The sequence below is a fragment of the Cheilinus undulatus genome, linkage group 6 (genome assembly GCF_018320785.1).
Source record: "Cheilinus undulatus linkage group 6, ASM1832078v1, whole genome shotgun sequence".
Classification (NCBI taxonomy): Eukaryota; Metazoa; Chordata; class Actinopteri; order Labriformes; family Labridae; genus Cheilinus; species Cheilinus undulatus.
The window spans coordinates 24,842,747-24,986,925 of NC_054870.1; the positions used below are offsets into that span (position 1 = coordinate 24,842,747).

Consider the following 144,179-nt stretch of genomic DNA (forward strand, 5'->3'; position numbering starts at 1 on the left):
TAATGTTGTTATGAATTGGTGACATACAAATAAAAACTGACTGATTGATTTAATCAATGATTTAAAGAATCTGACTCCCCAGCTTTAATTCCCCCTTGATGTGATTTAAAACAGCTGTTAGGATTTTGTTGCCTTCAAGAAGGTTTATATTAATGTAAATTATATTTTTGGGGGATGAATCATTAAATTAATTTGATGTTTAAACATGTGTGTATTCATAGACTTTATGCTGCTGTCTTTTTCAAAAAAGTTTCATCTGGTACTTAAGTGAATATGAACTTCCTATTTAGAAATTGAAGCTGTTTATTTTTTAGTGAAGGAATCATGGGAGTAGTTTGATTTTATGTTAAAACCATTGGCTCTATACCACTGAGCCGGGGTTTTTTGGTGTGTAGGTTCAAACTGTACTCTGAAGATACTTATGGTTTAGCTTTTTTATCATCTACGACCAGCCTGGGAAAGTAACCCTCCGTCATCTGTAGGAGTAGTTTTACTCTGAAAATCCAAAAGCTGTCACTGTGGACCAGTTTGGTTTGAAATCCTGAAGAAAAAATGAAAATCTTCTCCTTTGGATTGTATTTTTTCACACTCACTTCAGTGTTATTTTGATTAAAGAAGCATCTAAAGAAAGGAGAGAAACAGAGAGAAAAACATGTGAAAGAGAGTCAAATTAACTTTTCATGACTCGAACTTTTGCTGATGATTGGATTTGAGGTTGTTTTATTGAATTACTAATCTGTGAACCTGATTGATACATCGGAATCAAAGCTCTTCATATTTCTGTGTCCTGTTTCCCTGTAGAGGTTTGCTGCTGTATTATTACCATCCACCTCTGCCGTGCTCCCAGACCACTCTGCCCAAACTCACACCCATCCAGGAACAGATGAGGTCTTCACACCTCCCTCCCTCATCCTCCCCTCCTATCTTGACTACCCCCCCCCCCCCATTTTATAGCTGGGCTCCAACACCCAGCATCTCTCTCCCTTTTTTCTCACTTTCTCTCCCTCCCTCTCTCTCTCTTTCTCTCTCTAAGGTGCTGATCAATTCACAGTCTCCCTGGGAAGTGTGAGAACCCCCTCCAACCCTCTCTCCATCCTCATCCTCACCCATCAGCCACTCATACCCCCTCCACCCAGCATGGCCGGCATCCCCTTTACCCTTCCTCACCCAAATTGTCCCTCCTACTTGGAAGATAGTTGATATGATGATGACGCTCCTTTCCTTCTGTCCTTCCTCACCTTCCTTTCCTTGTCCTTCTTTTTTCACCCTCTCTTCCTCCCTCAGCAAAAGTGTCTGCGACACCATTAGCACACCTGAAATAATAGCGGCAGTGCCAAATGCTGCTGTAAGGGAGGGGCGAGTGACTATGAGAGAGAAGGAGGGAGAGAGGTGCGTGTGATCCATCTATCTGTGGGGTTAATTCAGACTCAGCAGCCTTTCAGAGTAAAAGTGTGGCTGCTGACCCGGTGGCTGGTAGGCACAATGTGAAAATTGACTGGTAGTGTTCAGCACCAGCTATAATTACAGACTTCACCAGTGTGTGAGATTCAATGTATACATTTATACTTCCATATCCTGTATGTGTGCATCTAATTTCACACACTTCTCACCATATAGGAAAGCAGCTGTTCATCATATTTGTATCTATAGGTGTGATGCTGCGATGTCAGTGGGACTGTCACATCCCTGCAGCTCCTGATCATCTCAGGTTCAGATTTTTGCACTTCTTTATCATCAGTCCACATGTTCACATTAATGTAACACCTACATACGGAGCGCTTAGAGAGAAAACAGCAGAAAGGACGTTAACTGAACAAAATAAAGCTTTACACAAAACAATGCCTGAAAAAGATATGGTTGGACATTTTATTTTATTATTGTGAGTAAATACAATCATATGTTTAGCTCACATGGGCTTACATGACACTAAGACGTTATAAACCATGATGAGAGTGCACTGTAGTTCTATCATTGTCATGAACCACAAAAGGAGAATGGAGACAAACTCAAAATGAAATAGACTGTCTTGTCTTCTTTTCCAGGCTTTTGAGAAATTCACAAATTCAGACAATTCAAATTTGGACAGCCATTGCAGTTTTTGCTCATCAGGCGACTGCAGTATTTCAGGGTTATGACAGATTAGCTAGAAGGCTGCTGTTTTAGTCTGTCATCTTTGAAGATTCCTGGACATTTTCTATTTTGAAATTTGTTCAGGATCAGAGCTGAACAAAGCTCATCCACAGTTAGAAACATTGTTTCCTAACTTTGGGTCCAGGCCTGGTCTTGCCAGGATCTCAGGGAGATATTTGGCTCTGGCGGCTCTGATTCAAAGAGGATCAAAAAAGCAGAGCAAGATATTATCATTAGAATTAGATTTGCACATATTAACTAAAATGATGACAACATACTTGGAACACTGAGTTGAACTATCTCACTTTTTTGCCACCTGTTATAAACGCTTACTATCAGCAAGTTCCTTGGCCATAAAAGCTCAAGAACTTGATTTCATATCATATTATATTATATTATATTTATTAAAAATCCAAAACAGCTATATTTTTGAGTTGGCAGAACTCATTTTTAGTTTTCAGTTAACCGACTCAAATTATTTAAGTGTTTTTTGTCATTATGCTCAAATAATTAGACTATCATCCTTTAATCTGCAGAGTTTTCCCAGAATGCCTGTGGGCTGTTAACCCTTTTGCACCATGAGTGAAGTTGCCTACTCAGTTAAAGAGGTCCCGCCTATGGGGTGTAATGTCAATGTAAATGAATGAGCGATGGTAACTTAAGGAGACATTGTGTATTTGTTCACTGGATCACTGACAGCTGTTGTTGCATGTGGTGTCTTAAGCTGGCCCACCTGTGGGGGAATGGTCATTTAAAATGGCTTTAAAAAATACATTTTTTTCAGTGAGTAATTTTTAAAGGTAATCTTTAAGTTATATGAACTTATTAGAGTTTAAAGTGCACTAGAAATGATTGAATTAGAAGTGTTGCACACAAAGTAGATGATATAGCTTCAGTATTGCAAACTCAAATTAATATTTGAATCTCAACACTTGTGCAGGACGAGGGGTTGGCTTATGGGGTGGGCTTTTGCTCCAAATGTTATCTCAGAAGCCCTGAATCTTTGAAAATGATAAAAAGATTTCTGTTGAATTTTATGATGGATAATTGCAAAGAGAAATAGATGATAATGAAAAAATCAACCTTGATTGTCACAGCATGAGAAGTTCATTCTTATAGCCAAATTAACCCTTCTGTTAACTATCAAACCAAACACACAGAGTAGAGTAGTGCTGAACATCTGTACCAAATTTGGATTTTTTTGCAGTTTTGTAAATCCTTTTGTTTTTGAAACCACATAACTTGCTGTTGATGTTCTTTTTCAAGTGCCATTTTTAAACTTTTATAGATAATTCCTGTACTTTTTTGATGTAACTTTAAATAATCTGATTTCTCCCTTTTTAAGAAGGCAGGAATGGAAATGATTGTTCATCAGTATGTTGGTTGCAGAATGATGAAGACACTTTGAAAACATTTTACATATCAAAAGTGATGTTGGCTCTAAGTGATGATTTATAGGTAGAACTATGTTAGTACTTACTGGCATTTTAAAACTTCATTTGTATTTAAAACAGCTTTAAAATTTCTTAGTAGGATGTCTCAGGATCTCCCCAAGTTGGGCTATTTACAGTATAACCCCCTTGGCTCCACCTCTGATTGAACACTTAAAATGATGAAGTATATAACAGTCCGAAATATTAGGTCAGTGTTATTGTAGTTCATTAAGATAAACAACTTATTTTAACCTACAGAAGTCCGGTTTAGGTTACTTGTTATTTTCAAGGCAACAAATATCCACAATTTTACCAAGCAAGCTCAACTCATTTTATTTTACAGTGTGGACAGATCATTCAAAGGTCTGCAGATATAGCTGAAATGTTTTAGTTCAGTTAGATACAAATCTAATCCAGACTCGAAGGAAAACTGTTACTATTTCTGATCATTGTTGCCACATTACCTTTTCTTTGTGTGTTGGTCCTGATGGGGAGGCTCAGCTTTTTTTTTTTTATTGAGGGGTTCAAGAAAAAAAGGATTAGAAACCAGTGGTTTAAACTAGACCTAACTTCTAAACCTATTTTTGAAAAGTAGTAGTTTCAGATTTGCCTTAAAAGAAGAAAAACACTCAAAAGGACACATTTAATAAATAGGGAAAAGGGGGAACCCTCAAAGATAACTGCAGTATAAGTGATTTTATTAGCATGTTAAAATGTACACAAACAATGATCATGGAACATAAAGAAATAAAACAAATCTCTTAGTATATTTAGACACTAATTTGGAGAGAGGAGATAAAAAATGCTTGCAGTGCAACAGATGAAGGTGGAAAAAGTTCCAGCCTCTATTTAAATTTCAGGTATTTAATTTAGTTTCTCATTTCAGTCATCTTAACACTCTTCTTCTTTCTCTCTGCGCGGCGCGTAATTCCCGTCAGCTCCGGTAGAAGGCGCACATGATTAAGCATTAATGTGTGTGAGAAGGGAGAGCAGCTCTCAGCAACATTTGGGACAAATTGTGGGATCCAACAGGAGTGAAAACTCCCAGAGGAGAGAGTTTACGCCTATAAAATGAAGACTTCAACTGATTTAATGGTTTGTAATCAACACAACGATACATAACAAAACTAGCACGATTCCAAAAGTAGGATTTTAGTCCATGAACAAGTAAACACAACACAAGCTGGAGTATTTGTTATGGAGTTCTCGGTGCCGTGTAATTAGACGACAGTCCCTGGATAAAATATCATTATTTAAAATGAGCATAATCTGTGCTTCCATTATGTTAACATTCATTATTGGAATAATTTAAGACTGTGTGTTTGAAAATAGTTCCAACTATATTCTATGTATAAACTGGTTGTATAAAATATTTTTACGCTCCACGGTTGCGTTTCACTAACTTTTTAAGCATACATATCCAATAATATGTCTCCTTCTTCTTGAATAATCAGACTGAGTCTCACAGCCCTTAAACGCACCCTAATGAATCTTCCCGGTTATCCTGGCAGGCGATAATACACTAGTAGTAGTTCCTTATAATTAGATAAGCTGTGAAATCTCTGCATCAGCAGCAGGTCTCGATGTGTCTGCCTGCCAGTGCGCTGCAGCACTGACACAAAGCAGAGAGACTTTCTGCAGAGAGGTTCGGTGGCCTCTGCAGATCCAAACACGTTTACGCGCAGAGCTGCGGGGCTGCAAAAAGTTTGACCTCAGTTTGACTCCTCGAGCTGCCAGTTGCTCCTTGTTTCATCAAACAGCTACAGACAGGCAGAGATAGAGACGACCGCAGAGACTTAAACAGTGATTGGGACTACAGTTGTGCTTATCCTAAACCAAAGCGCGTGCGTAAAATTAATATTCAGACGTGTATTATTCATGACAGAATTCTCTATGAGTCTCTTAAAAAGTGATTTTTAATACAGTCCCCAGAATGAAACGTGAATATCTGTAGGATTTTATAAACTTTGACAAAAGCTCCAACTTTGTGTCTCAAACGGCAAAAGTCACGCGCGCAGAGGCCGTCTAACGCGTCCGTTTGTTCCCGCAGTCAGACATGCTGTCAATTTCCATCCAGCCGTTTGAAAGTAATACCTGCTGATTTTATTGAAACGACTCGAAGCATTACCGTCAACGCAAAGCGGATTAAACACAAATGACGGTATTTGCCCCCCCTGCTCTCTCTCAGGATGCCAAAACGCGCTGACCCTCACGAGAGAGAGGGAGAGAGGGGGGACTCCAGGAGAGTGAAAGTGCAGCTCCACTTTGCTTTCATAGACGCTAATTGAAGGAGCTTAATTGCTTTATAATGCCATTGTAGTTATTTTACAGTGGCCAGGCACTAATGTGGGCTCCTTTCATGTGCTTTCGTTTTTTTTTCTCAACGATCCTCTAAAAAGTAGTGTGCCTTGTGGTTGGGTGAGTCATATAATTCTGTTTGCGTTTCACAAAACCCACAAATTTAGCCGAAAATGGCTTTAAAACAGCAGGTTTCCCTTTTATTTTTAAATAACTGTCTTGCTGGAGAATATATAAGTGATAATAACAGGATTTTAAATAATTGAATGTGCCATAAAATACAGAGAAATAGAGTATGAGAGCTTCTACTCACCAGTTAATAATTAACAATCTCGACGAGCATAAGTCAAACGAGTTTATTATTTGATCCGGTGCGTAAAAGTCCGTGCGTCCTGCGCCACTTCGAGGCTTTTCTGATGCCCGCTCCTCCGGAGCCTGTACTACCGGACTGCGGGAGGCTCTGAGAGTCTTTTCATGCCTGTAAAACTTGTCCCATCGGATCTCAACGCTCTGGTTTTTACCACAGGAATCACCGCCGAATGTGTGAAGCCGCATTATCGTGTTATGACACCATTTCTGGCACCGGGGGCAGATGATCGATGACTGGAAGCGCTGCACAGGGAGAGAGGAAAAAAAAAAAAACTTAAAGCAAACTGTCACCGGGCGGCAACACCTTGTGAGCATAATCAGGAGATAATGTGGCTCTTTTGCACAATCCTGGTTTATGTGTCAGGGTCTGGGAAAAGAATAAAAGTTAGAAATCATGTTGAGAATACTATAAAAATAAACAAAAACTTGTAGGAATTTTTGTGGAAAACGTTCCATGTGCAGCTTCCTCCAAAACTCATCCTGCACGGGAAACTTTCTCATCTTTAGGAACTTCAAAAAACGAGAAAGAAATCATATATATTTCATGCAGATTTTGATTTGGTTCATCTTCTTTATTAAAAACCTTGATGGACAAAATGAAATTAGATTTGTACCACTCTATATCCGGGCGAGGAATCAAATCTAACGACATAACGCAGTAAATTAAAACTATTTTGTTAATTTACATCCACACATTACTCAGTGATATCAGCACCTTTCTCCAAATGACTCCAAGTTTCCTCTCCATAAATTAGACTTCATTAATATTTTACCAAACTTTATAGAGTCTTTGAGACTCTTCTGAACGGCTTATTAAAAGAGAGAAAATTGGAGTTGACAACTTTTCTTGGAGAAGAAATGAGACGATAGCGCAGCCCTGATTGGTGAAGTTTGGTCAGAGTGTGTATTTGGAAGCATGCAATTTAAGTAATAAACACTGGAGTGTGTTTGCTTGTGTATATGAGGGAGACAGAGGTAAAGAGAGTAAAAAAAAAAGTGTGTGTTTTGGTGAATTTACAACCCATGTAGGCTGACAGAGAACGCCATGTGTGCGTTTTCTACTCCTGGAGGTTGTTTTGTGTTTGCGCCTTCTCGCAAATGTGGCCTTAAACCGATCAATCAACCCGGGATCGATCATGTAGGGAGCCAATAGGGGGCTCCCATCCCTGAGCCTCTCTGCCATTGGACAGCCCGGGCAGACTGGAGCGACCCATTCAGCGCTGCTGTGGGGGAGAGGGACGGACGACATGGGAAGTGTTGTTTTGACAGAAAGATGCTTTGAGGATCATTTAAATGACTGCAATGAGCATGCAGAGCAAACGTGTGGTGAAGATTATTACAACTTATGCTGATTTTAGTTGAGAAATCGCAGTTTTATTAATAAGAAATATAATTAGATAGTCAGAAAAGTTGAAGTGAGTGATCTTTTATATCTGCATATGGGACTGTTGGAGCATGTTTATCCTGTCCATCAGCATCATAACCTAATGCGCATTAGTGCATGCAAACATAGGAAGCAGATAGACCATATGTGACTTAAAGTGAGCTGCAACAGATGCAAAAGCTGTAAGATTAGATGCTTGTCTGCACCGTGCAGACTTAACCTCCGCTTCAAACTTTTGGAGTTAACTCGTTTACGCTCTCAGACGTGACTCTTGATCATATTAAACAAATTACGCACATTTCAGATTTGATTTGCAATCTTGGCACTCAATAACATACCTGAAAATGTGTCTTTCAGAGTCGAAGAGTAGTTCAGAAAGTGTTTACAGGCACAGAAAGTGACGCCAGGTGCGTCAATCCCAAACATCAGACGGATCGGTGATAATAAACCACTCCAGACTGTAGAAGAAAAAAACACTTTCTCAGGATGAGACCTGCAGCAGGAGTCAGAGGTGCATATTCGCTGTTTATCCCCGTGTTGTTCCACTCTCGCGCTCTGGCTCGCTTGGCTCTCGCAGGGTCCTCCCACCCCCCCACCTCTCCGCACGACTTGCTGCAGCCCGGTGCGTTGTGTAAGACGCGACCTGTTATGGCCACCACTACTTCCGGGTTTGAGCAGTCTGGTCCAGATCCTCCGCTCCTCCTCAGCTCAACACACACATCCATTGTACACAAACGGGGCAGGCGGCTCATGCATACACGCGCACCCACACACATAACAGACACATCCATGCACACACGTCCACGCACACACGCTCAGCATCGATCGTGGCTCCTTTAAGAAAGCCTAAGCCAGAATTATCACCCCACCTCCTCTTGATCTCCTCTAGACGCTTTTGCATAAGAAAATCAAGCCGGGAGCCGAGAGTGATCAAAGAAAACGAGAGGAGAGCTGCTTCATTTTTTAACTCTGATTGTGACCATTAACGTTGAGGTGGTGCCGAGCCCGTGGAGACGCGCGTCGGACCATCATTCATCCGGTACTTTTGACAAGCCCTCGCATTTTGACTGACAGGCGGAGAGGCAAAAAGCGATGAGAGTCGCCACTTTTGTTTGAGGGGGCTGTTTTATTTTCATCCTGGTTTTGGGGGAGAGGAGCCTGGCGCCGCTGCCCCGAGGAGAGGACAGCCGAGGACCTATTCGCCGCGCCTGGGCTTAAACTTGCGCTGAGAGCGGGGGCTGGTTGCACAGTTCCGCGGAGAGAAGACGGCATACGGGATTTTGGCTGAAACATCTTCCAGTTTTATTTGGATTTCTTTCTTCATTTCGTCTCCACCCTGGCCTCAGAGGGGATTTATCTAGAGTGAAAGGACGACCAGGGAGTCAGGAGGGTTATGGCGCAACGGGTACGTAGGGCAATCCCCCCGAAAAAGTTTCTCTAAGTCTGCTGTGTCTGCTTGAATGCAACGCTGCGCTGTAACGTGGCTTAATGACACACATACTCTCACGGACACACACTCGCGGCGAAAGTTTCTGTCCTAGTCCTCACACATGGACGCGACTATTTCATTTTTGGCGTCTTTTGGCACGTTATTACGCACGGCCACGCTCGTTTTGCTCCACGAACCGGCCCGCTGAGGGACATTGGAAGCGTGATCATATCTCACATCGACTATGTTTTTTAGATTAGTTATGACAGGCCAGTTACTGGAAGCAAAATGGGGGAGGGCATAGAAGCAAAACAAATCTCCACATTTTCTCTCCACACTGCTGCGTCAAGATTTCCCCCCCAAAAAAGGGAATCAGTTGCGAAAAATGTGCCAAAACAAGCAATATTAGCATAAAGCCAGTGAGGCAGATTTTCTTAATGAACTGATGACAAACTCTTTGATTCATACACACTTCAGGACAGCTTCTGAGCAGCGCTGGGATCTTCCCACGGACAGCAAACCTGCAGTGTAAAAGCAGTTTTAGTTTTCTGCTTTAGTTTGGCTGTGGAGCTGCTCCACGCTGGGGATTGCACCTCTATGCTTTTAGGGTGGAAAAGCTCAGCTTTAAGTGATAATGCTTTCACTCTCTTCACAACACTTGTTTGACACTTCTGGAGAACACCATCAATAATTCAAGCATCTTTTTTAACGTATTAGAGGTGCAAACCTGCAATAAAGATTTTATTGCAGACTTTTAGAAACATGAATGGACATTTCTGAGTCTAAACGCTCCAACGGTGCTTAATATCAACCCACGATCACAGCAAAGACTAGACAGTTTTATACCCGTGGGAAAATTTCACTGTTCAGCTCGAGCTTAAAATCTCATCAAAAACACAGCAGTGTTAGTGTAGTGCTGAGCACTTTGTGTGTTTGAAGGAACACACAGCAGCAACATGCTGCACAATTATGAGCCTTTAAAGTGAGCAAGGACCAACTTTAACACTTTTGTTGTTCAAATGATGCAACTAAAATTAATTATGCTGGATAAATGATAATATTAATACTGCAGCATGTGGCTGCAGATTTACCTTTTAGCAGGCCTCCTTACAGTTTAAAAAAATATTATTTAATAATTCATATTAATTGTTTTATGTCTGGGCTGCAGTAGTCAGTGTGAAAGAAAATGAAAAATAGCTTCTTCTTACTTCCAAAATTAATGGTTTTAATTTATATATTTCAAATTAAAACTAAAAGTTTTAAAAGAAGTCCCGCCACACTTTTAACTCCTTTCTTTTCAGCTGATTAAAAACTAATAGATTGATTTTATGTGTCATAATGTCAGGAGTGTCAGAATTGTGAAGAAAACAGAAAAAGGCTTTAGAACTAAAAAATTGCCTAATTAAGAAATTTGCATAAATATGTCCCCCTTGTATTTCTATTGATTGCGTTTGCAGAGCTTTACTTTTAAAGAGGGAAACAAACTTTCAAGTTTCTATTTAAATGTATTTAGGTGTCCTCGCTTTGGCAGACTTCTGACAAGAGTTTATGAGTTTGTTATTTTCTTGTGCTGTGTTTTTCACTGTGGCTTCATGTCTTTGCAACCTGCAGTACGAAGACTTGCCCCACTACGGGATGGACGGAGTGGGCATCCCAACCACCATGTACGGAGACCCGCACGGCGCCCGCTCCATGCAGGCGGTGCACCTCAACCACGGGCCCCAGCTGCACTCGCACCAGTACCCGCACACCGCCCACACCAACACCATGCCTCCCAGTATGGGCTCCTCCGTCAACGATGCTCTCAAGAGAGATAAAGACGCGATATACGGGTAGGTCCTACGGGGTGTGGGGAGGGGTGGGGTGGGGGGACTTGCTCACTCAGGAGGGGGGGGCAGCAGGGTTGTGTGTGAAGGGTGTGAAGTCTGTACCGGAGCGAGGGAAACAGCAGAAAAATACCCGGGACGCTCGTGAAGTTTTGAGCAAATCACAGGGGATCAAACCTGCAGCAGAGGCGCGAGTTCTAATCCTATACTGGTGCGTTTTTACGCACAACTCAAAACGTCATTCTTTCTAAACTTTTACTTTGCATCACGTGTTTCTTTAGCGTAAACAACTGGAACATACATGGAAGTTTACTTTTTAATTCCGCCTCAAGTTGCCAGTGTTTGCAGGAAAAAATAATTTGACTCATAATAAAAATATGAAAAATTCCACATTAATTTGGACAAGAAATGTGGAGGCAGTTTTAGCGATTAATGCCATTCTTTTTCTTCTACGCCTTCATATTTTACATCACTAATCGATTTCCTCGCTTTTACGCTTTTAACTTGTAGCTTAATGAATGCAAGACGGCAACAAATTAAAAGGAGACTTAATCTATAAAGTTAATCCCACATAAACATGTAACTTGTAATTTAAAGGAGTTAATTAAAATCCTCAACGTAATGCTTCCAAGGTGGTAAACACCACCAGGAACACTTTGACCATTTGCGCAATTTTCCTGACCGAGCTTCCAGCGTGTTTTCTATGATGTCTTAAACACTAAATAATCTACAAACACGTACACATTTTTAGTGGCTCCAAACACTCACGCACACACTCCAGGGATCCTGTGCACGGAATTAGTTTGACTGACTCTGAAGCTTTTATGCTGTTAGGCGCGTCTAGATTTAATTACAGAAGTCTGTCCGCTGTTTGCAGCCTTTCTCCGAGCCTCTGCATAATATAATAGCACACGGGCTGCAGCAGCAGTCCCCATGGGCGAGTTGTTGAGGAGTAGCATGGCTGGCTAAATCTAGCCTGGAGTAGTCTTGACCCCGGCGCTGTTCTCTCTGGTGACATTTGCTATTGTGTGTGTGTTCCCAGGCACCCCCTGTTCCCCTTGCTTGCACTGATTTTTGAGAAATGTGAATTAGCGACGTGCACCCCCAGAGAGCCCGGGGTGGCAGGAGGAGACGTCTGTTCATCGGAATCCTTCAATGAAGACATAGCAGTGTTTGCAAAACAGGTCAGGAAAGTTTGACTCTTTGTAATCTGCGTGCTCAGGCTGCTGGGGCTTTTACTTTGAAAAAAATGTCTGTGTGGATCTTTGATTTTTGTGCGTAAAGTAAACGTGTAGAGTAAGGAATTAAAAAAGTTATTTGGAGATGTAATTTTGACATGATGTGTGCTGTGCATAATAAAAGATTATTATACACAATTATTTCAAAAATTGCATGTCACTTTGAATCTCAAATAATAATTAATTTAGAGCTTTCTAATATTTAATATTCATATTTTATACCAAATGTGTTTGCCTTTAGATTCGAGCAGAAAAGCCTTTATTTTCATCAAATCCAGAATTGGATAATCTGGTAAGAAACGTTTAAGTGTGTTTTCTCTCTGATATTGTTGTGCATGTTTATCGTTGGGCTGAGAGAGTCATGTAGTGCTGAAAAGTTGGAGCAGGATTGGAGGTGAGGCTCCTCTTTTGGGGCTGTTTGATATCATGATGGCCCCCGGTCGTATCTGCAGATGAAGGGCCGCTGTTAGACAGCTGTCACAAACCTTTGAACTCAGCCTGCAAAGTTATTTTATTCAAGCTTTTTCACTTTGTACAGTTTGATACTGTGGCTGTGTGATGTGAGAGGAACGTTTTCCTGCTAATAGATCTCTGACTCTGAGGCTTATTGCAGCACCAGCCTCTACTGTACGCCTGCTCTCCATATTGCAATAACGTCCAACTTTAATATCAGCCCCACATAAAATCCATTCACATGAATATTTCTACTCGTCTGCAGTTCCTGTATTGAGAAAAACGTGCCTGTTTAATATCAAGAGATGTGAGCAGCTCATTTTTTATTGTTATTTTAATTTTTCAGATGATTCAAGCCATTCAAGTTTTACGATTTCATCTTCTGGAGCTGGAGAAGGTAATATTCTCTCATCGTGCCTGCCCACTGTGCTTTATTCTGGACCTCTTGGCTGTGTTTGTGAAAATGTATTTTTACTGGTCGGTTATAATTAGCGTCAGAATCAATCACGGGGCCATTTCTCTTCCGCGTTTAATCACGACGCAAGCTGTTACAACTGGAACGGATAGCTCTGTGCGCAACTCTCCACTCGCGTTTTAATGAAGTTTAATGCTGGCACAAATCGCATGCAAGGTGAAACATATAGACGAACTTTGAGGGATTTTAAAGGGATTTTTGTTTTAGGGCAAAAGGCCCCAGGCGGCCATCTGTGGAGAAAAGCAGAGATGGTGTAAAACTCTGATCATCAGATGGACTACAGTAGCCTGTGAGGTCAACTTTAACCTCAATTTATGGAACATCATTAAAGCTGTGAAAAGTTTGTAACTTTAATCTCCACATGGGTTTCATTCTTTCCAAGTCTGGTTTTCTCGTGCGTCATGGCGCACCGCACTGGCTGTGATAATGCCCTAATCAGACGAAATTAAACAGTTTACCTTAAATGTCAGTCACGCTGGTCACCCTCCTCTAATGGCCACTACCCGGGGCACCCATGATGAATTTAACACGGCTGTTGAGTGCGTTGTAGCCCCTGAGCCCTCATGTCACTGTCAATTTTAGGCGATATCTCTATTTTGAGAAGAGAAAAAAAAAATTAAGTATCACTGTCCGGGTGAGGCGCACTGGCACCACAGCATGGCGCGAGAACTGGACTCTAATATTAACCTGAAGGTAATCTAAGATAAGACTCAAAAATAAAGAATTTAATTCTTTATCTTTTATTCAATATATCAAAGCGATAATGAATATGTTCAAAAGTAAACTTTCTGCAGGTAAACTCCTTAAAATATAATAGTTTTAAACTAATGTTCTAACACTGTGATATTTCCCAGCATGCTTTGCCTTAGTCAGATCAAAATTTTCCAATATATTAGATGCAATAATTGTGCTGTGATTGCCAAATTACCATAAAACTCTTAGGGTCATTTTTTCGAACGTTTGCGCGCGTGCTGTGATCGTACTTGTCACCCTTGCTGTATGATGTCCTTTATGTTTTTGAGTGTTGTCTGACGCCTCTTCCTCTCTCTGAAGGTGCACGAGCTGTGTGATAATTTCTGTCATCGGTACATCAGCTGCTTGAAAGGCAAGATGCCCATCGACCTGGTCATAGACGACAGAGAGGGAGGCTCCAAATCAGACAGCGAGGAGATCACGAGATCATCGGTGGCCCTTGATCAGGTACATCTCTCTACCTCTGTGTGACTGTTATGGGCTCCGTGTGCGTGCGCGTGCACGTGTGTTCTCCCTGCTGGCTATTCAGCTATTCTGGGTCACTCCTCCGCTGCGCTTTTATTTGCATATGATTAAGGCCGTTTTACATTCCATCCATCGGAATGAGAAATTTTCTGAATAATGTCGCTATTATTGGCCCATTAAGACTTGAACCCGGAACCGACCTGCGGAGATTAGCTGGAAAAAGCATCGCCATAAACTTGACCTGTTTCATGTCGATTTTAATTTAGCGCCTCTCTTCGTTTTCTGTCTCTTTTTTGAAATCAAACGTCATTAGGAGCTCCTCTCTGTGTTGTTGTGCAGCAGCATGCAGCAGGATGAGCTGCAGACTGTGGCTGAGGTGCCTTGCTTTCTCCACTGTGCAGTTCACGGTTCATTACGCGTCTTGTCTGTATTTTTCCTTAGACATGAGTGCACATTGCTTATCGAGACCCCCTCCTCTCCTCCTCCTTTATTTCACGCACAGATTCAGCACCAATAAGACGTTTGATTTCTCCCAAAAAGCTATAGAATCTCGGGCTATTAAAGGTAGATTAGGGAGTGTTTCCCTTTTGTGCCGATATCAGAGATAACCACGGCTTTCATTATGTGCTCCACTGACTGTTGGCACTCCGGGGACATTGTAGTGCGCGCGCAGGCATGACCCTAATGGCCCATACACTGCCGTTAAATAATGATAACAGCAACCCATGATTAGAATTATGCAAATCTGGATTTTGGACCATTAATAGCTCGAGTCATTTGTGCAGCAGACAGGGTTGCAGGCTATGAGACAATGATTCAATAAGTGAAACTATCCCAGAGTTTTAAAGGCCTGGCTTATAACCCATCCACGCCGATGAGGGAAAAAAATCAAGTGTCCAAATTAAAGGGATTAGTTGGATAGTCCGACATAAAAAGTAATGAAGCGATTAGGCTAAATAATTTAAATCCGCGGACTTCCATATGGTTGAGTGGCTGGTCTAAGGACGCAGAGAGGCAGCCACAGGCTTTTATGTGCTGGGCTGAATGGCAGGTCTGGGAGCAGGACTGGGAAGACCCCCACTCCTCCACTCAGGCCCCCTTATGTCTGATTATGGAAATGAGAAAGATCACCCGGAAGATAATACTTCATTTAATCCAGGAGCAGAATTAAATAACACAGACGCCACTTGTGCATTTAAGTGTCTCTTTGTTGTGCTCTCGGGATTCAGTTGTCAAAAGTTTTTTTTAATAGATGAGGTCAAACCTTGAATGAAGCCTGATGGTATATAGACATGGAAATAGAGTGAGTTAAAACCCCTGGGTTTCCAGGTATATGAAGAAAATGATGTTCTGCTTGAGGCACTGATGCAGATCTTTAATTGACTGCTAGATGAAGACATGGCCTATTTTAATGTAATAATGCCCCCTACATATAGACAATTCAGGGCAAAAGCACATAAGTGGTATTTACAGTAATATGACAGAGGGAAACGAATGACCTTTGGGCTCAGTTTGTATAGAGAAACTTTTTGACAGCAGTGTAATACTAAAGGAAGGGATAAGATGGAGTCTATCCTCTGCAGCAGGCTGTGTGTAAATGGGCATATCCAAACAGTCTCTCTGCTGAATACTTATATTGTCAATCTAATGGCACTGTGCTTCATAACTTACTTGTGGCTGAATATATATTTTTTTGAGTTTTGTGGGCTATTTTTGTATGACATCTTATCTCCAGTTGTTAGGGAGTGACATCCTTAACGAATTAGCGTTGTGTGTGCATTATCTCTTTCCATATGTATTTTTAATATATGCCCTCGGGCATAAAGTTGAAGTGGACTGGAAAAAAATGCTGAAAATTTGCACAAAAGAACAATGTTAACAAGAGGGAGAAAGCAGGCTCATTTATTCATACACCAATTTATTCCAGTGAGGCGACTGTAGCAGAGGAGAAAAAAATGTCAGAGGAAAAAAATACTTTGAATTTATTAAACTCAACAATCCAACAGCGCCCACTTTTCCCGCTGCATTATGCGCTCTTGCGTCATAACCGTAATTTTCTGAATATTCTTTACATGTCTTTACATTGTTTTGTTAGCCTGCCTGTGCAGGCGAGTACGGAGGGACGCTGAGCCCCTTTCAAAAGAAAGCAGAGCATAGCTGAGAGGTGAAAAAGTCAGAGAGGCTCTGCGCTGGCTTGTGAATGCAGCTCAGCCAGTTTGGGCTCACCCTCCTGTGTTTGTGTGTGTCTTTGTGTGTGTGTGTGCATGAGCTATGAGCATGCATCTGTCTACAAGTGTATGCATATATGTGTATGTGTGTAGCTGTGTGCTGATAAATGCAGCACCCCCCTCAGGTGCTATGTGAGTGGAGTGACTGGTTAGCACCAGTTGGACTTTCTTAACCCTTTCCCCACCACTCCCTAGAGATATTCCCACCATGTTTACTTAATTTCTTCACTCGAGCCACACATTTCAGTTGCCCCATTAGGCTTTCACATCCTGCTTTAACTTGGCTGTTCATAAACATAAAAGGCTGTAAACTTCTATGACTGTGAGAGAATTCTGAAGGATCTTTAATGTGGAGAAGCTTGTGTCCACACTGTCTCTCTTGTCTTGTTGTGGAAATATGGCAGCAGTCTTTCTGCTGATTGGCACAAATGTTCACCTCAGTTTAAAGAAGTGGGGAGGCATTTCTATGCCACCGTATGTCATTTGCACAGTTGCCTTTAATTGCGTAAAGAGCACGGGGAGGGGCGCAGCAATTTGCTAATGAACTCTGTGGGCCCAGGCTCTCCGCTGTAGAGCAGAACACTACTAATAGTGCTGAGGACTCACTCCAAGTCTCGAGAGCTCCTCGTCTTGATTGAGCCATGCACGCTGAAGTGGGGCTGGAAATAATTGAAATTTTCCCTTAAAAATGTTCTCCGCCTGCCTTTTTGCGGATGTGAGAGAGTCTTAAACGATTCTGAACGCCTAGCAGTTGATCTGTTGAGTTAATTTAGTGGAGAGGTTGGAGAGGCTGTGTGACATTTTTAGAGTATTGTTGGTTTTGCTGTTGAATTCACGTCAGAAGAATGCTTAAAAAGGCCAACAATGTGAAATAACATCTATACATTCATGGTCTGCTGCTGTTTTTCTTACAATCTCCCCCAAACATACCCTGCTTCTATGAGCTCAGTGTTGTGGTCACTGTCTAAGAATTTACCCCTGATAGCACTATCGTTGTATCTTTTCCCAACAATTGGCGCTGTTATAGCATACAAGTGCTGGTTTCCAGGTCAGAGGGACCCAGCAGTGTTGGTTTAGGTAACTCTGGCGGTCAAAGAGTGACCCTGCCCCTCCCGCTCTTCACCAGTCCTCCTAACTCAATGGAAACCCTGACCGCTGGGGTCAGCCACTATTTTCCTAATCAGTACACCGCTATCGCTAATCTATCCGCTCCTCGTTGAAGTATGGATCGAGTTACACCCGACTTAACAGCCGCACACACTCTCCCTCTTTTTTCATTCCCCCTCTTTCCTACAGTGGCATGCCGCTGGTCTTAATACAAACTTTTGAATCATGCCAGTGATTGTTGGTAATAGCGGCTTTTGTCGTTGAATAGAGGAGAGGTTTGACCCTCACTCGCCCCCTCCCTCCTCTTCACCCGCTTCCCCCTCCCCTGAACTCCCCTATTTTTTCCATCAAGGAGTGAATGCAGGGCGGCTGTTAAGGATTCAACAAGTGATACAAAGAGGCGACCACGTGACTTGTGTGTTTCTTAGCCTCTTCATTATTGTGCTGGAATAGCAAGTAGGGGTGATTCTGATTAAGAGAATCAAGGCCAGAGTGACTTCAAAGAATAAAATGTCAAGAGCATCGTATTCTTATATTGCAATCCCTTTTTTGTGTTAAGTTTCAACAATACAGCATCAGTGGAAACTGGTGCTTATTGATGCTGCATATTCTCTGTTGGGACTCCCACAAAATCCCAATCGCAAATAAAGTCCCTGGCTTGTGTCTCGTGTTACTTCTGATGGGTGGCCATGTCTGTCCCCGAGGCCTGCTGTGGTTTCTTTGGCTAAGTAAACAATAACCTGGGCTTAACACATGTGTACTTAGCTAATGGAAAGTTCCTCTCCCCCCTTAACCCCCCGCAAGCCTCTGACAATGGCCGCCATCACAAACAGCCCGTCTCCAAGGGATCCTCTAAGAACATCCCAGTGCAAGCTAAGCTAAGCTAACGAAGAAACCACAGCAAAACATGTCATTGAGAAAATGCGCCTGCCTCTTCATTCACAGATTTAAAAAACGGGAATATGCTTTGTTTGGGGTTAGATGGTGTGAAGGGGGGAGAGCACTCAAGTTAATGTTTTTGTTTGGATTTCAGCTTACAGAGAGTAAACAAGGAAGTCTGAAGTGGAAAAGGCCACAGAGAAAGCAAATCTGCCAGTGTCGCTGAAATGGACTTTGATAATTATCTCAAATATGTAATTATCTTTGCTTGTCTCTGTGAGGTGAAGGCAATTGAAGAGTACCTGACAGCTATTCAGTGTAGCATACTTTACTTACTCAAGAGACCAAATCCAGTTTTCTCTCTCACCCCCTTCAGCAATTATAAGGTTATTTCTTCTTTCTTTGTCTATTGTGGAGAGTTAGGGAGGAAGGGGAGTGCAGAACAGAACGGGAGGGAGGGAGCAAAGAAGGGGGGGGGGGGGTCTTTTGCTCTCTCACTCTTTTTTTTTTTTTGCACCACGCATACCATTACCAGCCCCTCTTTTCATTTCAGAGGCACTAATATTGCAGCGAGGGGAGGAGAGGGGTGGAGAGAGCAGAGAAAGCGGAGGTAGTTTGGGCGAGCACTTGCCTGGCCGGTTATCAGAGAGGCAGATCCTGCTTTATCTAGTCACAGTGGCAAAGCAAAGTAAACAAGAGTTTACAATGGCTGGCCTTTTCAGCCCCTTTCACTAACAGCTTCCCCACCATGCAGCGCCTCGGCTGAGTGCGAGAATGTGTCCACGCTCATTGCAGGCCATCTTGCTGCTGCAACACATGGCATTCTCGCAGATTTCAAACTCCAGGAAGCAGTGCTGAAGCAAAAGGTCAAAAATGGTGTTAAAGAAAACAACCGCTGCGAACACATGCACCAAAGCATTCTAGGGGATGGAGTAGCCCGACTGTCATCTTTGATTCAGATGTACCACCACTGAGGAGTGTACATTTGGGGGGTTATTTGGATATTTATGTCTGTGCCGTTAAGTATGCACATATGATTATTCCTGCACGCTCGCTGGCACGGAGTGAAAAGTAAATATCCATATCATCACAAAAGATATTTCAGAGAGAGGAGAAGGTGGGGTGGGGGGGCATAAGCACAACAACCTTAACCATTTTTCTTTATTATTGCAAATGAATTGGCAACATTTCTTGCATGAGCGCTTGTATGATATGGAGACCTGGCACTGCCAGAAAGGAACACATACTCGCATCTTAGACGCGGCACAATGAGAATGCATCGGATTGGAATGCCTCAACGATCATAGCGGAATCAGAATTTCCAGCAAGGAAAATCTTTTCATGGCGAATTAGAGTGGTGGAGGGAAGAGAGATGGTAATGAAAAAAAAAAAGAAAAAGGAGGAAAAAAAGGTATGCACGGCTCACAAACAGGGTTCCCTCGGCTTGGCGCGGCAGATTTAAGAACTTTAGCTAAAGCTAGGCAGAATAGAACGTGGAAAATTGAATTTACTAAACAATTAGGCAGTGAATTAATCTACATCCAGCACAGAGGAGCGAGAGAAGAAGAGAAAGAGAGGGTGAGAGACCATGGCAGCTCATTAGGGGGACATAGAATAAATCAAGTGTGTAAGTCTCTCTCTGTTTCCTCAAGCTTTCTGTTTATGCAAGTATCCATCTTCTGAATTTACATAACTTCTATTTCGAAGGTGGACGTCTGCATTGTGTGCCGAAGTCTTGTTGGCACAGGGTGTGTGTGTGTCTTGTGGTCAAGGTGTGCTTTTGTTAAATAGGCACAGTGTGTGTGGCAGTTCAGCATCATGTTTGCAAAAGGTAGATGAAAAAGTGTTTGCATGAAGCATTTGTGCGTGGGTTGACCTGTGTGTGCTGGTATGTGTTGTGTTGTGTGATCTCAGCCGTGTGTGTATTAATTGCGTGTTAGATCAGTGCCGGGGCCTGTTCAGTCCAAGGGCGGCCTGTGATTATAAATAAACTCCCCGTCCCCGCAGAGATGCCACCAGGCCCTGTCTCAGCCCCGCCCCCTTTCCCATGGGGCCTCAGCAGGCCACCTCCCAACAGGCAAAGCGCTCTTTTGTTCAATTACAGCTAATGCAGTAGTTTGCCATTTCCCCCTGCACTTTCTAATTATATTTTCAAGTGGAATTTGTTGCAGAATTAAAACAAAAAGAAAAAATCCTCCTTTGCAGGCTGAGGCTCCAGGGGTTTTTAATACTCGCTATTTTACGTCCCCAGGGTGCTGTGCTGTTCGTCTTCACAGAGCTCTGAATAAACAAGTTCTCCTCATTTTTTAAAAGCACTTTTGGAAGAGCTGGCAAAAGCCTGTGTTAACTGTTTGCGTGCTGAGCATGTGGTCTGGATTACCTCACTTCTGATGTTCTCTGGAGTTTCTCGGTCATGCACGGGTGTTTCATTTTTCTGTGTTTTACGCTCAGGAGAAAAAAAGGAATCTGTAAGAGGCAGAAAAAAAAGACCCTCTTGGTATCTTATCCCCGTTAAAATCAACGTTTATCTATCCAATCGCCATTCTAGTCATGCCTTTGTGCTGTGGCTTTCCTCTTTATTGCAAAGCCTCAAAGCCTAATTTGGAAAACAACGATTATATCGTCCATGTAAGCACTGGATTATAATTTCATAGCTCAGAAACATCAAACGGCTCTAATAGAGCCCAAATGTGTTGAATTTGCTGACTCGTATTTTCTTTTCTGTTACTTTACTCCATCTACATTTAGTTTAAACAAACCCTGTGTCATGAATTAATGCCTACTTTATTTTTTCATAATCCTAAACTCTTCAAACCGTCCTTGCTGCTCTGACTATCCCAATTGAAACCATTTGTTCCTCTCCTCTCTTCTCCTCTCCTCTGTGGGTTTCTATCACTCATTTCGTCACGTAGCTCTAAAAGCGTCATGCAGACACCACATTGCTTCTTGATATCTGCTTCATTTGATTTGACAGAGTAAAGATAGACTCACATGGGCGTCAGAGTGGAGTAGGTAGAAGTGTTTGTGTGTGTTTGTTGTGTGTTTGTGATAGCTAGCTGCATGTGATAAGACATTAGGTTCCATTTCCTTCTATTTTCAAGTCTCTCTTTTCCCCTCCTGTCCTCAGTGCTAATGTGGCTTTTCAAAGGCCCGCAGAGATAAGAGGTTACATCTGGTTTAGTTTCAATAATGTGTAGCAGCTTCATATGGGGCACTGTGGGATTTGAGTGTGTATTTTGGGCAGTGTCTATGTATGTGAGCACAAATGGGTAAATGTTAAAAAAGGAACTTTATATGTGTTTGTGTTTGATGTCTGATTATCCTCCTGTCAGGCTCCCTACTGTCCCTTTCACACACAGCTTACTATATATAAACTCATGTCTCATCTTGTCAGCTGCTTGTGTTTGTGTCATTTTTTTAAGTCACACAGAAAGGACCAAGCTTTTGTGGTGATACAGAATTTTTCCCTTTGTCTACATAAAGTTATAAAGCTTCAGGTTGGTCCGTCACGCAATACTTTAGTCTCATTTTGTGTTTTCAGAAAAGACTGTGGGAACACTTCAGCTTATTTGGTTATGTCTCTGTCTTGGCTCTGCTTCCCTGAAATGAAATTTAAATCCACATTAGTGGGATTGGTCATCCATTTTTGTTTCGTTTTTGGACATAACACAGTATTTATACGAATGTAGCAATACTTTGAGTTATTTACCTCTCTCTCTCTGGTCTGCTTGGATGGATGACATCACTCCCTGGCTCTGGCTTCGGCCTATCTTAAGTTGTAGCTGTTTTGTATTTTCATCTGCTAGTGGTTTAAGCCAAATGGAGGCAGCCGTGGATTGCATGCCTCAGAAAGCTGGGAACTAATACAACATGTTCGCTCACTATTTGTGTCTGCCTTTCTCTGTGTCAAGCCCCAATAATTTTCATTTTTAAAGATTGTTGCAGGGGCACACACACAGCATGACTGGGCGAATAATTATGTAGTTTGGAGTGTGTTTATTTTCCTTCAGTTATTGTTCAGTGATACTGGAAGAAATTTTTCAAAAGAAGAGTTATGTCTAAATCAAAAATCAACACACCTAATGATGTAAGAAGAAACATTGAAATTACTTGACTAACGTATATCCCTCTTTCTCTGTGCGACAGACGTCCTGGAACAGAGATCACGATGACACAGCGTCCACGCGTTCTGGAGGAACGCCGGGGCCGTCAAGTGGTGGACACACATCACACAGTGGCGACAACAGCAGTGAACAGGGTCAGTGTTTGCTTTTTTTCTTGAAATGTAGGAAAACTGTTGAAACTTGTAAGAAAATGCCAAGTTAACTTAGCACAAAAAGTAACGAAATTTGTGTTTGATAAATTAGTTATTGGTTGTATCAATGCTTCCTAGCAATAAATCTTATACCGTTGGAAAGCTTGTTTATTTCCTTTTTAAATGGAGCCACATTTGTAAGGGACATGCATTTGTGGGATGAGCAGCAGGGTTGAATATGTGGGTTGTACCTATTAAAAATTTGTCAAATCTTCTCTGCCAATGGCAAACAGCTTATTCTGCCTTTTTCTGACTCTTGTTTGGTGGATAGGAGGATTAAAGTCAGAAGAAACAATATATATTGGCAATTTAACAATTTATTCATTTGAGTCAGGAACACTTTTCTCATACATTTAACTATTTTATTGCAAAATGGACACACAGTTTTACTTGGCGGGGAAGGTGTGCTCGAAAGATGCTCCCTGGGTCAGTCAAGCAGCATGCTTTGACTTTTCGGGTAGCACATGGCAAGAAATTCCATATGGACAAATACATTTATGACAATGAATATTGAACACAATAAATTAGTTCAAAAGTAATTAATCCATAGTAGCATGAATTTCAATGAGGGTGAAACAAGCTTTATGCTATAAAGGAGGAGGCTAGGGTGAAGGAGGTTAAGTTTTGGCAGCAGCAGCATGGTGCATCAGTGTTAATGCAAGCAGGAAAGCAGAGAAAGAGCTGTGATTGGCTGTAGGTGCTGGGAGGTGATAATTAGGATCAGCTGGCTGTCAGCTGATCATGGCTGGGCACATGTGTCCTGTATGAACTAACGCTAGGCTTCATTTTACAAGCAGGAGCCTCAGTAGAGTGTGGAGAACCCATACACAGCCACGACTGCCTGGCACCTCCTCCTCATGCTGGGCACCAACCTGGTGACAATGCTGTGGGATGGCATCCCATTCAGTATCATCCCATTCCTCCACCAAACAAACGTCAATGGCAGAATAAGCTGTTTGGCATTGGCAGAGAAGATTTGACATATTTTTAATAGGTGCAATCCATGTACTCAGCTCTGCTGCTCATCCCACAAATGCATGTTCCGTACAAATGTGGCACCATTTTAAAGGGAAACCAACAGGCTTTCCTACGTTATAAAATTTATTGCCGAGGAACATTGTCACAACAGAAAAATAATCTACCAAACATGTCACTAAACTAAACTATGTCACTGAAAGCTTAATGATGGGCTTCTTCAGGCTGTTGCAGATTAAATTTTTCCTAATATCTTGAAGCTGCTGCTTCACTCTGAAACACAGTTGTAGATCAGAAATGACAAAGCCATTTCTCTTCCGCCATTGCAATACTGAGCTTCAGACTACATCTATGTAGAATACAGTGTGCTCCATACCTCAGTGTGTTTGGTAGTGTTTGTGTGCTGCATTTGTGTACTTAATGTTTGACTATACAGTGTGTGCAGCTCCAACTAGTAGGTGGTGCTTGTATCTGTTAAATGGCGGTTTTCGTGTTAATGCACCTGTTTGAGAAAATTCAGGCCCCAATAAACCTGTGCAGATTCCTTCATACGTATTTACTTTTAAAAAAAATGCTTGCAGTGAACAGAAATTAAAAATCTGACAATTTTATGGTTCTTTTTCCTCATAGAAATAGATCATAATTCATGTTTAGTAATATCACTCCAAAACAGCATCATCCCTGAACCTGAAGCTTGCAAACCCTCCTAAATTTTGCTTGCATCATTGCCAGTGGCTTGAATGAAGACTACAACAATTTTGCAACATGTAGCAGGAGTTTAACTCTGATGTACCTGATTAAAACTTAGGTTTTCACTCTCTCTTATGCCAGATCAGGGTGCTGTAGCTGGATGTGTGTCTTTGTGTGTTTGAGGGAGATGGAGAGAGGGGCAGTGGTGGGAGAATGGTGGTGTTGCCGGTGGTGGGGGAGCAATGTTGCAAACAAACTGTAGGCAAAAAAGCAACTTCATATATTATTGAAGGCAATGTCAAGGCGAGCAGTTTGCAGGGTTGCCAGTGCCAGGAGGCAGAGCCTGGGTGGGAGCGGAGAGCGCCGCCATGCCTTCCACTCCACTGAGCAGCCATTTATACAGTCAACACACACACACATACACACACACACTACTCTGTGTTTCTTTTTCTGTGTCTGTCTCACACTGAGTCTCATCCTCTCCTTTTCTCTGTCTTTCACACACATCCTCTCTCTCTCTCTCCTTCTCTCACCAACACACATACATTGTTTGTCGTCCTCTTTCGTTCGTCATTTATGCTCCAGAGAGGAGCCGAGGGAGTGAGAGGTGAGACACGAGGCGAGACAAAAATAAAAGATGGACAGAATATGTGAAAGAGGAGGACAGGGAGAAAAAAAGAGTGAAATTACAGTGAAACAGAGAGAGACAAAGCAATATTGTGTGTGTATGTGCACGCCTCTACCTCTGATGACTAATGGTCTGGGGCAGCCAGGCAAGATCTGATTGGTCGCTCTAATGAGCGTGCTCTGTGCCGAGTTTGGGCTCCTGCTTCTGTGACCTTTGCCCTCTATTGACCAAAGTGACACTTCATTTTTCACATCTTTCCAATTATAGGCCCACTCCTTATGATGGCCCACCTCCTTTCTCTCTCGTTCTCTCTTTCTCTCTCTTTCTATCTCTGCATGTCCGTCTTTTGACTCCCCCCTGCCCTCCTCGGCTATTGTAGGTTTTTATTTGTTGTTGAAGTTCATTAGAGGGTAAAGTGTGTGTGTTAGTGTATGCCAGTTTAGTAAATGAAGTGATTTGATGTGTCATGCTGATATGGCAGAGAGGAGATACAAATCATGAATGTCTATTTGTGGATATTACAAATGTTCATGTTTGTTTTGAGTTAGCCTTCTAAGCCTTTTGCTGTTTTTTTTTTAACCATTTTGTCTCTTCTGGACTTATTGCCTTAAAAAGCTTGTAAAGCATCAACCCTGTGGTGCACAGTCAAGCTTTAAACATCCTTTTATCAGTACAACCTGGGCTTTGAGAATCTGTGTGCTGTAGTAATGTCACTAGAAATTCAAAGACGTTATAAGGGAAAAGAAAAAGCTAAACAGAAATTAAAACTTAAACATTTGTATGTGAGACACACAGTGAATAATAATGACCAAGACTTTTTTTTTTTTTTTTTTGCACAAACTTGCTCACTCATCTCTTGGGGACCAAAAAGTGAAAAGGGAATCATTCTGTGACTAAAATTCTTCAAAATATTGACATATTTACAGAAAAAAAACCTTTTAAAAACTGTGTCATTATTCAAAGCATTTCCTGTCCACAGTGACACAGAGGGCCACATCACAGTTTTCTCTCTCTTTTTCTCTCCATTATGAGCTATTCAGGCTGTCTCTGGTGTGAGCGTAGAGTAAAGACAGGCGCAGTTTGATACAGCATGCCAGCCTGCCATGGGTTGTCACAAACAACCATTTTAGGAAAACAGTATGGTGGATAGCATGCTACGCTAGTGACAAAAATGATTGAAAAAGGAAGTTAAAAATGGATTAAAAAAAAAAAAAGTTCAATATTAAATTTACTGGTGTGGATTTAATCTTTGAAGACCCCAAAATGTCCCCCAGGTTCCAGGCTTGCTAGAAAAGCTTCTGTAAGAGTTACAAAGCGTGGATAGGGTCACTAGAATGGCACAATGGCAGGACAGAAAAAACATTTGTGGCTACAATTAATGGTTAAAAAAATATGTATTTACTTTTAAATAACCTGCGTGGCAATATTGGACTCAGAGGGTTAAATCTGCTTTTGTTTTATTGCTTTAATAAAGACTTAGAATTGAATTAAGCAATATTATTTTTAGATTTACAAGCTACCATTACCCAAAGAAAGATGGATTCAGGGTCACATTAAAGCTCCCCTAGCTGAACTTAAAGCTTCCATTAGGGTTTTTCAGTTTACTATAAAACAGACTGAAATTTACATGGATGCCTCAACATGATCCAAAAATAAAAACACGACTATCAGGATGAAGATCAACTGTTTTTTTACTGTTTGCACATCAATGATTTGGATGACACATTTTACCATTGAAAGAGATATTTGTGACAGTAAACACTACTTGTGTAAAGAGCGGCAAAGAGATGAGATGACTCACTAGTCTTGTCTGGAGGAGGCACCAAAATCGACAAAGACTAACAGCTCCACACAGAAGCTTTAATGTCTAATTGTTGACATTTCTCTTTGCAGTTGTGCTGCTTTTCTTATCATTTGACTTTTTGCTCTGATTTTTTTGTGCTCTCCTTGTCCAAAATTTATTTTAGGGATTTTTTTTCGTTTACTGGAGAGATAGGACAGTGAGTAGAGTCAGAGACAGGGACAAGAAAGTGGGGAATGACATGGGGTGAAAGAGCCACCCGGAGCATATCACTGACTGTGTTCAATTCTCAAAAAAGCCATATTTTTGAGTTATCCAAATACTTTAGCCATTTTGCATCACTTTATTGGTTTTGATATTTTGTGCCATTAAAGGTTTCTTTTGTTGACTTTTTACCACATGTCCCTGTTTGTATATGTGTGAGTTTGTTTTGTTTACATGTTGTTAATGCTGTGAGGAACACAAACAGTGAAATGCATCAGGATGCTGTGACAACATTAAATACCGGAGGACATCTTGGACCATGTTCAAGTTTTTATGGGTTAAGAGCTATCACTGCCACGTCATTTTGGCTCTGGCAAATTGTGTGTCAGTCACTCTGTAATCCCAGTAAGCTGGTTATTTATCTGTTTGGCACTTTGCTCGCTCTCTCCCTGACAGATTCACCCCACTGTCTCTCTCCTCCCTCTCTCTCTCTTGCTCTTTCATCTCAGCATCCTCCCTCTCTTCTCCAGTTTTCCCTTGTCTACCACCTACTCTTGCGTCTCCCTCTTTCATTTTTTGCTCAGTCGCTTTCCCTCTCCTTGTGAACTCCTGTGCTTTTCTCTCTCTCTCTCCTCCCTCTTTTTTCTTCCATGCCTCCCACACGCTGTAAAACACTACCTTTGTTTATCCCTCTTCTCTCCCTTTCTCTCACCTCTCTTTGTTCCTGTAGCTTCTTCTTCCCAATCTTTCCCGTTTCCCATTGTCACATCTCCATTTTTCTGTTTTTTTTTTTTTTTGTCATCTCTACATCTTTGTTTCACATTCTTTTTTCCCTTTTTGACTTTTTTTTATTGTTCATTTTCCTTTTTTCCTCTCAATTTCACTTTCCCTTACCTCCTTTCTTCTTCCCTCCTCCCATTTTCCATGTTTCATCCATGTATTTCCCCCAACACCCTTTTCCCCTCTACGTCTTACAGATTGCTTTCCCCCTGACCTTTCCCTCTCCATCTCTTTCTTCCACTCTCTTCATTTCTTCTCTCAGCCTGGTGAGCTACATAGCTAATGGCCATCTCTACGTATACTCTCTTCCCCTCTCTCATCTATCTTTCACTCATGTTCCTCAGTCTATAGATCCACCTTATTGCTGCTTTTCTATGACTTATCTTGCTCCCAGTCTTCCTCTCATGCCTACATGTTTGTACCTCTATCTTTTGCCCTCTTCTTCCTCCCATCCTTCCCCTCAAGCAGAGCATAACAGCTCAGAGGAAGGACACTGGATGGCAGGGCCTTTAACTAGTGAACTCAGGCCTCCTCTATCGGCCTTTCCTCTTTTTGAGGCACAACACATGCTCCGCTCTGCCCTCTTCTGTGAACGGTTCACTACCCTTCGGTATAAAAACCCCATCTCTACCCAGCATTCACTCTCTGACAGGCGAGAGCTACAACGTTGGTAAGGAGGTCTTGATGTTACATAAGATTGGAGGTCTCCATAAATGTTTCTTGAAATGGATTGCAGGATCCTCTCTTTAATCAGAAGGTATTTTGCAGTCATTTGCTAGTTTCACAGTGAGAATCTGAACAATCAAATAAAGCCTACACATTTATTTTTTGCATGTGGTGATAATGCTGACATGCTGAGTCCTTAGTTATGTGTTTATGCTCTGACCACAATGCTGGTGGTATTTTTTAGCACTGAATTCCATTGGCAGCCATAAAAAAATAGAGGGAGGATCACATTTGCTTCACACATGTCATTAAAATCAGTCCTGGGTGTCTCCTCTTTCCCTAAAAGAGCAGACAAAGAAGAAAAGCCTCTTATTTTTCTCCTCCCTTTCTCCGGGAGATCTTTGTAAACATCCAGCAAGCTTCGACAGAGAGCGTCAGAGAGAGCGGCCCTGTAGTTAATTAGTCCCACTCTATTAGCCCAGCTGTTTGCAAGCTAGTTCCTACCAACAAGCCTCTTTGTTTAATACCCAGAAGTCCTCTGGAGAAGCCTCATTGTAGCTGTTGTTGCCTTGGATCATGCTTTGTGTGAAAAGTAATGCTCCAAGGGCAGAGGAAAAGCCAACAGATCATATATGCGTTGCGATGGAGGGGGGTCCCTCATGGACATGAGCTTGGCCCTCTCTTTTTCTCCCAGAATAAAGTACTCCTCTTTGCTTGTGTGAATTTGTAAGGACACCCCTTGGCTTCTCCGAGGGAAACATAATAACAGTCAGGCCGTGAATTGGGCAGCTGCAGCCGTGTGGATGCTAGCTGAGCAGAGTGTTTGCACTGTTTTTTAACAGCTACAGGGTTTCCCTCCCCGCTCGTCAGAAACATCCAGGGATTGAGGCGATGACTGGCATTATTAGATATGTATCACCAATTACCCAGACCATTTGTAAGGAGTACAGTGTAGTGTGCCAAGTCAAATAGCTCCCTGTAAAGTAGTGTGTTAGTGTCTGCATATATTTAGGGTGTCTGAGTGGCCTGGGACTTCTGGATGTTTATTTGATATCTGTGAGGCTGTTTATTTTTGGCTCATGTATTTTGAGGAATGTTCAAAATGAAGTTTAAGCTGATGTTTTCTGCTTGACTTACTCACACTGTATGTATTTCAGATCTAAACTCTTATATAGTGGTGTTAGTTATCAGCTATTTATTAGTTTTCGTGGACTAGTGCTGAAATCTGGAGGTAGAAGGCTTAAATTTAGGGGTATAAGAGGACATGTTAAAAGGTCAGATTTCATATTTGATAACCCTGTAGCAAACCTTGGACAGTAGCCAAGCTTAGCATTGACCTACACTCTAGCTAACCTGTATGTTAGCAAGGAATTCACCCCTTTTGTTTTAAACAGTCATAGAGTGATGTTAGCATTTAACTACATATCCACTCACTTATGCCTGTATGTGACATAGTAAAATCAGGCTGCAGACTGTAAATCTCTGTCTGCCACTCTCACAGATTGTTTATCTGAGACACTGTAGCTTTCAGAACAGAAGTGCCGTAATTTGCTAGTACAACACTGCAGAGTTTTTATTTTTTATTTCTTTTTAATTTCACTTTTGTTTATTAACAAAGTCTGGCATTTACATTCATGAAATAACCACATTGATAACATTACAGACAAGGAAACATTTTATAAATGAAACAGAGAAAGTATCAGAGGTCTTATCCTGGATTAAATTAAAAGCAGACCCATTTAGAAGTAATTACATGAACGGTGGCTCACTTTAGCTTTGTCAGCTTTAGCTAAAACTAGCATAGCTGTGCTAGCTACATAGTAAACATAACTACATAAGCCAATGAAGCTAGGTTAGCTTTAGCAACATGAGCTTTAGCAAAGATAGCTAATGTAGCTACTTAGAGAATGTAGCTGCTCTTAAGCTTAGCTTTAGGTATTAGCAATTATCTATGTTAGCTACATAGCTATTAGCTATTAGCTATGTTAGCTAAGTTTAGTTTAGTTTATTTAGTTTATTTGTGTCAGGGACAATGTACAAAATTACATTAGTCTCAAAAGAGAAAAGATGCTTTGTACCAGATTTAGCTTGCTAGCTAATTTCCATCTGTAGTCCCTGGGCAGGTAATGTAAGTAGCTACACTGGCTATGTAGATTATGCAGCTAACAAAGATTCGTAAACTGGAGGACAAGCTTGTTTCCTGTAAGCAGACTGGTCACTTGGTTTTATTGAATGTTTTGTATTATGATTTTGCAGATCATGTTTTGAACTCTTTACACTCCGATGGAGATGGCGTCTCAGCTGAACGGTCTGTAAGAGTAGCTGTCAGAGTAGTAGGGTCTGCAGACAGGCCCCTCTCGATTTAGGAGGCTCAGGGCTAAATTTGGAGGAAGAACAGGACAAAAACAATGTTTGATGACCCATTACCTACAGTTAGAAAAAAGTTAAGTTACCCTTTAGCTAACATATTTCCTTGCTAGCATAGAGGTGTATTAGCAAGTAATGGACACCATTCTATTTGTATTACTTTAAACTCTCAAATGGTAGGCTAATTTTAGCATTCAGCTATTTTATAACTCAGGTTACTTGAGCTAGTAGATGGCTAAATACATAAACTAGCTGTTTGACAGTTACTAATGGCCAAACAAATATTTCTTTTAACCCTGTAATGGGCAGCCATGCAGTCTATAAATGTGTAGGAAAATGTATTAACTTGTGTATTTAATGACTGAAGCTAAAATAATGAAATGCCGTGATTTTTGTGAAAACACAGTCTGTTTCCCAGATCTCAATATTTTCACACATCTTTTGAAATTGTTGATTATCAGTGGAGTTTTAGGCTATAAAACACAAGTCTATATGTGAGCGAGTATCTCTGTTTTATAGTCCTAGGAGAGCACATGTTCTCCAACATTAAGTCCAAGATTATTAAATTTATTTTTACCATTTTATAGGAATGAAAGTTCTTTTTCCTGATGTGCTGCTATTTTTGTCTTTGATATAAACAAAAAAACATTTTTTTACAGTTTGAATCCTGGTAGGAGGTCGCATGACCCGAGGACATGACTCAAACCTTTTCCAGCATCCCACCCTAAGCATGAGCTTACGTCAGCTGTGTGGTTGCGGTCTCTGGCAAAAAGAAAATCCCTTTGGTTGATCAGATGCTACTATCAAGGTGGAGGATGTGGCTCTTACTCTGCCCTCTCTTTAGGATGTGGCTCGAACAACATTTGGATAGACACCTTTCCTAGTTTGAATATCCATACACAGCTTCAGCCCACTCACTCTGATTCACTGTATATGACCTCCTCTGGCTCTGAATCCCCATTGATCAGGCTGGAATATTCCTGATGTTGTCATCCATCCATCCACCCTTCGACCTCTGTGGCCTCCAACAAGGTCAGGCCACAGAGGAGCTATTGCTTTCTGCATCCTCATTGGCTGGTCTCCAGATCCGGGGCGAGTAAACAGGGACATGGACAGGGGTACCAGGCAATCAGCAGCCAGATCTGGCTCGACCAATCGCTTGGTTTCACGTGGCCCCCTCAAAGTCACCGATTAATTGGTCCGATTGTCCAGTAGACTGGAAGAGAGAACTGTGAGTGTTTGTGTGTTGTGTGCAGTGTGTGTTTGTGTCTGTGTGTGCATTATTACTCCCTGAATAGCTTCCTCTCTCAGGAGCTGCTCTTTGAAATGCTGTTGCCAATTTAAAGACTCATTTTAGAGAGGATAAGATGCACATACAGACAGTGTACAGTGTAATTTGAGTTTAAATCTACAGTTTTTAGTTTCTAAACCCTTAAAAACTTTTATTTGCTGATGTTTTGGATGTGTGTTAATACATGCATATAGAAGATTTGTATTTCTGGCTAAACATAAAAGATGCATTAATCTGCAGGTGTAAACGAAACCAAAAGGAGAAACGTCTTAGTTTTGTGCAAAGGTTGTCTAGACGTTGTCTAGACGTTATTGAGGCAGATCCTCAGGCCGGTAATTGTCTTTCTGGTGTCCAGCTTTCCTGGTAATCTGTTTAAATGTGAGGCTGTGTGGGTAGATAAAAGGTATGTGGTTCCCTTGATTAGTCTGCAGTCTGTTTTACTGGAGGTGTGTGTGTGTAAGTACAGTAGCTGGCAGACGCAAACAGGAATCTCTCTTTGATTTCCTTAGAGCGTGAACACGGAGAAAAAGAGAGAGGACGGTGACGAAAGTAAAAGAAAAAAACGGAAAGAAATGGCAAAATGAAAGTGTATGATAAGGAGGAAGAAAGGGAATCTCTGAGTGAAAACATTTTGATGCTGACTGGAGCAGCGTGTATACGTTTGTGTGTGAAAATCCCATAGTGAGTGAGGAAAAGTCAGTGTGTTAAGTGCTGCTGAGTGTTGTTTGGGAGTCTATTGAGGCATAATGCTCACTGCCAGCAAACAGCAATATCTTTTTCGCCAGTTCAGAGGTGAAAGAGTTGTATCCTGGCCACCTTCAGCTCACTATGTGTTCCTCAGTGGGTTTAAATACAGAACATGTAAGCATGCGTCTGTGTTTTTATTAAGAGGATAACTTCAGGTTCAGGTGCTATTAGAGAGAGGCATAACTGCATCCAAAATGAGCATGAGAAATCATCTTACTCTGCTCAGCATCTCCAGTAGGAATGTTTATTCTGCCCCAACGGGATTTACGACCTCTCAAACATTACTATCTGTTGTTACCTGGGAAAAGGCATGTTTTGTCCAGTCACGACTTCACTCTCTCAGATTCACTCACATCTTTACGACCCCCTGCTATCTCAGGGGCTGACGCATCCACCGACATGTAGTGACTCGCCCGGCATAAAATAATGGCCCTCAATGACTTTTTATTGCCTCATTGGTGATGAGTAAACTCTTGGTGGCCTGAGTTTGCCCCTCTTGAAAAAGAGGAAATTGTATCAGGTTCCCACAGTGAGGGGCCAGTTTGCTTTAAGGATTAACACCGGTGTCGCCTGGTCCAGGAGGTCGTGTGGTAGAAAGAGGCAAGGATACAAGTAAACAAAGTGATTCCTTTCCTCTTGGTTCTGTATAGCTTCACTTTTATTGGCTTGAATCACCACCTTGTCTGTGAGAGATTTAAAGTCATAAAACAGTTTGACAAGCTTTCAGAGGTCATTTACTTGTTTGATTTCTGGGTTTATCTGCGTTTTGTTGCATATCATGTGTAGACATTATTAAATGAGCATCATATCGGTTCATATTGGCTTCATATCTCTAGTTTCTCATGGGGTTTTTCTTTATTTCACTCTTTGCTCTCATTACATCCTCATTTTTTTACACTGCACACATTTTGAAGGTAAATAAAATGTTTCCCGCAGTCTCTCTGTCAAATCCCCCTATGCATTGACTCAGTGTCTCTGTGATGGTTGCATGTGGGCATGTTTGCATGACCATAGAAATGCAAAGTCTAGCCCCGACCATTACAGTCTGCCTTGCATGCACAATTTACATGAAATACATATTCATTCATGACATGCATGCACACAAAATAGATTTTCTCTTTCCCCCGCTATCTTTCTCATGCTTTCTGTCAGTGTTTTTGCTTTGTCAGAATGTCTTCTGTTTAAAGTGTTCCAAATCAAACACTTTTGTCTCTTAATTTGCACAAATCTTCCTTTTATCTTCCTTATTTTACCCATGAATATACTCACATAACACTATGAGTCTTCTGCTCCAAGAATGAGTACAACAGCCGCTCATCTAAAACGAAAAAAAAAAAAAAAAAAAAAAGGTTTTGCTTCATTTGCTTCAGTGAGGGAGAGAAAGCGGGAGGCAAATGTATCTTTAGCTCCCATGTTATAATTGTGGCACGCTAATGATGTAGACACATTCTCGCTGTCTGTTTACAGGAAGCGCTCTTCTTTAATTTGCGACTGGCGTGAATGCCAAATGCCTATATCTAATTACTGGTGTTTGGTAAAAGATACTATTTACACACACGTTTTGCCTCCTAGAGGTCTCTTGTGTGTCAGGGTGGAGGAGATTATGACAAGAAAAGTTAAATGTGTAAACGTGGTAAAGACATTTTCCTTTCTCTGCGTGCAGAGGGGAGAAAGTAGCTGAGGAGATGTTCTTCTTCACATTAAATACATGACATGGCTTTCAGTCAGAGAGGCTAGATTCAAGATGTTAAAGGTGGTACTTTAAGAATCCATTCAGCTTTATGTCTGTATTAGTGATGAAACAGTTTCTGGTATTAATGATAATGATATGGTATTAATGGTAGAATTTCCCCATGGTTATCATACATTCATATTTTAAAGTCACAGTTAAGTAAAATCTAAACTTTGTGTCTTAACACAGTAGATATGTTGGAATAAGGCTGCTGTAAATATGTGAAAACGCTGAGATCTATGTGTGACCATTAGAAAGTTGTTCATCTCTTTCATGGCTTGGTTTAATTATGGCAGGACAAATATATGAGCCCATGACATCTCAGGTCTTATTGGGGAATAAACCTGCCACCATAAGGCTACAATGATATAAAATCAAAGAGCAGTTCACCTCAATACAGAAATCACCACAATACTGATAAACTGATAACTGGATATTTTAGGTCATGGCTATTGTGGTATGAAATTATGACACTGTTATATCTCTAGTCTGTATCAAGCACCACATTTGCACCAATGTGGAGTAGTAAGGATGCCACTTGCAGGATATATCTGCATGAGGAGTCTTTAGCTTTGATTTGCCAATGCAAACATGTTGAAATTTGGTGATGCGCATGTCATGTAAAGGAAGAAAGTGTGTTTTTGAGTGCAGGGTCTTACATTTTTGCCTTAGGAAACTTGTCATAATAAGGAAGAATGGTGACAAATGTGGAATTTGTCACCACTTTCTAACTTTGTCTGTTTTCAATTCAGCTCCAAATTGCTTCAGTTCACAGAGGGAAAACATGGACACACTTATAGCAGGCTTTCACAGACAGAAAGTGCCCTGGCTTTAATGAAGGCCAGAACAGGTTCATAGGGAATCACAGCAACTCATCACTGACGTGTCACAACACATTACATCTGGATGACAAAACAACCTAAAACTCTCTCCTCCTTCTGTCTCCATTCCTCTCACTGCTGACTTAGCCTCCCTCCTCCTCCTCCTCCTCCTACTCCTCCTCAGAACCCAAGAGGCCTCTGATCAGATAGATGTTAACTTTTCAGGAAAGAGGTTGATAGCAGGCTGGAGAATTCACACGATAACCTCTGACAGTGAAGTGACTGGATTAGCTCACTGTGCCTGAAAAAGACACTATTAACACATTTTTTTTAGTATTTTAGATTGATATTAAAGTGACGTGCTGTTTGCACATCCACTTATATGGAGGCAGAATGAGAAAAAGAGAGGGAAGAAAAGGGGGAGGGAGGGGGAAGAGCAAAGAGACAGGGTATTAGCACTTTGTTTGGTAGAGCAGCATTGTTTGGCCCCTTGGCACACACACAAATAAGCAACACACACACATGCATGCATGCAGAGGCGGCAACGTTTATTTAAGCTTTTGATAAAGAGATTAGCCCCATCATCCTACGCTCTTAAGCTAGCCAAGGGGGTCCGTGTTCAGGAAATCCTGGCTTTCCTGACACATGGGCTTATAGGGAAAACCTGGCTCGAGCAACACTTATATGATATTAATACAGCTCCTAATGGACAGATTAGCACAGTCTGATCTGGAAATGGAGGTCAGATTGGTTGGATTGGGATATTTTGATGGAAATTATAACAAGATTGAGGCAAAAGAGGCAGAGGGAGGCAGATTTAAAGATAGTAAGAGTGGTGAAAATGAGAAAACAGGACAAGGAGGTGGAGTAACGGTGCCAGCTGGGCTGTTTTCTTTTTTTTCTTTATTATTAGCCCTATCGTGGTAGTTGGAGTCCAGCTTAAAGCTACAAACAGTGAAGTGCTAATTTTAGCTTCCAAAGAGGATAAGGATAAATAGCTTGCTGCCAGTTTGCCATATGGTCCCCCGCCGATTATATTGTGTCAGGAATATTTTCACCCTGCCCCCCTTTCTCATACACACAAATACTGCCACATATATGTAGTTTTAACATTAGGGTATCAGTTATTACTCATTACAAAGGTGTTAAAGGCAGATATCAACATGCTCCATGATGCTAAAAAAGAAGCAGTGTTTGTTGATGTTTTGTTTGGTACATCTCTTTCTAAGAATAGGCAGAAAGTCGCACTGAAATGCTCTTTTCAGACAGGAAGTTGTTATTGTGGCCCCATCCAGCGGTCTTTTTTATCCACTATAGCTTCCAGCTGCAACGTAACATTTGGCCTCTTCTGTAATCTCCTGCAACTCAGTTTATATTCTCAGTTGTAAATGTGAGCCCCGTAGAGGAATAAAAATGAGCCTCCCTCTCTTTCTTTCTCCATCAACACACACGCATACAGTCACATGTAAATGCAACACACACTCCCACAGCCACTCTCTCCATTATTCTCTCACCCTCTCTTACTCCCTCGCTCTCTCCCCTCAAATTGAAATAATTCAATTTATGGACACAGCTCCAGACCTCCCTGGCTAAGACCATTATGCATGGAGCCCCCCCTTCCCTCTTTTCTGACAAAAGAACAGGAGAATTTACCAGCCGGCTCTCCAAACGACAGCCACACAAAGCCAATTTCATGCCAGGAAAAACACCAGCCGAAGCGCCATCTTTGGTCCAAACCTGCATCCCTGTGGATCGTTGAATATGGGTCGATGCTACTTTAGCCTTATAGGACTCAAACAGCTGCTTATGTCCAAAACATTACACATTTGAATCTGATGATAATTGTATCTACTAATCTCTGATTTGACTATTTAGAGTCAAAATAAAAGCTTAAATAATAATAATAATAATAATAATAATAATAATACTTTTATTTTTAGATTGCTTTTAAAAACAAAGGTTTACAAAGTGCTTTGACATGTGCAGAAGCAAACAGTGACCCAAAGCAACAAAACCCAACATAAGACAAAGATAACAGAACAATGACACCACCAACATCAGCAGAATCCAAACAGTTCAAGAACCTAAACAAAAGTGACCATGATAATAACCTAACAGCTCCATAAGACTTTAAGACCCAGACATCATGAGACCACATGCAAACTTAGACCTCCTAGGACCTCATTAGAGCAAAGGTATTAAGCTACTACGTAGCTAAGATTTCAAAGACATCATCAGAATGGCGACATCCCACTAATATCAGAGATACCACAAAGACCATAGGAACACAGGCAACACAGGAATGTAGCTACAAAGGTTGAGACAGAGAGGACCAAAAGCTAAGTAGATGAAAGGAATTAAAAGAGAAGCAGGAGAAATTAAACAAAAAAGAGAAAAAAAAAACAATAAAGGCAATAAAATGTGACAGGAGAAGATAGTAAAACAGTAAAATATTCTGGGGAAAAATCAGGGAAAATTAAGCTCCATAAACACAAAGTAATAAATAACTATGATAGCAAAGGTAAAGAAAAGAAAAGCAGTAAAAGAGATACAAGAATTAGGAGAGGATGGCAAGAAAACACAGTCAAAAGGGCTATGAAATAAATTGAGGATAACAAGGGCTAAAATATAAAGAGTAATTGTAATATAGTTAAAAATTTAGGAAGATAGAAGAGAAAAAAACACATAAGAAAACATCACATAAAAGCAAGTCTATAACAAATAGTTTTAAGAAGGAATTTTCAAGATGTCCCTGATTTTCACCTTTGGTTTAAGTCTCAACTTTGGAATGACAAGGAGTCCCCCACCGAGTCTAAGGCTTGGGCCTAGCTCATAGGGGGTTAATGATTCTGATATATAGCTTGGAGCAGGTTGTTCCAAAGTGGAGGAGCCCTGATGGTAAATGTTTGATCATCTTTGGTTTTAAGCCTTGATTTTGGAATGACCAGGAGGCCCCTGCCCGAGGATGTAAGGTTGCGGCCTGGCCTGTAAGGGCTCCTCGACTTTGGAGCAGGTCATTCCAAAGTCGAGGAGCCCTGATGGTAAATGCTAGATCATATTTGGTTTTAAGCCTCAACTTTGGAATGACCAGGAGGCCACCATCAGAGGATATAAGGCTGCAGACTAGCCTGTTTAGTAGTGGGTTAATAATTCTAATATATAGCTTGGAAAGTAATGAGTAGTTTTAAAATCAATTCTTCAACTAACAGGGAGCCAATGTAGGGAGGCTAAAATTGGGGTGATGTGATGCCTCTGTTAAAACAGTTTAAAGAGAACTGCAATAGTCCAGTCTGGAGAAGATGAGAGCATGGATTACTTTTTCCAGATCTGACTGACAAAATATTATTTTTATTGTGGAGATTGTACTCACATGGTGATAGCATGATTTGAAAACTGTTTTAATACAAGGCTCGAATGAAGAGTTGGAATCACCGAAGTTTTGGGCAGAGGGTTTAATATTTATATATTTCAAACAAAGTGACCAAGGTACGAATGGAAAGAGAGTGTTGTGGATTGAATGATATAATTTCAGATTTTAAATTGTCGAAAACCTCACATTTCAAGGTGTTTTGGAGTGTTTTGAGCAAATGTTACCCGGGACACAGGAGTCTGGAGGAAAAAAGCGGATTGAATGTGTGTCAACTAGGCCAAATCTTGACCCAGGCCTGACCCAGACCAAACATGCTGCCCCCTGAGGCCCACCACCCCTCAGTCCTTTTGACATGGATACCTGCTTTAAGGATTCTACGGCGAGATAAATACCCCTGCAAGCCTTTTTGAGACTTTAGAGTGAGAGAGGGAAGAGCGAGCTAGATAACAAATACCTGTAGGTAAACAAAAGAGCAGCAGGGTGGGCCGGAGGGCAGCACCCAGCGTTTATTTTGTGTGTTTGCTGAACAGCACAAGGCATGCCACTTAGCATACACACACTAGTGAACACACACTCGCATTTTGACGTAACCTGATCGTCCTTTTTTGCTCTGAGCCGGTGAAACTCAAAGAGATGAGCAGGGACCAGAGGGCTCAGATTCTCGCCAGTGATAACCTTTGGAGTAAAGGCATGAGTGGTGGTGTTAAACACACTGCCTATATGTATTGTAGCTCCCATAGGTCTTTGTCCCACTGAGATTCTCTTCAGAGGGGTCATACTTTTACAGGAAGTCACCCCCTCAGAGGTCTGCCCCTCTCAGGAAGTGACTCGGTGGGGCTGTGTGGCGAGAGCAGCCAGCAACCACGGGGGGGCATATCACCCCTTTCCACATGGGGGTTCATGCTCCACAGGAAGTAAACCCACTCACTTCCTCTTCCTCTGCCTATGTCTCAAAGCCTTATCAGAACTGCATATGGGGAGACTGATAGGACTACAAATCCCCCACATCCCCACAAGAGCACATCCTGTTCCTATCAAGGACACTGTGACAAGAAGGAGGAAGTGAAGACACAGTGCTACTTTGGAGGGAGAATCTTTAATTTACCATTTAAGCTTATGGAAAAGAGGTGATATCATATGAGTGTATATCCATGTTTACTCATTAAAAATCAGCTTAAACCCTAAAATGTAAACACAACAAGCAAACAGATTTAAGTAGAGTAGGTTGTAACCCTGATTATCCTGTTTTCCTAACCTGATCTTGTGGGAGTAGGCCATATTATACTCCTTCGTATACTAAAACCCACTCTTATTCTGAAAAACCTCACTGCAAGCTAATGTGCTATTATTAGCCGGTGCCACAGCAGGGTTAGCATGCCTGTATTATCTAACTACATGGTGCAGTTTGGCTGGTGCTGATAGGTTAGCATGAGTGGGAAAATCCTTGTGTATTAAAAGAGTTTATCAGCGTCTGTGTCATTCAGATAGTCGCCATGTGGAAAAATGCACTCACACAGGCGGAACAGCACTAAAAAATAAACAGAGAAACTCGAGTTTGCTTAATGGAACTACACCCCAAACATGAAGGCATGATTACAGATGGAGGAGACTGAGTGAATGATACATTTCCACTTAATGTTAGTTCATTAAAGTGCTGCCTTTGGTAGAATGGTTTAAATTAAAATAGAAGATGTAATTCAGCAAAATGTAGCTCACTGCAAAAGATGACATCATTGGGGAGGGTGTTTTTGGTTAATTTAAGGCTAAATACGACATATGTTGTATGCAAGTGTCTTTTTGTTTGGAAAGATGCCTTATAGTTGATTAAAAAGGGCAATGTTTTGGTGAATTGAAAGCATTCCATGTAGTTTTATTGCACTTATATCTATATTTAGCCTGATTAAAGGCTGAATATATGTTGTTAGTCCTTACAAAGGTTTAAATAGGATGTTTTTTCTTTGGTTTGGCTGAAGGTCCTCTCTCTTTGTCCCTGCATCTAAATTGAAGGACTTTTGAACGCCCTTCAGCACATCATCTGACTTTTGGAAAGGACCGCCGTGCCATTGTGCTGTTAAGTGCTCTTAGCTTTTGTTAAAGTCCTTGTCCTCACTCCCATCCCCCCCCCCCCTTCCTCTACAGTCCATTCGACTCTCTCTCTCTCTCTCTCTGCAGTTGCTGTGCACAGAGTTTGACTGAAGCTCGGTGGATTCAAAGGTGTCAAAAGCCATCTGAGAGGCAGTGAAACAATCGAGACAGTGAGAGTTAAGAGTGAGAAAGCAGCAAAAGAGGCACTATTTCAGTAATCGTACCATTTTGTGTTGTGCATTTGTGTGTGAGGACTTTCCTTCAGTGAGGCAAAGAATCTGTGGGCCCCCCTTTACAAGTGCTCTCATTTGAACCAAGTCTGGCCCTCTATCTTCAGGTTAGAAAAAGAAGAAAACGGCAGCACAAAGGCAAGAGGGGAAAAATCAATAGTTACACAGCAGAAGTGCTTGACATGAAAGGGTGAATTCATCGCCTTACACTTTCATTTCAGCTTGTACTGTCTGCTCCTTTTTCTACCCCGTTCTTTCTCTCTCAACTGATCTGGAAGTGGGAATAAAAGGTGGTCTCGAAGTGTGTGTATGTATTAATGTGTGTGGAGGTGCACCGCAGTTTAATGTCGTGTCGGTGCCCCATGCTTGAGGCAGTTTCCAGCGTGTCAGGCAGCCTGTGGTGATGACCCTTTACGGGAAAATGGCACAGAGAGAGCAGTCACATTTACACTGACATTTTTGCCATCACCTATGGCTATGTCAACAGGCCTGATCCCCCCGCCTCCCTTTCTCTCTCAGAGACATCAGCGTATGAACCTCAGCCATAACACATGAAGATACAGAACGTCTTTCAGAGACAAGAAGGAAATTGATTGCTGATACAATATCAGGGAACAAAGTTGCAAAAACAAAGTTAAGCCCTAAATTGGGTGTTTGAAACTGAGCTTTGTTCACATTAGTGAGAGAAAATTTACACGACTATTATGTTGAAGTAAAGGTACAGTTACTCTGGCTACATTTCTCCAAGTTCAAGTAAAAGGGCTTGTTTATCACTCATATATTAACAAAAGTGTCTATGTTGGTCTACACAGCATATAGTTAAACTGCACTTTTGAAAGTGTTAAATATTTTGCAGTATGACAAAGCTGCAGTAACTCTTGAAAATCTGTGGCAGGATGGGTCTCTTCTGGCAGGAACAAAGTCAGCCTCATAGCAAGGCACTGCATACTGTTGAAGAATGCACTCTGTGTCCTTGCATCCCGTCTGTGACCTAAAGTCACAGGTGAGAACTCTAACTCAGTGAGTAACTTCCCTCATGGTGTCTCATGTCAAAAACAACAACAACAATCCACCAGAAACATAAGCAAATAGCCCTATGAACCCTATTAACCGGGGGGAGGGGATTAATGTTCGGCCAGCAGCCATTGTATACAAGCACAATAAGTTACCCTTTCCCCCTTTAACTATCACACACTCATGCTGAAGTGGTTTGGCAGACGAGCAAGAACACTCTTTCTGTCACATAAAGCTTTTAGTGTTGGTATCTTTCCTGGTTTTAATAAAAAAATGTCATTTTGACTAAGTGCTGCGGTGACTAATTCAGAGCTAATCGCTCCTTGAGCAGTCAGCGTACACAAGCATTCACACAAGAAGTTACCTTTTCCCCCCCTCAACTATCACATAGTCATGCCAAAGCAGGTCAGCAGAAGAGTGAAACATCTTTCCCAACATGAAAAGTTTATATGGTTGTTTTTTATTCTTTGTCATACAGAAATGTGGCCCAGTTCAGGTGAAACAGGGGCTAACGCTAAATGTGCAGTATTTAGAGTAGTGGAGGCAGCCATTAGAGGGCATTCAGTCCCCCTAAACCCCACCCATAGTGTAACTCTGTATGTATGGCTCTAGTTAACACAGTGGAGGCAGCCATCACTGCCAGCATTCAGTACAAGCAAACGCAACTCTGTTATGTTAGGGCCTTCAAAATAGCATCACTCAGTCAGTCAGTCAGACAGGGACAGAGCCATCTGTAGGGCTGACCTCAGCGGTCAGCCAAAAACAGTATAGTCAGATACATTTAATATATGGCACATAACCTGAGCATTTGACTTATGCTTTCAATAACCTCATGAATGAGATAAGTGATCCATGTTTTTTGTTTTTCTGTTGTTAGTTAAACACATTCTCCTGCTCCTGCTTCCTGCTCTCTTATCATCACATCCCCACGAGTGAAATAATTGCTCTTAACTTTGGCTCAAATTCATGCAACAAGTCTCCGGTGTGCTTTAATTACAAAAAAGCCTTGCAAATGACTCACCAGTTAAGTGTCATTATTGAATCTGTCAGTGCTGATTCACAAAACTGTCATCAGTCAAAGTACCTGGCTTTGTTGTTGCAAGAAGCTCATTATTTACTGTAATTACTTGAATGCAATTGTCTTTGATTACAGGAAGTAATTACTTAGCTCTCCCCTGATTGTGTAACTTGCAAGCCTCAGTTTTTCTTTTGTAATAATGACAACTTTCTTTAATCTTTGTGTTCATTATATTGTAGTCAATGTGCGTTCTCTAAAGCTTAGTGTTTGCTTCTGAGTGATAAGTTCCAAATGCGTTGGCTGAAGTTGAAAATAATTGAGTGTCTCTCTGGCAAAGGCAGGAAAAAAAGTCTAGACGAGTCATACTGTTTTGTCCACAGCGCATGTCATTATGCGCAGAATAGTGGAGGGGATTTCTCTCGCCCTGAATAAAAGAGAGCCGAAACTGCATTGGTCACAGAGAGTGTTTTGTATTGAAGTGAGTGAGTGTGTGTGTTGGTTTTAAACACTTTGCTCGTCATAATTGGAAAGTTGCCTCATGGAAGATCCTCAGAAACGGCTGCATGCAAGTGTGTGTTAGCAGTAAGGGGAGAGATGCTTTCGAAAATGTGCCCCTAGTTGGGAATTGTGTTGCAAGGAATTTCTGCATGTTCAGAATTTTTGAAGGTGGGAGGGGCCTCTAGAGCCATGCAAAGGGAACCCCCTACTGCCTGCAAACCCCCCTATACTCCCCCTCCTCCAGTCTAGAGCTTATGAATGGCCTGAATACAATAAACGCCACTTTTTTCTCTCCCTCCCTCTTGCAAGCCCTTCTCTACCTCTCTGAGGATTTCTGGGAATGCAGTGTATGTGCATGTGTGTGTTTTGCATCAGAGGAAAATAGCAAGACGGAGAGCACTTTAGTGAATGTAAGACTGCACGTGCGTGCGTGGTTTATGTATCATGTTTTGAGTGCATTTCTGTGTGGGTGTGTGTATGAATTTCTTGCCAGCCAGTGCGGGATGTGTATATCCCATGTGGAACAGGATAGCAGGTCCCTGAGGCCTGGGCTTCGCCTGGTGCAGCCAACCCAGGGTCATGTGAGCTTTCTGGGGTGTGAAACTCTAGGAGTGGCCCATGAGAGATCAGCTCCGGGTCACTTGCACTCTCAAGGAAAGATCCCTTTCTTCATCTCTGGTAACAAACAGCCTGTGGAATAAATGCACTGTCATAAACGTAAAAGACTTGTCCCTCTTCTGTCTCTCTTTCCTTCTATCTGAACCGATAAAAACATCTCAGAAAACGTTTAGCCATCTGTGAGTGATTCCTGCCACAGGATCTGTCTCATGACATCTGGCACAAAGCTAATATTTATAACCCCTTTATTCTTGCTCTCAGCAGTGCTTCTATGAATGAACAAAAATTACATGAAAGCTAAATGCCATTATTCTTTTGCATAGTGCTAGGAGCGACGTGTCAGATGAGATCACTGTTCGCAGATGACTGACTGGTGTGTTCACGGTTGTTAATTTGCCAGGCAGCAGAAAAATGGCTGACACCTCGGAATGGCACGCTCGCCCTGTGTAGAGGGGGCAGGTAGTACCAATCTGTGTCTTACACTGAGAGATGGTTCATAATCAGATCATAACAGATTAGCCTAGATACTGCTTGATAATGTCAGGGTATGCCTTGAGACAGAGAGATGTAGAGAAGTGATGAAGACACATGACAAAGAGATAAAGAGAGGAGAGGCAGCATCATTAGGAGCCACTAGTTGAAGAGGACAAGGATATTAAACATTGAGGGCCAAGTTTAAATGCATCTATACTTACATTTGATAAGTGCAGAATTAATTCTTTTTTGTTGGTTGGTTTACAAAGGACACAAAAATCCCTCACATTACACTCCAGATACCCTCCATGCAACCACCCACTCCAGCAGACAGGGAACGAGAAGAAAAGTAATGAAGTAGGAAAGACAGGAAAGCACAAATGAAACATGAAGTGGTGGAAAAACTCGAATAAAAGCCATTGAAGCTGAATGAGCATAGAAGCAAGGGCCTGTTTAGCTAATGCTAACGAAGCTAGTGAAAATGCATGAAAAAAGCTAACCTAGATTTTACGTCATTATCTGTTTGCTCACAGTGTGTATGTGAGAGTGTATACAGCGTGTGAGGGGACTGATAAAATATTCCTTCCCTTGGTTGGCCCCGGGGCATTTCAACTGCCCCTGGCTCCTTCCAGTCACTGGCCTGCTCCCTAATTGCCACATACACACACTCATGGGCACACACACACAACATTCAGAGCCTCTGTGGCTGGAAACACACACACATAAAGAAAGACGGAGATAGACACACACACGTACAGACCAATGCACATCCATGCATGCATGCATTCTTCACACACGAACATGCACCCCCTCCATCCTGCATTGATTCACCCCCTCCCCTCCCCCCACCCAGCCCCTCCTTTTACTAGTTGCAAAGATGTTGTCATGGCTGATCAGTGGACCAGGCTTCGAGTTGTGCCTGTGGCTTTTTTACTCGTGGGGTGACTGGAGTATGCTAGCCTAGCCTAGCTCTGCTGATGCTCTTAATGAGCAATGCAGCCTGTGTATAAACTCTGTCTGACTGGTTTGTTGGCTGACTGACTTACTGGCTGCTTGACTAGTTTTCCAACTGACTGGATTATTGGTGGAAGGTTGTTTTGTTTGTTAGTAGTCTGACTTGGTGGCTTTATTGACTTACTAGCCACCTGGCTAAGTAGATAGTTTACCACTTTCATCATTGAACCACTGGATTGTCAACTTTTTGTCTGTTGACTCAAGGACAGGGGTGCACAATATTGGTGATATTTGCATGCTGATATTTACAAAATAATTTTAGCCAATACCAATAATTTGCATAATTTGAAACCACTGATTCTCCAGTTTTATTCCACACCAGCAGAAAAACAATGGCTTTGCAATGGAAACACTTTCTTTCCATTGATGCCTTGCCAAATAAGAAGGTATCATACTGATTATATTGTGCATCCCTAATCAGGGCTCACTGTACTGTGAAAAAAAACAAACAAAACAAAACAGATATTGCGTAATTTAGGACATGATGAGCAAATACACCAATACACCTGAAGTTTCCTGCCATTTGAAGCATGCTAGCAACTAGCCCTGAAACACTATGGAACAAAAAAGACATAATCTCATCTTTTGAGTATGCCAAAGGTGCTTGAGAGAACACAAAAACACAACAGCATCTTAGTTGTAAATGCCAGATTAGGGTTATTCCTATGTGGCTAACATAACTGGCACTGTGGGCATAAAAATATTACTAATTAGTTGAACTGACTACAAATATTGGTACCAAATAGCAACGATTGAAAACTCAAATGTTTTCAGTGGCTAATTGTGCACATCCTTGAGAGAAGTCTCCAGAAAACCATCAAAAACAGTTATTCTTCAGCTTTTACAGAAGTCTGATGTTCAAATAAAGGCAGACAGCAGGACTTTACTTTCTTCATAGATTTCAATTGCCTTGGGGTGCAAATGGATTAGTGGTTCAGGCGCGCCCCATGTACTCTGTTGGCCTGGGTTCAAGTCCAGCCTGTGGCTCCTTTCCTACATGCTTCCCCCCACTCTCTAATCCCTGTTTCCCACTCTTTCCACTGTCCTCCTTGATGAAAAAAGGCATTAAATGCCCAAAAATATACCTTAAAAAATTTATTTATTTTATTTAACCTTTATTTAACCAGGATTTATTCCCACTGAAAATACAAAGATTGTAATCGCATTTTTGGCATCGAAAATGTCAACTTAAATTCAAAAGACTCTCTGCCTTGCAATGAACATGATCAAACTGACTTACATGAGTTTTTCCTCCTTTACAGTTTCCTTTAAAGTAGCATGAATGTCCAATATCCCTTCCTCCCATCCCTCTCTTCCCTACTACTTTCACTATCTTTCATTCACTTTCTTTTCGTGTTTACCCCCACATCTCTCTCACAAACTGAGGAAACACCATTGACATTTCCTCAACATGGCTGCCAGACACAGCTTCAACACCTTTTCTGCTTCACTCTTCCTCTCTTCCATAATCTCTCTTTTTTCCCTCTCCTCCTGCCTCCTGCTCTCCCCTCAGCTTGCCGGGGCTATAGCAAAGCAGAAATTAGCCCCAGACCTTGCAGAGGTGATTGGTATCAAATTGCAGTGAAAATGGAAATGCCAATAAAATTGACGGCCCTTTTCTAGCTCGCCTCTTTCCTTTTGCCCCTCTAGGTAAAGCTAATGTCTATAGGCCAGACTTATTTAAAAGCTTCTGAGGATAGTAGAAAGAAAGGGATGTATTTTGGCGGTGAGGTTTCACCTTTCTGGTTACTTCACTCTTAGACTACTAATTTAATTTCTGCTCCATTATTTTTGGGGATGTTTGTAGGAGATCTTGGTGATAAGCATATATATATATATATATATATATATAGTATTGGACTGTGATATAAGAAAGCCTTGGCATGTATTAAATTATTGATTATGAGAGGTTCTATATGGTTATGGCTAAGAGTCTTAAAGATCATAGTTGCTGCTTACATTTCATTTTATTCACCACATATCAATAGATATGATGCAGTACTGCACAATATGTCCAATATGTTGCAGTATAATGTTCTACTATATGAGGCAGGGGCAGCCTAAAGGTTAGAGGGCAATCTTTGGACTAATCCTATTTCTTTAAGAGTAAAAAGAAAGATAAAAACATGACACAGACAGCATACTTGATAAAAAGCTGGAAAATTTGCAGCCCAATGACCAAAGAGGATTCAGATGAGATGGAATAGTGTAATTGAAGTGGTAAGAGTATCATTACCACACCCAAAATCATGCAGCACTATTAATCGCTAATTTACTCTCTTTGTTTCTCCATTTCTTCTTACCCTTTCTCTTTTTGCCCCTCTCTCCATGCTTCTCACGATTTCTTACCTCTTCCTGAGGCTGCCCGCTCGCCCACTCCCTCTCTTGCTCACTTGCATTCACACTCACTCCCTCACTTGCTCTCTAACTCGCTCACTCGCTCGTGATCCGAGCGAGCGGGTACTCCGGCCGGTTCGCTTCTGTTTTCCCAACTCGCATGGGACGAGCCCCTAGGTTTGTTATTGTAGGCTTTGCTGAACATGAGCCGGTCTTTACGACGGATTGAAAGCATTTGCTTCCAATGAAAATCTGGTCTAAGATTACAGGGCCTCGACTCGGCTCACCCCTGCTTTTCCAGCAGGCAGGCGGGATGTAGTGGAAATAGAGAGAGAGAGAGAAAGAGAGAGGGGAAGAAGGAGGGAGGGGTGTGTGGATTTTAGCCCTGAAACAGTAGGCAGAAAAAGCTGACTTGTTAAGCCCAGGCTGCATTTGTCCCGGGCTAATGATGTAACTGAAGCCTGCAATGTGAGTGTGTTTTTCAGACAGGAAGACATCTAGAAGCTGGGTGTAAGGAGTGGATTATTTGAATATGTATTTCAGGGGTTTGTATGAGCGATGAGCTGAAAAACAATGAGAAAAGAGTAATTTATTAATCATTTATTTAAGTTTTTATTTAAATAATAAAGGCCTGGTTTATTATTTTCTTCTTTTAGATTTAGAAATTGCTTGTGATTTTTTTCTCCAGAATATTCTGACATTTCAAAAGACTAAAAAGTAAATAAATTGATCCGAATATTAATCAGCACATCTTGAATGTATAAGTCAGTGCTTTCAGGACTACATGATTGGAAAACTGAATACATGAGATTAGAAATGTGCATTCAAATGTACTTTACATTTATTTTTCAAGAAGGAAATTCTTCATTTTCCAGTTACTTTCCTCACCCAGTAAGAAGTTGCTGATTCTCAAAGGCACTTGAACCTTGAAGGTCTAAACTCTGACCATTTTGTGGTCCTACAATAGCCTGCACCCTGCACCCTGCTTTACATGCATTTGTGCATTATTAATGTGCATTGGTTGGTGTTTGAATCAGAATCACACCCCTTTATGAAAAAGCAAGCGCTTGTTTTATCCCTCCCCCATCCTCTGCAGCGTCACCTCCACTTCCACGCGAGGTTCATTAGAAAGCCTTCAATATGTGTGCATATGTATCTCCTTCTGCCAGAACAGTCGGAGCGAGAGGGAGAGAGTGAGTGAGAGCTAGCAGAGAGTGTTGTTTCGTATGGATCGTTGAGAGCCTCTCTCTCCTAATGGTGTATATAATTCAGGTGCCCTCCAGGCATGCTTTCAGGAATTCTTTTGCCTGAGGTAATGGGGAGCAAAGGCCTGGGTTTTAGGCCCTTGATTATTCCATTGATGTGGCAGGCTGGAAAAAAGTCATCTCCAACCGGATTAGCGCCAACATCCCCATTAATTATCGATGAATCGGGGGCTTAGGGTTTAGCTAGGTGCTGGGTGTCGCCCTCTGTAAGTTAGCGGAGTACGGGGCCCGCTCAGAATGCAGTTATCTCCTCTCACCACAGTGAATAGACCGGGAAGCTTTAGAAGAGCTTTGTGTGTAATCAATAAATAACTGGATCCAATTCTGTGCACAGCTTCAGCATCTCTTATTTTTCTTCCTCCTCACTTCACTTGAGAGAGGCGAAACGGGACAAAAGTCAGTTATCAGGCGCTGAAATTTCCAGCAGTGAGGGCGCCACTTGTTTACCTCGCCTCATGTTTCTTTTATGATTATCAAGGGGGGGGGGGCTCGCATTTTTGAATAATGATAATAACAATTAGGCTTTTCACAGCCTCAGATTTGGAGAGCCTCTTTCTGTGCACTGGAGCTGTATAGAAAGCGTACAGTAATTGGGTAGTTTTGAATATGTGCTGTGTGGGTTCATGTTGAGTCTGAATACAGAGAAAAGGCCCGCAGAGTGCCTTCCTTTCACTTTTCCCCTTCAGTGTTCAAATACTCTAAGCTGTCTCCCCTTAGGTGAGGTTAACTGGCCTTAATGGAGCCTTATCGAAGCCCTACAGGTTGCTGTAAGCAGCCATGACGCCATTGTTATGAAAAGCAGCTAGCTTTGTTAGCGCTGTTTGTGCCTCTGACTTTCTTTTTTCCACCTATTTTCCTTTTATTTTCCCGCTTCCCCCTCCTGCAACCTCCCCTTTTGTAGTGCCGTGTTACTCTTTCCACCTCAGGTAAAATGGCAGAATGCGCTGGGGCGACGCTTCAATAACTATTTTCCCCTCAGGATAATAAAGACTAAATCTCTCTGTCATTTTCAATTCTGCGCAGGCTAGGATGGGAGAGTGGGGAAATGCGACCTTACAAGTCCTTTGTGCTCTCCTTCTGCCTCTCTTTCTAGCGGAAAGATGCGAGCGCTCTCTGTGTTTTCAAGTGACGGGGGGAGAAAAATGAAAGGCAGGGTTATTTATAAATGTATTAAAAATGAATGCATTTATGAGGTGCTGTTTTCCAGCCATTCTCTGCTTGCCATTGTTGTGTCTCTATACCCCTCCGTCTGTGCATACAAAGCCCTCCAGAATTCCTTCGAAATCGTATTTATTCCTTTTGACTGCTGAGGCGCGGCGAATGCTGGGAGTAAACAAACTGTGTGTCTGATCTGCGCTGTCTCTTCCTGTTTCTTGTCATGTGACAGGTGATGGCCTGGACAACAGCGTAGCCTCACCGAGCACAGGGGACGACGATGACCCGGATAAAGAAAAGAAACGCAACAAGAAGAGGGGGATCTTCCCTAAGGTGGCCACCAATATAATGAGAGCATGGCTCTTCCAGCACCTAACAGTGAGTTGAATGAAGCAGTTAAAGTTCATGGTTGCTCTCAGTTTCACATAATCTGTTCACTTCTCACAGCTGCAGGCTTTCTTAGTCCTCTACACATCCACCAGCTCTTATTTTTCTATCTTTCTTACCCTGTTCCTGTCTTATTTGACACAAAAAACTTGAACAGAAAGGAACACAATGTGTGCACAGCCTCTGACACTCACACATCACGAGAAACCCCTCTCTTATCCTCAATGTATCCCTGTTCGTAGGGTGAACACTTCAAAGACAGAGGCCTGTGTAATCTGCCAGCCATCTCTGCAGCCTGCGCTCTTGCTCCTCTTCTGCTGAAACTGAATAAGGTTGAAGCCGAGGAGAGACGCCCCTGGCCATAACTGCACATACATAGATGAATCTTATTAAGAACAAATCTGTCATTATTTAACAGATGCCTGAGATGCTGCAAAGGCCTGTGGTTTGGCTTTATTTTCTCTGAATTATCACAAGGATTACCAACGCCTTAAGCGCCAGCTGACAACATCACACATGGTCTGAGGGGGAATAGTGTGGGAAAATATACAATGTACCAGTGAGCTGACAGTAAATAGAAGGCTGACTTTAAACAGCTTTTACAATATCACATACAGCTTAACGCCAACATTTTTGAATAGCACACCAAAGCAAACATACAAGAAAACATATTCTGAGAGTTGTAAAGCAAGAGGAGTGTATTTAGTAGGACAAGAAAGTTTGCATTTTCATTGTTGCAGAATTTGCTCAGAGTCATTTGCTCTGCATTTCAGCTCTATAGAAATAAAGCTGCAGGAGTGTGGACAGTTCTTCAGAAAGTTAGTTTGATGACCCGTATCCCAAATAAGGCAGACAACCATATTAGCATGTTTTGAGCAAAGATATAGAGCATAATCAAATAACATTTATACTGCATTATACCGCTCTTATATGTTGTTTGTAGTAATGTGATCCTAATGACACGCTAATGTCAGAGGGATTAAACCTTGCCTCAAAGTTTGGTTGGCCCTACCTGCTTGGAAGAAAGTTCTGCCCTCCTCTCCTGAGAGGGGTGTAGTCACGGGCGGAGTCAGACAGCTCATTAACATATAAAGCCACAGACACAGAAGCAGCTTGTTCTGAGCAGGACTAAAACAGTGGGGGTTTTAGACCTACAAAAATCCAATACTGCAGTGTTTATTTCAGCAACAGACTTCACAGGCATATTTTTGGGACCTCTGAGACCAATGTAAACTTGTCTCAAAAGGGGTAGAATATGTCCCCTTTAAAACTCTAAATTGACATGCACTCTGAAATTATCATTATAAAACTTCTACCTTCATTGGGTATGAGCCCTGCACTTGCAGGAAAAGTGACTGAAGTGATTTTTCTCATGGGTTAGCCAATGTACCTGCAGTGTCAATCTTCAGTTAACGTATTGGGGAACATCTGTGGCTGTCTTAGTTAACCTTAGCTAAGGATAACACAGACAGTTAAGATTTTGAATAATAGAAAGAAGAACAAGCAAAAAAAAATGTTGCATGTTCATAGCAGCTTAAGAAGGACATTTTAATGGTATACCTGTAAAAATACAAACATGGCTGCTCTTGCACAAGTTGCACTGCTTCATAGAGGTTTAAAGTTTAAGAGCCTGAGATAATGATGCCATTACTGTGTTCTGAATTGAATTTCAATCTTGGAATTGAGTTGCAAAACTGACTCTAGCCAGCATTGCTTCACTCACATTCTGCTTGTGTCAGGAGTTTGTTTAGAGACATTGTTTGGCTGAGTGGGTGTTGGTTTGAGTTGCACAAACCAACAGAGGGAATGCAGAGTAATTTTGTTGTTGGATTATGGAGACAGCATCTTAACTTTTTTACTCAAGTATTCTTTGTAGTCTATGTTAATGGTATAAGTGGTATGCATGGTCTTGTTCAGTTTCAAACAGCGTTGAAGCCAATCAGAGCCTCTTTCTCCGCTCTATTGTGTTGTATTTGCAGAGATATACAGGAGAGTGCAGAAAATCCGCACACATGCACACATCTCACAAGACTTCCCATATTTTTGTTTCATTTTGTACTCTACCTTTTCCATCTGACCCTCAACACCTCCTTCCCAAAACCACCAAGCTCTCCTTCAACTCACACACATCATCATCATCACACATACACACTAACCTCTCCTCCAACTCCCTGACCTCAACCCATACACCTCCCTGAAACCTTCAGGGCTATAGAGAAAAGGTGTTTGAACATACACACATCCCATCCGTGGAATTACAACAACACACCTAGAGTGTCATATTACAGCGTGAGATGGGCTTATGGGAGAATTGTGCTCCCTTAGATCTGAAACAGTGGGAAGTTTATACTCAGTGTTAAGGGAGAAGAGGAGGAGGAGGAGATGTTGATAAGGAGGATGCAACTTTTTCTTTTTCCCCCATGTGGGAAGAAACTGGACTAAAACACACATACATGCAGGCACATAATGGCATATTGGGTACATTGTGGCACTAAACAGAGCTAGAGTTTTCAGAAATGGAAAAAAAAAATCTCTTCCAGTATGTTTACCACTTCAGCAAAGCCAAATAGAAACAGCTGGAGAGGACGAACATCCTCTGTGTTTATGGGAAATGTGGTCTTAATTCTAAGAATCACTTGCATTAACAATACCACTGGTTACAGATAAATGCTGGAGGTGGTCTCATGTGTTTACACCCATCATTCTTGTCACTATTAATTCAATCACCACATGTCTATGTTTATAAATGCTACACGTAGCACCTCTAATGGAGAAACATTTACAGTATCTCTTACACTGGCAGTTTTCCTCTTCTAAACAGGGACAGCTGATCCAACATCGTCAGCTGGCCTGCCTTTGTTTCACAGAAAGACGAAGGATGTGAGTCTGGCTTCTTAGAGATAGACACAATGCCAATTAGCCACACATATACACACACATATTCAGAGGGCTGCGGAGTAACACAAAGGAGACTGGTATTTGTCAAGTATGATAAACATGCAGGAGTTTGACAGTGGAGACACAATGGGACACAACAGAACAATGAAACAGAATGGGGTAGAAGTTTGTGTACCCACCTTAGTGCATTTCCTGTTTTTTTCGCCCTCACACTCGCTGCCTCAGGGGAGTTCCTGTTGTGCTGGAGCAGAAAGGGGAAGGTGGGTGGCAAACTCAGGCTGCACCAGGAGCGACCCAGCGGGGTAGGTAGTAGGTGGCGTACATACATATGGCTGCTTTTTTAGAGTGTTTTTGAAGTTATTTCCTTATCTTTTATCATGTATCCATCAGTGATGTTAATTTCCACATAGATGAAAGACAAAGGTTTTAAAGCAGAAAGTAGCACTTTTATTTAAAGATGCTGGAGAAAGTTGTAGTTACCTGCTATCATAGTCTTAATAAAGTATGACTAGGAGAAGAAGTAGAGTTTGGAGTCAGAAATGTAGAACTTTATTAATCCCCAAAGGAAATTCTTGTGTCAAGTTGCTTCAACATTACAGTACAAGGGTAACACCAAAAAGCATCAAATACAAAAGTAACTCAGATTTCTACAAAGTAATGCCAATTGAATAGAAATGTGTAAGGTTAAATAAGTGACTGCATAAATATTCACCTACTTCAAGCCAGTATTTAGTAGATGCGCATTTGGCTACAATCACAGCAGTGAGTCTGTGTGGATAGGTCTCACACATCTTTTCTCTGAGTTGTTTAGAGTGTTCTTTTGTCTTCATGGTGTAATGGTAGCCAGGAATACTGATTAGCCAGTGACTGGACCTTCCAGACACATGTGTCTTTATAGGAAAATCACTCGTGACACATTCACTGCACTCAGGTGATCCCCATTTCACTAATTATGAGACTACTAGCACCAATTTTCTGGACCTCTGGTGAATTAGGTCAGTCACTTTAAAGAGGATGAATATTTATGCCATCACTTATTTTACATTACATATTTTTTGTGTAATTTATTTAAAAAAACCCAAACTATATCGACCATGATTGATTTATAAAATCAGTAAAAGAGTAAAACATCTAAGGGGATGAATACTTTTTATAGTCACTGTAACATGTGCAGTGACAAGTTAGGTTGTACAGAATATGTGATGATGACGACAGCCGCAGCTCTCTGACTTCTCTCCAACACGCCCAATGAGCTCATATGTTGTGGGACAAGTTCATCGGAAGAATTTGGCTGTCTCAGCCTGGAGAGGCTACAAACATTAGCTTTTACCGCCTGTCACCAATGGCTGACCCACACCACTCACTGCCAGCTTGACATGTTGCTGTAAACTTGGTAGGGAACCAAAATAAAGGAGGAGGGGGGCTTTTCCACTGGTGTCCTCATCTCACTTTAATGTTTGGCATTCTTAAACATCTGGTGCGACTGCAGTCACTACAGTCAGTGACTCTTGATGAGAGATGAACAAATATGCTTTTACCCAGAAGTGAGGTTATGATTCATTTCATACAATTTTTTTCAGTTTTTATATGGAAATACCAAAAAATGTTATGCTCAACATTATAATTTACTATGTAGAAATAATTCTTTACAGATTGCATAACTGGCAAAGCTGGCCCTCTGCCTTGTATTACAACCAAAGAGACAACTCATGAGATAAAGAAATAGCTCATACCCACTCTCTGCCCCCCCCCCATTGTGCAGTTAGAATACACTCACCCCCACCTCTGAGGCCCTCCCTCCTCTCAAATGGTATTTTCTTGTTTAATTTAACAAGAAATGAGTAGTAAATGAAAGCTCAGGCCTCAAATCCCCAACGCGCCCCATGCTCTCCTCTCCACTCCCCTATGAAAAGGCAATTTGTGAAATTATGTGATAGAGTAATTAGATGGAATTCACCCCCACCTCCCTGCTACACACACCACCCATATCCCCAGTTAGATTGTTGCCTTGCTGAACCCAAGTCGAGGTGTGTGTGCAGAATGAAAGTGCAAGGGGGAGGGTTTGGCATTCAGAGTGTTAGCATCGGTATATTAGCCTGGCAGACTGGGACACACACACTCTCATACACATTATCACTAACAGTCTCATTCTGGCTCTCCTCCCCTCCTATTTGTACACAGACTCAGTGTAACGAGGGGCAGCCGTGATCGCAGCTCATAAAAGAAGCCAACCCGCAAACCCTCAATGAGCTGCTTTTTTTCCTCCCCCTCCTCCTTTCTCCACTTAAAACGTGTAAAATGCACAGAGAGAGGGAGAGAGTATAAAAAATCCAACTGGAAGGCATAATCCCCCGTTAATACAATTAGAGGCTAATTTAACCGCTCGTGTACGCAGATGTAGCAGAGCTGGTGGAGCGCTCGTACCCCCCTTGGAAATGTTTTTTTTCTATTTTTTTTCAACACAGCAGCGTGCAGCAGGGTTTTTAACAGAAACAGGTGTGAAAGGCAATATAATTCATTTCTGCGCTGGCAGAGGAGGCCAGGAGGTGCACTGTTGCTGCTGGTGGAGGAATCCAGGGAGGGAGGGGTGAAAGGAGGTGATGGATGGGTAGATGAATGGATAGACTGAAAAATGAAAAAGTGGATACTTCCTTGTATCCTGATGTAACTCTGATACTTGGAAAGCAACAAGATCAAGGATGGTGTTGCAAATTATCAACAATTTCTATGTAATTTCATCCCACTTTTGCAGAAACTTTAAGCAGACATGCTTTTATTTGTTATTTTCCTCCTAATAATGAGTAAGCTCCATTTTTGTCTTGAGCGCTTAACTCATTTGTCTTCATCTCACCAAGATAACTTTGGTTTTTCTGTCATAACTTTATTTCTTAAGATCTTGGGAAAATGACAGATGCAAACCAGCATCGTTATCCTGTGATAATGGCATTAATAAGTCGAGATCTCAAGAGAACAACCAAAATGCTAATTGTCACAGAAAAATAGAGGAAAATAAAATGAAATGGTGCATGTCCTGTGAGGCCTTATACATATTTTGATGACAGCATCAGGAAATATCCCAACAGTTTAGTCATTTTTATTTGATTGTCATAAAGTGACTCACTGTTCTGTTTCTAATAGAAACTCGATAATCGGTGTAAAAACCCAGCAGATTTTAACTCCAGCATAGTGTAAACTGTAGAGTTGTAAGTTCCTGAAGTTCTCAGTCAAACATAAACCAGATATGTAAATCCTCATCTAAACATCAGAAGGGTGGGGAAGAAAACTTAGGAGGTTAGAGTTCAACGTTGCCTCAGATGTCATTAGTCTTCAGCTGTTTATTGCTTAAGCCTGAACATGTCAGCACCCTGCTCACCCGCGGCAATCCTCACCTGCTACAGCAGGCCAGGCATGGGAGAGTGGCCCACATTTTCTTTAGTCTTCAGTCTTAAGACAGTCGTTTTTATTATTTTTACTTTGGAGTTTTTCTCCTTGATGAAAGTTATAGTAAGAGGAAGGAGCAGAGGACAAAAGCTGTGTTCACATGGACACAAATAATGGGATTAAAAGGCAGATCAGAATAACACTTTATCCTCAATCTCATGGTACATGCAGAAAGAAATTTCATTATGAACTAGAGAGGTGGTTTGTGCTGATCTTCATTCCGATCAGTAGCTATGGTTATATGCGCAATTTTTTCATAATGCCATGAAATGTATTCTCATTGGAGATCTAAACTTCTCTGTTCACATGGATGTGAATCTGATCTGAGTAAGACTGCTCTGACAGGTACAGTATCGTCCCACTGGTTGAATCTCCCAAAAACTTGCAGTAGAGGAAGAAATTCTAATTTTCAGAAAGAGCCGGATCAGAGAATTGTATTCTGAATGAAGTGTTCATGTGAAGCATTTTTATTCAGATCAGGCATTTATTCCAAGTACAAGTGGTCCATGTAAACATCGCTAGTGTCTCTGGGTTGCAGTTGAACTACTCTTTTTTCATTTTTATTCTATTTTCATTTTAATATTTAACAACAATCCATTAAATGAATGGCATGCCTATGCTTAACCATTTGTCATTATATATATATGAAATCCACGTATTAATCAAACCCCAAGCTTGTTAAGAAGACCAGATTTTCATTTTCAAAGGGTATTGTCTATAATGGACAACCCCTGTTTGTGATCTGGTATATTAGTCTTTAGCCAGTTCTTAGTGATAGTTTCTTTGCCATTGCAAAGAGGATCTTACCAAGTGTTGATTTCCTCTATGCACAGATACTTCAAAATGACCTGAGTATAATCTCATGCCATGAAATAAAATATTTTATCAATTAAAAGAAACAAATATGACTTTAATATTTTTCATTACCAAAACAGCAAAAAGTACCTAGCTCTCATATGTTTACTGTAGAATAAGAGACAAAACAGAGGAAAAAGAGCCGTGCAGCACCAAAAAAATAAAAAATAAACATTTTTATGCTAAAAATGATGTGCCTAAGTATATTCCTTTATTTTTTACAGTGCTTTAGACACAATGCTTTAAATCAATACAAAGATCAGGTCATTATGACTGGCTTTTATCATGTGATTGTTGTTATGCTATCAAGCCTTAGTTGTCCTCTCCACAAATACAATTTCTCATGAGCAGCCATTCAAATAAACCATGCAAGTCTCCAGACGCCTTGTTAATAGCTTTAAAGAGACATCAAGAAGACAGCTTTAATGGGGAAACTTTTGCAGACTTTTTTTTATGTGCTTTTCATTTATTTATCCATAAATGAAAACAAAGGCACGATGGCTATTCTGATACTGTAAGGCAATACAGAAGCCTATGTGGCCTGGTGTCTCCGATTAGGTCTTAATTTAATCTAAGTGGCAGTCAGAATCTGAGGCGCCAGTGCATTAAGCATTTCAAAGAGGTCCTATGAGAGGACAGACAGACGGACAGATCTGCCAAAGGCCTGGCGTGACACTGTGATGAGACAGAGTGGCGCAGGGAAATAAGAGAACGAGTTCTTCTTATTTTCAGCATTTTTATTTGCTTTAAGGAGTTTAACTCTGGGAATGGATTTGGCTTTGGGCAGTGTGCTATTGTTTGTGTCTTTGAGAGCCTACTCTTGTGTGTTCATACAAGGAACATTTGGAAGAAAAGACTTGCACCAATCACAGGATCTTCAGTGTCAAAGAGGAGGCAGCTGAGTCAACCTGCCCACCCCCACAACACACACTCACACATACATTCACACACACTCATACTGTGCACCAACCCCCACGTTACCCCACACCTTGTAATGAAAACATCATCAATTATCCCTCTTGACAGGCCCCAGGGACCCAAGACAGGCCGCTCTCTTTGGGGGCTTCTCTTTGTGGACTGACCCTCACAGATACACACTCTTGAAACTCACACACTCTTTGCACCCATTTCTGTAGGCATGCATGTTTTTACTTTTAGTGTGTTTTAAAGGCTGATAGGCAGATGACCTGTTTTTCCAGGGTGAGTTGATAGCGGTCCATGGGAGTGGATGGTAGATAGTGGATAGCGGGCCATGTGGTGGAGGTGTAGGGGGTAAGAGGTGTGTCTGGATGTGTGAATGTATATGTGTATTGTTGTGGGGGTGTTGGTGCAGAGGGGGTGATGGTATGACCAGGGCAAAGGGAAGCCATCAGCCCTGACACAGACTCCTGAAAGGCCATCTGTTTCATGACTGATGGATGGAATGATGGATGGATGAGGAGATGAATTGATGGATAAAGGTAGAATACAGTGGATGGATAGAGATGGGTTCATGGCAGATGTTGCCCATTTGGAGTATAAAACCAATGTTCTTTTTGGCAATGAAAAGAAATCTTGGATGGTTAATCTGACCTCCTGGGTGTTTTTGACGGTATTCTTGGCCCTCCAGCTCCTATAGTCCCCCTACTGTGTTTTTTTTTCAATAATTGTTTTAAATTCAAACAACAGGTCAGTTTGCTAGTCAAGACAAGCATCTGTAAGCTGTGAATTCTGGAGAACATTTGGCTCTATCTCCATCCAAATGAACTTAAAAGAGTTAACAAAAGTTACATTCTTGTTTGAGTTATTGTAATCCATTGTCTATTGGTGTTGATCAGTCCTTGCTCCATCGCCTGCAGCTGGTCCACAGTGCGGCTGCATTCCTTCTAACTGGCAAGAGACACTGCAATGGCGTTACACCGGTTATAACTGCTCTCCACTGGCTTCCTGTCAGCTTCAGGATCCAGTTTAAGAGTCTGTCACTTGTTTGTAAAGCCATGCATGGGCTAAACAATACTTGTCTGAGTTGTTGCACCAACTTGCACATTTAAAATACTGTGGTCAGCACTCCAGTTGCTCCTGGATGCTCCAAGGTGCAGGCTTAAGCTCTGAAGTGACAGAGCATCAGTGGTGGCTGCTCCAAGATAGTGGAAAAATTGACCATACAGGAAATGCTGAATCCACTGAAAACTTTACATCTTTAAGACCCACCTGTTGGCATTGAGTACAACTTTAGCCTGATGTTTTGAGGGCTTTTTTTTTTTTTTAAATGTTCTTCTGTTTACTGTTTTATTGTTTCTTTTTTTTTATTTATATTTGATATTTTTGCAATGCTTTCAGCTTGCACAGCACTTTGGTCAACAGAGGTTGTCTTTGCTTTGACTTAGCAAAATACTTTAACCAATTCAAATCAGTATCCCATGATCCTTTGCTTTAGTTTTGTTGTAGTTTATCTATCTCACTTTAGACTTGCCAGTCCATCTTAATGCATTCATTCTCTTATCAAAATCCAATTTTCAATTTTGGAGTTTAAGTGTTGAGTTTAAGTGTTGAATGGGTTTCCAGAGGACTTTCCATCCTGCTAAAAATTCCATTTTGATAAAAACAGAAGGTACTGTATACTTTCCATTTTTCACGGTAACTTTTATTTGAATTTCAAATTTATTTTCCTTTCAGGGCATTTCCATCCAATGTTCAGTCTATATCAAAGTCATATTGGTTAAATCTTGGTCACATCCTTAATGGCAGTAATTTCTGTGACTTGGTGGGGTTTTATCACATTAGGTCAATTCAAAGTCCAAGGCCGTGTCCATTACTTAAAAATGCATTAACAAAAGAAGGGGATTTTACATTTTTGGCATTATTATCTTCCACTCAAGGCAGACTTAACTGCTAACTGCACCCAGTAATAAGCATATGTCAGTCATTTTTAAAGTCAAGTTGACATTTCTGTTGATCCCTTATTTCTGCTTTTTTTCCCCCACTTTCTCATCTGTGCTCCTTGTATCGTTTTACCCCACTTTTTAAAAGCCCTCAAGGGCAGTTAACTTTTAATTCATGTCACCTTTGAACTTCTCCAAAATGTCTGCTATAGATCTGGACCAAAAGTAAGCGTGTCTGAGTTTGTGTGTGAGGTTGATCTGGCCTTAGTCATTGAGCCGACTGATGTGTTTCCTCAAGAACGTGAGAACTTTACAGACCCTCAAGGTCGGTCAGCGGCTGCAGGAGATCTGACATGGCCACACACTACACAGGCAGACACATCTGTTCCATTATGTTTTTTTAATAATTAGAAACAGAAAAATCATTAAAAGTTTAAAAAAGTTTCGACTTCAGGTAACTTCTGAAATGCACCCTGTTTAGTGATTAGGCATGGTGGTGGGATAATTCATCTCAGCCTTAATTTCTTTATTAACTTGTCACCATCATTACCATTTTCTCATCTTTTCGTTTCCCCATCCATCTTCTTCTCGCCTATTCCCCTCCCCCCAATGCTCATATAATTTCATAGTTGGGAAACTATGAGGCAGTTGAGTGTGTGGTTTCATTGTTGTATGTCTCGATGATTGATGGCCTCATGCTGAAGCTCTGTTTCACACTAGTTCCATTTTTCATTATCAGCTGTATGTCATAAGCGTGTGTGTGCATAAATGTGTGTGTGTTCAGGGTGGACGAAGGCCAAGAAACTCAGATGTGTGAAATCATTCTTGGTTTGGTACCCACTAATCAGTTTACAATGATTTGCAAACCTAAAGAAGAGGCCCACTTTAAGTACTCAGATGCACATGAACACACTTAGACGCCAAACCACGCACATACAAAGACACACAGCAATGACGTCAGTGCCTGGGTGGGGTGTGGAGTTCCCCACCATCATAGTGGTATTTACTGGAGAGTGAGTGGCATGTTGATGTGTGAAAGAGGCAGAGAAATATACAAACACAAGTCTGTCGTTACCTTTGTTAATGACACTAACCAGTTCTTACACATAAGCTATGCCGGCAGTTAAGCCTGCTATAATCACTGTAAACAAATATGCCAGCTCCAAAATACTACCAATTATTTTATAAAGACTTTGATACTTTTTCAAAATAAGAACAAGAGAAAATTTAAGTTGTCCGTTATTGGCCTTATTAATGGTGATAACCACCATACACAAATTTGCTATGTTAGCAGTTTAGCCTCTTATTGTCGCTCTAAACAAACATGATAGCTCCAAAATACTTTCTTCAATGTAAAAATCCCTACAAGTAGCAAAATAGATCCCCTGTTTGCTATGGAAAAAAATGTGATCTTCAGTCAATAGCTTGGTTAATGATGCTAAACTGCACGCACAGATTAGCTAAGCTAGCAGTTTAGCCTCCTTTTCTCTCAGCAAACAAATATGTTGGCCACAAAAAACTTCCCTTTATGTTCAAAACAACTTGAAAAGTACTTTTTTCACGAAAGAACAAGGAAACTTTAAAGTCATTAGCCTGATTATTGATGGTAGCCAGCACTCAGATTAGCTGTGCCAGCAATTTTAGCTTGTCACCGTGTCTGTAAACATATGCCAGCTTCAAAATATTTCCCTTTTTATCCAATAGCCTAATTACTTTCTTTGTGAAAGAGCAATAGAGAAATGTAGTCATCAGTTGTAAGCTTGGTTAATGACGCTAAACATCACACAGATTAGCTATGCTAGCAGTTGAGCCTATCATTGTCTTTGTAAATAAATATGTTGGCTCCACTATGCTTCCCTTTATGCTCAAAACACTCTGAATAATATTTTTCTTTCTGGAAAGAGCTATGGAAAATTGTGGTCATCAGTCTTTAGCTAGATTAATGATGCTAACACATAGGAGATTTGCTGTGTTTATTAGCTATGCAGTTTAGCTCTTTATGTTAAAAAAATATGGTCATAAGTCTTTTGCTAGCTTGATAAATTATGTTTTATTAGCAGATGTAGATGTATAACTAGTCAATGAAATGCTTAATTGAAAGTTTCAGCGGAAAACCAAGGAAAAAACAATGTCACAAGTCTGTTGTTAGCTTGATCACAATAGTGCTGACTCTTCAGCCTCTCATTGGCACTGTAAACAAAATGTTGCCTTCAGAAAACTTCCCTTTATCTTAAAATCTCTTTAAATGAAACTCTTCTTTGAAACTCTGACCACCTTTTAAGAAACAGAGTCAAGCATAGATTGCGAATGTAACTGGTGACGTATTAAACCTGCTGTGTGTGAAATCACATTAGCGCTAGTTGTTAGCTATTATCCATTAGGCTGTGTTTGGTGATCCAGAGGATTGTGGGATCTTTTCTGGCTGGAGTCAGCAGCTCAATACCTTTTACTTACAGCAGCTGCAGTAGCCTGCCCTAGATACATTTGGTATGTGTGATTGCATGCAGTTGTGCTATTATTTGTATGTGTCAGCCTCATGTTTCCTTTGTAAGAGCTGTGTATGAGAGTGTGCGTGTGTGTCTTTGTGTCTCATTCCACGCGTGCGCTCGATGGATCCTGTGGCTTTGCCGTCGTGGTAATCAGTTTGCGCGCTGGCTGAACTAATTTATCAATTCAGTTCCTCCCACTTGTATTCTCTCCCATGCGTGAATGCTCTCTCTCTCGTTCTTTTCTCCCCCCCACACTCTCTATCTCCCTCTCAGACAAAACACTTCTTTCTGACAAACCATAAGGGTTTCCTATCTTTCATGCATGCCTTCTGCCTCTCTGACTCCTCTCTTTTTCTTTTATACCATGACTCCCTCACATCATCTTTCTATAATGCACACTTATGTTGCCTTGCGCTTTAATGGCCTTGAACCATGATATCATGGCTATATTGGTGCTCTGTTTCAAAGGCATTGAGGAGAGCACCATGATTTATAGATGAGATGTCTTGTGATATCCATCTATAACTCATCGTTTTACACCTACTTGTCTCATAATGTTTTGATTGAAGTTTTCTGTGTAGAGCTCTGCGAGGTTCATAATGCACTAAAGGCAGGTGGCATGGGAGGTATCGTCATTGGCTGTTAGTAGGTTTACACTCGACCAGCTGACCCCAGGTGCACCTGTGTCATGTGTGTGCTTGTGTGCATATGCGTTGGTCATTGGTGTGCATATTTGTGTGTGTTTGTCTCCAGTGGAGTGAGAAAAATCATAGCTAGTGAACCAGTTGGTGAAAGCAGACAGGCATAACTCATGGTAGAGGAGGTGGAAGGAGGTAAGAGCTATCAGGAAAGATGTGGTGGGAAAACCAACACATACTTTCATCCATATTTGCCACTTTTACCTTTATCTTTTTATTTCTGTGTAAAGAATATTCATACTCATTGATTTCATTATTTTTCTACTGTACTTCTACATCTCACCCTCTCTATATGTATTTCACAGTGCATATTTTTTCCACCTTTCCTTTTCCCTCATTCACTTTGACACACATTGCTGTGGTGTTAGCTATGGAGGGGGGAAGCGAACAGGCTGAGGGTGCTGCTCACTTGTTTGTTACGACAGATTAAGTCATTGATTTGTAAAAAGCGGTGCACTGATGGAGAAGGCCCTATCTGCTGAAGCTGGGGAAGGAAGGAGAGAGAAAGACAGGGAAAACACTGAGATGGAGGGATGCATCTGGCTGAGGAGGAAGAGGTGAGGATATTAAAATCGAAGATGAGAGGTAAAGAGAGGAGTTAGGTGGAGGTGGGGGAAAAGGAGGCAGCAAGATAGTTAAGAAAAATGCTAAATATAGAACAGAAGGATAGAGGGGGTGGAGACGGGTGAGCAAGATAGGGAGATAAAGGAACGTGAGGAAGAAGGGTGAGAGGTTTACTTTGAATGACAGAGATGTCAGAAAAAGACAGAGGAGGTAAAGTGAGAAAGCTTAATTTTTCAAATGCGCCGGCTGCGTCCTCCTACCCTCTGAAATGTACTGCTCCAGAGAGCATAAGGGAGCAATTGTGAAATACCCTCACCTAGTTCCAGCATTCCCCCAACCCAGGTTCCTTCCACCCCCCTGGGGGCCCAACGGTGAGTTTCTAATTAAAACGTTGGGGGCAAAAGGGTAATTATGATAATAACATAATAATATCACCAGGGTTATTAGAATGTTCTGTGGTCCCCAAATTGCTTCCTCAGAGAGATCAGATTTCAGTGGCATTACGTAAAGTCAAATTTCCTTGAAAGTCAGGTGAAATGAAATGAATTCCCCCACGGTCTGGGTGCAATCTGAGAATCTGATTCCCTCTTGTATCTCACAGAGGCTGAGCTAAAAAAAGAACTTTGGTTTCTCATCACAATGACATACCCAGCTCCTCCTCCTCCACCTCCTCGCTTACTTTCATTTTAATCAGAGTAGTTTATGTACTTAGGAAGTCTAATAATTTGTTTAATTGTTTCTGTTTTGTTGCTCTGAACTCTCCCGCTACAGCACTTAGTCTCTCTGCAGTCTGTGCACTGTGCTGCGTGTATTGTAGCCGTGTGTAACAAGAGAACATTTGTTTTGAAACTTGGAGATCACGGCTAGAAAGCTAGCTCCGAGCGCCATAGCTCAGAGCTAGGGAGCACGTTGGCGCTCTGAGGGATGCCCTACTGTTTTCTCTCAGCTCTCTGCTACCTGACTGGGATGAAGCTTTGTGGATCCCTCCTACCCCCCATTTACACACCCCCTCCATCCCAGGCAGCCCTGAGGCAGCCCACCTCCAGCTGTGGCTGCCGTTCGCTGCGCCGCTTGGTGCGAGCACCGATTGCTTTGGAGTGCCTCCTCTCGCTCAAATAGGCAGTAATTACGGGCTTAAAGAGGTTTAGTGGTCCAGCAAACTACATAATCACCCCCTGAATTAGCCCCAGCTCATCAGCCTCAGTCCAACGAGCAATGCTTACTGTTAGCACTAGCTAGCATGCTGCACCCCCTTCCCTTTATTGCACAGAGGGAAGCACAGCAGCAGGTGTTGTGCAACATCCGGCCCCCTTAATAAATTTAGCCTCCCCTGAGCTGGAATGGGGAGGACTAATGAAGCACGCCCTCACTCTTAGTGCAGACTCCACATACACAGCACGTAGCAAAGATGCTCTTCTTCAGTATCAACAGGCCTCACCCTTTATATTCACAACAGTGCAGCACTTTGTTGAGACTCGGTCATGTGCATACATGCTATAAGCTTTAGTATACACAAACTGTAGGCCAGAGACCCACCCATGAAAAGCACACGGATCATGGTTCACACCCTGCAGGATGAACTCCAACTCTAGCTGCTGCCTCGCATTACTGTGTTTTAAAAAGCCATGAATGATGCTAATCATCAATTATCATAGTGGAAGAGCTGGTAACGCTGTACATTGTCTAATCCACTTTGTAGTAGCGCTTTAATGACATACTTTTCACCCTTTGCCTCACCAGCTAACTAGATTTATCTCATTCCCATAGGCAAGAGTGCTCAGAGATTTCCCTAAACCAACAAAAGCTGTTTTTTTGAGGGGGGAAATGCTCATTAATGAATGAAAACGAGAGAACATCTGTTTTTTTCCTTCCATGTTCTTTATCTCCAAAGAGATCGAGAGATGTGATGACAAAAACAGTTTGAAAGGGGGGTTTCTTTGCCATTGCTGGTGCACATATCGAGGTTTCTGAAACACTGTTGAATTATTAATGCTTCAAGTTGGTTTACTGTATAGTCCAACACCATTGAAGAGGCTGTTTCTGGCTTTTTGTGCTGTATAAGATGAAGATGGGGGCATTTATTTTGCACAGACTTTACTGAGGAGTCACGTCGTGTAGTCGTTTCCTTTTGATCTCTCAAAAGATCTGTTTTTGCTCTGTTTTGTTATTTTGCATCAGAGCAGCCCAAAATCAGAGGAAATTAGGTTAGCAGTGCTTTGTTTTTTTCTGTTGTTGTTTTGTTCGGTCTCACTCTCTTCTCTTTTCTCCTTTAATCCCCCCTTTTCTCCCAGAGCCAGCTCTGTTGCTGGGTCCCTGCTCCCTAATGAAGTCAAAGGGATGTCAGTCGATGCCACCTACACAGAAAGGAATTTGAAATTGCGTAGCTTTGCCTGCACAGCACGAGCACTCACGCACATATACACACGCAGAGGATGAAACCTGCACTGAATGAGTTAGACATTTTTTGAAATTGGAAGCTTGTTGCATGAGACACAGCAGGCTTACAGTTTGGAACGCTTGTTTTAAGGTCTGCTTGTGCTCAGGGTTCTGGCCATTTGTTGTTAGCATAACAATGTGCTCGCCTCCCCAAATATTTAAGGTAATCTCATACATGTCTGGCAACAGCGAGGCTATACTTCCAGTAAACTGTGTGTTCGCTGAGTGTGTGTTTGTGTGGAAGATAGTTTGGAATGATACTCTGATGCCCTTCTAGCCAAAAAGGCCCCCGGATTAGCCGTCAGGCATTCCTGATGGGCAGCTTGGTTTCCAGGGTGATTTGACCTGGGAACAGTTTGGGGGAACAGTCCTGGCAAAGTCAAGGCTTTTCACTTTTACCTCAGTCGGTACATTAACCGAGCATAATGCTGCCTTAACCTGCTAACTGTGTTCATATCAAACAGTAAATGTGCTGAGAAAATAAAAAAGTGTTTACGGATGACAACAAAGTAAATTCAAGTGAGCTGTTTACCACTAACAAGTTGTTTACAGTGATTCGCAGAATTTTAAGGCCTCCTTGTGCCTTGTGGCAAACCCCAACCATCTGGTGTTAAAGTAAGCTCGCTCAAAATACCATTGACCCATGTGTGTTGTCCACAGATTGTGCAGTGTCATGGCCTCTTTTTTAAGGGATGTCACATGACTGTGACAACATATGATTTTCCTCTCCTTTATTCCTCCCTCCATCACGTTTCATGGTTACACTTTTTATAAAGCTAATGTGGCGTGTCAAGCTTTTTTAATGGGATGCACAGAGGCTTGGGAAGCACGGCTTTAAATAGAAATAAATGCAACGATAACACCATCGTGCTAATGGCTTAAGAATGGCTGAGAGGAGCGCAGGCTGCAGTGAATCTGTTAACGAGGAAGGAATCACACACAGACTGTGGTAAAATGCTGTAAATGTGTTTTAATATGTACAGTTATGGGACATTTATTAGTAAGGTAACAAGTATGGCATGAGTATTTAGATTCTAAAACAGAAAAGATGTGCTAAGGTTGAATTTTACAGTCATATTTATGGAGTTTTTAAATTGCCAAGGACAAATAAAAAAGCTGAAACGTTTGAGGCAGCACAAGGGAGAGACAGAGAGATAGTGCTGCTTTTAGCTGAAGAGGCATGACGAAGAAATAAAAGACGTTTCTGAAATAGCCCAAACCTCATGGTCAAGCAGAGTGTCTACACCAAACAGTGACTCTTTCTTCTTCATCTTTTTTTCCCAGAGCTTTGGTTAGGTGAGACTTCATATGTTTTAAAAGCTATAAAAACTGAGCCTTTGATAAAGTTCAGTTGCAAGAATCTCATGCCACGATTAACTGATCTGGATATATAACCCATGCTATAGGGCAACTTCAAGCTGGTGTTCCACACAACCAAGATGTGACACTATTTGGAGTTAGCCCGAGTACCATCTCCAAACTGAAGGCCAGGTTCCATTTAATGAGGGATGTCAGAGACGGGCTGCAAAGCAGCTTAAGTGAGCTATGCTTTGTATGACGTAATTGTTTCAAGAACGATGCGGTTGGCTGTCCACACAGAGACGAAACAATAGGCGTATATAGATTTGTTCACTATGGGACCCGGTTTCAGAAAGCAGCATTTACAGCCTCCCAAAACGGTATTTCCGTATGGATGAAACACTGATACGACAAAAAACTTTTGCGTATACTCCCGAATTCGTCCTCATGTAGACGGGGCCTTAGTCCTGCCTTGTCTCGTTAACAAAAACTAAGTGTATTTACATCATGCTGTTTCGCTGTCTGGAATAGTTCTTTCCTGGGTTAAACATAGGACAAGGGGAGTAAGGAGGGGTCTTGCAGAATATTTCTGCTCTTATCTCTTGGTGAAACCCCCTGGGGGTTTTTAGTTATCCATTTCCATGTCTCCCCCTCTGTCTTCTTCTTCCTTCTTTCCTTCTTCTGTTTGACTATCTCTCTCCCCTTCTTGTTCTCGTCTGAAGGGGTCAGGGAGTAAGACGGTCAGACAGGGAGGGGATGTTACTGATTCTGCTACTCACACACATCTGCACTAATATGACCATGCAAAGGGGTATTTATTTGTTGTTCAAATGAGAACAAATAAACACACTCTTCTGTCCACAACTTGCTAATACAAACACACTCAAATGGAAACTCACAACGCAGCAGACGCAGGAGCACACCCACACATGCACACTTGGATTGATAAGACATACAGATGAGAAAACACACAATCCTCCTGGCACCCACATTCTCTGATCCCAGCCGAGAGAGGAGGAGAGAGAGCAGCGAGGGTGGAAATTCTCATGAAAGGAGTTGTATATTTGGAGAAGACATATCATTAAGATAGGCGGAGGGAAGAGGGAAGGGAGGGAAGGATGCGCAGAGAAACTTTCCATCTGCTCTTTTAAAGAACATGTTATTGCCTTTCTCACTAAAGCCTGCTCTCTCTTTCTCCCTCTCTCTTTTTTTTAACCCACTGAACCAAAGCCAAAAGCCGTTAAGACACCAGAATCACTGACAGACAATATTAAAACTGGGTGACTTGTTGCTGCACTGAGGATCTAAATCACAGTGCTTGACAGAGAGGAGCTAATTTGGCGGTTTTGAGAAAAGGGAAGACGAAAACAATTTTGAAGTGATGGCTTTCTGACCGTCTCTTTCTGCTAACTTTTCCATTAAGTGTGTTATTTTGTACGGGAAAAGTTGCATACTTAAATAAAGCACTTTAAAGGTTGTCTCAGGGCAGGATGCAGGAGATAGAACACATTTTTTAAAGATCTTTCATTTATGTGGAATCAGCAAAACAGGCAGAACCTGCTTATGTGTAAAATCAATGCATTTAGAGAAACTTATGTTATCAGTAAAACATGTAAAAAGAATAAGGATTAATACTACTCTATATCCCTCAAATAGTAGTCCTGCTTCTATGTAATCTGATGCATTAAAGTTAAAACAGCTCTTTCATATTAGAATTTTTTCCTTCATATGCAACACTTAGAATTTTGAAGAAGAAGAGGGCAATATGCTTTAGTAAAAATGCTATCATACTATAAATTCACCAACCTCAAGATGTTGTTATTTTTGCACTTGTGTAAATATCCTTGTTAGATTCCACTGCCAGTGGGATGTTGTGATGAACACAGGCTGGGATTCAGATTGCATGTGTGACTGGTCTTGTATAGCTGTCTGTCTGCTAGTGTTTGCTGGGAAACTGGAGTCGGAGACGCACTGATACAGGGTGTGTTTGTGCTGCACTGTGGCCCCTGGCGAGACTGCAGCGCCCCGATATCACGAGGCAGACACTCCTGCTTCCACAAATCTGAGGCCTCTTAGAATGGACACATTGATCCTCTCCTGTTCAATCAGCTCTGTTGGTCTGCAAACTTAAAAGACATGTTCACATGATTATCTGTAATGTGCGAGCGGTGAGTGTGTATGGTGTCTATATGTGAAGTGCGTCAGCGCATCAGATGACACAGGCCCTAAAGAGTAATGTTTCTCACTTCACACACGCATGCAGCTGATTGGCGCCCTGATCTGAAGATTAGGATATTATCTAAGTAAGTGTATAGATGGAGGATACTTGAATACATGCACACTGAATGGACTGACAGTTAGCATGGAATAATGCACCCTTTCGCGTACAAAAACGGTTCCACAAAAAAAGAAGTGGACACCAATTTAGCCAGAGGCAACAATGCAATTATAACTTAGTGCATGAAATTAGCCTCCTTGTGTTCCCATTCCCCACAACCAATCACATGGATAAGGGCAGGCTGGGAAAAAAATCAGTCTCCTCTCTCTCCGCTGGCTCATCCCAGCGTTAAACACAATCCTGTTCATTATGCACTGGAAAAACTGTAATGAAAAAATGAAAACGCTGGCGCCACACTGATTTTGCACGTCTGATTGACTATTAAGTGTGTGTGTTCTTGTTAGACATACTCAATATATTAAACACTGGACATATGTGAGGCAGCAACTGTTGGTAAATGAAGTTTTGGATGATAAATTGGTGAAAATCAGGATTCTGACAGGGTGGCAAGTTTCTGACACTTCATTAAATCAATCAGAACAACTTCTAATCAATGACTGTCTTCTATAGGAATTAAGTTACTAGTTTTTGCTGTTGTTATTGCAGTTGTTATTGTGGTGCAACTGCTAACCATAATTGCCCTTCGGATATACTCTTTTCCTTTATTTATTAAAAGAAACTTTAGATTCTTTCATTTTTTTTTGCCATTGCTGAGAACATTGGCAAATAAACCAACTGTTTCCATTCATTTAAATGTAAGAGATCATTTAAGTGATCCTTTATTAGAAGTTATTTAGGTATCTTTCCTCTCTGTTAAATGTAAACATGTCATTTTTTTTTTTACTTTATCAAACATTTCCAGTTTTGGCATGCCCCCGAAAAATCTACCCCCCCCCCCCCCCCCCCTCGGTTTTACAGCCTGCCGATGGTGTTCAGTACAGTCCACGTCTTGTCTCAGTCATGAACAGTACATTGTCCTCTGCCAACAAGGCTCCGTCTAACTGAGATACCCCTCCACTAATATAAATCAACACACTCCCCGAGTTCACATTCATCCACTTTATTCATTCTATATATTTAAACAGTTTGCTCAACTTTAACTGTTCTCAGCTGGCATTGGGAAGGGGGGGGTTCAATTTACTCTTAAAGAACTGGCTTTAAGTCAGCTTGGGTCATCTTTCCTGCAGTTCAGTAGTTCCTTGTGCATGTGTCTTTATTTATTTTAGATATAAAATATTATCGGAGTACAGAGTTAATTCTGCAACAGTTAATTTGTCTAATTTGAGCTGGCTTTTACAAAAGATACAGCCTGTAATGTCAAATCTTAAAGCTCCTGTGAGGTACTTTGGTTTGTGTTGATTTTGGCGCTCTTTTGACAAAGCAGTTTTTTTCACTTGTTGTGCTGGCATGTGTCTATATTGTTTATTTTTTTTTAGTTTTATCCTGCTGTCTTCAAAGGTAGTTTCCATTGATTGGTCCAGTTCATTTTGTTCAGGCATGATATGGGTTTATATGCATTTCTATCAAAAGTCAGAAAGATCCTAAAAAACTGGCCCGTACGGTCCCACTTCTCTGGCACCCTTTCATAGGAGTGCCAAGCTTACTTATCTGTCCCAAAAAGGTGGAGCTACACACAATAGAAGTTTTGCACTAATATCACCATCAGACTTATGTCTGTTTAGATTAGGGATATTTGAACTCAACAGAGATCCATACTGTTTCCTCGACCGTGGACATTGATATGTGGCCATAATTCATGTTTCCTGACATTTATGTGGACCTGATTTCTAATACACAAAGCAGAGCCTGAAGGCTCACACCAGCCTCTTTCCTCAGTGAAAGAAAGTGATTTAATGACAAAGTTTTATGAATATGAAGCTTTTGGTCAGTTGTTACTTCCGCCAAGGAGTTTATGTGATCGGGTGTGTTTGTTCGTTTGTTAGTTTGTTTGTTAGTTTCTTTGTTAGCAACATAACTCAAAAAGTTGTGGATGGATTTTGATGAAGTTTTCAGGAAATGTCACAAATGGCATAAGGAAGAACTGATTAGATTTTGGGAGTGATCCAGGAATTTTTTTAAGGATTCTGTACTACTGGGAGATAGGGCTAATGTCGGAGGTCTGCGCTGTTACCACTTTGCACCAGGAGATGGCGGACATGGGTAACTTCAATCCCAGCGGCATTTTGGGTGTGTTTTTATTCAAAGATTTGGATTTGATAGAGTTTGAAAGACGCACGCCCAGTTGAGGAGACAAGTCAGAGCGTAACAGAGAGAAAGACTGGGAGGAATAGAGGAATATTCACCCTCTGCCATGACTTCCATTCATCCAGTGAGACCATGGGTGAGACTGTCAGTGCATCTGTTGGCACCAGCAGGCAATGCTTCTACCATGACAGTCCACCCGTAGCGAAGCCAGTGCTTTGCCTCACCGTGTTTCCACCCCACTGGGGAGGGAGTAATCAGCAAATGCCATGGTGGGGGGCACATGGGGATGGATCCAGGAATTTTTTCTTCACTATTGGGAGATAGGGCTAATGGCGGAGGTCTGCGCTCTCCGAGTGCTTTTCTAGTCTTCTTTTTACTTTTGGTCAGGAAAAGATCGCTCTGTGATTGTTAAATTTATTTGCAAAATTTCAGGCTGTAGCCTATTAAAAACAAAATGTGTACCCAGAATATCTAACTTAATCTTGTTTGATTTTAACACCAGAAAGACCTTTACTTTATTTTTAATGTAACAAATTCTCAGGGCACAGGACTCAACTTTCACGTTATGCTGATTTAACTGTTAAAGCATCGGATACGTTCACTTCATGAATCGCCCACAAAAAATATCTTAAGTATTTAACCAAATATAAATTCTTTATTTAATCTATTATAAATACCCATGGACTTGGCAGTTGTTTTAGTCTTTCCCCTATAAACCAGCTGTGTTAATCAGACATCGCAGGACTCTGTGCACAGCTATAAAACAAAATCTGTTGTCCCTAGTTGCCTTGTCATTATTATTTTACCAAATGGTTGCGCTGCTTAAATTTGAGGCTTTAATTTTCCTTTCAAGGTCAGGAGTTTACAGTTAAGTTCAGATTTTATTAATCTCTAACTCAATGCATGTGGTGTCTACTGTAATAGTCAAGCTTCATCTTGTATCTTTATTAACGTACCGTTATGACTCCAAACATATGTATAATCATATTCCATCAGCCGAGGATTTGTACTGACCACGGTTAATATCGTTAAGATCCAGTTAAACAGACATCACTTTTTAACCAGGAGAAAGCTGTGTCCTGCTGACTGTCTTCTGACAGGCACATCTGTCACCAGTATGAACTTTCTTCAACTACACTCTATGAGCTTTACGTACAGAACCAAACCACGCTGTACTCCATCAAAGTGGACCACCTGATGGAAACTCAGGTTTAGACTCAAATGTGTTGCTAGCTTGTTTCTATTATTTGCTGTGATGAATGAAAAAAACAAGAGTTTTCCTGGGCAGCTATTCTGTGGCAGCAGTTTTGGACATTAGTAGAAACTATGTATAAACAATTTTCATACCAATGTTCCTGTTTGCTTTTTTTAGTTCATAAAGATCATCAGTGTTAATTTTTGTCTGTTTTGTTGACAGTTAAAAGAAGGTCTTTAACTATCTATGTGTTAATTTTTATGAGAAAGAAGTGCATCCTTTGTACTTCTGAACCTTTATTTAGCCAAAGCTCCCTACAATCAGTGCAGATAAAGATTACAGCAAAGCGGCAAACTTAACAGAGTCATGCTTTGTACCAGCTCTAACAAGGACCAAAGTAAACAGCTGATATTTTACCTTTCCTTGTCTGTATTCCATCGGGTTAACACTACATATTCCCTGCTCTCTGATTACATATGCAGCAAGGTGAAAGGGGGGCCATTGATGTGAATATATTTGTGTAAGAGGCTGCCTAATTACCAGAGCTGGTTCTCCACTTCACTTAACTTTCTAATTGGCTTGCCTTTTTGGCTGCCATTAATTACAAGATTTCATATTCCATTAATGATCATGGAGGAATGAGAGGAGCGCTACCATGTGCACACTCACAAACACTTAGAGGGTACATACTGACACCTACGCACCAATGAGCACCCGCACAGCTCATTTTCTACCTCTCATTATACTGTATGGTTTTGTGTGTGTAACCTGTGCTTCTAGAATAACTCTTTCTTTATTAAAAGGCACATCAGTTCCTTTCTTGAAAAACAAGCAGCTTCATTAAACAATTTGTGACCTGCCTTTTCTCATACATGTCATATTTTCTCTCCTGCAGCATCCATACCCATCAGAAGAACAGAAGAAACAGCTGGCACAAGACACAGGCCTCACCATCCTACAAGTGAACAACTGGTGAGTCCTTTTAGAGTTTACACACAGTCGATTTCAAGGGTTTGTACCCCGAGGCTATCCAAGTTCTTAATGATTGGAATTAATGCCTCCACTCCACCCCTATTTTTCATCCTACACACACAAAAACACACACACCACTTACCGAATCATCCTCACCTAGATCAATCCAACTAAAGAGATATGGCCTGGAGTGATTTTCCAAACCAAACAGCCTAACTCAGCCCCAAAACATGAGCATTCATGTTAATTAAGAATCAAACTACTATCTGAAAACATCCAATAAAATCATCCAAAATGTACGCGGCATGATTTTATTGGATGTTTTTCCCAGTTAAACAAGAATGATCACTAAAAAAGTGGTAGCTTTGAGACTAATTATAGGGTTTTACTTTGACTCACTTATTTTGGGCTTAGTGGTTTTTGAAGCACCTTTAACTGTGATTAACATTTGTTTGAGTGAGTCAATGAACATCTCATTTAACATTTATTCTCTCTTGGTAAAACTTTTTAACATTATCCTTGAAGCTAGCTTAAAGCTCATTTTGCCTTTTTATGGCTAGTTAGATGTGCACAAAGGTACTTTTCACAATCACAATAACAGATTAGTGTTAAAAATTTTGTTTGTAAAGTAAGTTAAGACACAGAAATTAACCTTAATGTGCTGGTATCTTGTCAAGTTACTCTAATGCAGCAGCTGCTCATTATTCCGTCATTAAATTCTGTTACAAATCGTTTTAATTGGAATCCACTGATCATGCATCCTCTTACTCTTCATTCTTTTAAGTTTTTTTTTTTTTTAATTAAAATTACCTTCTATTGTTTATATAAGCACCTGTACAGTGCATATAAAAAGTTTTCACCCCCTTGGATATTTTACCTTTTTATTAACTTTATAAATCAGTCATGGTCAATATAATTTGACTTCTTTGACTGAAAAAACAGCAAACAAAAACTTAAATGTCAAAGTGAACAGATTTATATAAAGTGATGCCAGTTAAAAAACATAAGTGACCGTGCAAGAAGGAGACTAGTGAGAGTGGCCATAAGACACTTATGAATACTTTGAAAGTAGTCACCAGTCAAAGACTTATGGGAGAGTGGCAACGAGAAAGCCACTGTTGAAGAAAACAAATTAAATCTGGAATAGAGTTTGCCAAAAGCATGTGGAAGAATCCATGTTCAAGTTGAAGAAAGTTCTTTGGTCTGATGAGACCACTATCCCCACTGTGAAGCATGGTGGTGACAGCATCATAATGTGGGGATGCTTCTCAGCCCTGGAAGGTTTGTAAAGGTATAGGGTAAAATGAATGTGGTAAAATATAGGGAAAGTATGGCTTGGGAGAAGATGTATTTTCCAGACAGACAATGACTAGAAGCATAAAGCAGAAGCTACACAGAAATGGTTTAAAGACAACAAAATGAATGTTCTGGAGTAGCCGAGGCAAAACCCAGACCTCACTCTGGTGGGGAGTTTGTGGCTGGACTTGAAAAGGGCTGATCGCTGTGCAACCTGGCAGAGCTTGAGCAGTTTTGCATTAAGTAAAATTGCAGTGTCCAGATTTGCAAGCCTGATTGAGATATATCCACACAGACTCAGTGCTGTGATTGCAGCTAAAGGTGCATCGACTAAATACTGGCTTAAATTGAGTGATTATTTCTGCATTCACTTACATTACTACATTACTTTACATTATATATTTCAATTAAATTGTCATTACTTTAAGAAATCTGTTTGAACTTTGACATGAAAGACTTTTATTTTTGTCAAAGAAGCCAAATTATATTGACCGTTATTGATTTTTAAAATCAGTTAAAAGGGTAAAACATCCAACTGAGTGAATATTTTTTTACAGGCACCTATGTATAGTCCCTCGGCAGACAAAACAAATAATAAACATCATCATCAGGCCAAACAAATAGTTGTCAACATAGTTGTGTAAGCTTAACAGATCAGAAGGAATAAAGGCAAATAAAATACATTTAAAATAGGAACAACAGGAGGCTGTTAACATTTTAAAGCAATGTAGTTGTACAAAAACGTCAGAGAAAAAAGATTATATGAAGATTTTAGGTGAAAATGTCATAACATCATAGGAAATTTAGCATTACAAGTTGTACTTGTTAGCATCTAGCCTAGCTCAAAAGTGCTCCGCTTGGCTGTTATATTGCTTTTACATATTATTGCTCTTTAAGTGCAACCTAGCGTGCTAATTAGGCATGAGCGTAACTGCAGCCAGTGCCATAAAAAGGCTTGCTAACTAGCCATTTTAACCTCAGGTAGCACTGTAAAAAGGTAGAAAGGGGCCCCTGTGTCCTTGTGTGGCTACTCTTATCAGAGAGATGGCTATCAGCACATGCTTAACGTTATTAGCCGTGTCTAATTAAAGGGGCTGGCTATAACTGAGGCAGGGTCCAGGCTAGAGAGGGGTGTTTGATGTGAGCAGCCCTTAAAATAATCCTTGAGAGTATCAGTCAGTTTGCAAGGTACAGGCATTAAAGTGAAGTGGAGAGGAAGAGAGGCAGAGGGAAAGAGAGAGAGAGAGAGAGAGACAGATGAAGAGAAAGAGAGGATGATAAGGAGAGAGGAGGGAGAGAAAGAGATGAGACATGATAAATCCCCATTACCAGCAGACTAATGATGTTAACATTATTCCCCGCCATTGTTCAATCACAGACCTCAGAGACAGACAGACGTTAGATTAGGGTATGGTGTATCAGTCTATGGAGAATTCATTTAATACCATGCCAAAAATAATGCACACACACTCTGGCAGAATAAAGGCCTTCTGACCAGAGGGAATCCTGTAGAGGTTATCAAATCACGTGACCCCTCTAAAATCCATGGGGGATCAATTCTTACAGCAGAGATAAAGCCGAGCAGTGTGTGTTCATGTGTATGTGTGGGAGAGTCAGACAGACAGTCACATGAACAGTAGCTTGGTCACTTAAGGCTGACTGTGTGCTCTCATTCTGTTTGTTTTTGTTTTTTTTTTATTGGTAGAGGGGGATAGCAACACACCCTGAAGGTGCGTGTGTGCGTTTTTGAGCATGACCAACACACATTGTGTAAGTCGTGGGAGGTTAATCTTGGTTTGTGGAAGATGTGTGCGAGTTTGAGAGGGGAACCGGGGGTGGTTAATCTAAGGGGTATTAGCTGTTAAACCCTGCATGCTGGGATCCCGCTGCCCCCTCACATTTTGTTGTATACAAGTGTGTGTCTGTGTACGCGCTTGTCCACAGGCATATTTCCATGGTTGTTTTAGTGAGTGAGTTTATTGTAGCACGGGAGTGTGAGGGAAAAGGAAAACAATAAAGTGATAAGATGGAGAAGTGATAGATGGAAAAAAGACAAAGAAATTGAGAGAAAGAAAAATAGCTAGATAAAAAAAAGGAGGAACGATGAAAAGACAATCAGAGAGAAAGAGAGAGAGGTTATGTTAGGGGAGCTGCCATTTCACAGGCGTGTTGTTGTGCTGGACGGGAAGCCCCGTCATTGGGTGTCTCCATAGCAACCCCTGGTGATGTTACCTCCTGACCCACTGATTTGGTGTAGTCAATTTCCCCTAGCTGTGATTCTGTTTGTCAGCGAACACTCACACAACGCTCTCTCACACACACAAATGCCTAAAGTCTCCTGGAGGAACACACGCACAATTTTCTCATGCATTCACTGGCATCAAATCAGGTCTACAAGTGTGACATTGAACCACAGACGACTCCAGGAAGCATAAAACACTTAGTGGGAGTGTGTGTCACAGTCACACCGTGGCTATGGCCATAGATGAACTGTGGGTCATCCATGTTTGTAGTCCCAGCAGGGGGAGACTACGCCAAACAAGCACAGCTGACGGATAAAACACAAACATGCCACTGGAAGACTTCTCTGTCTTACACACACACACATTTAATTCTAGGGCTTTCCTTCATTTATATACTCCATCTTCATCTCTCTCCCTCCCTCCTTCTGTCTCTCTCTCTCACGCACTCACCAAAGACGTGTTAACACACATGTCGGTGTGTATTATTGATGAGCGAGCACGCGGTAGGGCTCAGCAGATTAAATAAAAATGCTAAAGGCCGGCAAGGGGCGCAGATCACTCATGAATTATTGGCAGAAATACGCTGCACTAGGGAATCTCAATTTGAATGGTGAAAGTGTTCCTGTGTGTGTGTGTGTGAGCTTTTAGAAAGCAGGATCACATATTGAAAATGTACACACCCAAATTGCAAACAGTCAGACACATCTCTATATAGTAGCCCTTACAGTGAGTATACAGAGAGAGAGAGGTATGTACACAATGTGTGTGTATTGTTGCTGCACACCCATAGTTTAAGCACGCACTCACACGAATACACCTAGTCTCATACAGGTAAATGCTCCATAGATTTTTATGACAAATACATACAAATGTTACAAATACAAATGTATACATTTTCACAGACATGCAGGAAAGAGGCTTCAGGTTGGACTTGAATCTGATCCGTTATAAACATGGGGCGCGACCTAACCGCAAGGCCATCTGTGGCCCAGCCTATTGTTTTAGCTTGAAGAAGAGAGAGGTGTTAATGACCACCTTTTCATCATCTCTTATCAATTCAGAGGTGTTTGCCACCTGACATTTTGCCATGCTTTCAATAAAAACTTTTTTAACGTGAGAATTTCCGATGGCTAACTAAGTCTGAGCATCATTTGCTCACTGCATCCATTTGTGTTTCACCCGATGACACATGGGATGACACCTTCACCTGTGGGTTATGGGCAGCAGAAATACGGAGAATCAGATTTATCCGTATTATTTATACCAGAGTTTGTTGATTGGTGCATTGCAAGTTGATGAGTATTGGTAAAAAGAAATCTAAGATGTAAAGCTGGGTCAGCGACGATGCTGAATTAGATCTGTGATCTGTAGGCAAAAATTACAGACTACACAGAAGGAAACCATGAAACAAATATCAACTCATGTTGCCTTTTGTTACGGAAATTTACAAGTGGAAGACAAAACACAAAAAAACCCGCAAATTTTCACAACTTTCTCTACGTAATAAGGATTAATATGGATCAGACAGAACTAGCACAGCAGTAACTTTAGAAGAGTAACCACAAAGGTTATAATACTTTTGGATTTTTTTTTATTAGTTTTTATTTTTATTTCGTTTTCACTTTCTGTGTTCAATTTCAGTTTAGTTTTCATCAGTTTTTACTGCTGGTTTGTTAGTTTAGTTTAGTATTTATTTTGCAAAAATGCTTCGTTTTAGTTTAGTTTTTATTATTTTTAGTGTAAGTTTTAGTTTTTTCACATACATGTCAGGGCTGAGTGAACATTATACATTTTAAAACATAGTCTGGCAGGCTACTCTTCACTTATTTGTTTATTGATAAAAATTATGCTTGAGTACAACTCCAGTGAAAAAACTACCATTTTGCAAAGTCTTAGCCTCTCAATTCAGGCAATTTTACACTCCCCAGACTTGGGTGTAGGTCCCAGTTAGTATGGTTGTGTCAAAGACTGAAACTAAGGGTATTTTGCCTCTATTTTTATTTTATTTTATTTAGATTTTTAAGCACACTATACAATTTTAGTTAGTTTTTTGTCGGTAAAGCTTAGTTTTTATTTAGTTTTAGTTAACTAAATAACCACTTTCTCCAGCTTTAGCTCTATGAACAGACATAATATCTAAATGTCCTTGAACAACAAGCCTTCACCTGCTCACATGTTGTAAACCACTCTGAATCAGCTAAAAGCTCAAAGCGTAACATATAAAATGTCTTTCTCTCTACATTCTCTCTCTTGCTGGCCACAGTCAGTATCTCTCTGCTAAGTTCTCCTAACGCTCCGCTGATGTAAAAATCGATGTGGAGGTCATCAGGTTTCCCTTGTTGGCCGCCCCTCCCCTTCCTGCCTGCAATTTAATAATGCCCCTTTAAAGGCAGTGTTTAAGCCTCGCCGAGCGATTGTTTTGTCAATAAGACCTCCTTTTACGAACGTCTTAAAAGCATAGACCGGGAGAGAGCGAGGGAGAGAGGAAGGGGGAGAGAGAGGGAGAAAGGTAGTATTAACGAGGGCAGAGTGGACGGACGGACGTGGAGGCTACTTAGAAAGGGGCAGAGTGGCACGTGCATGCTGCTTATCAGGTTTCAGAGAGGACGAGCCGAGGGAGGAGGAGAAGAGAAGGTGAGAGAAGGGGAGAGAGAGAGAAAAATAGAAAAAAGAACATGAAAGAAACTCCTTTTGTTATCGAAAATTTCCAAAGTTTTTTGCTAGTTCAACAAACAAACATGCAACCTTCATTAGAATCGAGATATCATTCATTTTAATCCATTGAGGGTCTATTTTTATCTTTTCTGGTCATTATTTCTGTCTCATTGTACATTTTAAGGAACTCTGAGGCCTAAACGAAACAATTATGAGGTAGTAAATGCATAATAACTGAATATTATGATTATGATTATTTAACTGCATTGTTTTTATTCACCCATAAATCATCTGGTTTTGGAGCATGATGAAAGTTAATGACACAGATAAACACAGCTCAAAAAAAAAAAAAAAAATAAACAGTATGACAAAAATAAGATATAAATCAAGGAGAAACCAGAAAAAATGTATTCAGATAAAATAAGTCTTTTACAAACTCTCAGTTGGTAATGGGATAACTTTAAAAGTCAAATAAAAACTACAATTTTGCACTCAACTTCTTGAAAAGTTGGCTTGAAAAAATAAAAAAGAAAAAGAATGTGATGATATTTCAACACTGAAACTTTTACATGAAATTATCATAAAGACAAAAACATTTAAACTAAGAAAATCCAGGTTTTCTGGGAAAAACATACAAATAAAGGTTATCACAGTATAACTTTAAAATGGACCATAATTTTCCACACCTCCACGGTCCCCCCAGTTGGCTGAGCCCCAGAAAACTCTCTCTTTTATTCACTTTAATAGCGGCCTTGCAGAGGGGCAAACATGATCCTGTCCCAAATTTTTTGAAATGTTTTGATGGCATCAAATGTGAAATGGGATTACAATTTTTCTAAAACAATTGCTTGTAAGAAAACCATCACATTCTGCTTTTTTATGTCTTTCACAATGTCCCAACTATTTTGGAAATAGGCTTGGAGTTTACTCGGCGAATTGCTGAAATTTTTTTGTATAAATCTTTTTTGTGTGATATTTTGTCTCTGTAAAAAGAAAAAAAGCATTTAATATATTTAGAAAGTTTTTTTTTTGTATTAGAATCTCAAGTTTTTGCCGCATATTTATTTAAAAAATGTGTGGCTAGCATAAGCAGTTAACATCTTTAAATGGGATCTTACACCTCTTACAAAGCATATAAGCTGTTACCATGAGTTATTCACAGTTTTGCATGTATGATTTCATAATTACTATAAAAAAGACGGGTCCAACAACATAAATGAGAGCTGAGCTGTATAAAAGCAGAGCTATCCTATAAAAGCAGTGCGTGATAGACAAACAGGTAAAGTGAGATGAGCTGCATGGTTCAGTATGTTGACACGCTGGAAAGAGAGATGCTGGAACTTGTTCACAGAAAGCCTTTTGAGGTGTGTGTGTGTGTGTGTGTTTCTCTCTCTGTATGTGTGTGTGTTTTGGAATTAGCAGGCCCAGTTTCAGTCCATGCCCTAGAGCCTGTTTCATACACTGCAGCTCTGTCAAGTTGCTTCAGCCTGAAACTCCCTGACATTACAGCGAATACCACACACACGAACACACACGTTTCACTAGATATGACCTCACCCTCGGATTTCAACACCGAGTTAAAATGTGAAAATAATTTCAAAAACAACATTTTCTTCTCTCAGTTTGAAGTCGGTTGCTACCAATAAGCTTTTACAGGAATCTCTCGCCTGTGCAGACACGACCCTGTCTTAACTCTATTATGTCAACACAAGTGTGTGTGGAGTTGTGTGTGCGTTCTCACACATGTATAGGTGTCCATGTGCAAAGACACGCTCTGATCCGAACACCATCTCTCCTCCCCCCTTTCTTCCTCTCACTCTCTGTTTCTCTTACATCACAGCATGCTGCCCCAGGCCAAACCTGCATTTCTCCTCGCTCGCCTCCCTCTCAAGTCTTTTTTATTCCCTCCTCTTTTCTCCCCACTCCTCTCCCTTTGCTTTTCAACCTTCTTTTGTAGTAGTGGGGGGGGTGGTGGTGTCCAAAACATGAAAGCGGGGGCAGAACGTGAATGCCAGGGTTTGTGTCGAAGCGCACGTGGTCGTGCTCTGCCTCATCAGCCGGTTTGTTATTCTGATGTTTTCTTGTGGTGATCAAATACTGTCGTAAAGAGAAGCAGCAGGGAAGCTGGGCAAATGCTAGGTGCCAAAAACGTGCACCTTCTCCTATGGTTATAAAGCAAAAGACATATGTAGGTTTAATGCATTAAGATAGGAGAGGGATCATGTAACGTATCATTCAAGGAAACATTGAGCTTGCATGTTTGGCATGTCAACAACCATTTATCAGTTAACTGCATCTGCAATTGATGGAAATCCTTAAAATGTATTCAATATGACTGTATTTGAATTATTAAAATCTCTGCTTACACACTTTGTTGGCTGGGTTGCACAGAGGTATGGCTATTATTTAATGTCTTTCTCCTTTACTCTCTTTCTGCATCAACACATCGCTGCATTCAGGTCTTCCACTGATCAAAGCAATGCAGTAGGTCTTCTTCAGACAGTTGTCTCAGAACCTCTGCCATTCTTTTCTTAAATCCTGACACAGACTCAAAACTTTGAGAACAGATTTGATCTTAGGAAAAAGGAAAAAGCCACACGGTGCTAGATCAGGTGAATACGGAGGGTAATCAAGCATTTGTTTTTGGGCCAGGAACTGCTTTACTGAGAGCACAGGGTGAAATGGCATGTTGTCTTGATGAAGAATGAAAACAGTTTTCCCCAATTGTGGTATCTTTCTTTGGATCTCTCAGTTTTCCAAGAACCTGTTTGTTACAGTGTTGATTCACTTTTGACCCTTCTGGAACCTACTCCTCCAAAATGATACCCCTAAAGAAAACAATCAACATGGCCTTGTACTTGGACTTGCTTTGTCGTGCTTTCTAACCCATCCTTGGTGATGATGGTGTTTTCCTTAGGATCATATTGGAAGATCCAATTTCCATCACATGTAATCACTCCTTCTGAAACATTTGGGCTTCCTCAGTTTGTTCCAAAATGTCTCCACATTTTTTTTTTCCTGTTTTAGGAGGAGTGAGAAGTTTTGGGACAACCTTGGCACACACTTCATGTTCAAATGTTCATGCAAAACTGTCTCTTTATCATTGGAGACCATTTCTGCTATCAGTCTTGTACTTAGTCGTCGATCATTTGAACGATTTGTTTAATTTGCTGAATGTTTTCGGAAGTGTTTGCAGGCATTGGCGCTTGGACATCCTATCTGCCTTCACCAAATCCTCAAACACATGTGACATGCAGTGTTCTCCATACACCGTAGTTAATGGACAAAAAGATTTGGCTGCTGTTTTGTTCAATTTCACCAAAAATTTCAAGTTAAAGCAACTTTTAAGCTAATCATTTTCCAATGCCTTAACAAAAACGTTAATCTTCAGTCAGTAGCTGGCAGTGAACTAAGAGTCACACATTGGAACCTTACAGCAGTGAATACTAGGGGTGTAAAGGTACATGTATTTGTACCGTATCGATTCAGTACGGGCCTCTCTGTAAGGTACAGACATGTACCGAACGGATACATGTGGAACGAAGCTCACATACAGACAGAAAACCAGAGTGCAACTCACTGTCACACTGTCCTGGCAACCACACAACCACAGCAAACGACAGCAACAGCCTGAATATTCCCAGATAAAAGTGTCCTGTTTAGGAACACTTTGTTGGCCAGTGAAATACAACAGTGGACAAAGACAACAACAATAGTGCTCTGACTCTTTATGGAAAGTGTCAGAAAGTAGCTTTCTTGTGATTTGAAGCTATATAAATAGAAATGGACTTAATCAATTGATCATTATTTGAGTAGATCAACCACAACTCCAACCACCTAATATTTGATTCCAACGTCCTCTCTCTACCCTTCCTCCTCTTTATGTTTGCTGACTGCTGAGGTAGTCTCCTCTAAACTGACTCCACTAGTTTTTCGGCAGTCGCAGGGATCCCCATAGTGATGGCTGCTGGGAGCTGGTGGGGGGGAAGTGACACGCACACAGACAGGATATGACACGGGCAGTATGGGGGGATTTAGGTCAACCGCTGTGTGTTTGCAGCAGTCCCACAACTGCGAGCCCTGTCAGCAATACTGGCTCTGTGTGACACTGGTCATCTGTGTGTGTTTGTTTGTGTGTGTGTTTGTTGACACTGGTGACTAAGTTCTGTATTTATTTGTGTGTGTGTGGTAAACAGTAAGCCACACTGTATGTATTTGCATGCAAATGTTGATGCATAATAGCCCAAAAACCGAAGCGGAAGAGGCGTGATGCTCACAGAATCCAGCATGAGCGCTGCAATGTAGACAAACTGAACGGATAAAGGGTCCACACTCCCAATGGTGTGTTTGTTGAGTGGGCAGCACAGAGCGGCCATGTTGTTTCTGGGTAAAAACCAGGCCTGGAGCCATACCCTGTCCCTGGCATTGATGGATGACCGGCTAACAGAGCTCAAGACAGGCTGAATGTGTGTGAAGGGAAGCAGGAACAGAGATAAAGGGAGCGACGGAGGTCACATGCTGCAGCTACACACTCCCTTCCGATGTCCTATTCTTCTTCCATTATTCCTTTGTTTTTCTTCTTCTTTGTGTCTTGTTTTCTGAACTTTCCTCTCTCTCTCTCGCTCTCTCTCTCCTGCCCTCTGTTTGTATTTGGCCTTTTGGCGAGGCCTGTTTAGAAGTCAGCAGCAAGTGTTGCAAAGCCAGCAAAGTCAGAGCCAGTGAGTTCATGTGCGTGTTTCAAGTGGCCAACATTTCCTCTCTGTGACTTTTGGAGGCACCTGGTTGTCATGGACACAAACATAGACTCTAAACACATATACACTAAGCTCCTCTCTTGTATATGTGTGTGTTGGAGAGAGAGAGAGAGTGGTTACCAAGCCTGTCGCTCCACTCTGTAAAACCAGCTTTAGTGCAAGATTCATGGCTCCCTTAATGGACACTGGGCTCTCGGGTGGTGGAGAAACAGCGCGCGTGTGTGTTTACGTGCTTGTATTTTATGTGTGTGCAGTAATGGGGATTAGGTGACCCCATGGCTGCTCTCAGTCTAAAGCTCCTTTTAAATTTCACACTGTTTTCTTATGTTTCCCTCCATATGTGGCACCAGATCCAGCTAATCCATCCCATGTTATTAGGAGCTGGATCAGCAGACCTTCATGTACCCTGTGTATGTGGGTGTTTCAGTGCATAGCTGTGCATGCATTTGGAGATGTTTCAAGAACTATGTGCCTTGCCAATAAAGACTTATATGTATTGCTGACTCAAAACACAGTCTAATAACAGCCTGGCTGCTGCCATGTAGATCCTGCATGACCTTACTTTAACTCAACATGTCCAACGTGCATGTATGTGCATGTGCAAACTTGCATTTGTGTTAATGTCTATCACAATGTAACAGCTAACCCTGAGGTAATGTATAAGGTACCACACCTTCTCCTAATGCACACAACCTTTTTCTATAGGAGCTTGAGAAGCAAAGAGGATCATGGGACTGAGCAGGGTGTATGTTTGTGTTACAGACCTAAAACATATAGGTATTTGTAGCCATTTTGTTGGTCTGGTTCTAAAGGATGCTACACGTCAACAAGTGAGTTACACGTGCTCTAATGCTTAATTACTGTAAAGTATACTGAAGAAAATGCTGACATTCCTTGAGTGTTTTCTACCCTATCTCCTCTTATGTTTTTACAGTTTCTATTGGAGAAATATCATGGTTTTTGAACATCCAACACAAACATTTTTGGTTTCCTTTTAGTCTTCTTAACAAAAAAAACATGCACTTACTTTCCATCATATTTTATCAAAGATGTATTTATAGCTAGTCTTACTCTAGTCACTTTCAAGGAAAATGTTAGTTACCGTTTATTCATTGAAATTAACATTGATGCACAGGAGGTATAGCATACTTATTAAGGCTTTCAACATGTTTGATTGTTTGAGGCTTTTAGATATGCGTTTTCAAATTATGCAGTTTAAATTATTCAAGTGATCGACAACAAGAACTAAGCCAAAGTTTAGGACAAAATTATTATCCCCCAGTGAAAATTTAACTTTTTCCCAAGTATTTCCCAAGTGCTGTTAAACAGAGCAAGGCATTTTCACCACAGCTTTCCAAACATCCTAGTTTTATTTTGGATGCTTACTTTATTTTTACTTTGCACACTTTGAAAAAATGATTTCACAAAACAAAACAAAAACTACCAGGGTCTAAATTATTACCCCCTTGATGCTAATAGTCAGCTGTCTCCTTTTTGCTGGATAACAGTCTGCAGACATGTCTCCTGAGGAATCCCAGCCCATTCTTCTTTGGCCAATTTCTCAAGCTTTGATGATCTTCTCCTGGCTTGGACCTTGAACTTCAGTTCACCCCACAGATTTCAATGGGATTTAAATCAGGGCTTTGTGCAGGACATTGTCATGTTGGGAGACAAAGCAATGACCCACACCCAGTTTTGATGCTCACTGCTTGAGGTTCTCTTTCAAAATCTCCACATATCCTTTTTTCTTCATGATTCCTTCCGCCTTCACTGGATTCCCAGTTACAGAAGCATCCCCACAGCATAATGCTCCCACCTCTGTTTTTTTTCACTGTGATGGTGGTGTTCTTTTGGTGATACGCCTCCCCTTTCTTTCTCGAAACATAAGCAACGTCTCTATGGCCAAGGAGCTCTAGTTTCATCTTATCTGACCAAAGGACAAGCTTCCAGTATGCAGAATCTCTCTCCAGGTTGTCCTTAGCAAACTTCAGTCTGGCTTGAAGGTGTCTCTTTTGCAAAAGGGGAGTTTTTCTTTATCTGACACCTCTCAGTCCATTCCTGTGCAGAGCTCTAGTGATGGTCTTCTTTGAGGCTACAATTCCTGACTTGGCTAAGTCATTCACTAGTGCCTTGGCAGTTGTTCTGCTGTCCGAAGACACATATCTCACTGGTTTTCTTTCAAGAGTCTGAATCATTCTCTTCCCACATCTGCCAGACTTGTTCTGTGCTGTGTGGCTTTCTTTAAATTAAGACTTTTTTTTTTTTGTTGCTATCACTGTCTTTGGATTTTTACTGGTGTCATATTGAAAGTTTAACATCCTGGTATCATGCTAAACCTAGTATTTATACATAGTTGCACCTCCCCATCCTTTAACTGTTGATTTGTGCGTGCCTGTGGCAAATAGGATAGAATAAAATTTTTAGAATAGAATTTTTCAAGCAGCTAAAATGTTTTGATTTGATTTGATGATTTTGAGAATTGTGAAGCATCAAATCCAAACATCTGACCTGAGAGGGAAACTGTGGTGGAGATGAAGAGGTGGAGAGAGGGACAGAGGGAGATATGTTTGGAATATGAGAGGGAGGTGATTTACGAGTAAACCTGTCAAACGAGGAAAACAAGGGGGGGGGGAGCTCATAATTCCCTCACACACCCACGTGTAGTATGCTTGTATACACACATGCAGTATGCAGGTACATGCTCACAAAGGTGCTGTAAACTATTGTGGTGCATGGGGGAATATGTGAGCTCTGTAATGGAATTAAAACTTACTTAAGAAGATGTGCTGGGATAATAAAGTTCTGCAGAGATGTGAGTGTGACATGAGAACAAGAATAGGATATAGAATAGGATCTTGTATATGTGTACAGGTGCACAACTTAAAACCAGCTGCTTACATGAAGTGTGTTTAACGCTGTAATTTAGCATAAAATTATACATTTATAAAGTTCTTACAAATTCAATTGTACAAAGAATAAGAGAGAAGTGCTTTATGTGTGTGTTTGTGTGTTCATTAGTGAATTGGAAGATATATGGGCTAGGCGTTAATTGTGGTTGAGCAGCAGACAATCGATGGTAGCCGTGTGGTGACAACCTGATGATAAGCTGCATGATTCTACCCGTCAGAGCTGCCTTTCTTTTTAGTGCTTTTAAATCACATTGATTGGCAGCCAGGCGGAGTGTGTGGTTACACAGTTATTTTAAGCGGCTCTTACATTTGAATATGCAAGTAAACCCTTGTCAGTGTGCGCTGAAATCTGTCCTTAAGTGTGTTTGTGTGATTGTGTATCACCCAGATGTGTGCACATTCTCTCAGATTACTAATGTAATATTGGTAGTGAGTGCAGAGGACGTGTGAGAACGTGCACATTTGTGTGTCTCATATTACTAATATAATATTGGTAGTGGGCTCAGGAGATGTCTGCGTTTGTGTGGGTATGTGTGCCACCGAATCAGAGAACTCTGGATGAATTTAAATGAATGAGCTTGCACAGTAACCTTTTGTATATCCAATCTGCATCTTTCCACCGCTCGTTATTAAATTATCCCCTAATTGGTCACGCAACAAAGGCAGCTGATGAAAAAGACAATTTCTTGCTTTTAATTGGGCATTTCACGTGTGCTTGGCGTACACCTGTGTGCGGCTGCCTCCTCTTACTTTGTGTGTGTCAGTGTGTGTGTGTCTTGAGTGTAATGAGAATAGGACATTAGCAAGGGCTTGGCAGACGCCGTCGCAATCAGTTCCACTCTTTCCAGAGAAGGAGGGAGAGGGGCGGGAGGGCTAATCCAGGCATTAGCAATCTCACAAGGAGAAATAGATCAGAAGCAGAACAACAAAGGCAGAAATTCACCCAGTTTCCTCGTATGACTTTTACACAGTCAATTTAGAAGTGTTAAAGTAACACTTAAAGAATTCAGTGTAGCACTGCATCCAAGCCAGAGTAGGTGTGTAGATAACTTTTTTCCTTGTGTTAAATTTTACAGTTAAGTTTACTCAAAGTGAAAATGTAACACTCACCTACTCTGTACAGTGTTATTAAAACTTAACACTATAGGTTAATAAACTCTGCATTTGTACAAAAAATACTCTTTTGACACATTTAAGAGTTGTTTTATCACTTAATTATTGTCAGTTTTGCTGGAGGTGTGGTTTTGTTGTATTGAACATATCAGTAACTGATGCATTATAATTAGAGCTGTCAGAAGAGTAGAATTTTAATCCTGAATTATCTCAGGATTTCTGTGGTTAATTATTATTTATAGCACCCATTTTATCGCATTCTAAAATTCCACTATTTTGCATTTACAACTGTTTTTGTGTCATTTTTGGATTTTTTACAGTCTTAAACTAAGAGTATCTGACTTACAGTTTCAATACAGACCTGCTGTTGGATAGATTGAATATTTTAATATTAACATAGCCATATAAAAAGGAACTTGATATGTACTGAAAAGGAAATTTGTGACCAGATACATTAAGGTGCAGTGGTGGACTTATTTTAAATCACTATAAAATAAGTGGCTTAACCAAGTTTGTTGAAAGTGGAAATAAACCATGTGATTTATCTGGATTTTAATAAATTAGTGCACCCTTGTGGATTGTAGTTAATTGGGATTATAATGCTCATAGGTCCTTGATATAACCCATGAATAAGAACACCAATGCAACGTGTCCACATGCAAGAATGGTGCAGACTAATTAGCATGAAGTCACTAACTAATTTGAAGTCACTGACTCAGTGAACAACTTCACTCGTGGTGCAGAAATGTTTAACATAAAAAAATGAGAACATTTCATCAGAAACATGAGCAAAGGAATCCCAGCAAGAGGCAACATCAAAACACACTAATACTTATTTGAACACATATAAAATACATCTAAACATTCTGCCCAAGGACATGATGGGAAAGCTCTGCCTACAGATTGGTACTGGCAGAGGGTGGAGCTTAGATCAATTGACTCTGTAAAGGGTTAGATGGCTCAAAACTGTCAAATAACTCTAAAACTGAAGGTAATTTCACTAAGAATGAGTTAAATTACTCTTTTGGAGTTAAAATAAGTCTGAAATGTTTAACATCGAGACATCAACCCTCCAGTTTTTGCTGTGTGATAGACATAAGTACATTCTCACTGAGCCAATTCACTACAGGTGTATGCAAATGTCAAATACGTGTGGGAAATAGTTTTGTCAAGATTCGTTGCATTAATTGTGATTGATTTAAGTCCACAGTTCGTACACTATTTTTTAAATTCATGATTAAATACATGCCTTCATGTCTTTTCAACACACTTTGGTTAAACTACTGCAGCGTCTCTCTGTAATCACAGTGATGTTAAGTAAGTCCACCAGTGCTCCTTATTGTCTCATTTTAATTTAAAATCCATGACAGCTCAGTGGACAAGTGAAAAATCATCTGTACTTGTTTTAACAAACATTTACCTTCATACCCATAACAAGTTCCTTTGTGCCTGGTTAAGCCAGTGTCATTATCTTTGATCCACCTCTGAAAAGAAGGCCTAGATCCAAACAGTGAGACAATGACCCTTGATTTAAGACAGTAGAAAAATCCAAAATAAAACAAAAACAGTTTCAGTGGAAATCACTGGACTTCCCTGAACCACACAAACTCAATTTGTATTTCAACTCATTTGTCTTCCTCGTGGGTTGTTTTTGGTATTTTTTTGCCCAAATTTAGATGTGCCACCAGTGGTGTGTCACGCCAAAATAGCCCAGCTATTGTTGCACTGAGCGGAGCTGAATAATGCAGCTCATTGTGTTGTGATGGGAGGCAGGGGAATGAACAGGCCATAAACACAGGCCCTATAGCACCCAGGGGTCGTGCAAAGGTGAAGCCTCACTCCCCCTAATAGAGGAGCCCTCTCCTTCTCCACTTCCTCGCTGTTTCTCTTGCACTCCTTATCTCTTAAATATTTTGCTCATTTGCTTCTTTTTCTTTCTCTTCTCTCCTTCAGTCACACTCTTTCTCCTCGTCAGCTTATTAACGGTCACAGCAAGAGTGTCTGGTTTGCAGACCAGAGCCCCTTGCCTTTTTTTTTTTTTCTCTCTCTCTCACTCCTCCTTCCCTCCCGCTCTCCATCGCTCCATTCCCCTGGCTGCTATTATGAGAGGCATTTTTATCCTTTGTTCCAGCCCCCATGGTGCATCTGGCCTCAGATATGGGGACGACGGGGACAGGAAACCGGCAAGAGAGTTTTAGCGGGGAGGTGGAGGGGAAGGGTTAGAGTGTGGCTTTGTCGCTTGGAGGTGGACCGCCAGTTTCCACCATACAGGGAAGGAATGATAAGGAGGGAGCGAGCAGGAGAAGGAAACAGATATAGAGAGGGACAGTGGGGGAGGTAGGAGAGGCAGAGTTGCTCTGGTTGTAATGTTGGCAGCACTTGTAGCAGCAGCAGCAGTGATAGTAGGATTATTACTTCTCTGATACATAGTCTCTTTAATCCTCAGAGTAAATAAGCACTGGTGCCATATTTCTGGGAGGTCACATCCAGTTATGAGTCTGCTACATTCCTCTCTGAGCCGATTGTACTAAGAACAAGTGCTTGACTTTCTAAGCAGTGCACATCTATTGCCAAAACAACCTCTTTTATTGCATCAGTGCCTTTTTTTTACATAAGGAGACATTAAGGGAGCACACAGAGGTGAGGAACATGCAATGACACTGGAGGTGAAGAGAAGGAGAGGTCAACAGTTAGGCAGTGTTGGCCTCAAGTTGACCTCGTCCTTCTATAAAGGGCCCAGAGAGGAGAGAAGAGGAGAGGAGAGCGAAAGGAATGCTAAAGGCCTCCTTGCCCTCTTGCTCCTCCTTCCATATCTCCCCCAGCAAAACAGGGAGGGAGAGGGTGTGTTGGTGATAAAACACCAGACGTTCCCTCATTCTGATGGTGCTCTGCCATGTCAGTGCATTTCTGCATTCCTCCCTAGCTCTTTCTGTCTGTCTCCCCCTCCAAAAACTCCCCATTATTGTAACAAATGTTGGACAAATTTGCCAGAAAGGGCTGTCTGAAAGGTGGAGGAGGTCGCAAAAATCAACAACTTTGAAAGATACAGCGGGGAATTTCCCTCAAAAGATGCCACACAATCAGGCTGCTAATCTCTCTCCGCTGCTCTGTGTCTCCTCATTTCCCTGCAGCTCCGTCTTGGAAAAATGATCAAGAGCAGATAGTGGTCAAAAAGACAAAGACGAGCACCATAAAGCAGTTAAAGGACAAATATTAAAGAGATAAAAAGCAAGAGAGTCCCATTCACTAATTAGGGGTCAAACAGAAGCACCAGCTAGTGTCTCTTTGTTCGTCCTCGTCCTACCCTAGATCTCTTAAATGCTCCAGTTTCAGAAGCGCTGCAAGACTATTGTTTCCTTTAAAGTTGCGGCCCCCCTTTTTTGGAGATGAAATGGAAGTGTCCGGCGGGGCAACAGCAGGAACACATAAATCAAGTCCGAAGCCCCCAAGAGCCCTCTCTCCCTGGGGTCATTACAGGTCAAAGGGTCATTTCACAAGGGGTTGGGCTGAGCAAGGCCAGAGCGCTGCTTGTGTGAGGGCGTGAATGTCTGTGAATGGGCACAGAAGATTAAAATAAGAGTGTCTGTGTCATTAGATATGATTTAAATACCAGTAACTTTGCACTTTTAATGGGAAGTAACAGGGGAAAGATGAGGCTGTTTCTGTACACATGCACTAAAATAAGCCCCTGCCATCACAGAGTAACACATGGTCACCTGTTTTAGCAGAGTATCACCCCAAAACAATGCCTCTCACCAGTGGCAACGTGACATGTTTCTGTCAGCAAACACTTCCCACACCACCGCCACCGCCGAGCTCCAAGCCAAGTGTGTTAAACAGTCAGCAAATCTCAGCCCGTCGAGAGGTGGAACGCCTCCAACAAAGCGAGATGGGTCGACATGTTTCAAACAGGCAGGGAGAAAATCCCGGTTGAGCCTCGCCCCACAAAGACCCCAGTGTTTTCCCGCCGATGCGACTGTGCATAAGCCGAGGCTGTGCGAGTTTGTACAAGTCGTGGACTTCTGCATTTTTAGAGACAACTGCCTCGGTTGTCAGGGCTTATAAGATGTTACTTTTGCAGCAGCTTTTCCAAGGTTGAGGGTTACTTTGAGGAGAATAATTTCTCCACATGACTATTATGGTTTACAAGGAGAAGGAGGCTGGTTTGGCAGTGTTTGTGTTTTTGTGCTCTGTGCCAAGATTTTCAACATCTTAGTCAGCATTTTGTTTTGACAAATACACTGACTGTTTTCCAATCTCTTTCTTCTTTATTCTTCCTGCAGGTTCATCAACGCCAGGAGGAGAATAGTCCAGCCCATGATCGACCAGTCAAACCGTGCAGGCAAGTCTCCTCTAGTTACTGTATTCAAGTCTCGCAGGCGAAAGCCGTCCTCACTCCATGCACCCGGAGGCCCCTCAGCTGGTAAATACAGGACTGATGCCCCTCATCCTGGAATGTCCAAATCCTGCGGGGGGTTTCCCCTCTGTGTCCTCTAAACCGACCACTAAAAAGAAAGAGCATTAACAGCAAGCATTAATCAGCTTTGGAGTGGGGTGAAAAACTATCAAATAATTTTTAGAAATAATAATTTGGCTGTAATTGAGTTAACGATGAGTGGATTTATTTATCCTTCTGTAAACAAAACTCGCTGTGTTCTAAGTGGAATTTGCTTTAACCCCTTCCTCCCCCACTTTGCCAGCCAGGCAAAGAGAAAAAACATTAAACCCCTACTCCCTGGCTTGAACCAAAACATGAAGCAGACTACACCCATTTCTTTTTTTGGGTGACCGTTGTTTGGCTTTTTGGCTCCAGACCTGTTTTTACCCCTCCTTACTCCTTTAAACTCCCCCCTACGCTGCTATTTGTGGCTGTTTCAGGGAGCGTGGGGAGTGAGTGAGCAGTCCCCCTGGTGCATGGCTTGGTTTGGACTGCCGTAAACTTTATTACCTGTAATAGGGGCCAGAGGTCAGGGTGGCATTAGGGGCGCAGTAAAGTTCAAAGGCATTCAGCGGGGCCGAGTTCTTGCTCTTGCATGAGCGACCCCCAAACAGTCCGAATCGAAGGTAAGTGGATTTCTATGAGCGCCGAACAATGGAGGGCAGCGAAAAATAAGAAGTCTATCAGGTTTCACTTAGCCTCGCTGCTCAGTTAAAGGCAGTATTTATTAGATAAAGAGTTTAGGTTGGAGCACATTCTGAGGCCATTTAGAAGGAATGAGTCGACCTTTTCAGAGCGTGCGCTCATAGCTCACTTGGTTCTTTTAATCCTGGGTTTAATCATACACTGATAGATACAGAAACCTGAAGAGGACATGCATCACTACACTTCACTCCATTTTCCTGTTAAACATGGAAAATTCTGTTTGTTCTCACAATATCTCAACTTATTTATGTCATTACCTTGAGATAGCAACGCTGGTTTTACCATGACAAGTTAATTTCTTGAATGAAATTAATTCATTAGTGCATAAAAAAGTAGCTTTGTTATACAGTGATAACAAGAGAGATAGGCCTCAAGATCTCAATGAAAAATGGATATTTCTTGGTTATCATGGGAAAATGGAATAGAATGAAATTTGAGGATGCATGCCCTCTCAGGGCTTCCACAGACAGCAGCGAAAGTCATTTTTAAAAGTTAAAAATACAGAGATAAGACATTCTAAAGTGCTGTTTTTGTTCATGGTAAGCCATGAATGCTTGGCAGCATTTTCTCTGTGATGGATGACTTTAACAATCTACAAAAGGGACAAAAAAAAAAAAAGCAAAGAATTGAAGAGTGAGATTATTTCAAGAGTACCTGGATGCAGCCAAGGACCTCAACCCCATACCAGAAGTCGGAAAATCGCAACCATATCTCGTCTTCTAATACCGGAAGACGCTTGAACTGAATGTCTTCTTCCTTGTTTCCTCCGTGTGTCGCCGCCATATTAATTTAGGCAAGTCTGCCAAATAAGGAAATACAAGTAGACGAAAAATACGCGAGTTTTCAGACAAACAAGCACAGCGATTGCATAACATTAATTTTGATAAATTGATTTATGATCCAAATTCAAGTATCACTGAGCACAGACATAATGCAGCAGGAGATTGGCTGGCTGGCCGGACACCGATGTTGCCACCATGTTGCCAGAGGCAAGTCTCTAAGTCATCTAATACAGTAGACATGGATTGTGCAAGTTTCAGAATAAATTGCTCAAACAACGGAATTACATGGATTTGAATTAATCCTTTATAATAAATGATCCATATTAAAATAATAACTGAAACATAAAAGCAGAATCTGCTTTCTTGTATTTTCTCAGCTAATTAAAAACATGTACTTCATCCATGATTTAAAATAAAATAACTACCAAAACTTTTGGTAGCATTGTTAAGTAAAACTCAACTATATTGACATAACCTTCTTCATACAATCTAGGGGTCCCAAACTCACATGAACTTTAACTCATGAATTCTGTCTGAAATGTACCTTTACTGTTTCTAGTATTCCTTTTTGACATACTTAACCAAAATATGCAAACAGCAGTTTGTAAAAATTGTATTAGTTGTAAACTGTTGTTGCAAATCTTTATTTCTGTTCTTTTTCTTAGAATAATTCAATTTATCCTGCAACTTAACCAAAATGCAAAAATTCTATGCCTTTCCTTTAACTGCAAATGCAAAAACCGTTTGTTCTTACTTTATTTTATTTAGAATAATAAATGCTTGATAGCTGCATAAATAAAGTTTTCTAAAGCCTCCAGTCACCAACCCCCTGAGTGTTGTCAGTCTATGCTGTCATAGAACGCCACAAAACAGGAAGTTAAAACAAATCTAGTCTTCTCCTACAACTATAATAAATATCACCCAATTACACACTGATCTGCTCCATCACTGTGTTTGCTGACAGAGAGGTGTCTTTGAACAATGTGTTTTTTACATTAAACTCAGATTTTGTCTTGTCCAAATCATTTTTAGTCATAGAGTGACTGTCAAACAATTCACAGGGAGAAAAAGCTCAGAGAAGGTTGAGCTTTTCTAACACTGTGAAACGAAATGTTTCCTGTGAAGTGTGCGAGTTTCTGTTATATCTCCACACAAGTTCAGTTTGTATTAATTTGCAGATATCCACTCATCTGGTTATAAACTATAAATTGGTCATATTGTAGACTGTATCAGTGTAAACTTTCAGTGTGAAATTTGTCATCCACAGAAGAGTGACAATATTCTTAAATCATCGTAATGGCGCTTCAGATTGCAGTCCACCAAAACAATGACTTTTTTTACAATCAGGCAGGCAGCATTTCCTCTAAACTCTACAGAAAGTACAGCATTGTCTATCTTTGATAACGCTGTTTTTGTTCTCCATCCTCTATCTTTTTGTTTTGGAAAAGAGACACTGAGGTGCCCAAGGATGCCATGTTTATTTGGGCCAAAAATATACTTTAATAAAATCCCTTTTTTCTTTTCACAACTTAGTAAAGGGACAATATAAATCCGTATATGAAATAACTTGCAGAATTCTTGGATTCTTTTTTCAATGGTGGGGTCCCGCGGGAGGAGAGGAGGTTGGAAGAAAGTTTGAGGCCACTGGTGCAACCCAAACAGACATGCAGTATGATATACAGTACACTACAATTAAAACTAATTTTGAAAGGCTTAAATAAGAGTAAAAGCAACATTTCTGGGATTAAATTAAAATAAGAGAATCAGTTAAAAGTAATACATGACAAAGGAGCACTTTTAATTAAGTAATTGTAAAAGCAATGACTTTTGGGTAACTCAAAATTAAAGGCCATGTTAAAACGAAAGCTCCTTGATTTGCATCAAAATGACCAGGGGAGCTCCTAATTTAATAAAAAAGCATTTTGACCACTTTAGGACATGATAGAATGTTTTTTCTTGGTTTTAACAACCATTCTGTTGAAAAAAGTTCATGTAAGAAAGTGCACCATAGTGTGTGTTGACCACTCTCAGTCCAATCCCTATTAGAGCATTTAGACGCATTAAAGTCTACCAGGGGCTTACAGTGTCGAGCTGGCTGCACAGACACGGAGCAAAGTGACGTTGAAAGAACAACGGTGGCTCCCTGTGCGTGCACCGGCCGACAGATGATCCTGCTTCGGCCACTGAGCCTTAATTAAAAGCACTAATTGACCACTCCATCCCCTCCCTTTCCTCCCTCCATCCTTCCCTCTGTCTCCTCCCTCCATCCACAGTAAGTCAAGGAGCTCCCTACAATCCAGATGGCCAGCCGATGGGGGGCTTCGTCATGGACGGCCAACAGCACATGGGAATCAGACCACCTGGTAAGGCTTTCTCTGCGTGTCTGTCCCTTTTCTTTCCTCCCATCTCTCTTCTTTCTTTCCTCACTGTCCTCCTTTATTTGAGCCTCAGTCTTTTATTTTCACCTCTGTCTCCTCATTCTCTTTTAACCTTTCTGCTTTCCTTTTTTATCTTCTCCTGTATGTTTCATGCAAGACCTGGTGATTAAGTATAATCTGGGTCCTTTGTTCACCCTTAAACCCAGTGATAAAGATACACACGTACGCACACAGCCGCCTCCCCCCTCCCTCCATCGACATACAGCGCAGAACAGGTGTGGTCAATCACATTACACAAGCATCTCCTTCCTCCTGAACTCCCACTCCCTCTCAGCTCTCGGCTGGTCCCTCTCTCTCTCACGCCATCAGGTCTAATCCCAGAGTTTGTCCTTAAGCTCCTCTCCTCCTCTCCTCTATCCCCTGTTTTCTGGGATTCTCTCAAGTCTCTAACCCTATCTCACCCTCCACTCAAAGTCAGCAGGTTTGGATAAACTGCCAGGCTACTTAAACTCCCCACCCCCCTTCACCATTAGATTAAAGCCAGTGCACTCTGCTGCTATGTTGTCCGTCAAGTAACTTTCACAGAAAAAAAAAAAATCAGTATTTAGTTTAGTGACTGATTTTTCAAACATTTTCTGAGGCAAACTTAGTTGCAATGGCCATAACTGTCTGAGGTGGGGTGTACACTTCAGCATTAAATCTCCCTTCTGAAATCAAAGTAAAGTCACTCTTTTAAATGCTCCTAAAGATGACCTGATTTTCCTGTATGAGTAGTGTCAAGAGTGATCTTTTATACTCAGAAAAACACTGCACCAATCTCCTTTCAGTATGATGTCCACAATCCAGTTGTGTAAGAAACCCTGAAGATAGCTAAGCCATACTCTGTAGGTTGTCATGTGCACTACCTGTACAGCCAATATTCGTGCCATGTCTGTATCTGTATTCATACCTTTTCTCTTTCTCGATTAATTTTGAGTAAAGTAGTTCAAAATTGATCGCCCATTCTTCCTGGTCTTCTTCCACTACACTAAAAAAGTATGTTGTGTTCACACCAAATGCAAATGATCGCATGGATCCTAACGCGTGAATATAGGGAGTTTACCCGCTTATTTTTTTTTTTTCAGTTCATGCGATTATTTGCTCCAGTCATTTGTATGCGATTACCTGCAAACACGTTCAGTGCGCTGTGAATTACTTGGCACCGTCCAAGGTGAGCTTGCATCTAGTCACCTCTTTGAATTGACTTTACATGTAATTAACTCACGTCTGGTGTGAACACAACATTACACAATCCTGCTCAACCAAAGAGTCAAATTAATGAAAAAAATACCTTTGTTAGAGTCACAATCTAAACATGGGTTTGTGAGTCAGTGTATATAGAAATGAGAGAATCCAAAGAGTTTCTCCTCTCATTTCTATCATTTATTTGGGTTTAAAAGCTAGTTCAGGATGCCAGTTTAGCTTAGTTGGTAGGGCAGTCGTCCATAAGCAGAGGACATATTCACCGTTGCACTGATCGCGGGACAGATATGTCCTGTTTCTCTTCAATAATCCCATTGAAATAAAGGCAAAAATTACCCCTAAAATGATATTTTAAAAGCTAGTTTAAGCCATCATTTTTATCTCCTCTGTCAACTCCATCAGATACTTGTGAACTCCTTCAGATTATGTTTTTTTTTTTCATTTCACAATGAAAATGCATTATCCTGTGTTCATTTTATTCTGCTTATTTGTTAAAATATCAGTTAATCTTTGTGCAACGATGATTAATTTTTTTTTAAAGATCAGTTAAATATGCTTTTTATTAAAGATTAAAGTAGAAAATCATGAAATTCAGGGATAAGATACCTCAGATGAGTTAAAGATTAAAAAAAGAAAAAAAAAACGTATTTCTAAATATCATTACTGAATACCAGTATTAAATAACTGACAACTTTACATATATCTTACACTAATTAAATAAAAATTAAAAAAAGGTTTTAGTGTGTCTGTTGGAGTTGAAAAACCAAGATATAATTAAAGCCATATTTGGGAATAAATGTTGAATTAAAAATCCATTCTTACCAGGGCTGAACCACAGGGGAAAATAAATCCCGTTGAGATGAGTATCACTGCTCTAAAGTCACTTTGGGTAGTAAGAGTCAGAACATCAGCTGTTTGTGATTTGAATCTGTAAGTGTGTGTGCTGTTTCTGTGCTTTGTTTATTTGCCATGCAGGGTTTGTAACTGTTTTGTGTGGGGCCAGCCTCTGATAACTTTTGTCACATTTTAAAGACATACAAAAAATGTCTGTTTTCTGTGTTTAAATCCTCTATATCTGTGTTTCCAGGACCCATGGGTGGCATGGGCATGAACATGGGAATGGAAGGTCAGTGGCACTACATGTAGCCCCGCCCCAGTCTGAGCGATCGCAACACAAAGGAGGATGTAAGTTCACACGAACACACGCTGACCTACATGTACACTTCTCAGAGCAACAGTGTTTTAAAAAAGTTTACTTCACATGGTTTGGTATTCTTATTGGACTGCAGATATGTAAGTTTAAATTTAGTTTGAAAGAGTTAAAAAATGAATCATGTCCCAGTATTAGACGAAAGAAATTATGAAAATGTCTTTTTTCAAACACGTTGTTTTTCTTCCAAGGCTGATTTTTCTCTGTTATTCTCTCTGTAACTGTCCCGCCCTCGCTCTGGTGATAAGAGCCTTTGATCACAACCTTGTAACTCTGTGTATGAAATGTGTGTATCTGAGTGGGGGTGTGTGTGTGTAGATGTTTTGCGCTGTCACATCTCCAATAGCAACGCAGCTTCATATCAGGGAGGAGAGTACAGAATACTCTATACACTCAACGGTTACAAATGATATCCTCTAATGGTATGAATAATCTGGTTCAATTCATGTTTCTATCATATGATTATTAAAAATTTGTGTGTGCATGTGAATGTATGTGTGTTTAGCTTTGTGTGTGTAGGTGGATGTGTAAGCGCATCAGGTAATAAGAAAGAGGGGTGAATGGGGTAAAGTGGGGAGAAAGGAGGAGAGGCTGGAGGAGGGGATGGGTCGGGACAAGGGGGCTGGGTGGTGGGACTGGGTGGGCAGGTAGGATATTTCCATGGCAACGGACTGATTGGCATAAATGTAAGCAGTCTTCGCTGGTGCAAGGATAGAGAGAGAGAGGGGCAAGTGAGTGCTCCCTAAGTGTCATAAATCTGCCAGGTTGCTGTTGATGCATGAGCCACATTAATACACACACTAACCAGCTAGAAGAGAACCCCCCTTCTCTCTCTCTCTCTCTCTCTCGCTCCCTCTCTCTTTCATTTTAATGCTCTGTCTTTCTTTTTGTGGCTTTCTCTCTCACACACAAACACCTTTTTTCTGTCTCTCTTTAATTCTCTGCCTCTCTCATTCTCTCACCTCCCCTCCCTCCCTCTCTTGCCCTGGGGCCAAATAGACTCCCACATAATTCTGGATGTATACTAGCTTGGTGTTGTCACAGTGCATAGTGTGTATAAAAAGTGGCTAGGGGTCCAATTGTTGTGAGGTATCATTGTTTATTATTGTGCATGTTTGTGAATTAGCGTGTGCGTACAGTCTGCAAAGATTCATATGTGAAAAACATGCCTACGTGTGGGTGTGTGCACACATACAAAAGTGTGTATGTGCATGTGTGTGTATGGTAATAGGATTACTCCTGGCACAGGGAGGGGACACAAACTAGTGCAAAATGGAGGAGGTAGCCAGCAGGGTATGGAGCTTAGCTGGGCCTAATTGACTAGATCCAAATTAAATATGCCATCACCAGAGGTGTGACCAATGGATTTGACTTATTCAGTTTACAAAAATAGAGACCATTAACCCTCCACAAAATGCATGTGCGTGCACGAGCATGCCACGGTGAAAATATGCCGCCCTTGTTTCTATCACAAATGTCCACAACAACCAAAGCAAAGACAGAAAATCTCACATCCAATGGCATCTTTCAGGGCTAAAATGCAGGGAGACATGCTAATAGAGAGGCTGTGCTTTCAAAATGTGTGGGTCTGTGTTTATGTGTGCGAGTGTGTAAACATGAGGGCTGGTTCGCCGTGTCCAAGCTGCCTCTTTCCAGCAGCTGCTAGCCTTCCCAGCAGACCTTGCTTTAAACAGCCTCAATTTGCCTGCTGAATCTCGTAATTGGGCCACCAGAGGAATCCTCTGCGAGACGGGTGAAGCGCAGAGAAGACGAGCAGACAGCGAAGGAGAAAAGACAGAGAGAGAGAGAGAGAGAGAGAGAGAGAGAGGGAGGGGTGGATGAAGAGATGGTGAGAGAGAGAAGCATAAATGACAAAAGGGAGGGGTAAGAGGGAGTAAAAGGAGGAAGGAAGGACAGAAATATGTCTACTCTAACTATGGACTAGCTTGTTCTGTACAGCTTCATTAGCTAGAGGTTGCTAGCTGCTAGCTTGTCTCTGTCAAAAACAGCTACTTTTCCTTTCTAGGTCAATTAAATGTAAGCGATGTGTTATATTCTTTCATGACCAATTAAATTAATAGGTTATTATGAGAGGGGGGGCGGTTATCCTATTTGATTAAGAGAGCACAGGTTCATTATATTTTATAAGCAATTTTCATTAGCAGAGTTGAGGTTTTGTTACCGCAGGGCTAAATTGAGCTGTTATTGTGCTGAGGAGTGCTGAGCCTTGATACAGAAGGTGTGCCTAGCAGTCACACTGCAACATTAGTTAAAACTAAAGCCAATTAGTCGTGCTTAGTGAAAAGCGTTATGCTTTCCACCCAATGATGATTACAGAGCTTAGATCCCCTTGCGAAACAATACACCTGTCAGCAGAGATGAAGCCCAGCAAGTGAAGCAGAAGCAGGCCGAGCCTTTGATAGCAGACCAGAATGACTCTGGGATGACCCTTACCCCCTTTCCCTTCTTCCTCTCTTCCCCTGCTTTCCCTTCTTCCATGGAATTAGCCAGGGGTGGCCTGCTGAAAAACTGTAATTTCCACATTCAGGACAATAGTTAGCACAGGGTGGAAGAATTAATTATGTCGCAGAGTATATGGAATTTTTCTGCGGCCCTTTCCAAAATGTTGGGTAGAACGCTTGAGTGAACGCTGCCTGTAACCCCTTTGCTGCCAGTCTCAGCTGGAGACCCTTTGTCCCAGGATTCCCTGCTCCAATCATTAAGCACAAATTTGTTAACCTTCAGCTGAGGGGTCAAGATCCCTCCCCTCTCACCCCACTACCAAACCTCCCTCCCACCAACACCCCCTACCCTCAACTTCTCTTTCTGGTGGATGAACTTTTACTATTAACGAACATTGGAAAAAAACAGGTCCCGATGGGGATTTCGTGCCCCCTTGTATTGTCCACGTGAATGTCTGTCCCTGTTGATTTGGCCCCTCTGGAATCCCCATTAGAGTTCAAGAAAATAGGTCTACAGCTCAATGTATTGACTGGCTTATTAAGTGAAAAACCTTATTAGCAACATGTGCTCCTTCAAGCACGCATAGTGTTTATTAGGACCTTTACAAGGATTAACTTCAATCATCCAGATGCTCATGTTAATCAAACCAATCATCTTAAATATTTGGGGTTTCTTACCAAAGTATATGTCTCTCAGAAAATGACTTTCAATGCATGGAAACTAAGTCAAATAAAATCACTATCTTAACTAGCATTGCTTGAGCTTTCCATAGCACCACAACCACCACCCTCTGAATGATAAGTTGTGACCCAAATTTCTCACATTTTTCAATCATAACCAAATGAATGAAAAATGAGGGACTTTGGACTTGAATTGGAACAAAGATGCAGCAGAACAAAGAGATAGAGACATTTCCTTTAAAATAAAAGCGCACTATTGACTTTTTGCTAAAAAAAAAAAAAAAAAAAAAAAAAAAAATTTCCAGGCACACATCCACGACTCAGTGGAAATGACTTTGCGACCCAGTTAAGAAGTAAGGGCTTATACTACACTACACTAGAGAGGTTTGATACTCTTAGATCCCCAAAGTCTCGTAACTCCTTTCACCTCGTTCATTGAAAGGAAGCTAATTGAAGTAGTAACTTGCACCCATTCTCTGCAGTAGCCCAGGTGAAAATTGATGTATGAGGGGGAATAACAAATACCTCTGTTGTACGCCTCCAGCTTCACCTCATTGTCCTTCTCCTTGCCTGGCTTTTGTGTCTTCTGTAGCGGCCCTCTTATGTTTTTTATCTGGACGCATGGACCGGCCTCAGGCACTCTCAGGTGACGCGTGGTTGGGAGCTTCGCCACTTCTCTTTGGTTTTTCACAACAATTGCCGAGGTCCCTAAGTGGTGACTTTTCACCTGCAGAGATGGATGGCAACTATTGTTGGCTCTAAAAAGGAATGTCAGCAGGGAAGAGGGCGAAGATGGATTTCTATACATCATTTTTCATTGTATGGAAAGGAGTGATGGCATGTGAGAGGTTGCATCAGTTTAAAGAATTTTGGTTGATCTGTCACAAAAATAACACAATGGCAGTCATGGAAGGGGATCCAGACAGATGGACAAAACCTTTAAAAATGAGATTGAATTGCACATGTTATTAATACTGAGCCGAAGGGTTTGACTTGTGCATTCAATGCTGACTGGAAGTGTTTAAAGGGTGAATCAAGGTCTAATATTGAGTTTTCTTGTTATCATTGTTAAACTGATTATCCAGGAAATGTTAAGTGCCGGACCTTGATATCACTTCAAGTCGATCGTGTGTGTTTGGTCGCTAAGTCCTCTCCTCCTGTTAAAGTAGCATTACAGAGGGTGTAGGATTAACCCACTAAACCCTGTCTCTCTCTCTCCCTCTCTCTCGTTCATCCACACAGTCTTAGTAAAGGGTATATTTAGGCCTGTTTTTTGACCCAGGTTGTGTTTGAAGCAGATGCCACAAACTGTGCTGCTCCTCTGTCATCAGCTCCTGTCATGTTTAAGAGCTAATAGTCTGAAAATGTAAGATGAGAGTCTTCTGTATGCTATTGTTGCATTTAATGAATGATTAATGACATCTGAGTCATTCAGCAGGTTTATTTTGCACTTTTAATACACCATATTGCCAAGAGATGATTAATATTTGAATGACTTGAATGGAGTTTTTCATTAACTCATTAATGCGGCGACCGAATGAATTATACACGATTACATCTAGGTAAACTTTGTCTTAACAGCATCAGGACTGTCACCACACTCTGTTAAAGGCCTTCACAAAGTCAGAAATGTCTGAGATAAAACTGTAAAATTCACAACAGATAATGATACATTTCCCCAAGTTGAACCTCTTGTATTCCTCTGTGATGATTTACTCACTAATTAATCATTTTGATCTCTCTTTCTCAGAACTGCAGAGCGAACCAGAGCACCATGTGTCTCGCAGAGGCCTACACAGCATGGGGACAGGACATCTTGACTTACTGATGACAACAGGAACCCCCATCATTTGCCTTCAAGACCTAACAATTTGACTGACGTCAGCAACGTGGAAACCACGGCTGCCTACAATTCTTTTCTGTGTATCCAACAACTCAAGACGCACAGAAGATCCAATCTTGTCCAGTCCACGTGAGCCCCTGCTCCCTCTCTGGTGGGCGCTAGACTCTGCCCTCTTGCCTCTGCCTTCTACGTCCTTAAGGATTCCTCCATTAAAAGTGATTGTGATCGAAAGCATTGATGACACACTGTGTCCTTTGCCTGTACCTTGGGTGAATGCAGCACCTGGTGATGTATTTTGGACTCTTTGGCGAACAAAAGAGACTTCCTATGAAGAGCACTCCACTCTTTGGGATGATGGAATTGGACCAAGGAGAAGCCAATGTCTGTATCTGACAGGACACTTACAAAGTAAAAGAGGTGCCCTTTAAAATATTGAGGATTGAAACCTGGAAGGAGGGAAAGCGAGAGAAAAGAAATAAAAAGTATAACTATATCAAGCCCTGGTTTGGGAACCGAATGGAGAAAGAAAATATACTGTATACTGTTGTAAAATTACGCTGGACTCTCACAAGAACTGGGAATTTAAGTATTGTAAATGCTATTGTATTGTTCTGCATATTATGTTGTTTCTAATAGATTTTTTAAAAAAGGATGTGAACTTTTTTCTCTTTTTTTCTTCATTTCTTTTCACACTATGTGTGTGCAGTCTCAAATTTGACCCCCTGCCCCCTCCCTCCATTGAATCACGATGCATTTTTAAAAAGAAAAAAGTGAATAAACTGATGATTCGATCAGTCTGCCATTCCTCACAGGCCTTTATTTGGATGGTAGGAGTGTGGTAGAGATACATGTGTCCTGTTTGTTTAACATACGGTACACACAATACGTTGACTACATACAGGGTGAGGCTATCTTACCTTGGCTATACCTCTTCACTTTAAATATGGTGATTTTTTTTTTTGTACTTTTTCATATCAGTTGGTATAAAAATAATCATAAAATAGTCTTTTAACTCATTGGGTTAACTCCAAACACAGTGATATCAAGCTTAACTTTGTTTCAGAAAGGTTTTTTTCATTGTTTCAAACTATATGACATGGAAACAGATAAGCAGGTCAACATTACTTGAAAAACAGGCTTACAAACGTGATAATGACTTCCTTTAACAGTCGAAAAAAATCACTTGAGATTGGCGACTACAAAAGTATGTCCCACAAACAGATCGTTTCCTGTTTTCTCCATGTGTGTCTGTGATCGAGGGCCTCTGAAAGTCTATTTACGTGTCCTATTGATGTGTTTTATGTCACAAGGCCGAGCGCTCGCATGGCCGATGGATTCTCTTCCCCCTCGGTGTTTGATGGAGCCTGATGACAGGGAGAGGCAGGAGCAATGGGAAAACACCATTTATCCCACAGTCCATTCATTTTTGATTTACCCAGATGATGTAACGCTGATCAACAGACAAGAGAGAATGTAAAACTCACTGTGAGTGTGATGGTGAGAGGGTGTGTGGATCTGTGTGCATGTGTGCTTGAGTGGGTTATCAATGCATCCATTATCCATGGCTTCAAACATGTATTACGCACATCTTTAAGATTCCTTTGAAGACAAGTCATGTTTCTTATGCTTTAACTTTGAAGGGTATATATGTACATCTGTGTTGTAAATAAATACTTTTTTGTTCAAATAACATAACTCAGAACTAGTCTCACGTTATCTTCCTATGAAATATAAACATATGTTTAATTCACAAGTGCAGCTAAATTAGACATAAACGTGTTTTCATGCAGACAAATGCCCATTGAAGTAAGCAGGGGGCCATTTATTCTTAAAGAAACATGCACTTAAGTCAACCTTCCTCCTTTGCTGTGGATAATGTGCGGCTAATGCATGCGCTCTGCTGTCATTTTCTCACACATGGAGAAGGAGAGGCGAGGAGACAAGAGCTCGGCAAGAAAGCGAATCATCCTTCGTTTAGCATTAAAATTCATTTAGGTAAAATTGCGACAAACACGTAAATGGGAAGATTAGTTCTCCCTCACGCCTTGTTGCTCGCAGTCAAAGGGCTCAGCGCTCTGCAGCCGATCTTGTCTCCGGGTTACACAGCACTTCAGGAGGCAGAGGCTGAGCCGAGCGAGGAGACGAGAAGACACGAGAGGAGAGGAGCGACTTTAGTCTAATTGATACATTTCGGAGAGCAGCTCTGGTTCTCAAAGTCTGTCTCCTTCTTTTAAACACCAGAGAACAAGTGAGAGTCTGTTTCAATCCAAACAATATGCGCGTGTAAATCAATACTCTCCCCTTCTCCCTCTCTATCTCCCCTCCGCGCAACTATTGTGCTTTTTTACTGCCTTTGCTCGAGTGAATGCTATTTACACTAAAGAAGAAGGAAAAGAGACACGCACTTAAAAAACCTCGGCGACGTTTTAATTGCTTCGCCTCTCCGCCATGGCTGGAAAATCCGAGGCTGTGAAATGTGAATTCCTGAGCCTGTGGCCGCTGGGAGCTGTGGAGACTGTGGAGTAGAAAGCCCATGCTTGACTGCCCTCTTTAGGGAGGCCTGGTAACTGTCCGAGGCAGGAACGTTTGGAGATGGCGCACGGCACCTCCTCTGTTTTTACGCACGGACGTAAAAGGAGATAAAGAGGGTTTGGAAGTTTAATAGATGTGCAAAAGCAAAGAAGAGGGAAAGAGAAAGGGAAAAAGAAAGTACACTGAAGGAATTGATATAATTAAAGTATGTATTTAAAAGCCCTTAGTTGTATAATTAACACGTTAAAAAAAAAAAAACTAAATAAAATAACATCTTAAAAACGTATGGAGGAATAATTTTACTTCACTTTGTTTCAATTTCTGGAGCATTATTTGAACAAGTTTTAAAATATAAAATACTGATAAACAAAACATTCAAGATTAATTTCAATTTGTAAATGTCGTTCAACAAGTTTCTGTGTAATTTATTGTTTTAATGCACGGTTTCAGAATGTATTATTTAAGCTGATAAGACACATAACTCTACTTTGGCTAAAGCGTGATTCGCTTTTACGCATCTCTTTTGGTATGTACTGTCAGGTGTAAATCTTGGCACTAATTTGTTTTTGCACATTTTGGGACATCGCGTTTTTCCTGAGATACAAGTACTGCTCTTGACTATTTAGTAGTCTCCTTATATTTTAAAAAATGTATTAATTAACCACGTCTCTGAAGTTTGACTTGTTCTGATTCCAGTCGAGAATCAGCCGTAATGGAAAGCCAGAGATGAGTTTACGCCTTTTCTCTCTCCTCTATGCCTCACACACAAACACAAACCCACGTACGTGCTCATGGTGACCGCGGAGTGAACTGCCAGAGTAATGAATGGAGCAGAAATGTGTTCCAGAGCACTGGAGGTGCCCGGACAGGCCTGTCTTCCTCCCACAACAACGCAGATATTTATGCGTCTTTATGGTGGAAACAGGGAACTTGGACGAGAAACCGTGCGCCTCGTGCCCTTTTTTTTTATGCTGCACAACAAGCCACGACAGATATCAGCAACATTTTTTTTTGTGCAGATTTATTAATCAAAACCACTAAAATTGTTGCTGCTGAATGCAGGGGCCCGTTCAAAGTTTTCCTTTTTTGTGAGTTAGTTTTCACGTCACACAAAACTGAAACAATTACGCACAGCCTTGTGCGTCAAATATCCCCAGCTTTTGAAGTTAGATGTTCACGATTTGATTTTTTCCTTTCAAAAATGCATGTGCTATCTCTGCAACTAGTAAACCAGCTTTTCAAGAGCATGGTTCGGTGGGTTTTTGAAAAAATAAATCAGAAATATTGCAGTTTGGGCCTTCACTTCATACGGCAAAAACTGTGCGGATGGATGGGAGAACTTGTTGATTTTTATTTACCCTATCCATCCGCACAACAAAAGAAAATTTTGCTTATAATATTTGCTGAATTTAGATCAAGCAAATGACATCTACAAGGTCCAGCTCGCGGAGTGAATAAAGCCAAGTTAAATAAATCCTGAAGATCTTAGAGGAACAGGCAGTAAAACAGTACACCTACTGAGACAAAACGCAAAAATCATTGTACAGGAAAAAGGGATATGGCTGAGATTACATGTCAATATCTTGGCTACTTTATGAAATCAATATGGACACAAACATAAATTAAACAGCAGCACCCAAACGCCCCACAGGACAAACTTTGCAAACCTTCACCAGAAACCCCTCCACCTTTAAAAGGTCGCGCGGCAGCTGGTTTCGAAACAAAAGCAGGAGGAAAAAGAGTGAGAGAAAAACAAAAATCTCTTGGTGAGGAGAGAGAAAGACTGTGGAGCGGGGGCCATTTTGGATGTCATCTGTCTCCTTGGCGACGGGGCCCCGGCCCTCAAAAGCCCCTTGGGCGCACGGATTGTTTGAGAGGAGCCCGCTATTTTGCGCAGCATCATTTATCACTGTCACCACATAATGATTCCCCTCGCAGCTCCTTATTGATGTTTGTAATTGCATTATCTCATAAGGGGGGATGATCAATGGAGCCGAGAGGAGCACGGAGGGGTCAGGAGATGTCGGATTGCTGTTTGTCCGTTTAATGCAACCAGGCTCTCATTATCTGCAGCCTCTCTGCGTCCAGGCTAAGTAACGTTTGGTCTGCTCTCCTCTGAGCTTTCACAGAAAGGAGAGGAAGAGGAGAGGAAGAGAGGGAGGAGGGGGAGAGAAGCTCGTTTCATTTGTTTAACCCCAAGCCACTGCAGATAAAAAATTAGAAATGCAAAGAAGGGAGAAAGGCGAGTGAAAGTAACGTGATTAAGTGTTGTGTTGTTAGTTCCATTAGGTCTGAAAAACGAGATTCTGAATTAAAGCGCACAGTTTTGGGCTCTTGGGCATCCGTCTTGTGGTGGTCACGTAACTTGCGACGATTAAACATATCTATAACACCATGCCCTTGTGGTTTAAGCGTTCGAATTGACCTTATGCATAAAGAAATAAGGAAACAACAGGAGACAGTGTCGAGGAAATTATTTAACTGCTATATTTGTGAGATATGGACGCATCAGGGCCAGACGATGCTGCTTGCTGAGGCTCGTGTTGGAGAGAGGGGGGTTGAAGTCATGAGATCCAGTTTCAGAGCCCAACTGAGGCCCCTGCGTCAAACAAAATGCGATACTCTCGCTTTCAGAACGACCATAAGGAACAGCGACGTAATTACTGTGACGTGAGTAAGTTCAAATGCCCCCCACATAGCAAACACGTCTTTGACCACAAGAATTCCTCTGTCATTATCGATAGGAATGAAATGGTGCTGTCTAAGGGGAAGTGGAAGCAAATCTTCCTTTGGCACAAAGATATTTTTTCAAAAAACTCTTCTGTGCCCATTTTCTGTTGACCCCTCAACCAAATATAAGGTTTAACACGAAAAAGAACACCATGTTCAGACAGACTATAAAAAAGACTAAACAAATCAAACATTTTCCAAAAAGTTTAAAAACCAAATATTCCTTAACTTATTACCGTTTAAAACTTTGAATAAAAAACATTGTTTTAAAGATGATGAAGCATGTTTCTGTTCTGTTGAACAGCTTCTCTTCGCCACTGTAGCTGTGCTGGACTTTGTGTTACGGTTTAAATCTTGTTTAGTTTCTGGGTAGAAGAGAACTGCGGCTGCTGGGTGACGTCCTGCAATCTTCAGGCAACACGCTGCGCGTCATGGCGCACACGGGGGGCCTGTCAGCAGGTACGAGTGTGGATATGAAAAGCCAGGAATTGGAGACATGCGTGCAAGTGTTTGCCAGACGCAGGCAGTGACAGAGAGCGTGGCTCAGAGAGACACACGTGGGTAATAACAGGTAAACACTCCGGAGAATAGCACGTGGAGAAATTACGCGCAAGGATCCGGGGTCGGGATGTTTTGTGGGCGCGCGGGGGTTGTTTCTCCAACTCTCTAGCTTGTGACCAGAGATATCCGGTGCTTGGGATAACATGTTTTAGCTAGGCCTCGGTGTTTTCACTGCGAGCTGCTCCAGCTGCGGGGAGGGAGACGCCGCTGGCAGCGCACCTTTCCAGCGGAGGGAGGGAGAAAAAAAAAAGTGCGGCTGGTTCACAACCAGAGATGTTTCTGTCAGCACCTCTCTCACTCTCTCTCTCTCTCTCTCTCTCTCTCTCTCTCTGGAAGGTCACCTTGGCATTGGCAGCGCGAGGCTGGGCAGGAAAGCCACAGGAGCAAGGGGGGATGTCGGCATCTGAGCTCACCTGGTGAGGCTGGATCATCCAGGAAGAGCGACCTCCTCATTCTTCCAACCGCAATCGCACACTCATCACAGCCTGTGCTCCTCCTTCCCTGAACGCATCATCTACTATTTTCTATAAAAGCAATACCTCCACACCTTTATCTGTTTATTTATTTATTTATTTTCTTACTTACTTACTTACCAGGTGTTTCACATTGAAGTGGACATCATCCAATCATCGCCCCCTATTTTCTCCCTTGTTTTTAAAGTACGCAAGTCAGGCCTTCTCTCCGAATTTTCACGCACTGAGGTTTTACAGTAAACATTGACTCAGCTGCTCAAGTCCCAGACATAGTTTAGATTCTCAGCCTCGCTGCTGGACGTGACACTAGAGACACTAGAATGGCGTTATTGTTGGATAATTTGAAAGAAAAAAAAAAGAAAAATTATAACGGACGATAACAAACCGTTGATTCCCACAATCAGAATAATATCGTAAAATAAAGTATTTCAGTTTTTTCCAGTCATTTTTCAGCACGTGTTATAACAGCTCTGTAGTTCCTTAGACATTTAAATCTCAAGCTCATACTAAATATGATTGTGATTGTAATTTTAAATGATTCATCTCGCAAAAAAATAAATAAATAAAAATAAAAATGGATCATATTTAAAGATGCCAGCCTGTGCGTCAAATCCACTTTGCGTCATGACGCACAGGCTCCTTCTTTGATTAGCTCGTGCATAGAACTGCATGGTTGACTTTTAATTGTGCTGTCTCGTGGCCTCTCTCTCCGTCTCGTTCTGCTGCGCGCGCCTTGCAGCGGCCTCTGAGAGTAAACAGAAAAGAAGCAAGTCGAGACAGGACAGAAGGGCTGAATTCCAACAACGGCAGCACTGATAAAGCACTGGCCCCGAGCCACGACGTCCATTTGTTGTGTTTGTATGTGGATGCTACTACATTCGTCATCAATCCAAACATGTGCTTTGGTGTTGATTTGGAGTTATTTTAGAAGACTCTTTTTGATGTCAAAAGCCAAAAGGACGAATTATATAAAATGATATAAAGGTTAAGGTACTGAAGCAGATGATTTTTTTTTTTTAAATCTTTAAGTTGCTAAAAATGTCATGTATGAGCTTGATAACAAAATGAGTTAAAATGAAGGAAAGAAAGAGACATTTTTGACACTTTTTAAACATACTCCCCGCATGACAGAGGCTGCAAATATCCCACATTTTTCTGAAAAAGGTGTTTTTTCTTCACTTAAAATTGAGCTCAATTTATCTTTATACAGGAGTCATCACTAGTAGGACTACATTTGCATCTGAAATGGAGTCTAAGCAAAGCTGCAAAGTGAAACAGTGAAAAAATCACTGTAGTAATGGATGAAACTGAGGCTGATGTATGTGTGACAAACCTCACACATTCATCAGCCTCACATCAGTGATGAGAGGAAAGAAAAATGTCATCTCCACGTGCTCTCACCCTGTCAGCCGGATCCTCCCTCCAACTGTGACGGTGTGTGTCTTCATCCGTTGTTTAGTCTCTGCACTGAAGAGATACACACAGCCTCAAGTGTGTGTGGGTGTGTGTGTGTCTGTGTGTGAGAGAGAGAGAGCAGGGGATGTAACAATGACAGCATTAAGGTTTATTTAAAGTCCAGATTCATTTTGTGAATATGGACCACAGTGTTCTTCATCAGGCTATTTCCTATCATCCCTTGTGATTCAACTTTCTTTACACTTTCTTCTAATTAAGTCAAACTTTGATTACTGTTGGACTTTCAGTGAGTTTAGACTCTTGTGCTCCAGTTTACAGAGAAGTTGCACTCTGAGGAGACTTTTATCTCACTGCTTTTCCTTCATGGCATCTCTTAAACAATTCTCAACCATTCTTATGTCTAATAGATTTAGACTTCATGTATATTTTTAACAATGGGAATGATCCAGCTCTTTTTAGTGATCAGATCTTTTTGCTCAAGTTGGCAGTAAGGCTGTCTCTCTGACTCTCAAGTGGCCCTTCATGTGATACCTCTTATTATACATATATATATATATATATATATATATATATATATATATATATATATATATATATACACACTGTGCATTCAGAAAGTATTCAGACTCCCTTCACTTTTTTCATTTTTCCCATGATGCAGCCTGATGCTACAGTCAAAAACAAAAAAACACTTTATTCACTTATCTACATTCGGGACCTCATCATGGAAAAGTGAAAACAGAATTTTAGAAATATTTGCAAATGAACTAAAACTGAAAAGTGAAATATTACATTTGCATTAGTATTGAGTACAATTCTCAAATGGAAGAAGTTTGGCACAACCAGGACTCTTCCAAAAGCTGGACGCCCAGCCAAACTGAGCAATCAGGGGGAGAAGAGCCTTGGTGAGAGAAGTGACCAAAAACCTGATGATCACTCTGACTGAGCTCCAGAGATCCTGTATGGAGATGGGACAAAGTCCCAGAAGGACAACCATCACTGCAGCCCTCCAACAATCTGGGCTTTATGGCAGAGCAGCTAAACAGAAATTTTGCCTCAGTGCAAAACACGTGAAGCCCTGCTTGGCTTTCATGTTGAGTGTTTTGCACACTCCATGTTTTGCATTTAAATATGTATATCCTTATGTGTGTGCTTTACTAACAATGATAATAATAATAATATCAATATTAATAGAAAATAATAATAATTCTATTTGTATAGCACTTTTAAAAACAAGGTTTTACAAAGTGCTTTGACACACAGAAATAAACAGGAACAAAGCAACAAAACCAACAGATAATAACCCAAAAGCTCCATAAAACTTCAAGACAGATGTGATGAGATTGCATGCAAACTGTGACATCACAGGACATCCTAAGAGCACAGGTGACATAAGATACTCTGCTGCTAAGATTTCACAGACATTATCAGAATGCAGACCTCAAATTGACATTATAGGTACCATAAAGACCATAGGAACCCAAGGACCGAGCTACACAGTTTGAGACCAAGAGGACCAAAAGCTGAGATTTGATCAATTAAAAGTGAAAAAAGAGGGGAAAACAAAAAGAGAGATAAAACAATAAAGGCAATGAAATGTGACAAGATAAGTCAATAAATTATAGAGGGAAAAATCAGGATAAATTAAGCCTTATAAATATGAAAGCATTGAAAATAACTGCAAAGGTATAGAGAGGCAAAGCAATAAAAGAGATACAAGCACTAGGAGAGAAAGGCAATAACAGTTAAAAACAGCCAAAAGGGTGAAGAAATAAATTGAAGTCAACAAGGAGAAAGTAAATATTAGATTAATTGAAAATGCTTAAAAATGACTGAAATTAGAAGACAACATCACGTAAAAGCAAGTCTGTAGAAATGAGTTTTTAGAAGTAATTTAAAAGATGCTACAGATTCCTCAGGTAGGTCTTTCCAAAGCCAAAGAGCCCTGGTGGAAAACATTTGATCACCTTTGGTTAAAAGCCTAGACTTTGTAAAGTAAAAACTTCGTATCTTTGCAAAATTCTGAAAATTATTATTTCACTTTAAACACTAAACACATTGCAAATGGTGCACAGGGATATAAGTATCAAATAAAGTAACCTTAATCAGTACAGGACACAAATAATCCCACTCTACATGGACTTCCCGTGGCTGAGAGATTAAAAGAAATGATCATCCCTTTGTCTGTCCCATAATAAATAAAAACATGAAGAGAAAAAATAAAACAGCTTTAAAAGAGGAGATGGCTTTCAGGTTCATATCGCTCAGTAAGCTTGTTAATCTTTGGACCTCAGAAATGTGCCTCTTTGATGCAGCTCTGTTATTTTACCTCAACTATTCAGCACAAAACATGTTCTATGTGGGATCAGATTTGTCGTCTGTCAATGTGAATGCATTTTGTTTCTACATTCAAAAGGCCTTTTAGTTATAAATCTTCCTTGCATCACTTTTTGCAGATACATATTTTGCAAGAAATCCACACTTCTTATGTTGAAAAATGCAACAATCCTGGTGAAAGTTGGTACGATGTGTTGGATTTCATGTCATTTTAAGTGTCTGAGAGTTAGAGCCGTGAAAGACGACATGTCATTTTATTTTCCTGTGACAAAATGTATTCAAATCCTGACTGTATTCCATAGTATGAAAGGATGTGGTTGAGCGAAAAGGCGAGACGTCTGCCATGTTGCCTTCTAACTCAAGTCAAAGACACTGTTATAAATGTATACTATGGCATAAATACAAAGCAGATACAATTATATAAAGATATGCACACCTAAAACTTTGCCAGCTTGTGTGCCAGTTATTCTAAATAAAATGAGTTCGGTGTGGCACAAATTTACAGCACATGGGCAAACTTATTATGTTTTTTTTTTAAATACATTTAAAGTCTTCATAGTTGATGCAGAGAATAGGCATATTTTAAACTTTTTTCAGTGCATATTTTCCTTCTTACAAACCAAGGGATTTCTTTGCACAATTTCCAAAGAAAATCTAAGTCTGAGCATAGAGAAGAAGAAGAAGAGGAGGAGAGGGGGGCTAAACTGAACATGCGTGTCCCTGCAGGCCAACACTGTGTAGTGTTATGCTCAGTGCAGCACAATTTATGGACCATGGACAGTTTATAAGAAGCAATGTAGTCTATCAGAGAGGCAGGCGTACTGAGAACGTGGTGGATTGGGAGGTGGTGGTTGGGGGGGTCGTTTCCATGCAGGAAGCTGTGTTTTGGAATAATATACGCCGTGATAGAGATGTTTCCCCTGTGACGTAAAACAGCAGGGAGCACCAACGGCCACTTACCATTTCAACCAAATATGAAGGAGACTCTTTGAGCTGCCATAAGTTCTTTTTTTCTCCCCCTCATGTGAGCCTTGTGTGAAATGTTGAGATGTTGAAAGTGTGGTGATTGTGGGCACTTTATCCCTCAGTTCAGTTGCCAGGAGAGGCTTAAGGTGATATTTGAGTCAGAATGTAACAGATGATGATTGAAAAAAAACATAGTGAGGATTTAATAGTAACTTAGTGGTAGTATGGATGTCTGATTAATGCCTATTTAGCCACACAGGAAAAAATACACTGCCAATACTGCTACTTTTTAGAATGACTGCTGACACATGTGGCCCATGTTTTTCTTTTTTAAATTAACTATAACTCTTAGTCAGTTCAATTTGATCAGTTAATTTATTTGTTTGAACATTTATTCAATGCTATGGAAGCCCTAGGCAGATGCACGCCCAAGCAGAAAATAATTTTTCAGTGTGTTGTTGTGATAAAATGAGATCTAGAGAAAATAAACTCCTTATCACAGGAAAAAGGGGATAAAATAAATACAGTGATGCATGTCTTCTTAGGGTGTCCATACAATGCAAATCCACTTCTATTTCCTAAAATGTCTTTAATCATTTGAGAGGGTTCTGCCTGCAGCTCGTTTGTTTCTGACTCTCACTGTTCACTGTTGGGATGAAATGCCATAATTCTTCGGCAAAGCATATTTCAAGTGATAGATATTTTTAAAATTCAACTTTATTCATTAACAAAGTCTATCACATTCATGAAATAACTGCACAGCAAACATTACAGATTAAAAACGATTTCAAATATAAAACAGAATAAAGATCAGATGTCTAATCTGGTATTAAATTGTGCATAGATCTGTTTTGGAAATAGTTATAACACATGGAGGCTTGCTTTGGCTTCACTGGCTTAAGCTAAGGCTAACATAGCCTTACTGGCTACATAATTACAGTAATGTTATTTCATAAGCTAATGTAGCTAAGTTAGCTTTAGCAATGCAGATAAAGCTAATAGCGTCACTGATAATGTAGCTATGTTAGCTACGTAGCTCCTTTATCTATAGCTAAGTTAGCTTTAGCAACATGAGCTTTGGAAAACGTAGCTAAAGCTAATGTATCCACGTAGAGAATTTACCTATGTAGCTTACGTAGTCGCTTTGTAAGCTTAGCTTAAGCTTTCTTCTCTACTTAGCTCCATTATCTGTTGCTAAGTTAGCTTTAGCAAATCTAGCTAAAGCTAGCCACACAGATAACATAGCTATGCTTATGTAGCTTCCTGTGAGCTCTATTATCTACCTAGGTAACATAGCTGACAGAGCTATGTAAACTACCCTGGCTGCGTTGGAATATTTTCAGGGAGGACAAGCTTTTTTACTGTAAGCAGACTGCTAACTCAGCATTATTAAACATTTTGTAATTAGGTTAGGCAGGTCAGGTTTTTGACTTTTAATTTTTGGTATTCTAACCCTTACTTAAATCCTTGTCCTAAACCCTAACTGGAAGTTTAATCCAATTTTATTTTGAAGTTTTAGCCTGTATAACAGTCTGCAGCAAAACTGTCTTGAATAATTTTACTTTTCGATTGCATACAACTGTTCTATCAATTATGGCTTCAACCTAAAGATGGAGCAGAAAAAATTGTCATCAAGCAGCAATATTTTGCAAGAATTCCCAGCTTTATGCAGGTTGTCGCCACAGTACTTACAATAATAGTCAGATCTTCTCTTTAGAAACATTTCAGAATAACAATGAACTTTAAAAATGGTCAGAGGAAAATAGTTGCTACAGTTCTTCATGTCATTTATGCAATTTATTTTGCCCACAATGAATTGTTTTTTGTAACTTAAATAAGATTTCAACCATGCCAGTAAAATCTTCTGTGAAACTTTATATGTTCCCCCAGAAAATGATGCACTTTTATTATGTTCTCACACTCTGTTTATGACCATTGAGTGACTCCTGAAACACTATGACGACTCCAGCAAGGCCCGATGAGACGTGAGTCACCTCAGAATAACAATGTCTGCAGCAAAGATGGAGATAAAACATGAACAAAAGAAGACAGAAGCTGAAAAATGATGGAAGAACATGGACAACCTCCATCACATCTGACATCTGTCGAGGCGCTGGTGTCACCGGGATGGCTTGTTATGCAAATGGATGATGCATCCCCATGAGATGCTGACAGGCTAAAGAGCTAGATAGATCAACATCAACGAAGATGTCACTCTTTTACTACTTTGCTCAACCGTCATGTGTCATCTAAATAAACTGAAGTCAGCATCAGAGAGGGAGAAAACTTGAATATATGGCCATTTTTCATGAAGACTATTTGTTTAACATAGAAGAGCTGAAACAGGACTCCTGAACAATTTCAGAGTTTTGATGATGAACCTCAGTCAGCGCAACTAGCCTGTGGTTCAATGCTTGTTTATGCACACATGGGAAATCTTTACTTGTAGAGATATGAAACACATCCATCTGATAAGAGGCCTGAGAGAGCTGTAAGGCCCCAGGACACAGCAGCAGGTCTGCAGGTTTCACATAAAAAGCTTTTAGCAGCGCAGAAGCAGCTGAGGACATGGCTATTGTTCAGCTCCATGATGGATGAGGCAGAGGTATGTCAGTGTTAGTAGACTGCTGAATTTATTAGGCTTTGAATAAGCAGGGTCGTCACCTCCAAATGGAACGCCAATGAACCAAATACAATTTTAAGGTAAATGAGAAGCACTTGGGCTAGAAGGTAACTTGAGCTTTAACCAGAGAGTGAGACAGTGTTTACATATGCGGGACTATGGATATGAAACTGAAGATGGAAGATTTCCAAAAACATTATTATTTTCATTTTTTTTCTATGGCTGCCATGAATATATTTAGAACTATTGTCCAGTAAGGGGTCATTTTATGCTTATAAATAATACTTCTTTGAAAAGGACATAGTAGTATAAACAAAGCAAGGTTTTAATACAGCCTTTAATTTCAACTGCTTTAATTTCATAATTCCTGTTTATACTACTAGATATAATTCAGATTGGGGATAAAGTGTTGTTTGTATTGCTTTGTGAAGAGAGGGAAATGTCTATAGTTTAAATGAAAATGTTATTCTGTATATGTCCACCAGAGATTTATTTGCCTCCCCAAACCAAGAAAAGGGATCTCATGACTCTTTGCCTCATACTGATTTTAGAAATCAATCCCGATCAAATTAATTTGTCATTTTTGACAAAAATAAAAAACAAAACAAAACAAAACAAAAAACAACTCTTAAATGTTAAAGTGAAAACTTATTTCTACAAAGTAATGCCAATCAAACAAAAATATGTATGATAAATTAAGTGCCTATATAAACATTCCTCCCCTTTAAAGTGACTAACGTAATTCAACAGAGACATCTGTATGTACCCACAGATGTATAAAGACATCTGTGTCTGGAAGGTTACATCACTGGTTTATCAGTATGCCTGGCTACCATTACACCATGGAGACAAAAGAACACTCCAAGGAACTCAGAGAAAAGGCTATTGAAAAGTATAAATTTGGGGATGGATACAAAACTTTCCAAGGCATTGAACATCCCCCAGAGTGCAGTTAAATCCATCATCAAGAAAAGAAGGAAGGAAGGAATATGGCACATGTGTATATCTGCCTTGATCTGGTTGTCCTCACAAACTGAGTGACTGTGCAAGAAGGAGACTAGTGAGAGAAACCACCAAGACACCTATGACTACTCTGAAGGAGTTACAAGCTTTTAAGGAGACTAAAGAGACTCTCCATACAACAACTGTAGCCCGGGTTCGTCACCAGTCAAAGCTTTATGGGAGAGTGGCAAAAAGAAGCCACTCTTGAAGACAACTGGTATTAAATCTTGACTAAAGTTGGCCAGAAGGCATGTGGGAGACTCCATGGTCAAGTGGAAGAAAGTTCTTAGCTCTGATGAGACCTAAATGCTGCCTTTTGGCCATCAGACAAGACATTATGTTTGACACTGAACTCTGCACATCATCACAAACACACCATCCCCACTGTGGAGCACAATCATCATGCTGTGGGGATGCTTCTCAGCAGCCAGGTCTTAAAAGCTTGTAAAGGAAGAAAGTAAAATGAATGCAGCAACATATAGGAAAATCCTGGAGGACAATCTTGTTCAGTTTAACTATGGCTCGGGAGAAGATTTTTTTTCCCAGCAGGGTTAGACCTGAAGCATACAGCGAAAGCTACGCAGAAATCATTTAAAGACAAGGTGAATGTTCTGGAGTGGTAGAGACAAAGCTCAGACTTCAATACAATGGAGAATTTGTGTGTGGACCTGAAAAGGGCTGTTCACACCCAAACCCTGTGAAACCTGACAGAGCTTGAGCAGTTTTGCAAAGAAGAAATTTCAGCGTCCAGATGTGTAAGCCTGATTGAGACCTATCCACATAGACTTAGTGCTGTGATTGCAGCCAAAGGTGCATCGACTAAATACTGACTTGAAGGGGGTGAATATTTATTCAGTCACTTATTTCAAATTACATATTTATCAAAAAAGCCAAATGATATTGACCATGGTTGATTTATACATTGAATTTAATAAAGTAAAAGGGTACAACATCCAAGGGGGTGAATATTTTATAAGGCACTGTAGCAAGAAAAATCATTCAAAAAGAAGTTTTAAAAAATGTTGTGATAGCATTTAAAAATACAACACATGATGTTAAATGTACCTAAAATACTGTTTATTAGTGTGGGCCAGGAATCTTGCTCTTAAAAGATACATGATGAGGTTATGCCTCTTTTGTTGATAATATTCCCTTTACTGTACTGTAAGTACTGTGTACTTATTTGTTTCTTAAATGTGCTAGATTGCCAACCTACTAAGTGGAAGTTTGTGCGTGCAGTGAGGAAACATGGCTTTATCAACATCTTTGTCACAAAGACGATCACATGTACTGATAGAGTCAGTGCCATTGCTTTCACAAGCTGAGAAAAATCCCTACAAAAATAGTTTGCAAGTATTTTTCCTGACAGTTCATCACAGGTAGTTACATACTTGACATCTTAGGCTGGATAATCAAGTGTAAGTGTTGACTTTGATTACAATCTGTTACCTTCCATCATGACTCAATAATTATCATCGAGGTGTGATACACAGTACACAATTTAACAAATAATCCAGCACTTTATAGAGTTACAGGAGACTTAAACTAATCTGTAAACTATCAGAGAAGATGTCTGTGTGGTACATTTCCTGACACTTCATGCTAAACTTAACTATTCTTTAACATATCAAACAAAACTTGCATTACTACACATTAAAAAGCACATTAAAAATGCAAAGTACAGGCATAAAAGGGTAATATTGTCTATTTTACATAGTTAAGGGTGGTTATTGCAGAGGGAGTGAGGGATTTTTTGTTGATGATTTTCTGGGCCAGCAGGACTTTGTAACTGGAAGGAGTCAGACCTCTTCAATAAACTATTCAAAAAAGACAAACTTGAAACTAAAATTTAATTTACGTTTTCTACCAAACATAGTAAATACATGAGATATTAGTCCCGGAGCAATCTGGGAACCCACTGCCATTCACCTGGCAATAATTTAGCCTTAGAGGGTGATGGGTTACTTGGGCCTTTATGTAAATTTTACTTGCAGTCCGAGTTTCCTTTTCCATGTGCTGCCTTTGTTTATAGTCAGAGTAGATGCTTGAGAAGTTTGAATGTAATTGGATTCAAGAGAGGATGTCTAAGGCCAGCTATGCACCAGAGTTTCCAATAGCTGTCATTCAGAAAAATATGCAAATAACGAATAAGTAAATAGTAAATAATTACATATTGTTATAAACGAGAAGTAATTTTACTATGACCATTTCTGGTTTGGTGCTGGGGTTGTTTATTTACGTAGACAGCACATGGCTAATTTAGGTGGTGAATATTCATGTGATCAACGTGGATCATATTAAACAAAACATGCCTCCAGGGGACTTAAGACCCTCTGAAAACTATGCAGGGAAATCAATGGTATTGGAGGATTTTGAGTTAGTCATCGCTAATAAGAAGCCAAAACAAAGGGAACTGCAGACAGCTGAGCGGCATAGTCACCCATGGTACAAGGTACTATGGGTACAGGGAAAGGTGTGGGCCCATCAAAGAGTTGTAGTGGACTTGGATGAGTGGATAAATCTATCTATGGCAAGTTCTCAGAAGAAGTGTTGTTGTTTTCAATACAGAATCATGTCATGCAATAAGGCTTGGAGCAATAGGGCTGATGGTGAGCGCACCATCCTTACTTCCTTGGCTAATCAGTAGCAGCAGTGTAGGATGAGCCGTCAGTGGGAAGAGGACTGTCCTCTATCCACAGTGGATGCTGTTGCTGTTACTCCAAAGAAACCATGATGGTTGGATTTTATTACTTTAGCGGAGGTTTCAGTTGAGATCGTCAGTTTATGGGGACTAATTTTTGACAATTGACGGTAAGACTCAATTTTCATTTGTAATGCGGAATTTAAACATGTGTGTAGTTAACAGAGTGCTGGTTAGTTATTTGTCTGAATGATTTGTTGGTGTTGTCAGTGGTATTTAGCTACTGCAAGCTGCTAAGTTATGTTAGCAGCCAATGTGCTAATGGGCTAACTTAGAGCTAACAGTGTTCATGTGAAGCTAAGTGCTGTGTATGCATTAAATGTGGGCAGATTGTGCACTGACTGGATGTGCGTAAGGAAAACCTGGCCTAGCTTTTGTGTTTTTTGAGCTAAAAAGTAAATAAAGATCCAGTTGGTGATGCTTCCTGGTCTGCCCACTTTCATTGGCTATTGTGGGCACACCAAAAAGCATTAATCTCTAACATGTTTGATAGTCCAGACTGGGGAGAGTCCAGTGTGAATCATATTGACTCAATACACTTGAGGACTATTTGGATGTGCAGTTGGCTGCCTGCAACAAACCTCAAATCAGGCCATTTATGCAGAATCATGAGCTCACCATGTACGATTATCATCACTTTATCAATCAGATAATCGTTATCAGATAATCCTGTCTGTTGATGATGTAGTGATTGTTTTTCATTTGTATGTTGTACACACAATATAAACTTAAATGTATATTTACCCTTTAAGTGAAGTCCATCAATGACTGCCCAGTGACATACAACAAAACAGCTTTACCATTTTTTATAACATTTTCAAGAATGTATATTATTTGGTATTAAGCACCCCTATGGATTCTTAATGTAGTTCTATCATCTCTCAACAGTAAGTAAAAGTCGATCTGACATTAACCCTTGTCCAACTTTTCAGTCACTCTCTCTTTTTCTCTTCTCCGTCACGATAGCTTTGGTTTCTCTGACTCTGCCAGAACGTCTGTTTTGAGATCATACACTCTCTTGACCCAAGTTACCCAGAGAAAGAACAAGTGCACAGTATGCAGAGAGGGAAAGAAAGAAACACCATTCTACTAATTGAAAGTCAGTGTACCATCAAAATCATTTTAAAGTCGTTATTTTGAGGTTAAAATTGTAACATAATGTTACTTTTAATGCCAGGTGTCTGTAAAACCAAATCAAACAGTTTGGGCAGAACATCGGGATGACAAGTGAAGTCAGAAGTGGACATGGATGGAAATTAAGAAAAAGAAAATACTGGATGAAAGAAAAAGGAGTATATGACAGAGATTTTCTGAGGAAATTAGTTCTTATATGATCATAACTCACATGAATTTCAGCCCACTGCACAAGCTCATAAAAATGGAGTCTAACAGGAGCCTAACATAAACACCATCCCAAAAAGACAGGTGTCATCCTCATCTCCATTTTTTTCCCAGCATTCTTCTTCTTCTTCTTCTTCTCCTTCTTTTCTTCGACCCTGAGTTGGGCAGCAGTCGACCTTGGCTTCCCTCTGTTATGGCACTGAGCCCGTTAACAGTGGCCGTGAGTTGTGGCCTGGCATTAAACTGTGCTCCAGCCACAGTCAATGTTTATGTCTACCAATCAAACGCAATGTGTTTATGTTATATGGCATTATGGACAAGAAGGCACTCTAAAACACACAGTCTGAAGGAGTGTGGTACAGGCATGGGGGTTTACGGTCCGTCGAGCATTTGAGAAAAAAATGATGCGCAAGTTGGAGATGAAAGGATGAGCAGAAAAGCTGGTTTGGTTTTGTGTTTGGATTTAGAAAAGTCTGGACTGGACCTGAAACTAGAATTTTGAGGAAAACTGAAAAAAACAAAAAACAAAAAACAAAAAACAAAAAAAAAAAACAAAAACAAAGGGGATTTGTGAAATATGTTTGAATAAATTCAGCAGGAGTTTTTGTCTAGTAAATCACTTTGTGATCTTACATGTTTAGATTCAGATGTATTCAGCTTACAGATTAGGTCCCTTATACCGATGCCATGCAAACTAATAGCATCCCCAAAATTAGGGTTCTACAATCAGCAATCATACCATTTTTATTCATGCATTTCTAGTCAATTTCAGCCAGATGACCCCTGGTATTTTTATGAGACTGTTGTTCATGTTCAGTATGCATCACACACGAGGAGACTAAGGAGGCGTGCAGTCTCAGGAGGCAGGAAATTATGTAAGAAATACTGGACAAAGCAATAGTTTGATGTTATCATGACAACTGTTGCCTTTTTATCAGTGTTGCACACAGTTTAACATAATTACCTGAACTAAAAATAAGAGGATCACAAAACAAAATAAAGCATGCTTATCAAGTGCATGGAGATCATAGTAGTGACAAGCTGATGTCTAACCTGACACGCCAGCTGGATTTGTTTCATATATCCATCTGGAATACCGTCAATACTAAGCGTTTGGGAAAGGGCAGAGGATTTGAAAAAACTCGGAGTGAGATTGGATGAACGGTCTGTCTGTCACATCTTTACAGGCCAATCAGAGCAACAAAACAGGTGACATAGCCGCTATCGAGGTGCGCGCGTGCAGCTACCAAGGAATAATGCAAACCATGGCAACTATAGACATGTAAGTACTCGACTTTTGTCATTTTTGAAAAGAAAACAACTCACTGCTGTTCTTTATTATTCTTTTAACAAAGAAATGTCATCAGGTTCTGATAAAACTGGCGCTTTAGCAGCATCCACGCTAATCTCTTCCTCCATAATTGCACCGGCCTCTTGCTGCTGCTTGCATACGTCACAACTCCGCCGCGCCTGAAAGTACTGCCCCTCAATGCTGATTGGTCCTGTCACTTTATAACCGGGCCCAAACGGCTCAGACGGGAACTTTGCAAGATGGATTCGCCAGTGAAAAATAAGGAAACGGGCATATCCATCTGCTTTGTAAGGTTAGCAGATGTCAGGATGTAAACATCAACTACTCCCAATTCCTCACAGGGAAACTGTGCAGGTGGTGTCCTGCCACATTATCACAGTAGCTCACCTGACTTGTGTCTGACTTTGTGTCTAAAGTCAGAAAAATTATGGCAAAAATTGGGGTGTAAAATAGCGCTGTTTCCACTCACTGGTGCAGTTCATCCAAAAAGTTTTGGGAAATTTTCAAGGGTCTTTACATATGCAAGCACTAGGATAGTTTTAGGCTTAAGGCCTCTACTTTACATTGTAAATACATTTTTTTTTTTTTAAATTGCTGACTTTATACCTATGATAAGTTCAAAATGACTAATGATCTAGAATTCAACAATACAGAAATGATGAGGATAAAACATTTAATTTTATTTTTAAGCGACAGAAGTCCCACTCAAGCTTGAAAATCTGTAACAGGAGAGCCTCCTGAACTCAGACTTTTGATAAATACTCTTCAAACATTCAAAGGGTGCTACTGAGTTTTGGTGATGATATAGGACCTTTCTGATCACACTGATAAGGGGTGATGTGGGACTGTTAAAAATAATATCTGCATCAGAGGTGCTGAAAAAAAAAATCACGTTATAATCACAAATATTGATTTCTACAATTCTGGGTCCATTCCAGATATTCAAAAAATCTTTGTTTTTTTTTTGTTTTTTAATTTACTTTATATGATTTTAACCCTTCAAGCCTCAATCTATTTTAACTATACTGTCTTGCTTCTTGGGGACCGAAAAGTGAAAAAAAAAATCATTCTATGAAAAAAAAGTGAAAAAATAATACCCATATTTCAAAAAAGTCCTTGCGCTTTTTTGTATTGGCTGTTTTGAGCCATTTCTCAAAGTAGTTCCTGTCTGCAGTGACAGAGAGAGCCACATCACAGGCTCTCTGTCTCTCTTTCTCTCCATTATGTGCTATTTAGGCCATCTCCACCATGATCTAAGTGTTAAGGCACGCACTGTTTAACACAGAATGATGCAACAGATTTAATCTTTAGTGACCCAGAAAATCCACCCAAGTTCCAGGCTCACTAGAATCGCTGTTGTAAGACTTTTAAAGGCATGGATAGGCACGGAAGCTTGGAGAAGAAAAAAGAAGTACAAGGCCACCATCTATGATCAGAAAGTTATATAACTTTAATAACCTGTGACACTACTTGTCATGAATGATGTTGGGCTGAGAGGGTTAACAACATTTGAAACAAATGCCAATTTTATCACCACAAACCCAGCTGCTGGTATTTTACAATTTACATAGTTGCTGCAGGAGGTGTATCGAGCTAGCTTGTTAGTTGCAGTGTTAGCATTAGCAGCACTAGCTCTCAGCACTGGAAATGTTTTCATGGCTGTGTCTGGCACACTGATGCTGTACCAGTGTCTATGGAGCAGTAAGACATCCATTTAAATGAAGGAGAAATGACATGCTGTGGATTCTATAAACGTGTCAGAGGAAGAATGACCCGATTTAGTCAACATGCCAAAGGTCCTTGCACACCAGATGGGATTTTTCTTGCCAGTAATTCGCATGAAATATTTATTTTTCAAACCTGAAGCAAGTCAATGCAAGCTTCCAAACCAGTAATGTAATTCCGCTAAGCGAAATTGTGGTGGATATTTTTTTCATTTTTTTTTTTTTTAAATTTCTTTGAACTGAATAAGAATCAATTAATGAAATGCTTTTAAAACTCACCCATCTAGTGAATGTAGGGCAATCTGAGTTAATGTAGTGGTATTAACAGGCAAGTCAAACAATGTACTATGCAGTAGATGAATAAAAGTGCCAGAAAATTCTCGACAACTAGTTAAAATCTTCACTTTCTGTTGTCCACTTTAAATGTCTAGAAACCCTGTGTGCATTTGTGTATGCAGGGATTAGCCACCTCCTCCCTGCCCAGGCTGACACATTGGTGCCTTTGAGTCCTCTGAGGATGTGTAGAGACTCAAGCTGTTTTGTCCTCAGCCCCATGTGTGAACGCAAAGTAAACACACACTTAATCCTCCTGGATCCAGAGACTTGACACCAATTTGTCCCTGTAGGGGAGGAGCCTCAGTGTGAGTTCCCTGAGCCGATAGTCCCTTCTCTGTTTCATGTGCAAGAAAATCTTTTCTTTTTCCCCACAAAACATCTGGATAGACTATCTCTGCGGTGTCCTTGATCAAGGCATTTAACTGCCCAAATTGCTGCTGAGTAGTACGATTTTGGTTGAAGTGGGCATCTCAGTGTCTGCCTTCCCTTGATCATCCCTGTTAAATGAGACATTTTCCACTTAAAGTGCCTATCTCCCAGATGATAATCTGGGAGATGATTTTCTACTCTTCCAAGAGCATGGTGATAAGTGGTCATGCTTAGTTTCTGAACTTCTTCCAGAGATATGAAAGATCATTTGGCAGGGAATAAAATAATTCAATCTGTAAGTAATCTGTGTCAAGATGTGACCTGATGCACACAGTAAAGTTATGCCCTCCAACTTAGTTTTGTTCTAAATGAGCCTTTATCATCCCCTACAGCTGTTTTGTCACATTCTCACCACTTGAGATAATGACACCAATTTCCAGCAACTTCTTGAAAGCATCTGGATGTAATGGTCCGATCTTTTCTCACAATTAAAGTCTGAAGAGAAATTAAAAAGATGAAAAAATGGGTTACACATGACACTGGCCTGATGTTATTTTGAAGAATGAATCTAACAGTTTGGCGCCTTCCAGTTTAAATGCGGTCTATTTTGTTCTGTTTTTAATCAGAGTCAGAGGCAAAAGCTGCCAAAAATAAAACTCAGCAGCTTTGAAAATCATTGTACTGTTGTGTGGCCAGTACTCTCACTGCTTCTTCTTTTCTTAGAAACATGTCTTGAGACCTGATGAGCCTCAGGAGCCGATCTCACAAAATAAATCATGGGCAAAATTAAAATCTGTATTTCAGATTCCCACAAACTATTAATCAATTAAAAAGGAAGTCATAAGAATAGTTTTTGTAAATAAGATGGTGTCATCAAGTTCCTCTTAACAGCAAATATGGTGTTGAAAAAGTGATACACAAAAGGCATTTTTCTCTTCTTATCCAGTATATGCTCACATTAAGAGTTTGAAATCTCCTCTGCTATCTCTGCCGCAGTACTTCTTGTGTTATCATGAAGTACTATGCCTTGAGCAGGAACATTTCAGGACCAGACAGTTCGGCCAACATATCACATTTTAGTCCTCGGTTGCTTCAAGGAAAAAAAAAAAAAAAAAAAAAAAAAAAAGAAAAGCGTTCCTGGATTCAAGGCAAGACCATGTGTCAGTGGCTTCTATGATTTTTGTCAAGCAGAGTTCATACTTTACAAAATGCAATCTTTCTTTTATTGGTCCTAAATCATGGCTGTCAAAGACTATTTAAGTGATGTAGACTGTTGGATAGCTCAAAACTGTCTGCAACTAAACAATTCAAAATCTGAAATTAGATTATTCAATCCACATCACTCCCTGTACATCAGTAGCATCCCTTGTCACTATGTTTAAAAATTAAACCCTGCCCAAAACTTCTTTTAATTCTAACTTTTCATTCTAGCCTCTTATTAAAACAGTTTTCAGATCATACCAATACTATTTTTTGTACCATCTAAATACTAGTGATGGGTCATGCGCAAAAGCTGCGGCTCTGAGAGCCAATGTTTTGTAGTGAATCAGAAGAGCCGGCTCCCAGTTTTCTTTTCCTTTCGCTGCTTACCTCACAGTGCTCAGCCCCAGCTCTGGTCAGAACTTTGTTTTGATTGGCCAGCATGGCGGCCATGCGGACAATGACATGAGGATAAAGGATTATACCATTATGTGAAAACAGAGAGGGGGGTGTCCCACCTGATCCATCCCGGAAACCTGATTTGTACTGCACATGTGCAAACACACGTCTAGAAAGCTAATTAATTCAAATATACACCTACCCCAATGAGCTACCCTAAATCTAACCAGTGGAAATTAAAATGCTAAACCTAACCTAAGGCAGAGCGGATGTAGACGCGGGTTTGCACATTCGCCATTTAATATTATTTTTTGTAAACTTAAGGTAAAATATAGGGCTACAAAAGATCCTAAATAAAGAGCCCTTCGGGAGTCGAGCCAAAAGAGCCGGCTCTCTGAAAAGAGCTGAACTTCCCATCACTACTAAATACTCTCTCGTTTAGCTCTGGAAAAGTCACCAATACTTTCGTCTTCTCCACTGGTTCTCTTCTAACTGTAATCACCCAAAAATCTCTCTCTCACCTCCAATGTGTCCAAAATGCAGCAGCTGGGCTCACTGGTTTTAACAGATGACATCACATTACCCCATTGGCTCCCTGTTAGTTTTAGAATTAATTTTAAAATTGTCCTTATTACTTTTAAAGCACATATTATTAACCTCATATGAGCCAGGCTGCAGCCCTAGAACCTAGGGCAGAGGCCTCCTGGTTGTTCCAAAGTCGAGGCTTATAAGCAAAGGTAACTGAGTGTTTTCTATCAGGGCTCTTTAGCTTTGGAATGACCTACCTGAGGAGATAAGGCATGCAGAATCAGTCACATCTGTTAAATCACTTCTTAAAACTCATTTTTATAGACTCCTTTTTATGTGTTGCTGCCTTTGTATTTATTTTCATTTGTTTTCTTCCTTTTTTATCTTTTATCTTCCTGAATAATAGAGTCCAAATGAAGTTATTATTATGTGCTATTGCAGACATCTGAAATGTCTCACTTCCTGTTTTCCGAAGATATTTTTTTAGAGAGGAACTATTAAGCATGTGGTGGTTGGTGCAACGGATGTAGAGAGTCACATTAATCATTTGGCTGAATCACAGTTGTTTTGTATCAGCTAATCAAAGTGAAAAGGCACAAATAGTCCCAAGGATGAGGGAACTTTTTCTTCTGCCTAGTTCTTCTTTCTGTCATCACTCTCTGTCTCCACCACTTATTAGGTAGAAGCCATAAAAAACTATTTTATTGTCCCTTCTAAACAGCTTCCATTTATCAAAATCACTCAGAAACATCTGTTCCCAAGAATAATCTTTTTAAGTGAATATATCTGAAATATTGTGATTTTTCAATCAATGACATCCACTTAACATCCCTCTGGAACAAACCATATTTTTTCAGTTATATATTCGTCTAAATCTTGTCTTTGTCCTTTGTCCAAATGCTTTTATCTCAAAGCAGAGTGGATCAATTTTCTGTATTTTCCAACTTTTCCCCTCAATTCTCCAAATATTCCTCCATTCAGAGTTGCCTGCCACAGTAATAAATCCTCACAAGGTGCTTTTAAACAGACGGCCGTAACTCATGTCCCTACTGGAGCTAAATCTGAGCACAGCAGACAGCGTGATGCAAGCATGCTAGAGAAATACGCTGGGGGATTTATTGTGGCGTAATTCATCCGAGGCATTGCAGGGCCTGCTCTAATGTCTGTTTTGCACTTGTGAAACTGGGACGTCCTGTAGAGAGGCACATGGATATCGCTGTTTATTGTCAGCTGAAATGATAAACAGTATGAACAAGGTATGGAGTAAGAAACCTTTTTAGCTCTTTCTTTGGTTTTATTAAATATCACCATTTGTTTCCTCGTTGAAGGATTCATGTTGGCTTGATTATTATTAAGGCTAAAAGGAGCAAAAATTAATGCAAGCTAGGCTAGAAACAAGGCATTGAAGCCTGCTGTACACTAAATGATTTAAAATGTGAATATATTTCACTTCTATAAATCCATATTTTTACTCTTTGCTGGAAAATCCACTCTGCCTTAAATACCAAAGCTAAAATAAGCAAACTTAAGTTAGCTAAGGCTGAAATAGGCACAGTTACAGCATGTGTCTTTATAGACCATTTGCAGCTATCAATTTCAACAATTGGCCTTTTTTATAAATAAGAGTAATGTTAGCTTGAATGGTAAAGCTATTACAGGCAAAAGTTACAGTTAGTTATGTAGCTAACAGTTGATGAATTTTCCTTTGTGATTCACAGTCTTGATAGATTTCACTGTTGTAAAGGCTATTCCCTTCCCATCCCATCGGAGGCATCATGTTCACTTGACTGCTCTTGCTAAAATTAGCAAACATTAGCAAGTTATCTACAAGGAAATAGACATACTACTAGCCCATAGTATATTTAGCTTCCATGTAGCCTGTTGCACTTGTACCCTCCTTCAGATGCACATAAGCTTTAATGGTAAGCCATAAATAACCTTACAAAGTAGATGGAGTTGCTGGACGCCATCTCTGTAATCAGGCAAATCCATCTTGAAAAACTCCATCCACAATGTTTGTGCAGAATTGAGCACTGTTTGGACCAATCAGCGTTATTTGAGGAGAATGAAGTGGTAGCTACCGGAGGGGTTTAGTTGTATTCCAAGCCATTTGCTTTTGCTGCCTTCGGTTGGGTTAGGATATAGCTCTAACATACTATCACTTTTACCAGAACTTGGCCATGTTTCTGCTTGAAATAAATAATTAAAACAACACTAAAAGCTTTTCATGATGAGAAAAATGTTTTCGCTCTTCTGCTGACCTGCTTGGGCACGAGTTTGTGAGAGTTCTGGGGGAGAGTGGGTGTATACAATGGCTGCTAGTGGAGTGATTAGCTCAGATGTAGCCACAGCAGCTGTTTTGTCAGAACTGGACAACATGTCTTTATTAAAACAAGGGCAGAGGGCAACACTGAAAGTGTTCCAAGACAGAAAAGATGTTTTCACTCTTCGCCTGGTCTGCTTCAGCACAGGTTTGCAATCATTATGGGTGGGGTCTGCTGGTGTATCCAATGGCTGCTGCTGCGGTTGCTATTGGCTCAGATGTACTTGTAGGAAAGTGGTGGTGTAATTGTAAACTGAACCACATTTATTTTAAAACAAGAGCAGGGAGTGACACCGATTGCCTCAGCATCAATTTTATTCACCAAGAAGCTCTGCCATAAACAGTTAAAGGCAGCGGTAACCTGTCAGTTCAAGAGAAGTGCATTGATTTAATGACACATTTTGTCTTGTCGCTCTGATTGGTCCATCATGAATATTTGAGGCAGAAATTTCCTCCAATCACCTTCTGATAATTTTTTTCAAAACTTTAACATATTTAGCTTTTATGTAGCCCGTTGTATTTTCCTCCACTTAACCATGCACATTAGCTTGAATGCTAAGGAAGAAAAAGCAAAAACTAAAGTTAGCAAAGAAGCCAACAAGTGACCCCATCCCCTTTGATTATGATTAGCAACTTCAATATATTTCACTTTGATTTACAATCCTTTCTGCTCATAAGATGAATAATGCTAGCTTGAATGCTAAAGTTAATGGCAAAAAAGTTAGCTAACACTGAAACAGGCACAGTTCAAACACGTGACTTTTTAGAACATTTTCAACTTGTTAGTTTTAACCCTTTAAAGCCTGAAAACACAAATTATAGCCAGAAAATTCTCATTTTTTGGAACTGAAATGTTTAGTTCATGTTCTACTGAAATCCCAAAAAATCCAAATTTCCATAAAATTTAACATAGGCTATACATTTTTTTGTATCTCATTTGATACATTAGGTGTTTTTGGTAACTGATAATCCACTTGAGGGCATTTTTTATCATTTATCAGATTGTATTCAGATTTTTTTTTTGTTGTATTTTTTTATCATATTGACTAGACAGAGGTATCATAAAAGTATGTATCAAATATGATAGACAGGCTTCAAGGGATTAATTATCAGCCTTTTTTCCCTACTAATAAGAGCTTGAATGCTAAAGCTATTATTAACACAAATTAGTAAGCTAACCGTTAAAGAATTTCCTTTTATGTAGGCCTATATCAGAATTTATCAATTTAACTGTATCCTCCTTTTCCTCCCTTGTGAGAATCACATTAGCTTGAATGCTAAAGCAAAAATCAGCAAATTTAAAGCTAGCCACAAGTGGCTACAAGTTAAAGCATTTCCTTTGTTTATGAATTACAGCTGTCTACCTGTTTTTTACTGCAAGACTTCCTACCTCCCTAATATCGACACAGTCTTGTACCCTTGCCTTTTTTTCCCCATTTTTGAATGCCGTCTTGGTGCTGAATTAAATGTTTTAAGGGAAATTTGAATGGCAAATTTAAATTCCAGAACCAGTGCTGCTCATAAAATGGGCGGGCAGTGATTAGCTCCATTAACTTGACTGCTTTGCACTGAAAGTGAGCACAAAATAAAGTTAGCTAATAAGATAACAGGTGAAAAAATTTTATTTTGATTATGATTTACAACTTTAATAGATGTTGCTTTAATTTATTGTCCTTTTTCCCCTATTAAGAATATTTGTTACCTTGAATGCTAAAGTAAATAGAAAGATTAAAGTTAACTAAGATTGAGGCATTGTTGAAGAATTTTCTTCATGGTTTTAAACTTTCACTTATATGGTACGTTATCTTTGTTTTGGGCTATGTTATTCTATATACAGAATGATTCATCTGTAAAGCATTATCAGAGCTTGTAAAACTGTACTTAAGAGGTTTAAATTACATTATATAAGAACAATAAATAAGCTTCTCATTTACTATCAAAAGTATTTTCAGCATATTAGTTTCTCAAATGGCATCTTTCTCTGATGAAATGAGCTGAAGGTCATGCTGATTGGTCTCATATGCTGATGAAATTTATAAATCTGCCGCATGAAAGGATGAATCAGAGCTTTATGCTGTAACTGGTCACTGGAACACATCTGGGTAAAGTTGAGTCGATGGAGGAAGAGAACGAGAGAAAAAGGTCATGGGGAGGCTAAGAGCACAGATGTAACAGCTGAGTAGTTTGAAGAAAACTTGTTTAAAACATGGGGGTTTCATTTCAACCTTGGATGTTGGCTGTTTTTATAAGTGCTATTTTTTATAGTGTATATAGAAGGTATTTTTGATGTTCTTATTTTTTGTGTGAATGATGTGAGATGTAGGCCTATCTACTGTCTACCTGGTGTTAGTTGCTTCATTGTTGGCATCGCTACGTTTTGCTGATAGGTGATAGTAAACACGTGTAGAATTGTCAGTAACAAACTGCTCTGTAAGGATTCATGGGCAATATGTGGATTCTTAAAAAGAAATGCAGAGAGAAAAAACATTTTTTGGCTTACCTTTTCCCACCTTTTGGGCTTTTTACTTCTCTTCTTCCTTAGAAGACTAAAGAAAAGAAAAACGCCAACAGGGAACCCGCGGGGTGAGGCAGAGGACATGGTGTCTTGTAAAACATATGCACTTAATATTAGGGCCATAAAACTTGTAAAATTAAAAGCTATTTTGGAAAATAGAAAGAGAAATATTTATGCGTCTGGCTCTGGATAGAGGTCGTTTTATCTTGGGGCAGAGAGGGCCCGCCGGGGCACAGGTAACGACTGTCAACAGGCGAAGGAGGGGGGTTGAAATGTTTCAGGGGGGCTGCCTGCTCCCTGTGTCGTACCAGATGTCCACATGTGTGACGGGGTTTCCCCTTTTCAGTCGGCAAGAGTGGTCAATCTCAGAGTTTTGAAATAGCAAGAAAAATAGAGGGAGAGAAAAAAGCAATGTCTGCTCTTGATTACGAAAAAGAGAAGAAAAAAGTAAAGAATCTCTGAGCTTTACGCTTTGCTTACATTTAGACTCAAGTCACAGCGACGCAGGAGTAGCTACTGACATACAGAGCAGCCTTCCTGATGACAAGGGGGAAAAATGAGAGGTGAAAAAAATACAAAAACAATGTCCACGAGGTCAGGTTGATTGAAAAGCTGCAAAAAGCAATTATGATTGTGAGAATGTGCAGACCCCTCGTCTTAGCAGCCAGCAAACATCATAAATTGTGCGGCGGTCTCTGTTTACTTTGTGCTGACCTCTCTATGCCCTCTGGTGCTGGCTGGGCTGTCCATGCCCTCAGCACTGCTGACATAAATACACATGGAGACTAGTTCATATATACATGAACTGTATGTATGAATTTTTGGTGTTCTTTGACTTTTTCCATGACTTGGCATTCTGCTTAATTCAAAATGTTAAAGACTTCATTTATCTTTTGTTGCCTTTTGGTTTTGTTGTTTAACTGCCTTTTCAGTGTAGGGTACTTGTCATATACAGGCATAAAAGACTAGTTGGTTCAATTTCCCTACTTGGTTTTGGATTTTTTTTCTACTGAATGCTCGCTGAACTGTTGCTTTTGTTCGTCATTACTGGTAGCCCGTTTCACACAGCTTACCCAGTTCTTGCCATTTTTCAAACACCATGCAATACGTACAAATACTGAAGGATCAGAGGTGGGAATGGGGATGTTCTCTAATGTTACCCCTTGTTTCCACTACTGTATATGATGTCTGCATATCTGTTAATATTGGATGATGCCTACTTACCAATGCAATGAAGTGCACTCCTTTACAGTGTGACAGAAACCTGATAAAAACTACCTGTAGCTACAGGTAGAGGAGAGGTGTTTTTATATGCTTTTATTTTGAAGTTGTTTGCGGGACAGTGAAATAAGTCAACTGAAAATTGCTTAGCTCTTTTTTGGCATCTCTGCCAAACCTTCAAAGTGGTCAATAACAATAATTATACTAACCTTACAGTCATAAATTAAAACATTAAGTTGTATATGCCTTTTTATTTGAGATATCTCCTTCCCATCCTCTCAGTCTCTTTTCTGCAGATGCTTTATTACTTGTAAGCACTTGTTCTTAATATAAATTATTCATTTTGTTTTTTCCCATTGCTGGAACGAGGTGGATAGCATTTCTGCAACCTGATGTTGGGATTTAATGTTAGTTAAGCCCAAAATAATCTACAGTGATCAAATGTTTCCCAGATTTCAAATGTGCCTCATTTTGTGTTATAAAATAAAAATCAAAGATGCCTGTGCAGATAGGATTCAGTGATCAGAAACCAGGATACTAGTTTTTTTCTCATGTATATGGGATATGAATAGCGGGGTTTCTCTGTGCACATATAAACACAGTTTCCCAAATATGATAATAACCGGCATACTCAAGTCCATGTAAACACAGTCATTATTGCATGTTATACTTTACAGCTTGTTTGCTAAGCTAGCACACTATCATAGATGTCATACAGAAAAAGTTCAACGTTTATAAGGGTGCTTTCACACTAGAGGCTCAGTCCTGGATCAAAGTAAACTTAAGCCCAGTGTCTGCTTGTTTTGGTCTGTGTGAATGCTAACCAGCCACACCCGGGTACTGCCCCACTTGGGGAGGTGGCCTTGAGCATGATTAAAATGGACTCTGGCAAAACAATCGTAGCAATTGTGCCTAGAGGGAATGCTCTCTGATGTACTTACGGCACAACTGGGATGAACATTTTACAGAGGGGAGGATATTTGCAGACACATCTGATATCACGGAGACTCCCAGAGGAATGAATGGACTTCCGGTTGACTCACCTTCGTAGCCATGCCCAAATGGAAACAAGGGCTTAGCCCAACTGCAAAAAGTCATCGCTCAGCGGGTGTATTTATCAAATTCCAAGTCATGTTTTTCTTGCTACACTTAGATCATTCAGTTATCTTACTTCAAGATGGTACAAGAGAAAAATAAAAGGCAGGAGTCTCTTGTAACCAAAATTATCTTCCAATGCAGCTGGAAAAATGTACTTGTTGAGTTTCATGAAATTTTTCATGGTACTTTGAAGACGTGTACTTGCCACCACTGGGGAGTTTTCAAAGTAGCCAGCTCCTCCAAAAAATGACAATTAAAGTCCAGGATAGCTTTCTTCTGTAGCTTCTACACAGAATACTGACTTGGTCTTGTAATTCAAACACTAAGGCCACAATGATAGATCATCTTAAAGAAACTATTGTCATGTTTGAATAAAGTGGCTAATTTTAGCATCCACACCTCTCTTTAAACAGCTGTGCATTAAGCATATACAACCATTGACCTTTCTTGTTTTGGTCATGCAGGGCGGGGTCACAGGGCCAGCAGGCAAAGTTAGCAGGGACGTTCCTCTCTTGACAGCATTTTCCAGCTCATCCTTCAGGATATCAAGGTGTTCCCAGACTGGATGGAGTAATAAATCCTTTTGGGGAACTTTCGAATTCTGTTGATGCTCAGCAACCTGTTGTGTGTAAAGCTACAATCATTTCTTCTAAGAAGAATCTTGGAAAAATAGAAGAAATAAACTTTTGCCATACAGGTATTTCAGTCCAGACTTTGGATGTTTTAATACATACACCCAATTAATGGGTACACAAAAAATGCTTGTCAGAGACAATATGCTTTGGCCAAACATAACTTAAGTCAGCTAATTCATTTAGTTATTGCATTTCTTATAAATGTTTTCTAGTTTTGCTTGAGTTTTTGCATATCTAGGACTTTAAGCCTCAGTGGAGGTCTGCACTCTCAAAGTCACCCTTTGATTTTACAGTTTTAAGATGAGTAAGCCAGTTTTACAGGCCAACACATATTTTCATTTTAAACAGCTTCATGAACACAAGATATTTGAGTGAATAAAACTTTGCAGCCAAAGAGTGTTTGACAGAGTTGGAGCTGCATGTGAGCAGCAGTCATAAAGACCCTCATTACTACCAGAAGGTCCAGACAGAAAAGGACAATGGCTCACTATTTAAAGAGAAAGCATCTTTTCAAGAAAATGTGTTAAGGAAAGTAGAATCCAGATTGTTACAGAGATTTGCAGCAGTAACATCACTATTTTACTGCTTCCTTTGGAGAGGGGTATGAGCATTTATATCATTAACAGATGGGACGTCATAGTTTTAATACAGAAGAGTATACTTTAAGAAGTCATGGTAGATGTACCAGATTGTGGACAATAATCTTCTCTGATCAGGCCTTTATCTTCCTACATTACACTCTGCTGTGTATACTGTTGTCATCAAAGCACTTTCAAAATAAAAGGCAGAGTTTGAGAAATGATATAATGATTATCATATCACAGATAATGAGCATTATAATATGTTGATGTATAATTGAATAATATGAAACCAGAGCTACTACCTGGTGGTTGTAGTCCACAGTAAGGTTTTGCTGGACAGTGAAAGTACAGCATAAGGTGGATAAGAAAGGCTGGGTGCTTTCTATGAGTAATGTGATTTTTACAAACGTTACAAACAAAGCATGGACAAAAGGCCCAATGGCCTTGACTTTTCACCTCCAGAGTCTTAACAGTTCATCCTTGACTTAGAGTGGACATTTTTGCAAAGTTTAAGATCCCTCAGATCTCTCAAAGGGCTTTCAAGATATCAGGTTCACAAGCAAGGGATGGACATGAGACCCAATGATCTTTGCCATATGACTTCTAACATGTAATTGTTCACCACTGAGTCAGAGTGAGTGTGTGCAAACACCTGAGTTTTTGCTTCTGCAACCACTAAAGAAGCAGCGTACGGATACCTGTCTACCACTTCCAGAGATCCCTGTGAAAGCCAGGCTGAAAGCCCTCCATCTTCAGCCTTACGGCCTCCCTCACTGCTGGTGTCCACCAGCAGCCGCTTCTACTGGCTGCTTCCACAATGGAGGCTTTGAACATAAACCACTTGGATTCCATGTCCCTAACTCCTGGGTGCACAAAAAATTTCTTTTGGAGGTGGGACTTGAAGACCTTACTGGCAGGGGCTTCCACCAGACATTAGAAGTTTACCTGCTTTACCCGCTTAGGTTTACCAGGTCTTTCTGGCAGCCTCCCCAGCTACCTGATTGAACTCGCCACTCACCAGGTGGTAAACAGTTGACAGCTCTGCTCCTCTTTTCACCTCAGAGTCCAAGACATACCGCCACAGATCTGATGAGATGACTACTAAGTCAATCAGATCTTTGGCCTAGGGTGCGCTGGTATCAGTTACACCTATGGGCATCCCCATGCTCTAACGGAGCATTTGTAACAGACAGTCCATGACTAGAACCGAGGTCCAACAACAAAACACCACTCACGTTTAGATCAGACAGGCTGTTCCTCCTAATAGACCCCATCAAGGTTTCTCTTTCATTGCTCATGTTGGCATTGAAATCCTCTAGTGGAACTATCCCCAAGTGAAACCCCTTCCAGGACCCCATCTGAAGAGTCCAAGAAAGCTGCATTTTCCGAACTGCCGTTTGTTGGATAAACCACAGTCAGAACTTTATTCCCTGCCACTTTCAGTCACAGGGAGGCAGTGTTTTAGTACTCGAGTCCAGGACTCGGACTAGAGACCAACTCAAGTTCTGATTTGGAGGACTCGTGACTTAACTTAGACTCGAGCTTTAACTGAATCAGGACTCGAGGATGAAGAGGAGGAGGAGGACTCGAACCTTTTTTTCATAAAGACTGTTTTATTCTGTAATATTTGTTGTTTTTTGTGTGAGGAAACTCCTGATAACTGTTCAGTGTTCACGCAGCGCCTGGTGTGCGTTCACCTGCATGTGCGTTCACGTGTGTCTAACCTGTTGTATGTTAAAACAGCCAGAGAAGAGAGAGCAGGAGGAGCGGGCGTGCCTGGGTGTGTGAAGCAGCGTGACAGAGAGAGGAGCTGATAACTTGATAGGTAGCTTAAACCTGTGGCTCTTCTCTTTATTCCAGCAGTAATCTTTACAAGAAATTAAACTAAAATGCTGTTGGCCTACCCTGGAATCACTGAAAATCTCCATCAGCTGCTGAATAGTCATATTAGCTGCTGTTGCAGCTGTACAGTAATCCTCCTCAGTCTTGGACAGAGCGATAAAAACTCTTAAACCTTGTAGTGAGTCCTGTTAGTTAAAAATATCAATCCAACGCTGAAATCTGCATTAACATCGGTGAGACAACGTTGATGAATGAGCTAAACAACGTTGGCATACAGTAAAATTATGATGTTTTTAAATCAAAAGTTGAAGAAATTCAAACATTAATAAAACACATTAACATAACCCACCTGGAAAGCAGGGATGGCTTAAAAATGATTAATAATTCAATTTAATTTGGCTATAGGTTTTTGGTACTGGGGAATTGTCTAGGACTTGAACATGGGTAAAAGGATCTCAACTCTGACTCGACACGGACTTGAACTCTAGAGACTCAGGACTCAAGGTTTGGTGACTTGACTATACATCACTGCAGGGAGGTGACCCTCTCCTTCTCTGGAAAGATCTTAAATGCAGTGGCGCTCGGCTGGGGATTTGTGCGTATCCCCAACCCACCTCTCACTCTGGGCAACTCCAGAAAGGGAGAGCAGGAGCCCCTCTCGAGGAGATTGGTTCCAGAGCCAGAATTGTGCATAGATGTAAGCCCAACCATATCTAGTCGGTAGCACTCCACCTCCTGCACCTACTCTGGCCTCTTCCCCACCATTGAGGTTATGTTCAAAGTTTCAAGAGATAGTCTGTGCCACCCGGGATCCCCACGCCAAGCCCTTTCCCTTTACCAGGAGGTTTGGCCTTGCCTTTGAATGCAGAAATATTGAATGGTATCATACTGAATCCTACAAAGCCTAATGGCTGTTGACTGGAATCACAAGTGTGTAAGACTCCATGTTTAGAGGGAACTCTGTGTTGCTTTTACATTAAGACAAAATATCCACTCAGGAATCTGTCTTCAAAACTTTCTGTTTTCAGGCACCCTAAGTAGCGTTGTCATGTAAACAAACAGTTGAAATGCAAAAGGTTGCTGTTACTGGATGAAATCATTGTCTTGTTAATGTGCCCTATGTGTTTCCATATATAGCCTACTAAGAATGCACTTTAGCTTTGCCACCTTGATTCAACGCTGGACAACAATCATGTTTTTAAGATATTAAATACACACACAGCCTTTCTCTGTGAACCTCAAAAACACACACACTTACACAGAATTGACATTCTCTTAACATGCACCTCGGCACACCTCAGCACGGCCAAAATGCACTAAAAATTTACGACCTTAACATTCCTGCAGGGTCAAGCAATTTATCAAATCCTGCACATTCTGGTTTCAATTACACAGACGATTGTGGAGAGCGGTTATTTTAGCAGGTTCATTTGGCCCAGTAGGGGAGGTCGAGTCATCCCCTGAACGCAACATGGGCATTACTTTGTGGACAGACACTCTTTCATGCTACAGATGGCAGGAGAGAAATTGTGAAGCTGCTAGAATGTGAGCAGATGAGCCGCGGGTGTCATCCCACAACTGTCTCTCTCAATTTCTTTTCTCCTCTTGTTTTCTTTTCTTTGTCCTCCTTCCAAACTCACTCTATCATTCTGCATGTTCCTTCTTTCAGCCTCCCTCATCTGTCTGAAGCTTTACGATGATGAAAAGTCCTCCATCAGGTCTTTTGGCCCTCGCTCTTTATCCCTCTGCGGGTTTCTCTTTCTACGCCTCCCCGTTCTCTTTTTCTCCCACGTCACCCTTCTCAATCAGACTTTCTTGATCTCATCGTCCCTTCCTCTGCCTCACACCCTCTCTCCCTCCATCTCTCTCTCTCTCTCTCTCTCTGTGGTAGAGTGGTGATAAATCCCTATTTTATTGCTGGAGAATTCCTCTCTCCCTGCAGGGCTGACAGCTCCCCACGTTCTAAGACACTGCTAGGACCAAACCCAATCCTCCCTCCCTCCATCACTCCTTCTCTGCCTCCATCTGGCCCTGATTACTGAGAGAGTGGAGGGATGGAGGGGAGAGGGTGGAGGGAGCCATCACACCATTACACCCTAGGAGAGGGGAAGGAGAGAATGAAGGAGGGATGGTGGGAATGGAGGATGAACAAATTGTTTGTAAGGTGAAGAAGAAGGATGAAAATTGAGACGTAAAGAAAACAGAAAAAGTCTTTTTATGTTTGGAAGATGATAAATAAGAACATTTTGTATGAGTATATCAGTGAGTGTTTTCATATAGACCTCTGAAAGACTTGATATGAGGAAACAGTTGTAGATTTCTGTCTATGGGCCTTGGTGAGCTAGCACCACATAAATGTTTAAAGTTCCTAAACAACTTACACAATCTCTCCTCAAAGGGTCCACTCAAATAGTCATTTTTGCGTCGGAAAACTCCAAACTTAGTGAAACGACCCAGAAATATGGCTATTAACAAAATGAGACTAATGCTGTTATCAGTTGTATTGACCATCAACATTTTAATGTCCATCTTCTTTAATATGATCCCCTTCCACAGCACACAGCTGCAAAATTGTTTCACAATTGTGGTCTCTTTCCTCTGACTTTTGCTTGCAGTCTGTCTAGAACCTGTTCGTTATAGTGTTAATTCACCGTTGACTCCCCTGGAACCCACTCATCCAATGATACCCTTAATGTCAAAGAACACAATCAACATGGCATTGAATTTGAACTTGCTTTGTCGTGCTTTCTTCATGCTTGGTGGTGATGGTGTTTTCCACTGCACTGCCATTTTTTGTCAGGATCATTTGAAAGATCCAAGTTTCATCGCATGCAATCACTCTTTCTTAAAAAATTGGGTTTCCTTCAATTTGTTCCAAAATGTCTCCACAATTTAGTTTACACTTTGATCAGGAGTTAGAAATTTTGGTACAACTTTGGCACGCACTTTTGTCACGTTCACGTTTCCATGCAAAATTTGCTAAACTGTCAGTTGGTCTTCAGTTGAGACCATTTCTGCTATCATTCTATTGTAGTGCTTTCAGACAGACGTGCTTCTGGTTCTGCTCTGGAGTCTCAGAACATTACACCACCAGTTTAAACAGAACCAAAGTGGGAGGACAATACCCCACGCTGCTCAGCTTCTCGAGTTTTTTTGTGTGGTGTTTGGTTGAACCCAGCCTTCTCCATCATTTCGGCATATACCTGGAATACTGTCAATTCCCAGATCGAAACAAAACATTTTGTCTCCTTAGCAGACCACTTTTTGTCCATTTTCCACTCATCTCACAACCTGGATTATGACAAACCCACTGATAATGTCACGGATTGTGTGAGAGACGCAATTATTTTTTGGTTCCAGCTGAAAACTAACTTTTCAGGTTCTGAACCTTTTTTGTTTTTGTTTTTGGCCCAAAGCCCTGCCAGTCCGATAGACCTAATACTGAAAAGATTTTTTCAATTTGTTAAATGTTTTCTCAAACTTGTATTTATTTATTTATCTTTAAAGATAAGTTTATGGGCTCTTTTATGCCTTTTTTGATAAGGGAGGACAGCAATAAAATC

General features: G+C 40.7%; 1 protein-coding gene across 1 annotated transcript; it reads left to right on the forward strand.

Moving 5' to 3' along the window:
* Positions 1-8,304: 8,304 nt before the first annotated feature.
* Positions 8,305-106,645, forward strand: meis1b (Meis homeobox 1 b). Its single transcript, XM_041789093.1, has 13 exons — positions 8,305-9,019; positions 10,655-10,875; positions 11,912-12,053; positions 12,349-12,399; positions 12,907-12,957; positions 14,089-14,235; positions 22,614-22,725; positions 50,795-50,940; positions 75,064-75,140; positions 94,394-94,452; positions 98,309-98,398; positions 100,743-100,840; positions 105,759-106,645. Exons 1-12 carry the CDS (start codon positions 9,008-9,010, stop codon positions 100,799-100,801), a joined length of 1,167 nt encoding a protein of 388 aa, XP_041645027.1. The 5' UTR covers positions 8,305-9,007; the 3' UTR covers positions 100,802-100,840; positions 105,759-106,645.
* Positions 106,646-144,179: the final 37,534 nt, after the last annotated feature.

Coding starts and splice junctions, on each gene's coding strand:
- meis1b (XM_041789093.1), top strand. Junction 10,876..11,911: donor GATAAAGACGCGATATACGG/GTAGGTCCTACG, acceptor GTGTGTTCCCAG/GCACCCCCTGTTCCCCTTGC. Junction 75,141..94,393: donor ATCCTACAAGTGAACAACTG/GTGAGTCCTTTT, acceptor TTCTTCCTGCAG/GTTCATCAACGCCAGGAGGA.